The 140,461-nt window shown below is 37.2% G+C and overlaps 2 protein-coding genes and 1 non-coding gene across 7 annotated transcripts; 2 read left to right on the top strand and 1 right to left on the bottom strand.

Annotated features, from left to right (window-relative positions):
• Window positions 1–68,067: 68,067 nt before the first annotated feature.
• On the top strand, window positions 68,068–126,553 carry ADNP2 (ADNP homeobox 2). Of its 4 annotated transcripts, XM_072604001.1 has the most exons (5): window positions 69,350–69,431; window positions 73,671–73,779; window positions 77,676–77,793; window positions 115,691–115,780; window positions 121,886–126,553. In XM_072604001.1, exons 3-5 carry the CDS (start codon window positions 77,686–77,688, stop codon window positions 124,973–124,975), a joined length of 3,288 nt encoding a protein of 1,095 aa, XP_072460102.1. In that variant the 5' UTR covers window positions 69,350–69,431; window positions 73,671–73,779; window positions 77,676–77,685; the 3' UTR covers window positions 124,976–126,553. The 4 variants fall into 4 exon arrangements, with proteins under 4 accessions (XP_072460104.1, XP_072460101.1, XP_072460103.1 ...); XM_072604003.1 differs by lacking the exons at window positions 69,350–69,431; window positions 73,671–73,779 and adding an exon at window positions 68,068–68,310; XM_072604000.1 differs by lacking the exons at window positions 69,350–69,431; window positions 73,671–73,779 and adding an exon at window positions 68,322–68,662.
• On the top strand, window positions 81,736–81,901 carry LOC140502930 (U1 spliceosomal RNA). Its single transcript, XR_011966649.1, has one exon. It is a non-coding gene; the product is annotated as a U1 spliceosomal RNA (small nuclear RNA).
• Window positions 126,554–132,497: 5,944 nt separating the features above from the next.
• BLOC1S4 (biogenesis of lysosomal organelles complex 1 subunit 4) lies at window positions 132,498–139,979 on the bottom strand. Of its 2 annotated transcripts, XM_072604006.1 has the most exons (5): window positions 139,565–139,944; window positions 135,731–135,802; window positions 134,973–135,074; window positions 133,640–133,774; window positions 132,623–133,273 (listed from the first exon to the last, which is right to left on the bottom strand). In XM_072604006.1, exons 1-5 carry the CDS (start codon window positions 139,895–139,897, stop codon window positions 133,172–133,174), a joined length of 744 nt encoding a protein of 247 aa, XP_072460107.1. In that variant the 5' UTR covers window positions 139,898–139,944; the 3' UTR covers window positions 132,623–133,171. The 2 variants fall into 2 exon arrangements, with proteins under 2 accessions (XP_072460108.1, XP_072460107.1); XM_072604007.1 differs by lacking the exon at window positions 134,973–135,074 and having other exon boundaries at window positions 132,498–133,273; window positions 139,565–139,979.
• Window positions 139,980–140,461: the final 482 nt, after the last annotated feature.

Genomic DNA, 140,461 nt, shown 5'->3' with positions numbered 1-140,461 from the left:
GTTAGGCACCTGTTCTTTTTCCTTGATTGTCATAATCTGCATGTGTTAAGTTAAACAAATTGGTAACCTGCATCATAGTGAAAACTCACAAATATGCTGATACAGCCCTTTATGGTTAAGGGAATTGAGACAATATGATGAGCTATTATATAAAACAAGAAAAGGCCACACGTAAGTGGTATACATGGCTTCTTGTCTTTTCACCCCCTACCTCTAAGAGTGGAAGTTAAAGGTAACTTGGATACTTGTTTGCAAGTTTGACCTGCTAATTGTTGTAGCCTTTGTAAGCTCCAGAGGGGCAGGGACCATATCTTATCTAAACTTTGTATCTTTCCTAGCACTTGGCATTATAGTAAGGGCTCAATATTTGTTGAATGAAACACTGAAAATGTGAATATTTGGGGGCACATGTTCTCTAAAAGTTCTTAGAAATGTCTGTTTTTAGGGTGGGGGGCGGAGGGTTGAAGATATTCCTAACAGTTATCAAAGATTGTGCATCAAAGACTTGGAAATGACAATTTGTTTATTAAAACATTTCATTCTGATAAACCCACAAAATCACCTGCATTTTTGTATACTTTTAATAGTAAGAGAAATACCCCTTCATGGTAATATAAATATCAGTGGTATTGACTTGAAAAGGCATGCAGAAGACCTATTAAAAGACAATATCAAACTGATTTTGACAGAAGACAAGAAAGAACTGAACAGATAAAGGAATATTCCTTGCTTGGTGTGGGGTTGAGCAAAGTTAAAATGTTAACACTACCAAACTTACCTTACAGATTTATGGCAATACCATTCAAAATACCAATGGGTTTTTCACAAAATTAATAATTTAAAACTTCACATGGAATTAGGTAAGAACATTTTAAAATATATAGACATACATGGGAAAGAAAGTTGGTGAAAATGATCATTGTTAGATCATGAATTGTTCTAAAAAGCAATAATTATAAAACTTTGGTACTGGAAAAAGAGTTGGAGAAATGGGTAAATGGAACAGAGCAAGAGCCCAGAAATAGATCAATGTATATAAAAGGTTATTATTTGATAAGCCCATACTTGAAGAAGCATTAAGGAATGGAATAACCACTTATAATAAAAACTGCTGGGAAAACTGAGTAGCTATACAGCAAAAAAAAAAAAAAATGGGTTTGTACCCAAACCTCAGAGCATACTTAGCAATAAATTCTTAAAAAGATGAGTGATTTTGTTGCAATCTGGGTAAATTGCGTCCCATTTCCCTTCATTGAGGAGATGGGACATAGAAATATGATAATGTGTATGTGTATGTTCATCCTTCATTGCCAAAGACATCAGAGAAATGATGACATGACACGCACTTGACTTTGTTTTGAGTGAGGGCTGTGCAGGTCACCAGCCTCACTTCTCCTCCAGAACCTCTGAATCCAGTGACCAGATACTCATCAGGATGACTGGAGATGACCCAGGATGAGGCAATTGGAGTTAAATGACTTGCCCAAGGTCACACAGCTAGTGGATGTCAAGTGTCTGAGGTGAGATTTGAACTCAGGTCCTCCTGACTCCTGCACTGGTGCTCTATCTACTGCACCACCTAGCTGCCCCTATAATGATAATAATAATGATAATAAAACATCTGTATAAAATGTACTATATGCCAGGCACTGTACTGAGTGCTTCACAATTATTATTTTATTTTCACAATAATTTTCTAAGAAAGAAAATTTAGCACAACCTATGTTGTTCTTATTAACCTATTCATGGTTGGCATAATTCAAGATGCCTGGGGTCTGCTTATCTTAGAATGGTGCATTTTTAAGAGATTCCATCTCTTTGTATCCTGAAGTACTAAAATATTTATCCAATTAATTACTCAGAATCAGCCTGTAGTTCTGTACTAGGTTGGTTTCCTGTAACTCAAATGTGCCACTTTTAACTTTCAGAATTTTTTTTTGAAGTTTCAGGTAACAGTGAGGCACATTGGGTCCATATCTTTTTTAAAAAGTATTTATGAAACATAAGTTCATCCATCATTAATAAGAATGTGGGGCTCTGTCCTTTAATACCCCTGTTTGAACTGGCAGAGATCTAATTTTTTTCATCATAAAGCTAAGAAACTTGAATAGTAGAGTTATCTCAACTGCAAAGAGGTAGGACATTTTTATCAATCAGACCAAATTATTAGAGATAAAATTTGTGGATTTAATTGCATAGAGTAAGATTTTGCACAACAAAAAGAATTTCTCTAATAGGACAACAGACTAAGGACATGAATAAACATTTTTCTTTTTTTACTAATGACATTTTTACATTATGTTCATTTCCAAATATGTCCCTTCCCCCTACTCAGTGAGCCTTCCTTTGCAATGACAATTTAAAAAACAAATGGAAAAAAAGTAGTTCATCAAAAACAGCACATTATCCTTATCAACCAATATAGTCAATATTTCATACCCACAATTTGCCATATCTGCACCACATTTGTACCTCTGCAAATCTCTGGGCCCCAACTTGGTCGTCATTATACAGTATTCAGTTCTGAGGAGGAGTTTTTGAAAAAAAAAAGAAATAATCGTTAATAATCACATAACAAGATACTATAGTTTTATTACTTTAGGAAACTGTAGGTGATAAAATTCCCACTATCAATGCAGATCAACAACTGTTCTGTAACTTAGAGTCTTTGTTGCTTGAGAGGTTAAATTATTTGCCCACGGTCACATTATTTACTATAGGTTAGAAATTGGACTCAACTTTTGTTTGGCCTTGCTGATTCTCTAGCTGCTATATTCTGCTGTCTCTCAAGATATAGAAATTTCCTAATATTTTCCCTAATATATATCCAACACCCAAAGATACCCATTAGAATAACAAAAATACTCCTCAAATAATGAAATTCCACATTGGCAGGACTTCACCGAAATCAAGAAATATTTTATGTTAATGTTGGAACTATAGAATGGTGTAGGCATTTTGGAGACTAAGACTGCAGTATATAATAAGAGTCACAAAGCTGGTGCCTTTAAACCCAGTGATTACATGGCTAAGAGATTGTATGATATGTCCAAAGGAAATAAAGTCTTTTTGTACAAAAAAATATTGATTTATAATGCCAGAAAAAAAGAAAAGGAAACAAGCTATATTCAAAAACTTGGGCATGGCTAAATAAATTATAGGATATTAATGTAATGGAATAGAATGATACCATAGAAACCATAAATATGAAACCTATGAAGAATGTGGAAAGGCTTATGTAAAGTGAAATTTAAAGTTGAAATTATCACTAGAATTGTGTGTGTGTGTGTGTGTATTCTAAAACTATATTTTTTAAAAGAAGAAGAAAGGCAAGGATAGTGTAAGTTTACCTTTTTCTCCCTCATTTTTTGTTTCATTTGATTCTACCTTTTAAAGGGCTGGTAGTTTTATATAATATTTTATTCATTATTTTACATGTTTATGTGATTTTTGTTTGTGGTTATTAATTTTATAATAAATGTTTTTAAGTTGTTCCATGTAATAAGACTGAAAAAGTTATGCGTAAGTCATATGTAAAGTAAGTGTGGCTTTGTAGAGGTGTATATATGCCTTAGTCAACATTCTTCCCTTTAATATTAAACCCAGGAATATGAATCTTCTAATAATTACCTATGTTATCAGAATAGAGTGTCTTGCCCTTCTTTATGTGAATTACTATGTTTCCTTTTAATTATTCCTCAACTCAAAGAAATAAGATGAAGCATTTCACATCTATGATTCTAGACACAGTGAAAGTGCATATTCAGACAGCTGGAATGGGACTGCAATTTTTCATTTACTTTTTTTTTCTGACTGATGTTTTCACATATATAGCTTCTAGCTCCCACTATCAAATCTCATGTACCACTTTCCATATGAAACCTTTTTGGTGCCCTCAACTGCCAGTACCCTCTGTCTAGAAAATTACCTTATATTTATTCTCTTTCTCTTTAATTTGCATATACTTCTAAATGTCCTCATTTTCTCCTCCATTAGAATATATACTCTTTGTGTGTAAGTATTGGGTCATTCATTGTACTTGTATCTCCAATGCCTCCAACAGTTCCCACTATATAGTATGCACCTAATAAATCCTTGTTGACACAATATGCAATACAATGCACATACACATCCTTCATGTATACAATTAGATCTTCATTAGAAAGATATAGACACCAAGTAGAACCTTGTTATGCCCTTCACTTTCAACTTGACTTTACCTACTGCAAGGTAAACTTCAGTACTAGATCATGTACCACAAAGGTATTATAATTGTGATTTTATTGGTATATTGAACTTCCAGTTGAGCAAAATCCCCTTAACAACCCAAATTGGCATTTTTCTCTCAAATTGAAATATTTTTGAATTGCCAGGACACCGAGGAATTAAGTTACTTGCCCAGGGTTATAAGTCAGTATTTGTCAGAGGCAGGGTTTGCACCTATTTCTCCCTGTCTTTAAGGCCAGTTTATAAGAATAGGACTTTTTTTTAAGTACTCCAAGGATGGTTCACACATCCTGAGTTTATCTGACCATCTGTGTTTTATTGTCTTCAGAACTGATTTAGACATAGCACAATATTTTTGGAATATCATCATAGCCCTTCAAAAAATAGTAAAACATTACACTTCTTGTTTCATGTATTATGCAACAATTCTTGCATCTTTATATTTGGTATTAAGTGAACTTATGCCTCCTCCATTTAAATCTTTTTGAGTTTTTTGTTCTTGAGAATGAATTTTAATCCTACAAGCCCAGTGACTTTTCAAACATGCTTCTAAACTAGATGCTGCCTAACTCAACTATATTTCTAACCTGTTTTTATCACTCAAGCCTTCACTGGATTTCTCATCTAACCTGTTTGTAACTTTGATATCTTCTTTTCCTTCCTTCTTGCCAAGAATAACCCTTTTGCAAACTTATATCCAATGTGTTATGGATCCTTGGGCCATTTCTTTACATAAAGAGAAAAGAGCTGTCTGATGAGAGACTAGGATGAAACTGTATGCAAAATAATAACCTTCCTTTTAGACTTCAGGAAAGAGTTTCAGGCTAGCCCAGAGAAAGTGATACCTTAGTAGTAGTAAGTCAAGTCTCAAGATAAGGAGAGGCAAAGGGTAAGAGATTTAGGATAAATGCAAGTGGATGAGGATGGATAGTTGGATAAAAGGAATAAAAAGAGAAAATGTGAAAAGAAAAAGATCATTTTCTTTTGCTCACCAAGGTGTCTTTGAATGAATTTGGGGGCTACACTTATATAGAATTGAAGCCAGAAATAAGCCCATGTCTTTTGGATCCATTATCCTACATAACACTGCTTTAACCACATAAAATAGAATCAGCTACATTTTAAAATGAAGTGGTTAAAATGTGATTTTTAAAAAATTAATGAAATTCATTTTCTATCCTTTCCCAATTAAATAACAAAAACAAAAAATAAAATGAAAACTTTTGTAACAAATATGCATAACCAAGTGAAGCACATTCTTCCATTGGCCATGTCCAAAAATATTTATCTCATGCTGAATTTTAAGACCGTCCCCATTCTCTCATGAAGTATGAGTTTTGATGTCTTTGGTCCTGTGGAATCATGGTTTGTCACTGCACTGATAAGAGTTCTGGTCTTTCAAATTTGGTTTCCTTTGAATATTGCCCTTGTATAAGTTGTTCTCCTGTTTCTGCTCACTTCACTCTGCATAGAGTTCTTCCTTCTCTTTCCCTCTGAAATGTCTATATCATCATTTGTTATGGCACATCAACATTCCATTTAATTGACACACCATAATATATTTAAACCATTTCCCAATAGATGGACACTCCTTTAATTTTCTTCTTAGTACAATGGCTGCTATAAATATTTGTGTACATATAGGTCTTTTCCCTCTTTCTTTGAATCCTCTTGGGATATACAGGCCCAGGAATGACATCACTGGATACAAGAATATGAGTAACAAAGTAATGATTTGGGAGGTATGGTTCCAAATTGAATTCCAAAATGGCTGGACCCAATTCACAGTTCTATCAATGGTGATTGTTTTGCAGTCTCGTCAACATTTGTCATTTTCTTCTTTTTTCATCTTTGCCAATCTGGGGAGGTGCTAAGTGGAATCTCAGAATTGCTTGAATTTGCATTTCTCTAATTACTAGCAATTTGGAGCATTTTTTATATGACTGTTGATAGCTGAGATTTCTTCCTTTGAAAATTGCCTATTCATATCCTTTGACCATTTATCTATTGGGAAATGACTCATTCTTATAAATTTGTATCAGTTCCTTATATATCTTGGAAATGAGAACTTTATCAGAGAAATTTGCTGCAATAAAATTTTCCCAGTAACTATTTTTCTTTTAATTTTAACCACACTTGCTTTGCTAGTGTATATACTTTAAAATTTTAAGTGATCATTTTATCTTCTGTGAAAATCTCTATCATGAACTCTTCCCCTGTCCACAGATAATTTTTTCCTTGCTCCTCTAATTTCCTTATGTTTATGTTTAAATCATATCCCTTTAGAACTTATCTTGGTACATGGGATGAAATTTTGGTATATATCTAATTTCCACCACACTATTTTCCAATTTTGTTTTATTACTCTTCCAAAATTTTATTTTCAATTCCAAATTCTCTCCCTCTCTCCACCCCTCTCCCGCTCATTGAGAAGGTAAGAAATACCATATTTATTATACATATGAAATCATGCAAAACATTTCTGTGTTAGTCATGTATTGAAAAAGAAAAGAAAGAGAAACAGAAAAAAATGCTTCAATCTGTACTTTGAAGCCATCAGTTTTTTATCACAAATTCTTGGAACTGAGATGAATCATTACATCAGAGTAACTAAGTCTTTCACAGTTGATTATCTTTACAATATTGTTGTTACTGTTTAAATTGTTTTCCTGGTTCTTCTCATTTCACTTTATATCAGTTCATACATCTTTGTCAGTTTGTTCTGAAACCATCTTCATCATCACTTATAATACAATATTATCCCATCATATTCATATATCAGAACTTGTCCAGTCATTCCTCAGTTATTGGGCATCCCCTCAATTTTTCATTCTTTGGATCACAAAAAGAGCTATTAAAAGTATTTTTCTTCATATGGATCATTTTTCTTTATCTTTGACCTCTTTGAATTATAGATCTAATAGTGGCATTGCTGGATCAAAGAGCATGCATGGTTTTATAGCTTTGGGGCATAGTTCTAAATTGCTCTCCAGATAGTTCACAGTTCCACCAACAGTCTTAGTGTATTCATGTATATTAGTATATCTATTTTCCATATCCCATCCAGCATCTGTCATTTGCCTTTTCGACATCTTAGGCAATCTGATTGTTATAGGGTGATACCTCAGAATTATTTTAATTTGCATTTCTCTAATTATTGTGATTTGGAACATTTTTTTGTTATGACTACAGATAGCTTTGATTTCTTCCTCTGAAATCTATTTGTTCATATCCCTTGATCATTTTTAATTGGAGAATGGCTCTTGTTCTTATAAATTTGGCTCATTTCCCTATATTTAAGAAATGAGACCTTTTCCAAGAAATTTGCTGCAGATTCCCCTCTCCTCCAGTTTCCTGCTTTTTTTCTAATTTTGGCTACATTGGTTTTATTTGTACAAAAGATGTTTTAATTTTATGCATTCAAAACTATCCCTTTTATCTGTCTTAACTTTGTTGTTTTTCAGTCATTTCTGACTCTATGACCCTGTTTAGGGTTTCTGGGCAAGGTATTAGAGGGGTTCACCATTTCCCTCTCCAAGATAAACAAATTGTTGACATTTATTTAGGAAAAAGAAAAACCCTAAGCTCTTTCGGAGAGTTGCATATACTGATTTGTGTATTTCCATTGAAACATATTAGCAATGCATTGCATATCATCTACTTAATGGGGAGATGTAAAATTATATAATATGATACAATAACACCTAAGTTTTATAAGAAATTTTAAAGTTTATAAGGCATTTCATATAAATGACTACCTAGAGTCTTACAACAATCCTGTGATGAAGGTATAGCAGGTATTATTAGCCACATTTTATAGAAGAGAAAATCTAGCTTGTGTCTGTAGTCACATAGTTAGTGTTAAAGGTAGGATTTGAATCTAGGTCTTCTTAACTTCAAGTCCAGCACTTATTTTACGATAACACTATTAATCTCAATCCAATACAGTACTGTATAATACTGGCATGACATAATGGATAGATTCCTGGGCTTGTAATCTAAAAGACCTAAATCAAATTTTGTTTCTGATACTTAATAGCAATTTGACCTTTGACAAGTCTTTAGCTTCCATTCATGGGAATGGTGTATGGGCGTTCAAGGAGCACTAGCACTTCCTGTGTGAGGGCTTGCTGAACACTTTTCAGGGCTGCTCATCTGCCATTGGTATCCACCATTGGTATCCACCTGGTACTCAACTCTCACCTATGGCTCCAAGAAGCTATAGCATGTGCAGCAGTCACACCTGGTAAACTATTTTGGCAGACAGGCTAAGCCAGATTGAGTGTAACTGATGGGCCACAATCCCATGGATGCATGAGGGGGGATGTCTACCCCAAGTAGTGTGGGAAAAGTTCAGTGGGTGAATGAGAACAATTTGTTCCAACATCCATGAAGGGAGCTGTGGAGTGCTTAGACCTTGGTCAGACATTGAAGATACCAAGATCACCTATTGCATCCTGGGTCATCTGCAGTCATCCTGACTTTTTTCTTGCCACTAGACTTAGATGATGCTAGAAGAAAGAATGAGGCCGATGACTTTGTGCAACTCTGCCTGGCATTAATCCAATTAACCTATAAGTCAAGACAGCATCCTATGGTGTCACTGATCCTTTTTGAAAACTAAGAATTAATAACTATAACAAAAGGCTCCTGTTCTCCTCAGATAACTCTCTAGGACTTCCCTACCAAGTTATAGACAGATTATGATCTGCCACAGTGGAGCTCCACAATCTGCATTCATTATAGTACAGTAGGATTTAATAATTGGTTCTCAACAACAATGGGGTATTTTGTTCACTTCTCACTACTTTACACAGGTGTGCTCTCTAATGAGGAAGTGCAGTTACAACCAGACCTTTGTATAACTGTAGCCTTCTGTAACAATTATGTAACATCAAACAATAAAATCAATCAACAACAATTTATTAAATATCTACGGTGTGCTAGACATTGAGGACAAAAAGATAAAAAAAAATAACATAATCTCTATTTTCAAAAACCTTGCATTATCAGGAGACACCCAACCTAAACTATGGTAGGAAAATGGTTATTTATTGGTATTTATCAGTGTTTCCATAGACAGAAATTTCATTTGTTCATTGTATCATCAAAATTAGTAGATTAATTAAGCAGTTTCTATTGAAAAGTAAGAGAAAAACAAATTCTTATCATAATTATATAGGAGAGGAAGAGGGAATAAGAAATGCGTTTATGAGCTTAATTGGTCAATTACAATATACCAGCAAGTCTGTAAGTGTGAGAGAAAAACATCCAAAGATCCTGGAAAGATAGCCAGAGGAACTATTCTTTTAGAGTAGGCAAGAGAATTATATGAAAGGTTGCTCCAAATCACTAAAATGAGAAATGCAAATTAAAAATGAGGTTTTACTTCATATGCAATTGCTGACAAAAGCTGAAAATTTTCAACACTGAAATGATGAAGGGAAGAAAGGCATGCTAATGCACTGTTAGTGGAGCTATAAATTGGTTTCAACTATTCTGAAAAGCATTTTTAAATTATGGGGGAAAAAGTGGCTATAATGTCCATACTCTCTTGTTGTCTTTCCATTAGAATATGAACTACTTGAAGGCAAAGACTGAGTTTGGAGCTTGGTTTGGTTTTTTGCCTTTCTTTTTATCCCTATCACTTAGCACAGTGACTGACAAATTTTTGTTGCTATTTCTTTTTTTAGTCAAGTCAGATTTTCCATGAGCCCATTTGGGGTTTTCTTGGCAAAGATACTAGAGTGGTTTTCCATTTCCTTCTCCAGCTCATTTTATGGATGGTGAAATTGAGGCAATCAGGGTTGAGTGACTTGTCCAGAGTCAAACAGCTACTAAATGTCTGAGGTTGGGTGTGAACTCAGGAAGATGGGTCTTCCTGACTCTAGACCCAGCACTCTTTCCACTGCACTACCTTGCTGCCCAACTGACATATAATAAATGTTGGTTGGCTAACTGGCCTAGAGAGCCCTCTGATAGGCAGATCCCAAGGAGGTTAAAGACAAAAAGAAAGTTCACATATAAATAAAAATATTTATAACAGTACTTTTTGTGTATGGTAGTGAAATACCTGGTAACAAAGTTAGTAGTGCACAAACAACTGCAGAATGACTAAACCAATTATGGAACATTAATATAATGAAATATTACTAATGTAAGAAACAGTACATATAAAGAATTCAGAAAAACATGGGAAGATATATGACTGATGCAAATCAGGAAAACCATAAACAGGAAAACAAAATACCCAATGACTGCAACAATGAAAACTAAAAAAACAAAAGCACTAAATGTTGCCAAAATATAATGAATAATAAGTTATGAAGAAGAATTGAGTAAATGTTCTTTCTTCACATAGGTGGAAGACTATTGAAGACAGTAAATTTCATATACTGTCAGAATTACTTAATGTGCTCATAAGTATTTCTGAACTACTCTTTTTTCTTACCCATTTATTACATTTTTTTGATTTGTTAATTAGTTTTGCTGAACTGTTTATCCCTTTTCCTTTTTAAAAATCTTTTGTAATAAGAGATGGTCCTCTCAGGTGCAAGGTATATTAGAAAATGTAGGTGATGTAAAAAATTATATCAATAAAAATTTTGAAGAAAAATTTTATAAAAGCATGACAGATATTAAAGATCCATAATGAATTTTGCATTTTAAAAATTAGCTATTATAACATAATTTACTTTGCTCTTACTGGAAAGCATGTAGTTGAAAATTGTATAAATTCAGTCACAGAATTGAAGGGTCTTTTGCGGTATCCTCATCTAGCTGCCACACTTAACAAATGAGAAAGATAAGATGCAGAGAGGGAAGCTATTTTACCAAGGTCATACAGCAAATTGATGGCACGTCAGTGAGTAAAAATCAGGTCATTTGGCTCCCAGTGCAGCCTTCCCCATGCTGCTCTTCTCATTTGTTTGAATTATAATTTCACAGTAACTTTATTTTGATTTCAGATTTATCTTCACTTGACAGTGGCTCCTTTCATTTTCCCAATTTCATTCCTCTTTTTGAAGTAGTTAATGATATGTTAAATGAACATAAATTGACAAGGGGAGTTGCTATCTAACTATTTTAAGGGCACTTTCAAATGATTCTTTTGTGCAATTAGTCTATTTTTAGATTCCATCTATCAAAGTTTTTGAAGTGATGCATACTATATATTCATATGAAACCAAGTGATCTAAAATTCCTTCAACATCTCTGGGCTCAGAAACAGATATCTTCCTAGAGGTCTTAGAAAAGCCCAGGTTGAATCTGAACTAACTGAGGGTCTTGTATGAAGTTAACTAAAATTGTAAGTGCTTTATCTATTTTTTCTGAGTTGGTACTTTCTGAAAGAAGGAGAAAACAGTAAGAAAGAGAAAGAGGAGACATAGAGAGCCCTGGAAATTAAAAGCTATTTTAATCTCAGAAGGTAATTTGGGAAGATGGCACAAAGCCCAAAAAATGGCAGAAGGAATAAGAGAGCGTGTGAAAAGAGATAGGACAAGAAAAAAGAATGTTGGCGAATGACACGTCAATGTCAATATATTAGTAAAGGCTGCAGAAATGATGGTTAATTAACGAAAGAAAAAGTAGGTCAGAGAAAGGAGTTAGAAGAGTTGAACATCTTATTGAATTTTGAGTTTCAGTTACTTAATTCCTGCTTCAAAACAACTTCCCTAGTTGAAATTCATAGCGTCGATTGTCAAAATTAGTTCAGAGCTGTGCTCATTTCCTTTCTGACACTTTCTAGTTTGCTGCAGAAGCTTAGTAAATGTTCTTTGCTTCCCTAGTTCCCAGAACTAGTTCCCTTGAATGCAATAGGTGCGTAATAAATGTGTGTTGAATTCCACTACATGTAGACTCTGAAAAGTACTGCATTGCATATTTGCTGTTGTACCACCAGAATCACTTGCTGATATTGATAGGGAATTCAAATGGCTAGATTTTATGTATGTATCTGCATTAAAATTAATTACATCAAGAATGAATATGAGTGACCCCATCTCAGAAAGATGGTGTTTCCAAATGTTTATGACCTTGCCTTCTTTATAAGGTATAATTAACCTGACTCAAACCCCTTAGGATACTTGAATATGCTAAACACTACTTATAAAAAAAAACAGAAAAAGTTGTTTGTAAAAATAATTTGATATAAAGATGGGAAAGAGAGAGGAATGAATGTAGCAAGGACCCAGATATCTTACAGCTTCTCTGCAAAAACTGGAAGACCTAGTCCCTAGGTAAAGTTTCAACCAAGATGAGGCCAAATAAAACAAACAAAGCCTTATCTCCAAAAGGGCCTTGATTTCACTGCTGGAGGGACTGCCTCCCACAAAAGAGAATTTAAAACACTCTGAAATTTGGCAAAAGCAAAAAAGGGGGGTTGAGAATTGCTGTGGCTAAAAATCTTGCTCATGATGTCATCTTGCAGTGAAACTGGTCTCCTGATCTGTAGGCCATATCTAAGGTTTTCTCTACTCAAGCCTTTCCAGCTTGGTAGATACTACCAAAACTTGGGCTCTATTTGAAAAGACGTTGAGAACCCAGAGACACTGTCATACAATCTCAGGAGGACTTTTAGTAGCAGAATGAATTTCTAATGTGACAATTAAAAAGGTTTGAGAGGCATGATTTCTGGGTAATATAATCATTTTATTAATAAGGCCAGCACATTATTTTAATGAAAGAATGATAATTTGGTCATCTGTTGTAGACCAAAGACAATCAAGGCAGTGAGTTCGGGACTTACATGTTCTTTTGGAAGAGGAGTGGTAATCAACTCTGATTGGTTAATGCAAAGGTGGGCTATATAAAAATGAGAGGCTGAAAATGTTCCCCCTGCACAGAGAAATCTGTCTACATACCCCCAACGTTGGGCTGCTGCAGCCAGCGCAGTCGGGCAAGTCCTTGGCAGTTACGGGGCTCAGAGAGCAAGGATGAAAAGACAGGGGGAACACAGCAGTCTGAACAAGCTGTGTTTATTCTAGACATACTGAGCCAACAAATCAGGGAGTCGGGGTGCTTAAATAGTAAAAAAAAAAAAAAACCCATAGGGGTAGCAATTGAGGTATGAGAACAGAACAGATCATGATAAGTAGAAAGGGAGGCCTCAAGGCCTCTTTATCGGAATGTTATCCTGTATAGCAGGGGCCCTGATTCCTGGAACTTCAACACCAGAATTCAAGGAGAGCACCAGAGAACAATATATCACTTAACTTCTCATGGCAGCTATTATTCTCCCTTGGAGGAGGGGAACTCTTGATCAGGAGCTCTTTCAAACCCCTCCAGGTTCTCTACATTGGGCCATTTGTTCAAAGAAATGTATGCGCCCACAAGGGTGGAGTCCTAGACCAATCTCATTATTAGTAAAGTCCTTCAAGAGACTGAACTTTCAAAATCAGGACTTTAGAAAAGTGGCAGGGATTGGAGGGGGATGGGATCTGAATCTTCCCAAATTAATAAGCGTTTCTCTCACCGACCCGGGCCCTTTATGAAGGGTTGCTGATCACTGAAAGAAAAAATTGGTAGAAAAATGAGAGGTGTTGACCTGAAAACTTTGCTAAGAAAAGCAACAGGCTAAATGCATACATTTTATGATTTAATTAATTAATTGATCAATTCCCCATAAAGAAAACAGTTACATAATGCATTATGGAGCCAGAAATGTTCTGGCTACCCAGTGCAGAAATCTTCTGGCTTATATACATTTTGCTGTGAGAAAGGAACTCTCCTAGTTGAACAAATCATAAATTCAGTAAGACAAGACAGTTAACAAAGCAATGTCAGTCAGGCCTTGGGATTTCAGGCTGGGTAAGCACATGTCTCGGTGATAAGGAAAGAAATCCCACCACTAGTAAGTGGGAGGCTTCCTGCCCTAAACAGATAACTGACATAGGAAAGGGTAAACAATGTTCAATAGAAATTACGACCTAAGATGTCTATTTTTCTTTACCACTAATATGCCATAACATAGTATATGTCTATAAATGATAAGATAAAAAGAAAAGTCCCATTATTCATAACATAGTATGTGTCTATAGATAATAAGATACAAAGGAAAGTCTCATTATTCAAGATATAGTGTCTTAGGTTAAAGGTCTCCTTAAGGAGTGTAGAGTTGGCCTTGGCTGGCTTTTGCTGACATAGGAAGAGGCACCCTCTGAGTTTGCTTCAGAGAGAACAAAGAGATTATTCCAAAATTTTATATTAAACATTATCAGAGGGAACATACCATAGTGGATAGAAAACAAGCCCTGCAATCCCTCTCCATTAGCAATTCTGGGATATTGTAACACTTCAGAAGTTACAGTTCAGAAATTCAGAAGTTCCAGTGTCCTGAAGGTCAGGGAGGTCTCCTATTTCCCCCTATTACAAAGCTGTTTAAATAGGTCAGATTGGAGCTATACTAGTTAATTGCATGCCAGGGCCAGAAGATCTGGTTCAAATCTCACATTGACACATACTAGATGTGTGATTCTGAGCAAGTTACTTACCTCTCACTGCTGTCAAGACACTGTCTAGGGTTATAAATTGCGGAGATTGTAAATTGATAAATATTCCCATTAGAAGCTCCCTATACCAGTGAAATCATTGTTGTAGCAAAGGAAATAAACATTAATTTATCTGTTGGTGCTCCAAAGGGGATATCTTTGTATCCCTTATGTTTGTACAACAAATCAACATACAACTGGGAAAACTGAATTATACAAAAATTGGCATTATTGCAATAAATAACATCTGAAGAATATAAGAAGCTACATTTAAATCAAATGGATGTCTCATAGATTCTCCTTGGAGAGGCAAAGAAGGGAGCCAGAAGTATTGTTTTTGCATATGTCTAAATACAACGAGAAACATCATTTCATTGACTACTTAGTTAATTCATGTAAGTTGATATTCATCAGGAGCATTTGCAACAAGACCACCAGGAAGTAAATTGCTTCACATATGACAATATATGTTACAAAATATGAGGAGGTAGAGAAATTCTATGAAGATCTGGATAATGCTACCAAATTAAAAGAAAATATTTTTTAATTCTTGGTGAGTAACAAAGGTAAGCATAAAAGAAGATGGTAAAAATATGTGGGACAATATAGTTCAGGATCAAGAAATTTAAGACAACTAAACACATGAAAACTACATAGACGTCTTCTGCCTATATATCATGAATTCAGCCTTCAAAAACAGAGGTAGGAGGTGCTGGACATAGCAAGCCCTGAAAAATACTGTAAAAACTGAGACTATATCTTTTCAAACAGGAAATGACTACAGACCAATTTGGGAGTCATATTTTAATATTATCCCTATATAGTCAGACCAACTTGCTAGAACAAAGATAAAAATTAATACCATATTAAAAGAAAAAAATCAAAATATGAAGATACAGCAAGCAATTAATTAGCATGGCTCCAATGTTACCTATTTAAGCAACTTTGTAATAGGGGGAAATAGGACACTTCCCTGACCTTCAGGACAGTGAGCCACTTCTAAAGTGTAACAATATCCCAAAAGTGCTGAAGGAGAGGGATTGGGGCGTTTGTTCTCTTCAACTAAGGGGCCCTTGGCTCTGGACTTTATAAAGACTGGGTTTATTCCTGGGGAAAGCTAGTCCCATGGGAGGAAATCAGGTTCCTTCTCCAATTCTCTGACTCTTTGCTTAGACCCCAGGAAATATCACTTAAAGTTTGTTTAGGGTCAAAATGTAGGATATAGTCTAAAGAATCTGGATTTGAATTTGAAATTAAGGGATCCTGTTGAAGTCATGGGTTATTTTTTTAACCACTTTAAATCTGTATATATTTGAAGTGAATAAGAATTGCCAATATTTTTCCCTAAAATCTTTTAGCTTTATCTTTAGTATATGAAATTTCAAGTATTCTTTTTGCTCAGGTTCAAAAAGAAGATGCAGAATTTTAAAACTTCTACTTTGATTTTACAGTAGCTCTGCAAAGTTGCTGTTGAATTGCTCCCAAATGCATTATTTTGGGCTTGGACTATTTGGGTTAGCTGTCTATACTCATCCAGACAACTGGCTAGCTGCCAAGTGAATCTCCAGTTGGTGCTGTTTAGGCAAAGACAATCTTCATACAAGAGTTGTATATTACAGATAGCACAAGGATAGATATGTTTAAGAATAAAACATGTTCACATGCAAAACATCTGTTCAGAATTTAAAGAAATAATCTAGGCTAGAGATGTTCATAACTATTCTTGTGCATCAAAATTTCCTTAGGAACTCTAAGAAAATGGGTCAGGAAGGGGAAAAGTGTTTTCTCCTGGACTTGCTGCTATGCTATTCTATTGCTCCAAGTGATATACTGAAACATTGAATTTTTAGTATCTCATCACTGAAGTGTGTTATTTTCAGGTTTCATATATTTATTTTTCAGATAGTGAATCATTTGTCTAAATCAAGAGCACATTATCAGTGGCCTACTTTCTCCTCCAACAGGATAACCAAAATTCCTGTATTTTTTTTCATTTAGAGTAAAAACAAGAATAGTAGCCAATTTCAATGTACCTTACATATCATTCAAGCAAATTATTATATCATTGAAGCAAATAAGAGCAGAGTAGAGTCAAGACAAAAGAATAATTTAAAATCTCACCCCAAAATTAGCACTGACTCACCTTAGGATAATCATTTTTTAGAAGTCAACTATTTTATTTTTCTTGCTTCTCTTTTTCCAGCATGGCTAACATGGAAATAGGTTTTGCATAATTTTACTTGTAAAATGGGTATCTCATTGCTTGCCTTCTCTATGGCGTAAGGGAGAAAGAGGAAGGAGAAAGAAAATTTAGAACTGAAAAAACTTTTAAAAATGAATGTTAAAAATAATTGAGTAATTTGGCAAATATATGTGTATATATAGTATATATAATAAATCTAATGTGTTGCTTTAAAAAAAAAAGATCAACCAATTAACAAGCATTTATTAAGCATGAGGAATATAAATGAAAAAAATAGTTCCTGAACATACATTTTATCTGGTGTAACATGGACACACTAGTATATACAAATGAAATATAAATTAATTTGAAAGGGAGTCACTAGCACCTAGGGGAATCAGTAATCGCTTGAGCTGAGCTTTGAAAGAAATCAGGAATTCTAAGAAGTGGATTTGAGGAGTGCAATCATTGGCAGAATGGCTGGTCTGTACAAAAGTATAAAAGATGAGAAAATGTTGCCTATGAGAAGCAACAAGAAGAGAGTTTGTGAGTATTTATGTAACTTTTACTTTCTCCTCTATTCCTCTGTCTCAAATACTTTGTTCTTGTCTCACAAAGGAAAATAATGTAGATTTAGGTAAATTTATATGACACAGTAAAGAGAAGTGAGAATAGACAAGGTTATAAAAGGGTCTGGGCTCTTTGTTGACATTATGTTGTTGTTTTTCTTTGTTTTTGAAGAGGAGGAGTGACATTCCGGGGCAAAGTCTTAACTTGTGTATGAATTGGACTAAAGTGAGTCAGAGTTGCACAAAGTCACCAGTTTCATTCTCTCTTCTAAAGTCATCAGAGTCCAACGGCAAGACAGAAGTCAGGATGACTGGCAATAGCCTGGGATGCAGTGGATGACCTTGGTATCTCCTGAGTCTGACCAAGTTCTAAACACTCTACAGAGCCTAATTCTATGTTAGTTACCTCATGCCTCCCTGGGTCTCAGTGTACTCATCTTTACAATGAGGACATTGGACTAGATGGATCTAGCCTCAAGATAATATGATTCTTAATAGCCCCTTTTATCTGAAGTAACAGGACCTGTGGTACAGATTCTATAAATGTGAACAGGTCACTCAATATCTTTGGATTTCAGTAAGCTAAAAGAACTTATGAAATCACAGAATTCTATATTTGAATTCTAGTATCTTAGTGTTATCAACAAACCCAATATAGTCAATTTGTAAAAGGGTTTCTCTTATGTCCAATGGTTAGCAGAATTAAGCTAATGGTCTAAGATTTTTGAATTAAGTTTTTAAAGAAATAAACATGGTACTTGACTACATTTCTTGATATTTAAAAGCCTATTGAAAACTATTCAAAATATATGAAAAGAATTCTCTTCAAAACAACAATTTTGCATCGTGAACTTTTGATATTAAAAAAGTCATTGCAAAGAAACAAAAATTTAATCTTTTTGAGATTGCTATGATATTTGTTGAGTACAACTTTTCCCATCCTCTTTAATGTAGGAGACCTTCTCCAGTCCTTCGTAATTCTAAGACCTTCCCTTTCTTGATTTATTTCTAATTTATTCTACATAGATCTTCTTTTTATATAATTGTTTGCATGTTCTTTCTTCCATTAGACCATGTGCTTCTTGAAAGCAGGAGCTGTCTTTGTATCCCTAGAACTTAGTACAGTGCCTGGCACATAGTGGGTATTTAATAAATGCTTATTGGATGACTGTAGCTTAGTGCATCTATAGTAATGGGTGCACATCAATATGTCATAGTCATAAATATGGGATGATGCATGTGATTTAATGAAAAAAATATTATTGATGTCAACTAAATGTAAAATACCATTCCTTCGAAACAAGAACTAAAAAACTGTTCATTCCCAATAGCAGGATTCAAATGAAATTGCCTAGTTTTTAAAATTATGTTTACTATTATATTTATGTTATCTATAATTATATAGTTACTCCATTTACAAGGTTTTCATTTTTAGAAAGCCTTTTATTTTTGTGGTTGATTTTAGAAAGTGTCCAGGCATGCATTTTCACTCGTGTGAGGAAGTCTTGGTGTACAAGCCAATAACTCATCATTCTCTTACAGCCTGACTTTGACATATAAGTAGGTATGTGATTCTGAACAAATCAAATAATTATGTTAAATATGTAATCCCAGTCTCAAAACTCAAGGAGGCTGAAGATATTTTAGTTTTCCCGCTCTTGCCAACTCTACCCTGCCCCTTACTCTAGAGAAGGAGATTGAACACCACCAATGAGGAGAGATTCACACCAATGGACTTTTGGATCTGGGGTTACAAACAATTTATTATTAGTGGCAAATATTTTTCTATTAGACATATCTTCATATAATTGATGGAGATAAAGAAATTCCAAAGTATTCAGTTAGGAATTTGGGAGGACAAATTATTCGCAGAATCTCAGCAATGGAAGGTAACTCACAGACTTCCACTCCAACTTATATCCAAACAGGAATCCCCTTTACATCCAATAAGTGATCACCCAGGTTTTGCTTGCAAATTTCTAGTGAGGGAAAATCCACTACCTCCAGAGGCAGCCCATTCAACTTTTGAATAGCTCTAATTGTTAGGCAGTTTTTTCTTGTCCTTGAGCCTAAATTTCCTCTTTGCAACTTCTACCCACTACTCCTACTTGGAAAAACAGAATATGTCTATTCCTGCTTCCATATGACAGCCCTGAAATACTTGAAGACATTTGTCATGTTCTCTCCACCCTTGATAAGTCTTCCCTTCTCTAAACTAAAAATCCTCAGTTTATTTAACTGATCCTCAGATGGAATGAGCTGACTGCCCTTCATTGCCCTAATAACCCTCTTCTGTCCAGAGGACAATATCTACACATCAACTTATTGGCATCCTTCCTAAACTGTGACTTCTAGAACCAAACACAGTACTTCATATGTGTTCTGACCATGGCAGAATAGAGTAGTACAATTGTTTCCCTTATATTAGACATTATGCCTTAAACTAGACATGCACTTATTATTTGGATCGTAATGCTAATCACAGGGCCAGACCTATTTCATTTTTTCTATAATGAGTTCATAGATTTAGTAAATATAACAAATTAAGTGGACCATCTGTCTCCACAAAATGCTTCATATTCTTAGGGGAGAGAAGAGATATGGACAAGATTTAATAAAACAACAATGGCATCTGCAGACAGCCTCTTTGCTCTTTACAATTCTACAGCATGACTGATGTGGAAGACTGGAAGAACTGATAAAAAGAAAACAAATTGACAAGATAGGGGTGATTTTTGCTTTTGTTTATTTGAAATAAAAAGCTTTAAGAATGAGAAAACAGTCAAGATATATTCAGTTCAATTTCACAAATGTTTATTACATACCTGCTAGGTGCAAGATAACTCTATACTAGATCAAACAGTAAAATGAGTCCTATCCTCAAGGAGCTTGCACACTAATTGAGAGACAGTACATTTACATAAATAAGTATAACACATGTTCTGAAGTATTTATCCCAACTCCCAGTTTTACTGATGAGTTGGGTTCCCAGAGTATGACCACTACATTCCCTCAGAGCTCTAGGGGTAACTTTAAAGGGTTGATGACTGTCTTTCTAGTGCTACCTGTTCAAGTCTCCATTCCAGTGTGCTTCCTTCCATAACTATAACTTGACAATCATTTAGTTAGCCAGACTCAGCCAATCAGCCAGTTCATTTTTACCAAGGGTATTTACTAAGGTGGTATAGTAAGAACAGTCAGTATACAACCATTCTCCCCAAAAGTGTATGACATACTCTCTCACTAGTACATATAGATTCCAAGGGAAAATGGGCTCAAGCTTAAAGAATGTATGTGGAAAAGGGGATAACATAGCTCCTGCTTTCCATAAGTCCTTTTTTCCCCTACATGGGGTGCTTATGAAGTTCCCCAAAGTCATGGAGTAGTTCTTTGCTGTACTCTCTATGGAGTCATGAATCTACATGGACAGGATTATGCTAGCAAATGTTTAAAAACTAGCCCTTGCCGGGAGAGCAAAAACATACATGTAATAAACTTTTAAATTTAATCATTGTTAAAACTTTCTCCACCAGTTTTTAAGTCTGGACAATCAAGAAAACTATAAATAAAGCCTTGATTTATAGCATTCACCAACTGTAAATGTTCACATTGAAATTTTAACAATCAGCTTTGCTCTTGGTGAGTCAGTTTGAGGTAACTTGAGCAAACCTCTGGACATATGGGAATTACCCCAGTTTTCAACTCCCCTGATATTTTATAGAGGACTTCCAAGTATCAACCAAGTGTTCTCATCCTATCCAGATATGATTCCTGTCAAAGTCCCTCCAGTTCCAAAGTCTTTTTTTTCCACAAATAATGTAAAGCCTTTGATTGATTGACTAATTAAAACTTAAGTCTATGGTTAAGATTGATTAATTGAATGTTTTCATCTATTTAAAGTCTTGGATTATCTGATCACTTACTTTAACTGAAGTATGATGATTTTACTGATATTTTTAACCGACACTCATTCCTCATGTAATTATGATACAAAGTAACTTGAAAAGAGAATGTGAGCAGCAAGAAACACAAAGGTGTCAGAAATGAGATGAAGCACACATTTCAGCAATGGGAAATAACCTGTGTTAATTCTCAGAGGAAAGAAATAGATTATTGAGTTTGGGGAAGAGCTAGCAATAGCTTAGTTTGTGGTTTTTTTAAAATGTTGACTGCATGAAAGGAGACTAGAAAGGTAGGTAATGTGGAGAGTTTTGAATGACAGGCTTAAAGGAATTTTATAGATGTAGTAGGGAATGACATGGTCAGACCTGTGCCTTACGAAGATAATTCTGATGGCTATGTGAAAGATAAATAAGATAGGGGAAATACTGCAAAAGGGATACCAATTAGGAGGTTCAACAGATGAATGATGATGAAATTTTGACTATGGTTGTGGTCTGTGAGTGTGGAAAAAGGAACAAATATGAGAATTATTGTGGAGATAGAATTAACTGATTGGGTGTGGGGTAGATGGAATAATTAATGAATGGATATGAGGGTGATGGAGCTAAAGATGACTTTAAAGTTATCAACCTGAATCTTTGACTAAGTCCTAGTCACTAGGAGGATAGCTGTGCCCTTAACCAAATCAGAAAAGGTTGAAGGAGGTGTCAACAGGTGAAGGTCCCTTTTAGGCATGCTGATTTTGTGACATTAGTAGGATATTCCTGAACTAACATTCAGGACAGATATAGGCTATAGATACAGATTTGGGAATCATCTGCACAAAAAAGGATCATTGAACTCATGAGAATGGATGTGATCACTGAGAGAAAATGTAAAGAGAAAAGAGAAGAAGGGGCCAGGATATAGCTTGGGAAGTAGAACATTTATGGTGGCAGAACTCCCATGCTTAGGAAATAGAAAATTTGTAAGAAACCATCAGAAAAAAAGGAGAAAGAATGGCCAAATAAGTAAGAAGAGAACCAACAGAAAGCAGTGTCATAGAAACCTAAGAAAGAAGGAGTGTCCAAGAAGAGGGGATGGTTAACAGTTGTAGAAAAGTCAAGGAAGCTTAAAACTGAAAAGGATGATTAGATATAACAGTTAAAAGATCATTGAAAATCATTGAGAAAGCAGCTTTAGTTCAGTAGTGGTATTGGAAAATAACTAGAAGCAAATGTAGACAAGTTTTTCTAGAAGTTTAGCAGTAAAAGGAAAGGATATAAATGTTAGGTCTTAAGTATTTACTGTTATTCACTCTCAGCACAAAATATCTGAACTGGCTGTAAACTTAATCCAGTGTCTAGAACTCCAAGTTTCTGTGTCTTCCCTCTCATCCTTGTTCTTATATACTTTTGTAGCACCAATGCAAAATTCACAGCACCCACGCATATCGCGGCACAGTTCAGAATCACGAATACCACAGACTCTTCACATGGCAGACAGAACCAAAACATTTATTCAGACAGCAGAAAGCCAAATCCATCATAGTAACAAAAATCTACACATGATAACAATGCAGAGGGCAACACTATCCCCAAGCCTTCTCTCTACTACGCTTTCCACAAACCAATTTCATTAAACAAATCACAAATAATCACTTTCACTCACGCCAGTCAGCTGCCAGTTTACCAGTATTCTACCTAGCTCTGACTACTCTCTCACTAATTTCCTCTCAGCTCTGCTCTAGCTCCACCTCTCCCTGTTCCACCCATTCAGCAAACTCCTCCCACCACAGGCTCCATGTGACTCAGGCTTCCATGTGACCCAGGCAGGCCACATGGGCCTATCAATGAATATGAATATGAATATAATGAATATGAATAAATCTCCCCATTTAAATTGCCATTATAACCTTAAAGAGAATACATAATATGTAACTACATCTGCCCATAAAGGGGTTCCAAACTCATTGACCCAGAAATTCTTTTTCTATATGTACAGTCTCTCTGTTTGCCATCCAGAACACAAATACATATTCCTTACATCATTTTGAAAAAGCCAGAGTCCAAACAGAGTAGGTAGTTACTTAAAGTTAGAATGTTTTCTTCATAGCAAGGTTTCCCAGATTTGGATGTAATTGTCTCTAGTACTTTAATGTGTACCATAATTTCCCAAGAAAGATATATGGTGACACTTGTACTATTAAGGAAATGTCCAGGCTGAGTTAAGAAAGTTGATGATACCAAAGCATGGAACTATCAGAGGAAAAAGACTTAAGAAGGATTTTTAATGAAATTATGGTTGCAGAGAAGAGAAAGATAAAAAAATAATGAACTGATCCAGAGTAGAAGATCTGAATGAATTTGGATAGCTTGAAGGAACCTGGAAGTATGTAACAAGACAATGTCAGTGTGATGAATGGCTAGGTTTCATGCTGAAGGACAAAGGATACCTATAGTCAGTGGTAATGCTTAGGAAGCTCTGTCTTTGGAGAGAAGAGTGATGGGGCCCTCTTAAAGTCCAAGAACAATCACTCTCAGATGGTCAAATGTTGAGCCACTATGAGGAATGAAGTGAAATTAATAAACCAAAAGGGAAATTCTCCTACTTTGGACACTATGCCTCAGAGAGTATTGGCTTCTTTGGATGATGTGGCACATTCATTTTAAGCTTGCAAGTCATTAAAAGTCTCATCTTTTTTAACACAAAGTGTTCTCTGTCCATTCCTCCCCCATCCTGTACTTGTGAATTTTATTATTTTTATCACAAGTGTAGAATTTTACATTTTTTCTTATTATATTTCCTTTTATTAAATTTAGTCTACTTTTTTAGACTGCCAAGATCTTTGGAGATACTAACTGTTCTTTAAATCCAATCCTACCACATGTAACTATTCATAATGGTGACAGAGATATAGGAAATGGGAAGCGAGAAGCTGATAAGGTAAACATGGAATTCTGGATAGAAAAATAGATTATTTTATTCTGAGAGAATTTGTACTAGGTAAAGAGAGGCTAAACTGCCTTTTGGTAGAAGGTGTAAACACAGATATTACTCTAACATTCAGTTTGTGCACTTTATCTGTCTGTTGACCTGAGAATAGTAAGCATAGGAATTATTTGAGAAGAGATTAAGCTTTACTTGATAGACATCCCAGAAGTTCAAGATGAACTGGAAATTTTGGTTAGAGATGAACGTGTGTAAAGTTGAAGATATCCCTTAAAGAACAGTGAGGCTGAAGGGAATCTGAACAGTAAGGAAAATGGGGAGGTAGTGACAAAACCTAATAAAACAACATTCTGTGGATATTGAAGATAAATAGTGGCTAAGAAGTCCTTTGGACTTCCCTGTCTAATCTTTGGTTTCAGAAGAAACCTCACATCTTGTTGATGTAATGACTTTTTGGCACATAGTAGGTACTTAATAAGTATTGGTTGATTGCTTACTCGAAAAGACAATCTTGAAGAATCCAGTATGGTCAATGGGTATTTGCTATGATAACAAAATGAATAATCTGAATTTGAGTTTACAGAAAAGGGTTATATATTATTACAAGCCTCAGAACTATAGAAAGGCCATCCCAGTCTAATCTTAAGAGAGCTCTGCTAGGCATAGAGGGGTTGGGGAACTATACCTGTTCCCAGTTTAGACCTAACCATGTGGTTTGGACTAGGTTCAGTCCTGGGGGAGACTAGTCTCTAATGAGGGAGTTTAGGCTCCCTAGAGATGATTTTACTTATAATTTAGGTTATGTCTCATGTTTAGGGTATCCCCAAAAAAGGGAAGAATGAAAATATACTCAGTGCACAATATGAATCATTTTTGACACAGGAAATGTATTCCTACACACACACACACACACACACACACACACACACACACACACACACACACTACTTAGCATAAAAGTCTTCCAGCACCTTTTAACAAAATAGTTTAAACTGGATTTAGTAACTTAACTTATAACCACTATTATAGTCTTCTGGGAAGTTGATACTTAAACCTCATAAGAATATAAAACTATTTGCAGGACTGAAGATTGGACATTTTACATTTCACTTCAGATCTGTACTATCTAAACAATTTCTGGTACATCTCCTGATTAAATGGCCAGGCCTAAGCCAATCCTCTTGTGGCCATTCTCTCCCCAAGTGGTGAAGTATATGACTCAATTGCAGCTAGGTGACACAATGGTAAAGTACTAGGCCTGGAGTCAAGAAGATCTGAATTCAAATCTAGCCTCAGACACTGATTAGCTGTGTGACCCTGGGCAAGTCATTTAGCCCTTAAGTTTACTCATCTGTAAAATGAGTTGGACAAAGAAATGGCAAATCAATCCAATTATCTTTGCCAAGAAAACTCCAAATGGGGTCATGAAGAGTCAGACACAACTAAAATGACTGAACAACAACAAAAAATTATGACCCAATCTGTCTTCCAAAAACTTTGGCCTCTTACAGGTATTTGTATTTTCAGCCCTACTCAAACAATGATGTGTTGGCATCATTGTGGGTTAGATAGATCATAAGTATAGATCATACGATTAAGATTTAGAGTTAAAAAGAATCTTAGAAGTCATCTAGATCAACCCCTGATTTTGCAGATGAATAGACCGAGGCCCAGGGACTTGCCCATGGTCACACAGCTAGTAAGTAACAGAACTGGGACTCGAATCCAGGTCTTTCTGACTCCAAATCCAAGCCTTTTATCCATTATACTGTGCTATCCCTCAGAAACATTGACTCTCCTGAAGTAAGAAGTATAAAACTATATCCGAATGAACAGATCCTCTTGTTCATTTTCTTAAATAGGGAGGTAAGACCTGACTAAGATGGAGTAACTGGAAAATGTTCTAGGTTTTATATTTCCAATGGCCAATAGATTCTAGGTGCAATATTTTGTAGAACAGTCATGATGCCTCAGGTTTTAGCCAACATTAACCAAGATTCAGACAGTTACTCAAGGTTTCCTGGGAATACTAAGACTTAGTTCAGAAGACCAGGTTCCAGTTGGGCGGATTACTTTTTGAAACTCAAATTCCATCAAAATTTCTGGAAGCCAATCTATGCCATGCTTTCATCCATCATTCTGCCAGCACCTGAGTCCTGTGATTCTGTCATCTACACCTGAAGTATGGACAAGAATAGGGACTACTACATTCAACTTTAACTTAGATTGCTGTCCTGGAAATCACCCTTGGATTTCCCTTCTAAATAATATCTCTGCGGATAGAAGATTCTGATAGCAACTCATTCCAAACCATACAATGTTGTTTTGTTGCAGTAAGTTTCTGGGAAACTTGAAGAGATAGTGAAAGGGTAGTCTGAGTGTTTTCTCAGGTAAGAGAAAATAGGCCCAACTGTGAAGCTAGAAGGAATCAGCGTCCATAGTCAATTGCTATTGATGATTTGGATAGGAAAGATAGGAATAAACTGATGGTTGAGTGCTGGGTTTTTTGCATCAAGCAGAAAGGATAAATTTTTTTTATCCCCAGAGAATCTATTGAGAAGTTTCAAAAAACAAGAGGGAAAATTGCTGGTAATAACTTGTATCCCTAAAGGGGCATTTGTTATCTTTGCTGTACATCTCTGTTTATATCCCAGAAATATATACTATACCCCTTTGGTCTAATAGATTCTGAAACACAGTGTTCATTAGGCTGTGTGGTTGGTTGTTGTCTTTCATTCTCAAAGAGGACCAAAAAACATCACTATGCTAAAGTCAAGTTACGCTGTGTCCAACTGTAGTTGATCAAAGCAATCCAAGCTTGAAATGCTGTACCACAGACTGAACACAAAGAGTCCATAAGAACATTTGGGGTGGATTTGTTAATTTGTGCATCCCACATTTCTTTTGAATTATTTCAATTCTTCTTTGCTTACAAAGCACAGCATCTTCCCTGATAAGGGCATGGAGGACCTACCCATGGATGGGCAGTCCTGGATCAGTGTCTCGCGTATCATACAATCAATTCCAAAGTTCTTAGGAGAAACCTTGAGAATGTCCTTATATTGTTTTTTCTGACCATGATATGAGAGTTTACTTGTGTGAGTTCTCTGTAAAAATAGTCTTTTAGGCAAGCATACATTTGGTATTCAAACAATGAGGCCAGCCCATCAGAGTTGCACTTTATGCAGTAGTGTTTGAATGCTTGGCAGTGTCTGGTATCTTATCTGGTATCTTATAACAGGTGATCTTCAGAATCTTCCTAAGATAATTCAGATAGACACAATTCAGTTTCCTGGAATGGTGCTGGTATACTGTCCAGGTTTCACAGGCACACAACAGTGAGATCCGCATGACTCTGTAGACCTTCAGTTTGGTAGGCAGTCTAATACCTGTTCTGTCTCGCACTTTTTTTCTGAACCTTCCAAACACTGAGCTAGCTCTGGTAAGGTGTGTGTCAAACTCATCATCAATGTGTACATCCCTGGAAAGTATACTACCAAGGTAAATGAACTTATCCACAGTTTTCATCCATATTGTACATCAGTTTCATGATGGCATGCTTGCCCAGGTTCCAGATAGTGGACAATGCTCTCGCACTTTCCTAGTCACCAATGGAATAAAACAAGGCTGTATGCTTGCTCCCATGCTTTTTAGCATGATGTTTTTAGCTACGTTGTCAAATGCCTTCAATGAGGACAAACATGTCATCAAGGTCAGCTACCACATTGATGGTAAATTATTCAAATTGAAAAGGCTAAATGGCAAGACCAAAGTGGAGGGAGTGTTAGTGCAAGATTTTTTGTTTGCAGATGATTGTGCACTCTGTGCAGCCTTTGCAGCTGAAATGCAACAAAGCATGGATTGATTCTCTGATGCTTATGCTAATTTTGGTCTACTAATTAATACCAAGAAAACACAGATTCTCCACCAGCCAGCAATACAACACCCATACATGGAACCATTGGTAACGGCAAATAGAGAAGTTTTGAATACTGTGGATAAATTCATTTACCTTGGAGAAATTCAGAAACTGCTAAGTGAAAAACAAGAACTCCACAGGATTTACCAGCAGAATAGTTCATCTAACTCTAAGAAGGCAGCATTTAATTCCATCAAAAGTAAAGGACAAGTGCAGCTTAGAGAGATGCATTTTTGTCAAACCAGTCTTGGTGTCTGCAAGTATTCTGACCCAGATGAGCAAATGCAATGCTGTACACCAGATCTCTGAAGACTGCCTTCTCCTTTTCTACTCCACTGTTGCCAACTGTACTTTGAATCAACTTTTCCTCCAAGTTAGCAATTAACTGTTCCCACTACAGAGAAATGCTCTAATCTGTTGACATTAATTCTTCTGGTAGTCATTTTGTCTTGGGGCCACTGCTTTTGTTGAATGTAAATATTTAGCTTGGAGAGAATAAGCCTATGATAGGCCCAACACTGCACCACACATTGCGTTGCCACTCTTGTATCCTGTCTCTTCTTCTTACAATGACATATTCTATTAAATGGCAGTATTTGCTGGGAGGGTGCACCCATGAAGTTTTATTGCATTTAGGTAAATGGAAGACAGTGTTGGTGATGAGAAGGTCATGAGACTTTCATGAGACAAGTCTTCAGTAGTAAGTGAGTGTTGCTATTGCTATTCCCAACTCCATTCCTCCCAAGGACTCTCTGCCATATCTGGTAGTCTGAATCTACGCTAGCATTAGAGTCACCCAGAATTATAAGCTTGTCCTCTTTTGGCACTTTGGTGATAAGGGTCTCCAGGTCTTCATAAAATTTTTCTTTGACCTCATCAGGATTTGTTGTGGTGGGAGCATAAGCACTGATGATAGTGGCATTGCACTTTCCTGAAAGTGGCAATTATATTGTCCTCAATCCTTTTGGCAGGTGTACAGGCATGTGCATCAGCAAAGAACCTGACATATATAGGAGGGTCTTCTATTACAGGTTCTTAGATCTGCTTTTCTAAAAGGAAAGCAACTTTTGAGGGGTCAACAATCACTTTAACCAAGCCCATATATCATTCACTTAGTTCAGGGGGAAAAGTCAGCACCCTGAACTTCAGAGAAAATACAAAGAAATAATAATCAACAGACAGGGCTTCAACTGTCTGACCGTAAGTGGTACATACATCACAGATCAACAGACAGATCCAACTGTCTGCCATTACATGCATACTTATTTACCAGAGAGAGAAGCACCAACATCTGGGTTTTCAAAGCCAGGGGGCTCTTTAGTGGCTGCCCAGAGTCTCATCTAGCCAAATACTTCCAATGAGTAAGCCCCAAAGTAAAACTTTACCTCAGAATATTTATACATTTTTCAGAGCCAGAGGGCATCACAACCCTTGAAAACCAGTACATTATTAGAAACTTAACAAAAGACCCTAATCAAGTTTCCCTTAATGGGCAGGCCCATCAATGGGTGGGAAAGATCTTTAACTCCCTGATTAACACTGCTGCTTGTTAACTAGATTAGTTTTAATTACAAAATCTACGTCAGCTTTATGGTCCTCCCCACCACTGTGACCATTTCAGGAAAACACGTATGCAGCTCTGACTTCAGTATGCTGGCCAATCTGTTGCTAGGACCTGTCAATTTCACTTTTTCAATCTCTCTTGAATATGCTCCCCTTTTCCCTCTGATACTGCTACCACTTTCCAGTGCAGGCCTTATCACCTCATGACTAGACTATTGCAACAGTCTGCTGGTGGGATCACCTGCCTCAAGTCTCTCCCCACTCCAATATAACCTCCATTCAGTTACCTGACTGATTTTCCTAAATCCATCTGTGTCATATACACATTCATCCCCAACACTCCCTATTCAATAAACTCCAGTGACTCCCTATCACCTCCAGGATCAGATACAAAATCCTCTGTTCGACATTCAAAGTTCTTCATAACCTATTCCCCCCTCTATCTTTCCATTCTTTTGTACTTTTACACTATTTTATAATACTCTTCTTATACTATTACTACCACTACTTCCCTCATATACTTTTCAATCTTATGACACCAGCCTCCAAACTGTTCCCTGAACAAGACACCCTGATCTCAGCTCTAGGCATTTTCTCTGGTCAGCCCCATACCTGAAATGCCTTATCTTCTTCTACTGGCATCCCTGGTTTTAAGTTCCAACTCAAATCCTGTCTTATACAGTAAGCCTTTCCTGACGCCTCTTATTTCTAGTGCCTTCTCTCATGATTTTTTTTTATCCTTTCTATAGCTTGTTTGTACATATTTGCTTATTGTCTCCCCAATTGACTGTGAGCTCCTGAAGGGCAGGGATTGGGGGTTTTGGGCCTCTTTTTTACATCCCCAGAACTCATTGCAGTGCCCAGTACATAGTAGGCACTTCATAAACGTTTATTGGCTGACTTCTTTTTTCACTGAGTTGGAGGTTCTCACCTGCTGTGTTTCTGGGCTGCACTAATACTCTTGGATGTCTGCTTTCTGCTGAGCGTGTCTTTTGCTGCTCTCTGCTGAGTGTCTCTAATCTCCTACTGATTTTGTTACTGCTGTGTCCTCTGCTACTTTCTGCTGGCCTGCATCAATAATTTAGTTTTTTCTCCCATCAGAAGAAGGATCTGGTAGCATTGTAGGTTATAGCCTTAGGGAATATCCAGCTCATTTTTTAAGTAAGATGAATCCAGCTGACCTTGCAGCCATTAGGCATGTTTAGATTTATCTTTTGAATTGACTCCTCCGTTCTTTTGCTGTCTCTTAGTCTAGTCCTTATCTGAGTTATGTTTGGAAAAATTTTTTAATTGTTATCCTATCTATGATCAGTGGAAAATATTCTCAGTTTTACACTTAAAGAGATTGCAAAGACACTAGATGAAGCTATGGTGGAGGGCTTGTTTTCAACCATCTTCCATGTAAATCATAGGGCTTAGGCCAGGGCAGCTAAGTAGCACAGTGGCTAGAGCACTGGCCTTAGAGTCAGGAGGACCTGAGTTCAAATCTACCCTCAGACACTCACTAACTGTGTAACCCTGGGCGAGTCACTTAACCTTGATTACCTCCAAGTTAAAAAAAATCATGATTAATAAAATAAAAAAGGGGCAGCTAGGTGGTACAGTGGATAGAGTACTAGTACAGGAGTCAGGAGGACCTGAGTTCAAATCTCATCTCAGACACTTGACACTCACTAGCTGTGTGACCTCAGGCAAGTCACTTAACCCCAATTGCCTCATCCTGGGTCATCTCCAGTCATTCTGATAAATATCTGGTCACTGGATTCAGATGACTCTGGAAGAAAAGTGAGGTTGGTGACCTGCACAGCCCTCCCTCACTCAAAACAAAGACAAGTACAAGTCATGTCATTATTTCTCTGATGACATGGTGTTCTTCAGCAACGAAGGATGAACACACATTCACCCAGGGCTTGGGCTAGGTAGAATAGAGGGAAAAGGAGACTTGTTCCATTTCCCTCTTCCCAGCAACAACAAATCACTACCTTTTGTTCCTTTTTTCATCTAGCACAGAAGTTCTGATCTTTCTACATACATAAATGTAAGATACTTCTACTTTCATGCATGGACAATTTATTCATTAAAAGGGAAAATAAAAGGACATGTGTGAGGAACACAGATAAAAGTAGCTTGAGGAAAACCATAACTTTAGATAAAACTGTTTGAAGAAAGACACAGACTGTTTGAGAGAACCTAAGTGAGAGTATGTCCTTCATTGCAAAAGCTCTGGCTAAAAGTGAGAGATTATACTGTGTCACTGTCCATCAACTCAATTTTGTAAGAACATTTTCAATGATTTAAAGGTTATATCTGAGAAAGCATAAATCAAAGAACTATTTTGAGAATATATACAATATCTATTTTGATACAACTGATAGATAATGTGGATTTGGGGTTTCTTAACCTAAGTGAGAGATGGGTGGCTACACCTAAGGAGTGCTTAGTTAGAAGCATCAAAAGCCAGATCAAATTAGAGAAGAGATAAGAATGAGAAGATCCAGCAGCTGCTGGAAGGGAGGTGACAATGGAGAAAGAAGCAAAGAGGCTGCCCCCTGCTGTTTGAATGAAATTAAATGTAGGAGATTCTGAAGACAAAAGATGCTTCCAGCTGAGCCTGATGAGGAACTGAAGCTAAACAGGCTTTATAGATGCAGCTGAGAGCTCAACTGAAGAAGAGCTCTGTAGTTGCTGGGAGCTGATTGGAGAAAGCAAAATTCTGCTGCTGTCTGGAAAGCTGGCTGGGCTAGTCTGTATTACTCCTTAACCATACCTTGCATAAGCCCTGAAGATTACCTGGAAGCTGTTTGGATTATCAGAAAGCTGCTCTGTTTGAAAGGGATTGAACTTGGGCTTTTGTGTTTGCGTTTTGGTTCCAGAGAGCAGAAACAAGAGGTAGGAGAGAAGCCACAAAGAAGCAAATTTAATATTAAAGTTAGAAAAGTTGTCATAAAGATTAGAAGTGTTTAAGAAAAAAGAAAAAAAAGAATTGTATCCCTAGCATCCAGTACAATGACTGGAACATAGTAGGTACTTAACAAGTATTTGTTCATTAATTGATCGATAAAAGAAACATACTAAAGGAGAGATTGTAGGTGGAATGTCATAGGAAAGTGAAACCAGCACTTCTACCACCATCTTTCCTTAGATTCCAGTGGAGACAGCTGAGGACCCAGAGCCCAAGAGTCATGGGAATGATAGTGACTCTTAGAATATCAGTCCTGCTTCCAGCCTGCCCTATGTAGCCATCATCAAGAGTGGAGAAGGGACCTATCATTCTCTCCACAACCAGGCAGCTAGCTAGGTGGCATAGTAGATAGCAGGCTAGACCTGAAATCAGGAAGACATAAATTCAAATCTAGCTTCACAGACTTACAAGCTGTGTGACCCTCTGCAAGTCACTATTTGCCTCAGTTTCTTCATCTATAATTAATAGTACCTACTTTTCAGGGTTATTCTATGGATCAAATAAGATAATATTTGTAAAGCACTTTGCAAACATTAGAGCACTATAGAGTTACTACCTATTATTATCATTAATAACAATAACCAATACCAAACTCCAACCACCAACCATAGTCAGGCAAACCTAAGAACCCCAGGAATGATAGTGTCCTACTCTAGACCATCATGACTGCTACCAACCTAGATTCTGCAGACATCATCCAGGGGAATAATCCCTGTGAAGAAGCAATCTATTAAATATCTTTGCAGGTGCTGCAGGTCTCTACCTTCTTATCAGCCATAGTTATTGAAAACCTGGAAATGAAAGTTCTTATCATGACAGTGACATTTTCAAGTGGTTCAATATCAGACATATTGAAAGGGTATAGAAGTGCTCTGAATTTGTAGAGAAGTGAGAGAACAGGGAGACAGGGTGAGGAAGAAACTTTTAGAAGACTGTAGAGATTAAGATTTAGGAGGTTGGGAGAGAAGACAGGGGAGAGATTTTTAGAGGGGTGGATAAAGTAAGGAATAGGAGGGTAAGAGGAGAAGATAAGGTAACCAAGATAGGGTAAAAAGAGAAGCTGAGAAGGAAAACAGTGAGTAAAAATAAGATGGAAGGAAATTCACAAATAGTCATTATAACTTTGAATGGGAATGGAAGAACTCACCCATAAAACAGAAACAAATAGCAGAATGAATTAAAAATAGGAATCTAACAATATGTTGTTTACAAGAAACACATTTAAGAATGAGAGATACACACAAAATTAAAATGGTGGTTTGGAACAGAATTTATTATGCTTCAACTGATGCAAAAAAGGACGGGGGGGCAATTATGATCTCAGACAGCTATGGCTAAAATAGATTTAATGAAAAGAGACAAACAGGCTAATTACATTTTGAGAAAAGGTACCATAAAGAATGAAACACTATCAATACTGAACCTATATGCACCAAATACTATAGTATCTTAATTTTTAAAAGAAAAGTTAAATGAATTACAGGCAGAGATAGATAGCAATACTATAATACTGAGGGACTTTAATTTTCCCCTCTCATGACTAGATAAATCTAACCAAAAAAAAAAAAAAAAGAAGTTAAAGAAGTGAATGGAATTTTAGATTAGAAGATACAAAAGAATATATCTTTTTCTCAGAAATAGATATATTCTTATTAGTGGAAATTATATTAGAGAAGTTGCATTACCATTAACTTTTTCACTATATCCTTAAAACCACTGGACATTTACATTTGACTTGAGGTAAAAACCTCCTGTATATGTTGTTTCCCCCTATCACAATGTTAGCTCCTTGAGAAAAGAAACTGCCTTGCATTTATTTCTATTTGTATCTCTACCAGTTCTCCTAGTGTTTTGTGTATAGTAAATATTTAACAAATTTTTTTTCATTTCTTCACTCATTTATTGGAAGTCTTCAAGTAAAAGATTTCCTTTCAAGCAGAGGCATTCCTTTTGAGTATAGTTTGGATTAGATGACCACTGTGGTCCCTTCCAACTCTAAAATGCAATGAGATTCTGGGACTCTATGAGATTGTGGTGCTCTACTATTTGTAGTCAGATGGAATTACCAAGATAATGTTGGCCATAAAGTGATGGATTTTAGGAATAACAAGCAGAAGGGAACTGTGTATATAAATGAAAGTGGGACTGAGAAAGGGGTGAGAACAGATGGCATCTGAGGGTAATGAGACACTTAATATAATCTGTATTATACACCAAATGCTACCAACTCAACAATATTGGCGTAACTGTTCAGATGACAGCCCATGATCATAAGAAGTAGACATAAAATAGAAATGAGATGGAGTCTATGTGAGGAACAATTGAACAGATAAAGAAAAAAAGTAGAGGAAAGGAATGAAGGTAATAAGAAAGTGCCCCCTCCATTTTTTAAAAAACAATCTTTAAATCTGCTTTCCTACCGTGACCTACTTTCCTGGAAAACATCCTCAGTATAAAGATAGTTATCTCAAAACTGAAGTTAGTTCTTGTAGAAGAGAACATTTGTATGATCAGTGTTAAAAATCATTTATCTTCCTTTCAATTACAGCGCTTAATTTTGTAGTAAAATTGTTGGCCCAGTATATGACTAAATTTGGTTATGTTGCTGATTTTTCCGATCCATAGGAGTAATATTGTCCCTAAAAGAAGGGTGAAGAGTTGGGAAGCCTTGGAATGTATTATTGCTTTGCATATAGTTTTTCTCCACTTTTCACCGTGCAGTGAAGACCTTGAAGAATGTATATCACTGAAGCAAATTTTGTTGTTATAGAGAATAGTCATCAATCAGAAACGTTTTGAATTGTCAAGCTAAATATCGGAAATCACTTAGAACTGGGAATCACTTAAAATAGGCACAGTATTGGCAAGTTTCAGGAGAATATTACTTCATTATTACAACATGTAATATTTCTGGGTCATTCCTTCAAGCACCCAACTACATTTTAACAACAAAGCTGCATTGCTAAACAAAACAAACAAAAAACCCATAGCATCTTAAAGTAGAAAGATTAATAGGCCTGGAACCAGAAGAGGCCTCAATTCAGAATACAGTTCTACTACTTACTATGTGAGTCAAGGTCAGTTTACTTAATCTCGCTGAGCCTTATCTATATTTCTATCTATAAGACAGGCACAATAAAACTGCAGGTCTTCTCACATTTGACCCCTCCTGTCCATTCGTAGCACTACCACCTTGCTTCAGATCCTCACCACCTTTAGCCTAGATTATTTCAACAGCCTCCTTTCTTCAAGGTTCTTACTTCAGAAAAATCTAAAATTATATATAAAGATGAATTAATAATTAATATTTGGATACATTTTGAACTATGGCCCAGAGGGATCTCAATCTCAATATTTCCAAACCAGAACCTCTCTGGACTTCAGTTCCATCATCTGTAAAATAAAAGGATTAAACCAGATGGCCTCTGAGATCCCTTCCAATTGTCAATAGTTTTATGACCTCTTTTCCCAAATCTACCCTTTTTCCAAACTTCCCTATTTCTATCAAATGTAATACTATCTTTCAGTTTCTCCACATTAGTAATATTGGAGTCATTCTTCATGCACCAGTCTCTCTTAATCTCACCCCCTCCATCCAGTCACTTGCCAATTCTTGCTCATTCTGCCTTCCCAGCACTAATCACAGATATCTCTTCTCTCCATTCATACAGCCACACATCTTATTTCAAGTCCCCATCGCTTGTCACCTGTACTATTGCTACAACCATCTAATTGAACTTTCTGTTTCAAGTCTCTTACCTCTCCAATCCATCCTTCACACAGATACCAAAATGATATTCCTAAAGCATAGGTTTGAGCATATCACTATCCTACTTAATAAACTCCTGATCCTCCCTATTACTGCTAAGATAGAATTGTTTGGATAAATAGATTTGTTTTGGTTTGGGTGGGGTTTATTTGCTATTTTCTGTGTGTGTTCATTGTAGAACTGGCATCTGGTGAGAAAAGATCATGCCTTGGTTAAAGAGATAATGACCAGGAGTGCAGCTTGAATCTAAAAAGCATTTCCCTGACCAACAATATTTAAGGAAGCAGATAATTATAATTCTAGCCTAATATCTACTCTCCTGAAGAAAGCAGAATGGTTGGACTCTGGTCCCAATATCCTACTTTTCCTCCTGGCAAGATTAAGTCTCTCCTGAAGATAGGTTGGGGAAGAGACTCTAAAGATCTATTTTTGTCTCCTTGTGATCCAGAGAGACAGACCTTTGCGGACATACGTAACCTACATGAGCAAAATACAACATAGCAGGAGTTCATGGGTACATACACACACACACACACATGCACACATGCGCACACGTGCACACACACACAATCCTGCAAGGAAATAATCCCAAAGAGGAGGGGAAATGAAATTTGTCCAAAGAGACCAATATGGACAAAGGATAGTAGTGTGATATGGTAGGTGATGTGATCAGGTAAAAATAGCATCAGAAATGCTTCAACTAAAAATAGCCTGAGACTGCTAAGGGAGATTAAGAACAATAACAACTATATTTTTAAAGCTACATGGGGAGAAAAAGAAAGATCAAAGAAGGATTAGGACCATTGCTTGGAGTGGATGGCATCATAATAACTGACAGGGGAGAGAAAACAATACTGATAATTTAATACTTTGTTTAGATTTTTCTCAGCAAAGGAGAATGGCCAGTATTCTGGAAATGACCATGAAAATGACTAATATGGAGTTATACCATATATATACATATATATGTATGTATATGTGTGTGTATATATATATATATCTGGGGGGCAGCTAGGAGGCACTCTACCTACTGATAGAGCACTGAACCTGAAGTCAGAAGGCTCATCTTCATGAGTTCAAATGTGGCCTCAGACACTTACTAGCTATGAAACCCTGAGCAAGTCACTTAACCCTGTTTGCCTTAGTTTCCTCATCTGTAAGATGGGAAATGATAAATCACTCCAGTATCTTTGCCAAGAAAACCCCAAATAGGGCCACGAAGAGTGAGACATGACTGAAAAAATGACTGAACAACAAAACTGACAATGATGACAGGGACTTAGCTATCATAGATGAATGCAAGTTCCCCCAACTCCAGGTTCAGCATTGTAGCCACTGCTTGCCCCTTCTCTAATGATGACATTGAAAACAAAAGACATCAATAAAACTAGAACCCATCACCATTCCATTTCCAGTCCATCCCACTTTCAAAGAAATCCAATTCTTAGGAAGTTTTTTTTATATATATATAACACATGATTAAATTTATCTCTGCAGCTTCCACTCATTGCTACTGGTTTTCCTTGTGAAATCAAACAGAACAATATTTGAAGTCAGCTGTCTTCTTAAGTTTTTTCTTCAGCAGTCTAAATATGACCAGTTCCTTCAAATGATCTTCATATAATGTGGATTTAAGGCCCTTCAGCATCTTGGTTGGCCTCCTTTGGATGTTCTCCAACATATCAATGTACTTCTTAAATTGTGGTTCCCAGAAGAGACACAGACTCCAAAAGAGGTATGACAAGGGCAGAGTACAATGGCACTATACTCTATAACCCCTATAACTCCTTATTCCTGAAAATTATGCCCCTTTTAATGAAACTCAAGTTCATTGAGCTTGTCATAGCACATTCCATTGCTAACTCATGCTGAGTTTGCAGTCCACTAAAATCCCAGATAATTTTCAAAACAATTGCTGCCTAATCATGTCTCCCCAATCTTACACTTGTGAAGTTGAGTTTTTGAATGCAAGTGTAAGCATATATATTTATCCCTTTTGAATTTCACTGAATTAAAGTCAGCCCAATATTTTAGTATCTCAAAATCCTTTCAGATACTGGACCTCATCATTTCAACATTTTGTCATGTATATTTGATCATATTGTCTATCCTCCAGTTCTTCTGAGAGGGCAACTTAAACGTTAGGCAGATTGAGATGGATATCAGTAAATATAAACTTTCAATAAAACTTGTGCAAAGCCAAAACACAAGCTTGGGTGAATCTAAAACAAGACCTAAGTGAAGGGACCCAAAATAAGATGTTTTGGGTGAATTCTAGCTAAACGAATCCATTTATTTAATGCCATCTCAACTAAATCATCAAAAAAATTATTTTACTGAGAAAAAAATAACAATTCATTTGGAAGAACAAAAGGTCAAGAATAATAAGGGAATTAATGAAAAAAAATGTAAAGGGAAGAGTTTAGCAGTACCAAATCTTAAACTATAAGGCAGCAATTAACAAAACTATCTGGTACTAGCTAAGAAATAAAGATAGATCAGTGGAACAGAGTAGATATATAATATACAGTAGCAAATGATTATAGTAATCTTGTGTTTGACAAATGTAAAAATTAAAGCTTTCAGGATAAGAATCCACTATTTGGCAAAAATTGTTGGGAAAACTGGAAAGCAGTTTTGGCACATATTGGGTACAGACCAATATCTTCTACTGTTTTTTAAGCTAAGGTCAAAATGGATAAGTGACCTAGATATGAAGGGAAATATCCTAAGAAAATTACAAGAATATGGAACATATTAGCTATCAGAATTATGGATAGGAGAAGAATTTATGAATAAATAAGAGATAGAGAAAACTGTGAGATTTAAAATGAATAATTTTGATTATATTAAATTAAAAATCTTTTTGGTACAAATAAGACCAATGTTGCCAAGATCAGAATGAAAGCAGAAAATTGGGGAGAAATTTTTATAGGCAGCATCTTAGATAAAGGTCTGAGAATTCTGTCAAATTTGTAAGACTATGAGTCATTCCCCAATTGATAAATGGTTAAAGGAAATGAACAGTCAATTTTTCAATGAAGAAATAAAAACTACATATAGTCATATAAAAAATGCTTTAAATCACTACTGTTAGAGAAAAGCAAATTAAAACAACTTCAAGATATCATTTCATATCTATCAGATTGACTAAAATGATAGAAGAGAAAAATGACAAATGTTGGAGGGGATGTGGAAAAATTGAGACACTAATATACTGTTAGTGAAACTGTGAATTGATCTAACCATTTTGGAGAACAATCTGGAATTATGCCCCCAAAGTTATAAAACTGTGCATACTCTTTGACCCAGTAATACCACTATTAGGTCCCAAAGTGATCAGAGAAAAAGGCAAAGAACCTGTATGTGCTAAAATATTTATAGCAGCTCTCTTTGTGGTGGTAAATAACTGGAAATTGAGGGATTGCCCATCAATTGGGGATGGCTAAACAAATGGTGGCATATTATTGTGATGGAATGCTACTGTGCTGTAAGAAGTGATGAGCTGGTTGATTTCAGAAAAATACGAGAAGACTTAAATAAATTAACAAAGAGTAAAATGAGCAGAACCAAAAGGATGTCATATACAGTAATAGCAACATTGTTCAAAGAACAACTATGAACAACTAAGTTCTTCTTAATATTAAAAATACTCAAATCAACTACAGAGGACCAATAGGATTTGGTAGCAAACAGTAATATTGTTATTTACAATGACAAAGTTAAATGATTGTTAGAAATAAAACCTTCCCTGTTCATTTTGGGTCTAATGAAAATACCTCACTATTAAACTTTTTAAAGAACTAATTAGTTTCCAGCTCTTCCTTTCCTGTCTCCCTCCTAAACTTTGCTCCTTTTTATTGACTCAATCCAAAGGATACTCAGATCTACAATATCCTAACTCAATCCAAATGATTCCCCCCAAAGGTCAGGATTTAATCACATTCTCATTGAGATGGGAATAAGACCCAGCAATAGGCGCTGGGTCCAGGCAACTACTTACTGCCAAGGAAAGTCATCAACATCCTTTCCTTAATTTTGTATTAGTGATTGTATTCAAACAAAAACTTCCTTCTTTAACCTTGCCATATTGCTCAGATTTAGTATTGGTAACACTCTCAAAATGGTTTCCCCCTTCCTATTCAATAGAACTCTCATTCTTTGAAGACAAATAGTTAAAAAAAATAAATGAAGGAAAAGCATGTATTTGCTTATTTTAAGTAAAGGGGCAATATGCCTCTAAGTTCCATGCAGTTCCCTCTTCTTCACTTTTAGGGTGTTTATCTTAAATAATTATGAGTTTGACTACAATGTCTCTAAGCCCCCATTTCTCTATAATTTTATCTATTTCCAGGTAAGCCCTGGTTTCTTTGTGATTAAGGTTGAATCTACTGGAAGCATTTGGTTAACAAAGTAGCAGATTATATTATAGTGTCTGTGGATGAAAAGACACCAGGCTGAGAAACTGCGGGGAAAGCTACATTTTCTTGGGTCTTCCCCTTAGCCCAAGTCTTCTACTCTGACATATCTGTAGAGCTGATGAACCTCCTCGATATCTTCCTTCACTTGACAACTCAGTCTACCTTTGTTCCTCAGAGCTGTTCTAAAATATCAGGAATACTCCAACGTCTCTGGTTATGAAATAGTTTTCTCTTTTTATAATAATTCCTTGGGGAAGGGAGGAACCAAATAGTAACCAGTTCCTTAGGGGTTAACTATGACTTTGATTGATCTAAGGAAGTATACAGGCCCTGCTTGTACTGGATTTTAATTGATTCGTTCATTAAAGAACTGTTCTTACCCAACAAAAGTAATTACTTTTAGATGTATGGGATAGTTGATGAAATCCTACCCTTAAATAAGCACTATACTTAGTCCTAAGGATACAAATTCAAAAGTAAAAATATTCTCTGCCCTCAAAGAGCTTATATTTCAGCAGAGAAAGATAGTACATATAGGGTTACTTTGGCAGGGGTATTTTGGTTTTAACAGTTATAGGGGTGGTGAGTAGAGCCATAGGGAAGTAGGTTAACATTACTATTCCCATAGCAAAGGCAGTATTGATTTGATTTTGGTTCCAAAACTGGAAAATTGTGGGGAGAGGTTACGAGAAGATATATATTTAACAACAACACAGCTATAGAGGAAATGGCTAGGGAGTAAATGAAACATGGTTGGAGCTGTTCTGATATAGTGAGCTGCATGACATGGTCACTAATCAAGACAACAGAACTCTAGATTGGGAATTCCAGAGATGAAAAGGTTAAGTCCTCTAGACCTTTTCCAGTGTTCCAAAGGCATTTGATCCAATAGCATCCTGACTTCTCCCAGCAGAGTCCTCTTACACCCTTCCCTCCCCCTGCCTCCTCCTCCCCCCCAGCCCCCTGCCTTATCACTATTAACTAATCCAATCTCTCTCTCTTTACTGGTACAAACCCTATACCTTCTCAGTCCTTAAAACACCTTCACTTGATCTGACCCATGCTGCTAACAATCATTCTATTTTTTTCCTCTCCTTCATGGCTAAAATCCCTGAGAAAGCCTTCTATAATTAGTGTATCTATTTCCTCTCCTCTTATTCACTTCTAAATCCTCTGCAATCAGGCTTCCAAATTTATCATTCAACTGAAATTTCCCTTTCAAAGGTTATTAATGTTCTATTTTATAAAAAATTATTTTTTATTATTAACTGTAAAACAATAATAATAGGTAGCTCTTATATAACTTCTCAATTTCCTTATGCTCTTTTCTATGTATTTCAGTTATCTCAGTTGCCAAATCTAATGGCCTTTTCTCAATAATCGTGTTGTCTGACCTCTCTGAATCCTTTCACATTGTTCATTACCCCCTTCTCCTGGATAGTTTCTCCTTTCTAGATTTTCATGACACTCTACTCCTATCTGTCTTGACCTCTGCTTTTTAGATCTTGATCTCATCAGTCTGTCCTGAGTCCTCTTCTCTTCTTTCTGTGTACCAGAGTCTTAACCTGAGGTCTATGAACTTGTGTTTCTAATATTTTGATAATTGTATTTCAATATAAGTGGTTTCTTTTGTAATTCTATGTATTTTATGCATTTTAAAGCATTCCAAAAAGGAATTCACAGGCCCTTTTTAGACTGTCAAGGGTGCCCATAACACAAAAAGAAAAAGAATTCCAGTTCTATGCTATTTTTCTTAGTAATCTCTTCAGCACTCATGGATTCAATTATCATCTTTATGCAGATGATTTGTAGATGTATATATTCAGCCTTAACCTCCTTCTTGAGTCCCATCTTAATCACCAACTGCCTTTCAAATTGGATCTCCTGTAGACATCTGAAAGACGATGTGTCCAAAATATAACTGATTGTCTTTTTCTTCAAATCTTCCCCTATTTTGAGCTCCTTATTACTGCCAAGGCCACCTACACCCTCCAGTTACCCAATTCAATTTGTTTCCAAATCTTGTTTCTGCCTTCACAACTATTTCTAGTTTGCATCCCCTTCTCTCCACACAGTTGTCATCCTGGTAAAGGTCCTCATTACTTCAGATCTGGACCTTTGCAATACCCTTCTGACTGGTCTCCCCGCCTCGAGTCTCTCCCCACTTCAATCCATCCTCCATTCAGCAGCCAAAGGGATGTTTCTAAAGTTCAGATTTGACAATGCTCCCCTCTCTCTCATCAATAAACACCAGAGGCTGCCTATTATCTTCAGGATCCAATATAAAATCATCTCATTGACTTTTAAAGTCATTCATAACTTTGCCTCTTCCCAGCTTTCTAGTTTTCTTGGACTTCCCTCCCATCTATGTACTCCGTGATCCTGCAACACCGGTCTTTTTTACGTTCCGTACACATACTTCAACCACCAGCTTTCTGCTTTTCGGTAGCTGTTTCCCCTACATAGAAGGCACTTCCTCCTCACCTTTACTTCCTCCTTTCCCTTCCTTCAAGATTCAGCTCAAGTCCAATCTTCTCTAGAAGGCCTTTCCTAGCAGACCCCTCTCTAACTCCCAACTTGCTATGCCTTCTATATGTCCAATGCTTTCTCATCTCCATGTTTTTGTTAATGCCATTCCCTATGTGTCAAATGCCATCCTCCTCTCTCTACTTTTTGAGTTCCTAATATATCATTGCTCAAATGAAACCTTTCCTGGGAAATCTTGCCTGATCCCACAAAATGCAAATGATCCTATAGTAACTGAATCTCAAATAATACTTTGCTGGGGTAAACAAAATGTATACACAAGTAAATACAACGTGATTTCAAGTTGAGGTGGAAAAACATAGTTTATAAAGAAGAAAGGTTTCTTTTAGCAGGTAGCACTTGAGTTAAACCTTGAAGGAAGCTTGGAATTCTAAGACATAGAAAGGTCAAAGGCAGAACATTCTAGTCATGGGCTACAGGCTATGCAAAGGCATGGAGGCAGGAGATGGCATGTGTTGTATATCAGAAACAGCAAGTAGGTTAGTTTGACTGGTCTTACAGTGCTTGAAAGGAAGTAATGTATTATAAACCTGGAAAAGTAGATCAAGCCCTCAGTTTTGAAAGGCTTTAAATGCCAAACATAGGAGTTTGTATTTCATAATAGGGGCAAAAGGGAGTCATTTGTACTTCTTGAGTAGGGGAGTGACTTAATCCTGTGCTTTAGGAATATTAATTTACCAACTCTGTGGGTAAGAAAGAAAAAGAGTCTGGGTGCAGGAATGTCAAATAGTAGGTGATTTCAATAGTAACACCTGAACTACATTGCCAAATGTTTGATTACAAGAAGAGGATGGATGTGAGAGATGCTATGGAAGCAAAATTGATAAAAATTGACAACTAATTGAATGGGGGTGGAGGGGTAGAGAAAGTGAGCAGCTAAGGATGACTCTGAAGTTATGAATCTGGGTGAATAGGAAGATAATGTTGCCCTTGACAAAAATAAGCAAGTCAAGAAGGGGATTGGGTTTAGATAGAAGATAATCAATTCTGTTTGGGACATATTGAGTTTGAATTGACCATAGAAATCTAGATGGAAATGTCTAGAAGGTAGTTGGTAATGTGGGACTGGAACTCAGGAGAGAAAGATATATATAGATTCAGGATCATATATAGAGAAATCAACCCATGGGAACAATTGAGAGCACTGAGAGAATGTAGAGAGAAAAGATGTGAAGGCCCAGGACAGAGCAGTAGTGAACATCTATGTATGTAGATTCAACATGGTTGATGATCCTACAAAGGAGACCAAGAAGGAGTCATCAGACAGGTGGGAAAACTAAGAGAGAACAGTGTAATGTAAGCCAAGGGAAGAGGGAGTATCCAGGAGGGAGGGTGATAAAACTACAGAAAGACAAGAAGAAGAATGACGGAAAAAACCATTGCATTGAAGAGAATGAAATAAATATTTATTAAGCACCTATCATGTGCTAGGTACTGTGCTAAGTGTTTTGTTTTGTTTTTTTACAAATATTATTTTATTTGTTCCTCATAGCAGCTCTACAAGGTAGATGCATTATTATCACCATTTTATAGTTGAGAAAACTGAATCAGACAGAGACTAGGTGACTATCCCAGGGTCACACAGTTAGTAAGTATCTTAGATTAGACTTCAATTCAGTTCTTTCTGATTCCAGGCCAATACTCTATCCACTGTACCACCAGCCACTTCTAGCACTGATCAATATAAGCTCATTGGTAACATCACAAAGAAACAATTTAATTCACTAATAGAGTTGGGGACCAGATTACAAAGGTCAAGAAGAAAATGAAATAGAAAGAAATGGAGAAAACAGTAGTTTCCAGAAGTTTTACTGTGAAATATAGAATTATACAGAAAGTAAGAAATGCTCTAGGAAGACAATTTGGGGACATGGTAAGGTCAAGTGAATATTTTTTAACTATAGAGAAGATTTATGTCTGTAGTCAGCAAAGAAGGAACTAACCTCAATAAAGGAAAGTAAAAATGGAAGATAAAGTAAAAAGGAGTGGATCAGATTCCAGATTTTAACTGAAAATTCCATTCTTATATTGGGGAAATAAAGGGTATTAAGGAGAGGAAGAGAATAAAATACAAAATAGGACAGGAGAAAAATGCAGGATACTCTAACCATTCATTCACATGGATAGGGACAGAGATAGAGATGGAAACAGTGAGAAAGATTTTGGAGTTCACATAGTATAGAAAATTCAATATTTGTTCCTGTTACAAAATGCTTTTAATAGCAGCTCACTTTTGTCTTTACAACTCTTCTTCCTTTTTGAATACTCTTTCCATTCTTGTAGTTATATGGAGAGAATGTCCCAGTTATGTCTTTAACAATTATCTTGTAGCTTCTGATTATCTTTACCCAGAAAGGGCTGAGGGCCAAACATTCTTGATTTTATCCTGAGCTCATGCTATTTTTAGGCAATAGCAGCAAGCACTAGCAGCAGCAGGAAAAAAAGCCAAAGACAAGTGATTTGAAGCTGAAGCTAGAGCTAGGTGGAACCAGAGAAGATAGGGGAGATGAGTTGTCATGATAGGAAAAAAAAATATTAGAAACTTCTGTCTCCTAGAACCTGGAGAATTTCTAATGGAATCCTAATGAAGCTGCCCCTGGCCCCAATATTCTAACTTCCTTATAGGCCTCATTGAATAGCAAACATGTCCCAATTTAACCACACGATCTAGCTCTAACCACTTCACAGGCCCCTTCCTTCCCCAGACTCAATCCTAGGCCTCACTGAACAGCAGGCCCACTGCCCCTACCTAGCCACTGCCCCTCCTACTCAGTGTCTTAACTTGCTCATGTATGCCTCACTGCCCCACTAGAACAGCAGGTGTGTCCATGTAATAAGATCCCAGCCACTGCCCCCAGACCCATTCCTCATATTACCCACAGAAACAGCAGGTGTGTCTATACACTCAACCACCACCACAGCCATCTAATCTCAGACAGGACCACAACAGCCAGCCAATCAGAAAGCAGCACCTCTAGGATGCCTGAGCAGAATGTGGGCCCCAAAACAATAGAAAGGACTTTCCCTAAGTAGCCACCTGCACGGTAATAGCAAAAGTTGTTCTTTAGGTGAACTTGTGACATAGAGAGATTTATTATAATATCATTATCATACATAAATGCCCCACCCCATGGGTTTTTCCATATGCATTATGGGAAATCACATGCACAGTTCCACTGAAGCTGGGACCCCTCCTGTATTACCTAATCCCTTGACAAACTGCTCCTGCCTTTTTAATATTTATAATTTTATTGTGTAATCAGCATCATTACACTATAAAATTGTCTGCTTTGTCTTACTAAGTTGCTGGCTCCTCTTGGAACTTAGCTGGCTAGAGAGCATCCCTCAATAAATGCCTTCACTTGGACTGTAGGTGGTTTGAGTCTGAATTCTATGAGATGACCCTACAACATACCTTGAAACCACAACATTTCCAGGTCACATTTTTCACAGCTACTATTACAAACCATTTCCTCTTGCTTCAAGAACCCAAATCTACTTCCATTTCCCTCACTTTCTATGATTTTATCTTGGTTGGTTGTTGTCCTTCATTCTTGAAGAGGACCAAAATGACATCACTGTGCTGGAATCAAGTTTCAAGGCAAACTTGTGGATGATCAGACTAATACTAGCTGGGAATGCTTTACCACAGGTTAGGCACAAATAGTCTTTGTAGTAGATATTCTAAATTAACTAATCCTGTGTTTCCTTTGAGCTGTTTCAATTCTGCTTTGCTCATAGAGCACAGCATCGTTTCTGAAGCAGGCACGCCATGCTGAGTGGTCCTGTGCCAGTGTCTCCCATGTTGCATAGTCAAATCCAAAGTTCTTGAGAGAGACCTTGAAAGTGTCCTTGTCTCACTTCTTCTGACCACCATGTGAACATTTACCCTGTGCGAATTCTCCATAAAACAGTCTTTTTGCCAAGCATACATTTTGCATTTGAACAACATAGCCAGCCCATTGGAGTTTTGCACTCTGAAGTGGAGTGTGAATGCTTGGCAGTTTAGTTTGAGTAAAGACCTCAGTGTCTGGTACCTTATCCTGCCAGCTGATCTTCAGACTCTTTCTAATATAATTCAAAAGGAAGTGATCCTGTTTCCTGGCATCGTCCTTATATATTGTCCATTTTTCACAGGCATACAACAATGAGGTCAGCACAATAGCTCTGTATACCTCCAGTTTGCTAGTCAGTCTAACACCTCTTCTCTCCCATACTTTCCTTAGGAGCCTCCCAAACACGGATCTAGCTCTGGCAATGCGTGAGTCAACCTACTTATCAATGTGTACATCCCTAGAAAGTACACTATCAGGGTAAGTCAACTTATCCACAGCATTCAAAACTTCTCCATTTGTTATAATTGATGGTTCCACTTAAGGATGGTGTGGTGGTGGCTAATGGAGCACCTGTATTTTCTTGGCATTAATTATTAGGCCAAAATTAGCACAAGCAGCAGAGAATTGATCTATACTTTGCTGCATCTCTGCTTCAGAGGCTTCTTTGAGTGTACAATCATCTGCAAACAGAAAATCATGCACCAATACTCCCTCCACTTTGGACTTGGCTTGTAACCTTTTCAAGCTGAAGAATGCTCAGCAGCCATTACACCAGAGGTACTAGCCTACCCTGAATACATGTACACCCCATAATTTTATCTACTTTTAAAAGATTGATGTTTTCTATAATGAGGTTCCTCATCTCCTTCCACATACCAACACCTCCCTTATTCTCACTCCATTCTCTCCTTTACCCCATCCTTTTCAGAGCAAAGATGAAGAAAAGGGAATAAGTATGTATTAAGCATGTGCTGGATGCTGTGATGAGCACTTTACAAATACTATCTCATCTGATCCTCATAACAGCCCTAAAAAACTTGTGCTATTATTATCTCCATATTACAGCTGAGAAAACTGAGGCAGACATAGATTAAGTAGCTTGCCCAGGGTCACAAAGCTAGTGTCTGAGGCTGCCAATCTTCCTTACATACCCTGGATTCCTTCTCTTCTCCTCTTTCTACAAAGACCTTGCTCCATTGCTCATTCCTTTTCTCTCTTATTTTTCACTTCTCCATCTCTACTATTTCTGCCTTAAAAATTTTCAGTGGCTCCCCATCATCTACCAAATCCAATACAAACTCCTCAGCCCGGGATCCATTGGTTCTTCCTCCTTTGCCTCCACTCAGGTCTCTTCTATAAAAAAATTCCTTGAACCTGCCTCAAGTTCTCATAAAATCTTTCTCTTCCCCACTTTCAGTAAAAATAATAGTGGACATTGATATAGCACTTTAACATCTGCAAAGTACTGTTACTACAAGTATTTATTATCCCTATTTTATAGATGAAGAAACAAGGTCAGAAAAGTTAAGAAAAAGTACGTGGCACGGTAGATGGAGCACTGGGCTTGGAGTCAGGAAGACTCATCTTCCTGAGTTGGAATTGAACCTCAGATACTTCCTAGCTGTGTGACCCTGGGCAAGTCACTTAAACTTGTTTGTCTCAGTTTCCTCCTGTGTAAAATGAACTGGAGAATGAAATAGCAAGCCACTCCAGTATCTTTGTCAAGAAAATCCCAAATGGGGTCACAGTCAGACGTGACTAAAATGACTGGAAAACCAAAAGTCTGCATTCAGTGTTTCTACTTCTTTACTACCTATTCACTTCTCAACCAACTGAAATCTACTTTACATCTCATCATTTTCCTGAAATTGTTCTCTAAAGTCACCAGTGACCTTCTAATTCCCAAATCCAAGTACTGTTCTCAGTTTTTATGCTTAGTAACTTCTCTGTAGCATTTTCTAGTGCATTGTTCCGCTTTCTTTGGCTTTGACCATGGTTTTATTGCTTTCTCCTTGTTCTCCCAGAAGGCATACTACACTGATTTTGCATCATTTGACACTACGCACCCTGCTTTTTTCTCTGCCCTTAACTACTAGGATACTGCTTTCTTTTTTCTCCTCTGACATGTATAATTACTTCTTAGTTACCTCCCTGGTTCCTCTTCCTTCTCTGTCATCTTCTTAAAGTGTCAGCATCCCCAAGGCCCTGTCATTGTCCTCTTTCTTTCTTTATACATTCTCCATTGCCATCTTATCTATGCCCATGGATTCAGTTATCTCTTATGGATCTATTTAGTCCCACCCTTTCCCTAAGACTCCAATTCTGCATTTCTGTTTATTGGATATCTCCATCTGGATATCTTTATGTCATCCAATTAAAATGTCAAATCTATATCTGTATTATATGTATATATTATTAATGTGACTAATCAATATCTTCTCCCATAAAACTAAATCTTCCTCTCTACTCCCCTACCTCTATTGATACTGTTGAGGTTTGGGGTGCTTGGGACCTCAAAATACCAATACCCAGGGTCCTGCCTGGATGAATTCTACTCAAGCCTTTGTAATGCTAATGACATTAAAGATCTTCCCCACCTATTAATGGGCCTGCCCAATAAGGGAAGCTTGATTAGGGGAGGCCCACACCTTTTGTTAATTTTCTAATGAGCCACTGGTTCTCAAGGGTTGTGATGCCTTCTGACTCTGAAAAGTATATAAATACTCTGAGATGAGGTTTTACTTTGGGGCTTCATTCTTAGAAGAAGATTTGTGTGCCAGATGAGACTCTGCGAAGCTGCTAAGCAGCCTCCTGGCTTTGAAGACCAAGATGTTGGTACTTCTCTCTCTGGTAACTATATATGTATGATCAAACAGTTGGATCTGTCTGTTGATCTGTGGTGTGTGTATTGTTTATGGTCGAGCAGTTAGAAGCCCTGTCTGTTGATCTTTATTTCCTCTGTATTTTCCCTAAAGTTCAGGGAGCTGACTTTTCCCCTTGAACTAAGTAAATGGTATATGTGCCTGATAAAAGTGATTGTTGACCTCTCAAAAGTTGCTTTGTTTTTAGAAATGCAAATACATCTAAGAGCCTGTGGTAGCAGACTCTCCTGTGTATGTAGGGGTGCTTGCTTTAAAGATCCACCATATTGGGTTGACTCTTAAGAAGCCTTACCATTTGTAAGGTTTGTATTGACAAGTGGACCAGATAGAATCTGAGCTAGATTGAATCTGAGCCCCTTCATGGAGACAAGAAGGAGCTTATAGGTCAAGATGGTGGAGTAGAAAGACGCATATACTATAGGTCTTCCCCCACAGCACATAAAATACCTGTAAAAAATAACTCTCAACAAATTCTAGGGCAGCAGAAGCCACAGAATGACAGAGTGAAAGAGATTTCCAGCCAAAGGTAACCTGGAAGGCCAACAGGAAAAGTCTATACCACAGGACACTGAGCAGAGTGGAACCCAGCCCTGGCCCCCTGGCACCGGGAGGAACAGGACCAAAACAGGCCTCTGGGGCAGAATCCCCAGCAGGGAAGGTCTCAGATCCCTCAACCCACAAGCACCAAAGAAAGCTTCAAAGGTCAGTGAGAGGGCTTTCCCACCTGGGTGGGAGGAGAGCAGGGTCCCCCTCAGCATGGGCACTAGCAGTGGCAGCTGTAGCAGCAGCAGAAAGGCAGCACTGCATGGCAGTGGTCCAGTGGGGCAGCAGCTTCCATTGTGGGAGGGGCTCAGCTTAAAGCCCCTGGGGGAATTGAGCACCTGATCTGAATCTCAGCTTTGAGCATGGTCCTGGGGTGAAGAGGAAAACTAGGATCCTCCTTTTAACAAAGGATTCAGAAGTCAAGTAATTGGCTGGGAAAATGTCCAAAAAAGGGGGGAAAAAATAAGACCATAGAAGGTTACTTTCTTGGTGAACAAGGTATTTTCTTCCATCCTTTTGGGTGAGGAAGAACAATGTATACTGTCAGAAGAAGTCAAGGTTTCTTCATCCAGTACCTCCAAATTGAATATGCAATGGACTCAGGCCATGGAAGAGCTTGAAAAGTGAGTCAACAGCTTGCTAAAGGGGACCCAAAAAAATGCTGAAGAAAATGACACCTTTAAAAATAGGCTAACTCGGTCAAAGGATATGAACAGGCAATTTTCAGAAGAAGAAATTAAAGATATCTATAATCATATGAAAAAATGCTGTAAATCACTATTGAGTAGAGAGATGCAAATCAAAACAACTCTGAGGTACCACATCACACCTATAAGACTGGCAAACATGACAGAACAAGAAAATGATAAATGCTGGAGAGGATGTGGGAGAGTTGGAACACTAATTCATTGTTGGTGGAGCTGCGAGTGCATCCAACCATTCTGGAGAGCAATTTGGAACTATGCCCAAAGGGCTACAAAAATGTGCATACCCTTTGACCCAGCAATATCGCTACTAGGACTGTATCCCCAAGAGATCATAAAAATGGGAAAGGGTCCCACATGTACAAAAATATTTATAGCAGCACTCTTTGTAGTTGCCAAAAACTGGAAATCAAGGGGATGTCCATCAATTGGGGAATGGCTGAATAAATTATGGTACATGAATGTAATGGAGTACTATTGTGCCATAAGAAATGATGAACAAGAAGACTTCAGAGAGGCCTGGAAGGACTTATATGACCTGATGCTGAGTGAAAGGAGCAGAACCAGGAGAACTTTGTGCACAGCAACGACCACAGTGTGCGAGAGTTTTTTCTGGTAGACTTGGAATTTCGTAATAACGCAAGAACTTCTTAAAAATAAAAAATAAAAAAATCCCAATGGTGGTTCTCTAAGGCAAAATGCCTTCCACACTCAGAGAAAGAAATATGGAAGTCATTCGCAGAATGTAGCAGATCATGTTTGTGTATGTGTATGTTTTTGTGAATCATGTTTTGATTTGTTATATGATTTCTTCCATTTATTTTAGTCTGACTACATAGCATGACTATAGTGAAAATGTACTCAATAGGAAAGTATATGTAGAACCTATACAGAATTGTATGCAGTCGTGGGGAGGGAGGGGGGTAGTGGGGGGTAGGTGTGGGGGGGATAAAATCTCAATTGTATGGCAGTGATTGTTAAACATTAAAAAAAAATTAAAATAAAATAAAATAAAATGAGGATAGTAAAAAAAAAAAAAAAATAGGCTAACTTAATTGGAAAAAAAAAAAATCCAAAAAGCCAATGAGGAGAAGAAGGCTTTAAAAAGCAGAATCAGCCAAATGGAAAAGGAGGTTCAAAAGCTCACTGAAGAAAATAGTTCCTTAAAAATGAGAGTGGAGCTGAGGTAAGCTAATGACTATATGATAAACCAAGAAATTGCAAAACAAAACCAAAAGAATTAAAAAATAGAAGATAATGTGAAATATCTCATTAGAAAAATAACTGACCTGGAAAATAGATCCAGGAGAGACAATTTAAAAATTATGGGACTACCTGAAAACCATGATCAAAAAAGAGCCTAGATATTATCCTTTCATGAAATTATCAAGGAAAACTGCCCTGATATTCTGTTACCAGAAGGCAAAATAAATACCTCCAGAAAAAGACCCCAAAAAAGACAAACTTCTAGGAATATTGTGGCCAAATTTCAGAGTTCCCAGGTCAAGGAGAAAATATTGCAAGCAGCTAGAAAGAAACAATTTGAGTATTGTGGAAATACAATCAGGATAACACAGGATCTGGCAGCTTCTACATTAAGGGATTGGAAGGGCTTGGAATGGATATTCCAGAAGTCAAAGGAACTAGGATTGAAACCAAGAATCACCTACCCAGCAAACTGAGTATAATACTTCAGGGGAAAAAATGGTCATTCAATGATATAGAGGACTTTCAAGCATTCTTGATGAAAAACACCAGAACTGAAGAGAAAATTTGACTTTCAAACACAAGAATCAAGAGAAGCATGACAAAGTAAATAGGAAAGAGAAATCATAAAGGACTTTCTAAAGCTAAACTGTTTACATTCCTACATGGAAAGATAATATTTGTAACTCTTGAGACTTTTCTCAGTATTTGAATAGGTGGAGGGATTATACACACATACACACACACACACACACACACACACACACACACAGGCGGAGAGCACAAGTTGAGTTGAATCAGAAGGGATGATATCTATAAAAAAATAAAATTAGGGGTGAGAGAGGAATATATTGGGAGAAGAAAGGGAGAAATGGAATGAGGCAGACTATTACTTATAAAAAAGATAAGAAAAAGCTTTCTCGATGGAAGAGAAAAGGGAGGAGGTAAGAAGGGAAAGGTGAAACTTACTCTCTTCACATATGACTTAAGGAGGGAATAACATGATCACTAAATTTGGTATGAAAATCTATCTTACACTACAGGAAAGTAGGGGAGAAGGGGACAATTGGGATGAGGAGGATGATAGAAGGGAGGGCAAATGGGGGAAGGGAGTAACTAGAAGTAAACACTTTTGGAAAGGGATAAGGTCAAATGAGAGAATAGAATAAAGGAGAGACAGTAGGATGGAGGGAAATATAGTTAGTCTTACACAATGTGACTATTATGGAAGTCTTTTGCAAAATGACACATATATAGCTTGCATTGAATTGCTTGCCTTCTCGGTGGGGATAGGTGGGGAGGGAGGAAGGGATAGGAGTTGGAATTCAAAGTCTTAGAAACGAATGTTGAGAATTGTTATTGCATATAACTGGGAAATAAGAAATACAGGTAATGGGGTATAGAAATCTACCTTGCCCTACAAGAAAAGAGAGAAGGTGAGGATAAGGGAAGGGTGGGGTGTGATAGAAGGGAGGGCACATTGAGGGAAGGGGTAATCAGAATGCAAGGTGTTATGGGGTGGGGAAAGGGGAGAGATGGGGAGAAAAATTGGAACTCAAAATTTTGTGGAAATGAATGTTGTAATCTAAAAATTAATTAATTAATTAATTTAAAAAAAAAAAAGAAGGAGCTTATATACAGAAAGATCATGGGAGGGATCTAGGGGTGGTCTAGTAGCCTGGGAGGAGGGGCCTAGGGAAGGTCTTGAGGAGTAGTCTAAGGAGTATCTTGATGGGATTGGGGTCACTAGAAGTCAGACTCAAGAGTGTGGGATTTTGATGGAATCAAGGGTAGGAAGCAGGGTGGGGGGAGGAGCAATTGGGCAAAGCAGTAATGAAAGACATAGGAGAATGTCAGATGAAGTGGGAAGATTCAAGGAGAGTTCAAGGGGGTTTCCAGAGCCTATACCCTATCAAGACTACTACCATTCTCTAGTCACCCATACTCAAAACCTTAGCATAGTGTTTTTTTACTTTTCTCTTCCCCATCCTTCACATCCAATCATTTGTCAAACCTTGTTGATATTTGTCATATCTGACCTCTCCTTTCCATTCCCATTGTTCTTTACATACGCTTCAAGACACAGCAGACCCTTTCTATATAGTTGTTGAGAGTGTTGCCATAATCTAGTTCAGTCTCTCAATCAATATCCTTCATCCCTGTGCCGCAGTAAATTTTATAAGTGCATATCTGATTATATCACTTTCCACCTATATATTCTCTTTTCCTACATATTGAATATTCTGGAGTTACTCTCCCAAACTCCCATGTGCACTAGAAAGTTTGGTTCCCAAAGGGTGATTGCTTCTTCTCCTCCTCAAGGTTTTAGGGGACCCTTAGAGACTGGAGGATAGTTTTCTGATACTTTAGCTCCATCAACTCCCATGAATGTACTTCCCTACATGATTATAGACTGATATCAAGTGAGAGAAATTATTTTCTATCACAAACAATTATTAAATTAGGACTAACTTTTTTTCCTTTCTATTTCCTTATTTAGAAACCAGTTATTATAGGTCATTAGTCCATGAAGGACAAGGTCAATGAGGAGACTGGCCTAATCCTCTGGGAACACATTCCTTAATCTTGGGCCAAACTCCCACCCAAATAGGAGAATTTACTTCTGATTAAAATGTAAATAGAATCTAAGGAATTTCAGCCCAAAAGCATGAAACTCAAATCTTAGAACCACCCCTTGGTTCAACTTGAATGACCTGGTTGGAAATGGATTCCTTTGTCTAAGCTTGTCAGAGGGGAGTGTCCTGAGTGGAGATGGATTCTTTCTTCTAGAGGACTGGAAGTGGATGAGTCTCTAGACTAAGTCAAGTATTCCACAGGAGGAGCTAGTGACTTCTAGTTCAGCTCTTCATTGATATGTTCACCCCCTCAATCAGGGTTGAACTCCACCTGTCAGAGATATCTACTTTTCTAAGGCAATTAAGCATTGAATGATCTCCATGGTTTTGTCTTTGGTTACTAAGAGAGGTCACTGACCATCAATTTATTATTTCCTAGCCTAATTAAGAAATTGATTATTAATGACTCAGAAACCCTGTCCCTGTGACTTTTCATTTGTTTCAAAAGTAGTCAGCTACACAGAATTTAACAAAGAATATTTAATAGAGTGGTATAGCAAAAATAGCTGATCCAAAACATCCTCCCCATCAACAGTCTGAATCCAAGTGAAAGTAGGCTCAAGCTTTGAGAGCACCTGTGGCAGAGGGGCAATTCACAGTTCTCCACTTCTTGAATTCCCTTTAGATGTTGGTTGTGATTGTTGTGCTCTCTAGAGTCTTGAAGCTGACTTCCAGTGTCTAATATGTCATTGGCTTCTGAGGGAAACATTACATCTGTTGTTTTGGGGACTCTGCTAGATTGTGTTTGTCCTTCTTTCTTGAAGAGGACCATGACATCAAAATGACAAGATGCCTTGCAGTTGACTTTGATTTGAGTGAGGGAGGGTGGTGTAAGGTCAACATCAGGACAACTGGAGATCACATTCTCACTTTGAGTGAGGTACACCCACTCAATGAATAGGGTTTCTTTGAGTAGTTATTCAAAGGATGGCCCCTTTAACAAAAAAATAAAATAAAACTGGGAGGGGAAGACCCTCAGAATTCCTGGGTAAAAGAAAAACAGTTACTATTTAGTAATTACTCTGCTAGAACTAGAATACTGAAGGAAAGTCCAGAATCCTATGAACTTCCAAAATTCACAAGATTCTATCCCAGTCAAGAGGTAGGAGAGAGGAGACTGAGACAAAGGCTGAGGTTCTTCTTCTCTCTCTACAATTATTCCTTTTCAAGGATTTTGTTAGAATCATTCTGTCTTCCCTCTACTTTCAGGCATTCAAGTTCCTGAGTTCCAAAATCACTTCTCATTTCACACAAAAAAACATGGAAGCATGACTGAATCTCCTCAGTCAATCCAAATATGCTTCCTGTTCAATATCATTCTATTTTATCCAGTGGATTTCAATGACTTCTAAGTTGATCATGGACTTTTCACACATAGACTCAAGCCTTTGATTTGGTGCACTAGAGATTCATCTATATCTTTTTCACAGATATACCTCTCATTGATGATCAATAGAAGTATTCTCACCTGACAAAGACATCAGGATATTTCATTTTGTCAGTTATTGATTTGATTGTTTCACTCAATCAATCCTGAATCTAACACCTAAAATATATATTACAAACTCATTAGTCTGTCAAAGTCCTATACCATTTAGCTTAAATCTAACATTCTAGAATTACTTTATAACAAATAACTACTTTTCCTACTTTAATCCTATCTTTTCCTGCCTTAGGTCCTTTTATTCTATACCATTTTCCATGCAAATGAGTCTTCTCTGTTTCTACCTATTGAAATTATCCCTTTTCTTACAGTTCAGATGCAACAATTTCCATTGTCTTCCTTAATCTACGCAGTCACAAGTGATTTTCCATTTTGGAATCTTTTTTCCATTTTGTTTATAGTAAATGTTTGTGGAATTGAAGTAAATAAAAGTGAATTTCTATGCACTCATTATAATATAACATATTAATTATATTGTTTTACAGTTATTTTGTGCATATATCACTTTCCCCATTAGATGGAAGCTTCTTAAGTACAGGATTTTGCAATACAATTCAATCAATATGCTCAATATTTTTGTCATTGCTGTTCAGTCATTTAAGTGTCTGATCCTCCATAATCCTATTTGATTTGTTTTTGAATTTTTTTTTTGTTGCAAAGATGCTAGAGAGGTTTGTCATTTTCTTCTCCATGTTATAGTTGAGGAACTGAAGCAAACAGGGTTGAGTGACTTGTCCAGGATCACACATCTAGTAAATGTCATATATTAACCCAGGAACATGAGTCTTCCTAGTTCCCAGCCCAGTGTTCTATCCACTGGGCTATCGCTGAGCCCATGCTCAATATATTTCTATTGAATTAAATTGGATTACATTTAATGTTATGAAGTTCCTTCCAATTATGAAAATTTATAACCTTTGTGTTGCACTTGGCTCATAGCTCTCCTTCATCCTATAGTAATCTAATCTAATCAGTTACCAAGTCTTAACTGATTTTACCTAAGTGGGAAGTAAAGTTCTGTTGCCCACATTCCTAGGTGATAAGGGTTGTGACCTAGCATGGACAGGTTGGAGGTCAGGGACTGAGGGGCAGGCCCAAGGAGCTGTGTGAGGAAGAGCCTATCAGAGAGGAGAACATGGAGTCACACGGCCAGGGGACAGTGTTGCTGGAGATCTGAAGTTCAGAAAACAGTATAAGAAGCCCCGTCTTACTACCCATGTTGTGGTTTTCCTGTAACCTTGTTGGGGAGGCTACCTGTCCATTCAGGGGGAATGGACGTAAAGATTAATAAAGGCCTTCCTGACTTCACAACAGGTGCTATTCTTTATTTAAGATGAGCATGTTTCTCCCTGTTGGGAGCTTGTTAAATGGGCTCACTTCTAACACCTAACATCTCTCACATCTGTTGCCTTCTTTCCACTTACTCTGTTGATGAGGTTCAGACTCTGGGAGCCTCCTTGAGCTCCCCTTGAATCTTCCCACTTAATCTGGCCTTTCTTACTCAAATCTAATCTTCCCATTTGTTCCAGCAGTCTCAGGAAGCCCATGGGCTTTTCATTATCATTTCAGGTCTCTGTTGCACTCCCCACCCTTGATCCCATCAACCCCATATCCATACTGCCCCTATCAAGATCTCTGGATTGCCCCACCTGCTTCCCACCCAAACCCTCCATTGTCTGATATCTCCTAATAGCCTCCAGCTGTTTCCAGCCTTTGACCCTCCTTGGACTTCTCCTCAGGACACTTCCTAAATCCCTCCTCCCATCACCCTGGACTACCAGACCACCCCCCCAGATCCCTCCTATACTCTTTTCTGTATTTAAGTCTCACCTTGCCTCCATGAAGGTGCTCAGATGCAATCCAGCTCAGACTCTGTCTAGCTGGGATTGTGTCTGGCCCGCTTGTGAATACAAGCGTTACAAAAGCTTAGGCTCCTTAAGAGGCAACCCAATTAGGCGAATCCTTAATAAACTTTGTTTTCTTTGGCTTTAAGAAGGCTTGAGTCGAATTCATTCGAGCACGACCCGGACCGTCGCTATTTTGGGGTTCCCGATCACCCCTTAACCTCATCACTGTCACTAACCCAGTTCTACTTTTCCATTACCTCTTTTATTTAGATTACTGCAGTTGCTTCTTAATTCATTCCTGTTTCAAGTCCCTCCTCATTCCAATCTTTTTTTTCCATATAGCAGTAATAGTGATTTTCTTAAAGCACAGGTCTAGCCATTTCCATGTTCCTACTAAATAAACTCCTTTGACTGCCTATTATTTTGATCAAATGAAACTCCACTGTTTGGCGTTCAAAGCTCTTCAAAACAGTGGGATCAACCTACTTTCCAACTTTATTATAAATTACTCTCCTTCACACATTCTACATTTCAGCCAGACTTTCTTGATCTTTCTTATATACAACATTCCACCTCCTTTGCATAGGCTATCCAACATAGATAGATGATATATAGATTTTATTAAGCATTTCCTATGTGCTAGGCACTATGCTCAATGCTAGGAATTCAGTATAAGGGGGAAAAGGCAGTCCCTACACTCAGTGAACTTATATTTTAATAAGGAAAGACAAAATATGAAAGAAAGCCAGAATATGGTGTGGGGGACGGTGCAACAGGGGCAAGATGGAAAAAGTCTAGAGATTCAGGAGCAGAGCCAGAAGATAAGTGAACATGGATATCTCAGGTACTTCCTTAAATGGTGGTTCAGTAGCTCTACATGGGGCCATGAAGGCAGGGGCATTTTCAAGGTGAGAAGGTTGCTCAACAAAGGTGGAAAATTTAGGAGAGAAGTCTCCCCTTCCCTAGAATTCCAAGTTTTCTTCAAAACTCAGTTCAAATACTAACTCCTACACAATCCTATTCCCATAGATGCTCCTGTCTCTTTCCTGAAATTACCCTGTACTTATTTTGTATGTACTTATATGTGTAAATGTTTTCTCCTCTGATTTAATGTAAGCTTAGAGCCATGACTAGCATATAGCAGGCATTCAGGACTGGGTATGCCTCAGGCAGGTCTCCTGGTATTTTAGGTTTAATATTAAAACAAAATATCACACATAATGATTATTACAAACTTAATGAAAGAAAATTTATTTAGCTATAGCAGGAGAAGGATGTTTAATATAGTCATCCTATAGATAGAATACTTCAAGTTTATTTAAAATTTTTCAATTCCAATTTGTGGAATAAAACAACTATTTCCATAACAGTACAATAAAAAGATTATTGTACATGGAACTGCAAATCTACTATGCACAGCTTGCTGTTCCTTTGAAATATGCAACAAAATTATAATGTAAATTTCTTTTTTTTTCTTTCCTCCTCCACCTCACCCTGCATGGCTGCCATTAGACACAAATAGGTATTGTGTGTATGTGTGTGTGTGTGTGGGACACACACACACACACACACACACACATATATATAATCAGTAAAATTATTCTACACAAACTTCTATTTATCAGTTCTTTCTCAGGATGCAGATAGCATCTTTCTTTATATGTCCTTCATAGTTAATTTAGGTATTTATAATATTCAAAATAACTTATTCACTCAAAGTCTTTCTCAAAACAATATTGCTATTATTGTATACAATGTTCTCTTGGTTCTGCTCATTTAACTCCTCATTATTTCATGCAAATCTTTCCATGTTTTTTCTAAAATCATCGAGCTCATCATTTCTTACAGCACAGTAGCAATCCATCACAATCATAGACCACAACTTGTTCAGCCATTCCCCAACTGACAGGCATCCCTGCAATTTCCAGTTCTTTGCCACCACAAAGAGAGCTGCCATAAATATTTTAGAACATATAGGTTCTTTCCTTTCTCTCTAATCATCTTTGCAACTAGACCAAGTAGCGATATTGTTGGGTCAAAGGGTATAGACAGTTTACTAAGTCTTTGGGCATAATTCAAGATCTCCAAAAGGGTTGGATCATTTTACAATTCTACCAACAATGAATTAGTGTCCCAATTTTTCCACATCTTCTCCAACATTTGTCACTTTTCCCTTCTATCATTTTAGCTAATCTGGTAGGTGTAAAATAATGTCTCAAGGTTCTTTTAATCTGTATTTCTCTATTCAATAATGATTTAGAGCATTTTATATGATTATAAATTGTTTTTTATTTCCTCATTGAAAAACTGACTTGACATCCTTTGACCCATTTCTCAATTGGGGAATGACTTGTATTCTTATGGATTTGACAAAGTTCTTTGTATACTTTAGTGATGAGATCTTTATCTGATAAACTGTCTATGAAATGTTTTTCTCAGTTTTCTGCTTATCTTCTAATCTTAACTATATTTGTTTTATTTATACAAATCCTCTTACTGTAATCAAAATTATCCATTTTACTCTAATTTTGCTCTCCATGTCTTGTTTATTCATAAATTGTTCACTTATCCATAAGTCTGATAAGTAATACATTCCATGTTCTAATTTTCTTGTAAATTTTTCTTTCTATATAAGTCATATTGAATGGAAATAGAAAGGAATATATCTTTTCCTCAGAGGTTCATGGTACCTTTACGAAGATTGACCATATATTAGTGCATGAAAAATTTTTTAGTTACAAGTAGAAATATTAAAAGTATTCTTTTTCAGATCATAATACAATAAAATTATATTTAATACGGCACCAAGGAAATACATTAAAAACTAATTGGAGTTTACACAACCTAATCTTAAAGAATAAGTGTGGTAAAGAAAAAATTATAGAAACAATTATTAATTTCATTAAGCAGAATGACAATATTGAGAAAACATATCAAAACCTATAGGATACTGCAAAAACAATGGTAAGAGGAAAATTTATATCTCTGAATTAATAAAATAGACAAAGACCAAACTAATTAATTGGGTATGCAATTTTAAAAAAATAGGAAAAGAACAAAGTAAAAATCCCCAATTAAACACTAAATTGCAAATCCTCAAGTTGATTTGGCCAAGGAAAACTCCCTTGCCCAAGTTGCCCATCATCTCCCATGAGGCAAATACCAGAGAAAGCTCTTCACGCCTCTAATGGCTATTTTGTAATTAGGTGACCTGGAAGTGATGTTAGTAGTCTGAAGCTTTAGTCCTCTAGGCTAAAGTCTCAGGGATGACTTCTATACTTTTTTTTTTAAACCAGCCTTACTTTCATGAGTGAAAGGAGTAGGATATTACTCCTACCACAATAGGTACTTAATAAATGCTTTCTTTCTCAGCAGTCATAATTCATCTATTAATCAATGAATATTAGTTGACATTCACTTGCCCCAGCCAACAATCATGCCCAACTCTTGATTTTTTCAGTTTGTTAGAGGTTAGGGGTTACAGGATATCTCAAAATGTCATTTTAGTCATTATTTCCAGTTTCCTACAACATGGAAGTATTTTAGCGAAGTTACTTTTAAAAAGTAAATTATTCAAAATATTTCTTCCTTTTTCTGTCTCACTGATAGAGTTTTTAGCAAGCATTAAAATAACTGAAAGTCAGGTAGGAAAATTTTTAAATTGAAGAGACTAGGATTGCTCATAAACTGGATAATGAAGAATTGGCTACAACTTGATTACTGGAAGTTAAAAAAAACAGAAGGGGAAAATGAGGAAAAGGAAATATATTTAAAAAGAAGATTGGGGAAGGTTAGCAATGTTTTGATATATCAATCATATATATCCCACTTATATGTCTTTTGCTACATATTTTTTTGGGGAAAGCTTATTTAAAAACATTTCTCATATTTATGTTTAAAATTTTGAAAATGAAGAAAAAGAGATGTTCATGCTTGAGATAATGATTTAATTTAGGTACTATACTAAGGATATAATGAAGAATATAAAGTCAGAATGGAATTTTATTAATTATCCCACCCACTTTAAAGTTAGTTAAGAACATTTCTGGATTGAATAAGTCCTTCAGTCAGAACTAATTTTGAACAGGGCCTGTATACCTCTTGAATTAATCAGAAATCATTTCATAAGAGACTAGATTAAATCCTAAGGAATTTTCTATAAAAGAGTAAGGCTCTCTCAGAACCAGATAGAGAATGCAAGAATCTGAATGCAGAAAGGAAGTAGTGGAGTCAATACTGGTAGCCCCAGGGCAACCAGTGAAAGGAGGATTGAGTAGTGACAAAGAAAATTTAAGTGCCATTAGCTCTACTGGCATCTTAAAGCCAAAGACACCTGTTAGCTCCAGCATTGTACTCATGTACTACAGATCTGAGGGAAATCCTGAGATAAGTTCTGTTCTTTCCCTAACTTCTTCTGGTGCCTGACTATTCACTGAAACCATATATAATCTTCTGTTCTGTGGGCAGCTAAGTGGTGCAGCAGATAGAGCACCAGTGCAGGGGTCCGGAGGACCTGAGTTCAAATCTCACCTCAGACACTTGACACTCACTAGCTGTGTGACCTTGGGCAAGTCACTTAACCCCAATTGCCTTTTCCTGGGTCATCTCCAGTCATCCTGATGAATATCTGGTCACTGGATTCAGATGGCTCTGGAGGAGAAGTGAGGCTGGTGACCTGCACAGCCCTCCCTCACTCAAACAAAGTCACGTGCAAGTCATGTCATTATTTCTCTGATGGCATAGTCTTCTTTGGCAACAAAGGATGAACACACACATATAATCTTCTGTTATCCCAAAGTCTCCAGGAAGCTTAATCTTGCCTCAGACACAAAGTGGCTAAGGGTTAAGTAGAGACAGATAATGTATACATAGGCACAGAAATTTTGGTAGAGAATTAAATCTATTCCTAAATATTAGTAATTTTCCTAATTGGGAGCTTAGAGCAATTGTGATTGAACTCATTCATAACTTTTCTTCTAAAATAAATTCACTAAAATTCAGGAAAGAGAACTATACGGAAATTAGGGACCATTGCATTGTTCTTATATTTAAAATGAACTAATTATACTGTAACAGAACATTTCAAAAGAAAAAAGGAAAAGTTCATGTCTTTAAGGAGCTTGCATTTTACTTTCTATGTGTGTGTGAGAACAGTACTGACACATATAAGCTAATATGAACTATATACAAAGACACAAACAAGACTTTGCCCTCAACGATTTTTTTCCTACTGGTATGATAATCCTTGATTTATTTACTTTTCCATAATATTTTGGGTACAACTGATACTCTTTAAAAAAAATGAAAAACAAATGAATATTTTGGTTATATTTGAATAATCTCCTTAAGCATACATTTAGCTTTTTTCTGTTACTCCTTTGCTCATACTATGCCTTTTACAATCCTTTTCTTTTTCTATTCTGCTGGCTATTAGATTTTTACCCATACTTTACAGTCTGACTTAAATACTACCTGTTCCATGAAGACTTCCCTAATTTGCATAATTAGTAATGACTTTTTCCCACCTTTGACCTAATAATATTATTTAATATTTGGAAATACATTGGGGCTTACAAAACACAACATACTTAGCTCCTGATGTATTACTTGAGAAGGCGTAGTGGTGAGGGTACTATATTTAGAATCAGAAGTCTTAGATTCAGATCTTATCTGGAACATTGAATAGCTCTGTGACCTTGGGCAAGTCACTTAACTCCAGTGCCTCAGGTTCCTCATCTGTAAAATGAAGGGGATATTTTTGAAGGCCTCCAAGTTCCTTTCTAGTTTTTATTCTATGATTTCGTTTAACTTTTACAACAACCCTGTGAGAGGTAAGATCTCTTCAGGTGTTAAATCCATTTTTACATATGAGGAAACTGAGGTTAAATGATTTTTTACATAACACAGCTAAAAAGTGTTGGAGATGGGTTTCAAACCCACATCTAACTCTGAATTTAGTCTTTTTATTATACCATTCTTCCTAATATAGTACTTTCCTTAAACCTTTCATGTATTTAGCATAATTGCCCATGTATTACTTTATTATTTGCATTTTTATCAAATATTCCTAAAAGATTGTAAACTCTCTTCAGGCAGGAAGCTCATATTATCTCAGTCAATTGACTCATTAAGCCAAGCACTATGCTAAGGGCTAGGAATACAAATATTTAGTAGAAGGAAAGACAATCCTTGTCCTGAGGGAACTTACATTCAAATGGGGAAGACGACACTTAAAAGGAAGCTGAAAATGGGGGAGGAGAGTAGGAGAAACAAAAGGAGAATGGGATGTGGCACTAAAGGAAGTCCTTTGGAATGGACCCCAGAGAGGAAGGACATGTGGCTAGCCTGGGCACCCTCCTTAAATGGAGGATCTTCAAGGTGCCATCCAAACAGAGGGCTAAACTTGGTATATTCCCTAGCATAGTGCTCCTATACAGTAGATTTGTGATAAATACTTGTTCAATGTTTTCATCTTTGAACAACTATTTTGGGGGGATCCTTTTAGACTCTATTGCCTTGAGAATGTCTTCAAGAGGTAACTCTTTTTTTAAAAAATTAATTAATTTTATTTATTTTTAGTGTTCTACAATCACTACCACATAATTTAGATTATTATCTTTCCCTCCCCCTTCCCTCCACAAGACAGCATACAATTTTATGTAGGTTCTACACACACATTCCTATTAAATACATTTTCACTATAGTCATGCTGTGTTGAAGAATTAAAATGAGTGGGAAAAATCATGTAACAAACCCAAACGCAATACACACACACACACACACACACACACACACACGATCTGCTACATTCTGTGATTGAAATCCACAGTTCTTTCTCTGGATGTGGAAGGCATTTTGCCTTAGAAGACCATTGGGAATTTTTTTTAAGTCCCTGCACTGCAATGAAGTTCCAGTTCCACCAGAAAAAACTCTCACACATTGTGGTCATTGCTGTGTACAAAGTTCTCCTGGTTCTGCTCCTTTCTCTCAGCATTGGATCATATAAGTCCTTCCAGGCCTCTCTGAAGTCTTCCTATTCATCATTCCTTATAGCACAATAGTATTCCATTACATTCATATACCATAATTTATTCAGCCATTCCCCAATTGATGGACATCCCCTTGATTTCCAGTTTTGGGCAACTACAAAGAGAGCTGCTATAAATATTTTTGCACATGGGACCCTTTCCCATTTTTATGATCTCTTGGGGATACAGTCCTAGAAGCGCTATTGCTGGGTCAAAGGGTATGCACAATTTTGTAGCCCTTTGGGTATAGTTCCAAATTGCTCTCCAGAATGGTTGGCTCAGCTCACAGCTCCACCAACAGTGTATTAATGTTCCACCTCTCCCACATCCTCGCCAACATTTATCATCTTCCTGTTCTGTCATGTTTGCTAATCTTATAGGTGTGATGTGGTACCTCAGAGTTGTTTTGATTTGCATCTCTCTAATCAAAAGTGACTTAGAGCATTTTTTCATAAGACTATAGATATCTTTAATTTCTTCCTCTGAAAATTGCCTGTTCATATCCTTTGACCCTTTATCAATTGGGGAATGACTTGTATTTTTGTACATTTGACTCAGTTCTCTATATATTCTAGAAAAGAGGCCTTAATCACCAACATTAGCTGTAAAAATTCTTTCCCAGTTTTCTACATCTCTCCGAATTTTGGTTGTATTGGGTTTGGTTGTGCAAAAACTTTTCAGTTTAATGTAATCAAAATTATCCATCTTGCACTTCATAATGCTTTCTGTCTCTTCTTTAGTCAAAAATTCTTCCCTTCTCCATAAATCTGATAAATATACTATTCCTTGCTCCACCAATTTGTCCGTAGTATCAATCTTTACACCTAGATCGTGTACCCATTTGGATTTTATTCTTGTGTACGGTGTCAGGCATTGGTCTATCCCAGGCTTCTGGGATAAGAACTCACTGTTCGACAAAAATTTCTGGGAAAACTGGATAAAAGTGTGGCTGAAACTAGGCCTAGACCAATGCAAGAGGTAACTCTTTAGGATACATTCTCCCTCATTCTCTAGGCAGGATTACATTCAAACCATTTCAAAGAGAATCTTTTCCTTAGAGTTTCTCTGGTTATTTCTTAAATAAATCTAATTTGTAGGTGTGCATATATACATGTCTATTTCTTTCAAAAAATGGCATAGGTATCATCTTCAGTAGTGTACCACAATTTTACAGTAGTGTGATGAACTCAAGGGAAGAAAGAAGAGTGCATGGAAAATCATGACCACCTCTAGAACAATAGCTCAAGGTCTATTGCTTTGTGGTTGGTACCATCTTTATACAGTATGATAATATACATATCTATTGTATGAAATTGCATTAGATTTTTGAAGTTCTTTCTGTTTTGATGATTTCATGACTTTATGGCATCAGGGTTTTTTTTTGTAGAACAGCATATGTCTCTGACTAAACATGTATATTTATATATATTTTATATATATATATATGTTTGTATGTGTGTATGTATGTATGTATGTATTAGTGGAGAGGTAGTATAGTATAGTGGACATAAGACTCTTAACTCCAGGAAGACCTAGGTTCAAGTTATGACATTTGTATACTGGTGACTTTGGACAACTCACTAAACCTCTTAGCGTTCTACCTTCTAAGTTGCACCAAAGATTTTGACCAGCATTGGCAAAGGAAAATTTTATCATTCCATTTCTTGTTCCCTATAAGATGAAATTACAGGTCTTATCCCCTATCCCTATATACACATTATGTACATATGATATTGCCTTTTGGGTAATTATTTGGGTACATGTGTTATCTCCCATATTATTTTACAATTTTTGAGGTCTCTATGTCTATATCTTGACTAGCCCCAATGTCTAACACGGTAGGGGGTCGATAATATTTGTTGAATGAATTAGTGGATGGATGGATGGATGGATGGATGGATGGATGGATGGATGGTTGGTTCCATATAAGACAACAAAATATTGCTTGGCACTTTCTTAATCTTCCAAGAAAGCAAGAATCCTTCTTTTTCTAATTGGCATAATGGAACTTTTGGATCATTTAAGACTATATAAACTTCTGAAATTAACCCCCTCACTACAAAGTATTGACTTAAAAATACCTCAACATTTCTCATGTCAGAGTCTGAAATGGATTTCCCTTAGAATATGAATTAAGAAGTTTGTGCTTGGGACCCTTAATCACTTTACTACCAACATAAGTCATATGAAAAATATTTTTCAAAGTTGTGTCATCAAAAATTGCACTCTCCAATGGCAAGACAAGGTTCTGTTCACAGGTTGTTTCCTATTGGCTCTCAGTTATGGGTGGAGCTAATTTCTTCAGCTAGTCCTGTGGCTCCACCCCCATTCCATGCAAATGAGGCAATGTTCTGTGGTAACATGTGATTGATCACGTGATTGATGACATCATCTCCCCACCCCCTGCTCATGATGTCATCACCAACTCCCTTAAACTCTCACGAGAGTTTATACAGATGCTACTTTAAGTGACAGACAAGTGAAGCCAAGTGTACTAGGAAGAGTGGGAGGTATTTTTTTTTTGACAGGTAGGTAAGAAACAGGTGGTTTCTTCTCACTCTTATTTTTGGACCTCTCATTGAGCTTTAGTTCAGGGACCCAAGGTGATCTGTATGGAAGAACTAAGGTGTCCCAATACAATCTTTCTTCCTATTGGCTAACTTAACTGGCATGCAAATGAGGCCCTACGTCATTTCCTGAGGTAAATCGAGCGCCATTTTCTCTTTCAGTCTGTGGAGGGAGGAGGGGACACAGTATTGCTGTTAGGGATGGGCTGGTGGTGAGGCGCCGAGGGGGTCCCTGCCTGCACAGGGGAGGCGTGGGGCGTTGACGCCCAGGGTCCCGCCCGCGCCGGAGTTCCCGCACAGCCCCCCCGGCCTTAGGTCGGGTGGAAGGCGAGCAGCCCATCTGCGGGAGGGGAGGGGAGAGAAGGGGAGGACAGGGAGAAGAGGAGGGGAGGCGGCTGGATGGTGTTGTGAGGGGCGGAGGAGGAGGCGGCGGCTACGGCGGCGGGAGGAGGAGGAGGAAAAGAGCTCCCTCTTCAGCGCTGAGCGGTAGGTACAGTGTGGTGGCCAGCAGCCTCCCGCAGTAGCGCCCGCTGACCCGGCTGCACGGAGAGGAAAGGAAAGCCGCGCTCCTCACGCTCAGTCAGTGCGATGCGCCGCCCCCCGCTGCCCGCTCGCGCGCGCGCACCGCCTTCCCGACCTCCCCGACGGAGGGGGCGGGGAGCGGGCCGGCCTGGGACGGCCGGTGGTGGGCGCGAGCCGCCCGCCCCACCCTTCTCTGCCCGAAAATTGCCTTCGAGTCAGGAGGAAGTTGGAGTTCGCTGCATTTTCCCGCGACCTCCCCCACCGCGCTCCACCTCGGTCCCGGGCTGGAGGTGGCCGTCCGTCCTGTGACCTCGCGACCGGGGGATCCGGGGGACGTTCTCCAGACCGGCCGCCGGGCCGCGCGCAGCCTCGAGGCTCCGGGGCCCGCAACGTTCCGCTCCCCTCGGTGCCCTTAACCCCCGTGTCCGGCCTGGGGGAGTCACGTGGGCCGGGGAGGCGTTGTAACGGGGGAAAGGGGCGAGGGAAGAAGTGATGCCCAGGTGCTTGGGGCTTTGCTCCGAGCCCGGGGTGGCGGGTCAGTCCCGTTCCTCGGTCGTCTTGGTTGCGCTGCCCTCGAGGAGCCGGGGTCGTGGACTCGGCGAGCCCTCAGCCAAATAGTAACGCTTCTCCCCGGAGCCCGGGCAAGGTGTAGAGAATTCGGTCCTGGCTTTCCCCACGACCCGGAGAAGACGCTGATGGTTCGAGGTTCCAAAGACGCCTTGCCTGCTTCTTAGTAATTGAATTTGCTCGCTTTTTATTTTTTTTTCTAACCCCAAGGAGAAAAGTTAACTCTGAAACCGGCGAGGACGATTTGTTATGAAATTCTAGGTTCTCTCTCTTTTACCTAAGCGTACTTGTTATGTAAATATTAGGTGACTTTGAAAATCTGACTTCCCACTTCTTGGGCAGCACTGAATTAAAATGCTTGCTTTTGTTTACGTATCTCTGTGACTGTATTTGGAAGCGTGCTGTGAAACTTTAGGAAAACCCAAGTTTCACCGATAGCCAGCTCAAGAAATATAATTTCGTTAGTAATGTGAAGTATCCAATATTAAACGCACTTTAGAGGAGATATTTTAGTTTGAAATGCATTTGAGTATAAATGTCAGTTGCAGTTGAATACCACTTGTTACTGAGGCTTTCTGCTTCATAAACGAATGTTAATTTTTTTAAACTTTACCGCTACTATCGGTATTTTAGGAAAAAAAAGAATGAAATAAAATTCTTGAAAGGAAAAAATAATGTAAAGGTAGTTTGGAATTAAGAAAATCATGCTACTTAACTATTGTAATTGCCTTATTTTCAGAAGTCAAGTTCTGTAACTTAATTTACTTCAAGTAAACATTTTCTGAGGATATTTAAAAATCTTCCCTTGTTAGTAGTTTCTCCAGAATCTTCTATTTAAAAATTTGGCAATGGCCTTTTCCATGTTTGGAATTTTTACTATAAGTGTGTGAAACTGATTTTAATTTGAACGCAGTTCGTGTTTAAAAAATCTTTAAACTACATTGATGAAACTGAAATGGTTTTTAGCACTGTTCTCACATTTAAGATTTTTATCTGCTTGGACAGTTTTGTGGCAATATGACGTCAGAGATAATAAATAGGTTGCACTGTAATTTTAGGAAGTACTTTCCTTGTACCCTGTGTGGTACAAGTTACTTTTTTCCTATGTAAAATGTAAGATTCAGAGTGTGTAGGTAGGTAAATGATCTGACAGTTGTGAGTTCATAAGATATAAGGCTAGATAGGGAACTTTCTTTTCAGGAAAACCCCCTTATATTACAGATCAAGAAATTTGCCAAAGGTAGAATAGACATCTGAGATTTAGTTTTGTTTACCTTGCAGGGACTGAACTGGGTTCGCTTCACTGTTGGAGGGCCCTAGTTTGTAAGGGAAATTCTTGTGTTAAACTAGGTGGCTTCTCAGGTTACTTGCAGTTTTTCAATTCCAAGGGTATTCAAAATTTTCAATACTTATAATTATGTAAATCATTTAGGTTGGCTTATGAAATGATTTTCTTCTAAAGTGTGCCTTCAATGCTTCATGCTTTCTAGAAAGTCTAGACCAGAGTTAAAGCTTGTGAGGAAAAGGTGTTAGATTTTTGCTCATATTAGTGCTTTCACCTGAAATTACTGGTTTGGTTATCATTTAGATGAGAACTAATGATAACAAATTTATGTGGGGTCACGGTACAAGATTGATGATTTGTTCTTGTCAACTCATTGGGGAAACACTGGTTTTAATGCTGTTTTTAATTTTGACTGAATACATATAATGTTTAGAGAATATTGAATCATTTGAATGTATCTTGAATAGATTTTGAATGCTCATAGGGGACATCGTGTAGAATACCTCTCTCTTAATACTATCTTGTGTGATTAGTGCCTGAGAACAATAAAAGTTGATAGGGATTTCTTGATGTTGTGAGCTTTTAGTATGAGACTGGGATAATAATCCCAATTGGACTCCTGCTGTTTTTCCACTGTCTTATTTTTCTAAAAACAGATTAGAATAGTGTGGTCTAGAAGTATCTAGTACTAGTGCTAAGGCTTAACCAAGATCTCGTAAATAACTGAGCATTGAATGAATCTTCTGACCTCCAGTCCAGTACTTATTTTTCCATTGCAGTACAAATTTACTTAATAAATTCTTCACTTTAATTGTTGAAATCATTATGATCCTATTTTTTTTTTAATGTGCCCTTTTCTTTCACATTGAGACATGAGGGAGACTAGATTTAGATCTTCTTAAAAACACCTTTAGGGTCTGCTAAGAATAGGTCTCATTCTCTGTTAGTTTCCATTCATCTCATGACCACTGTATAGTATGATAAGTTGCCTTGTAATTTACTCAGTCATCGTGGCAATTTGTAGATGCATATACACTAGATCAGGAATTCTTAATCTACCAGTCAGATAACCCAAAAGCCATAGTGCAGCACACACATTTGTACTTACACACACCATCTACCTATACATACATAAGTGCCTGTGATTATTTCATCAGTTTAAGGAATGCTCAGGGAAGAAACTACCTGCTTTATAAATTATTGTGTTAGAGTTTACTGAGGCATTGCCCATGGGCAAAATATGACAGTTGCCAGAAGGAAAGAAACAAGAATTTGGAGCATAGTAGTTTGGGACTGTTAGAAGGAACCTTGTTTATTTCCATACCCTGACTCAAAGGACACCATATTATAGGACAGTCTACCAATGCGCTTGATAAGGGACCCAAGTTGTCAAGTAAAGATTACATTCTGTATACATGCCTTTTAAGAAAGAAAATTTATGAAATATATTTTAGAAAGATTTGATCAGTAGATAAGCTAAATTATGATTTGATGCTTTAAAGAGGATAAGTGTTAGTATCTGGAAAATTTAGTTATTCTATATAGAATAGCTCTTTCTCTGATAAAATAAATGAGGTGTTACTGTATGTCTTAAAACCCAGGAAGCAGAGGTAGGGAAGAACATCAAATGTCCTTCTACGTTCGATGGGAAGAACATCAGCTGTCTATCAGCTCCATCTCTCAAGAAAAGAGCCTCAGGTGTGAGAACATAATGATATAAACATTCTAGTAACAAATTTGCTAGGTCACATTAATGAGTCCTTGAATAGAATCTGAGTTGATAGTGAACATATAAAAGATTTTAGCTTCATAACATCAGTAAAACTGCATTTCTTCCCCATTTTAACGCACCTGCAGTTCCAGAATGCACTTGCTTTATTATTAACAGCAATTTAAGATATAGGTAACAACTAGATAAGATATAGTTGGAAACTCTTGTGGTTAGTGCCTCATGAAAGCTAATCTCCTGACTTTTTTAGTCATACTTTGTATAGGTGTAGAACATATTTTTATTTATAATCTTGATCAAGTCACTTTTGTGAAATCAGTAAAATGAAAAGATTGAAGTATATATTTCTAAAATAAGATAATATTTCTAACCTGCTGTGTATAAACCTTAAAGTGCTTTATAAATCCTAGATATTGTTGTTATTGCCTCCTTTCCAGTTATAAAATTTTTGGAATTTTTTTTACAAAGAAACTGCATTTTTGATTTTTTCTGGTGTTATTTATATCTGTTGCTCTTAGTTTCCTGGGGGTTTTGAAAATATAAGAAAGAAATCGATATTTAAAGATTATTAATTATTCTCCAAATTTATGGGAAATGCTTGTTAAAATTAAGTAAAACTTTTGAGTAAGCTACTTGAAAATTATTCTTAAATGGCTCTTAAAATATGTGGTTTTCTATTTCAGTGTATTTTTAAAGATTCTTTGCAGTTTTTATATAGCCACATAAGCATCTTTTAGTATTTGTGTGACCCTACACAAGTCACTTATGTCTGTCGCAGTTTCCCCATATGTAAAATGGGGATAATTGCAGCACCTATCTCTCAGGGTTAGTGTGAGGATCAGATACATGATATATGTAAAATGCTTTGCAAACTAGATGTAAATCACTTTTGCAAACCTTAAAGCATTATGTGAATGTAACTATTAAGAAAACCCTCTAGGGCTAGAAAGCTAGTACTTGTAAAAGTTAAAACCATAATATGTTGGTGTTTTCCACATATAAACCTGTGTCATCTAAAATTTGTTCACAGCTCTGTTGTACATAGTAGAATAGGTGTTTCCTCAAAAGTTGAAGTGAATTTCTACTAATGAATTTGTCTATACTTTAACCTTAAATTTATATATAGTATTTAAAGAGTTTTCAAGTACATTATCTCTTTTGGGTTTACTATAAATCTATGAGGGAGGTAGTTCTGATTTGTTATTCTGATTTGTCAGATGAGGAAACTAACGAACAAAAAAGTAAAATTACTTGCCTAAGATCATCCAGGTGAGCAAGTGGCGAAACTGAACCTGAAGTTAAGGTCTTTTCACTATCATATCATTATGCTTTCAATGAACTTCCCTTTTAGTCAGTCAGCAAGCATTTATTAAATGCTTACTGTGTTCCAGGTGCTGGAGATATAAAGAGAAAACGAGACAGCTCCTGCTATCAAGGAGCTTCTATTCTTCCTGTGGAGACAACATGTACACATATAAATATATACAAAATATATGCAAGGTAATTTGGTCTGGGTTGTGGAACATACTAGTTTAGGGAATCAAGAAAGCATTATGTAGGATGTGATATTTGACCTAAGCTTTAAGGAGAAGATCAACTGAGATGATATTTGTAAAGCATTTAGCATATATTGCCTGGCATGTAGTAGGTGCCGTATAAATGCTTATTCTCTTCCCTGAGAAGTAGAGATTATGGAGTGTATTCTAGACATAGGAGACAAACTGAAGGCATAGAGACTAGAGATGAACAGTAAGAAGGACATTGTGGATGGAGTGTAAACAACATGGATCAGTAAAGTGTTATAAGGCTAAAAGAGTAGATTGGAGTCAGATTGTGAATGCTGTATATTTCAAAAAGAGGAGTCTGTAGAGGGAATTGAGAGCCACTGGAGTTTATTGAGCGCAGCAGTAATATGGTCAGATCTATCCTTTAGAAATAATCATTTTGGCATCTGAGTGGAGAATGAATTGAAGAGGGAAGAGTTTTAAGAGGAGACCAGTTAGGAAGCTGTTCTAATAGTCATCATTTATTAAGTGCTACTATATGCTAGGCACTGTGCTAAGCACTGGGGATTCTAAGGAACAGAAAAGACAGTCCCTGCCCTCAAGGAGCTCACTGTCTAATGGAGGAAGACAGTATGCAAACAACTATATGAATAAGCAGTACACAGGATTAAGTTGGAAATAAGCCACGGAGGGAAGGCAGTAGAATTGGGAAGAATCTGGAAAGGCTTCCTGTGGAAGGTGAGATTTTAGCTGACGCTTAATAAAGCCAGGAGGCAGAGATGTAGAGGGCGGAACATTTCACACGTGTTCACACGTGGAGCGAAAATACCCAAAGTTGGGAGATGGAGGAACGAGAAGGCCGTGTGTTGGGGGAAGAGTAATGTAAGGTATAAGGAGACTGGAAAGGGATGAGGTGGCCAGTGATGAATTGCTTGAATGACAGAGGATTTTATGTTTGATCCTGAAGGGGATGGGGAGCCAGCCCCTGGAGATGATTGAGTAGGGGGAGGGGTAACATGATCAGACCTGTATAAGGAGATCACTTTGACAACTGAGGATGGAAGATTAACTGGAGTGGGGAAGAGACTTAGGGCAGGGATACCAACCAGCAGACTGTCGTGTAGCCCAGGTTTGAAATGATGAGGGCCTGCACCAGAGTGGTGGCAGTGTCCTAAGAGGAAGTTTTTGTGAGAGATGTTATAAATATAAAATCAATAGACTTTGGCAGGTAAGAGATGATGAGAGCCAGAACTAGGGTGGTAGTATTGTGAGTGGAGTGGAGACAGGTAAGAAGAATGTTTTATAGGTAGAATAGAATAAACATAGCTAGGCAATAGCTAGGAGGAAGGGAAGAGTAAGCCATTGAGGATGCCTTGGAGATTGGGAACATGGGTAAATAGAAAGATGGAGGTGCCTTTAACAGAAATAAGATAGTACGTTTTCTTTTGGACATGTTTAGTGTAAGATGTCTTTGGGACATCCTGATTTTAAAAGTCTAGTAGTTTGTGTCTTTATATCTGTATGTAGGCATATAGATGTATTCACATATGTATGTATATTTCTGTATATATATAACAAGGTCACTAAGAGTGTTAGGTGAGAATTGTGCTGAGCAGAGGAGTTTTGGCAAAGATGTATGGATGATGTTTAAAGGAGACTGAGAAGGCATCAGTGAGAACTGAGGTAGAGCAATGTCATAAACACCCATGGAGGAGAGTCATCTCCCGGAAGAGGATGGTCATCAATGTCATGCTGCAGAGAAGTTAAAGATAAAGTTGTTGTGTCAGTGATCATGGGTAACTTTGCATGGGGCTTTTGTGATTGAGTAAAGTAAGTCAAATTGACAGGAGTTAAGCTAAAGCTAGTAAGAGGAAAGGAAGTGAAAATAAGTGAGGACACCTTTTTCTGTATATTTTCTGTAAAAGGAGAATTAGATTTTAATTTGAGGGGATGGTAGTGTTAAGTGAAGATTTTGACTTCTGTTTATAATAGAAGTTTTCACCTGGATTTTTTTTAAATTATTATTTGTATTGATGTCTGTTTACATCATATACATAATAAGCCTGTATATCCTACCTTTTCCTCCCCAAAGAACCATCCGTAACAAAAACTAAAGGGAGAGAAAACAAAAATTGATCAAAATAATTAGTGCATCAGCAGTTTGATCTGCTAGCAGTTCTCAAACTTTTTGGTCTCAGGACCTTTTATACTCTTCAAAATTATTGAGGACACCAAGGAACTGTTTATATGAATTATATTCAAGGGTGTTCTGGTAGATGTTTAATGTCTAGCTCTCTGGAGGAGAGAAAAACTTATGGCCAACACAGTTTTAAGTTTATTTTGAATCATTAACATTGTCTGATTGTTTAGCCAATCAACAAAACAATTGATCAAGCCTTGACCATGTTTACTGATTTCTGAGATAAATATTCACACAGAAAATTTAGTAATCCTGGTTCAGGCTGGCTCCATCATACCTCTGGTTCTATCTATTGATCAATATTTAGAGAATTTAAATTTATAAAATTTTAAAATATTTATTAATTTAAAATAACAGTAAATTAATTACATGTAACATACTTTTAATTTCCAAAAACAGTTGGTGAGAAGAGTTGCATTATTTTTGCAAATCTCTTTTAATGTTCAGCTTAATAGGACACAGCTGGTTACCCGTATCTGCTTCTACATTCAGTTTGTCGCAAAAAATTGTTTTGGCTTATTTTTATGAAGAAAATCCAGCCTCACACAGATAATGTAGTTGAAAAAAAGATGTGATTTAAGAACGCATATAACGTCTTATTATTAGGAATATAATTTTGATCTCTAGGACTCCCTTGATATGGTTTGGGAGATGGCCCAGGGATCCGTAGTACTTTGAGAACTTATGGTATATGCAGTCTTCCACATCTGTAGCCCCCCACCTCTGCAATGAAGGAAGGGAGTTGTAGTTTTATAATTCTCCTTCATGAAGTCTGGCCTTTAAAATTACATAGCATTCAGTTTTGGTTTTTTGTGCTAATATCGTTATCATTATTTTATATGTTGTTATTTTCTATCTACTTCATTCTGAATCTGTTTATATGTCTTCCTAGGTTTCTTTGAATTCTTAATTCATAGTGTCTTATATATTTGTAAACCATATGCCACATGTTTATTCATTCCGTATTCAATGGGTATTTACTATGTTATCAGTGTTTTCCCACTACAGAAGGTTCTGCTATGAATATTTTGCTGGATCAGGGATCTTTCTGTTTTGACTTCTTTGGGCTATATGGGTAGCAGTGGGATCTCTGAAGCAAAGAGTGTAGACATTTCAAAACTCATCATTCCAAACTGCTTTATAGTGTTGTTGGACCAATTCACAGCTCTGTCAGCAGTGTAGTAGCGTGCCTACAATCTGACATAAATTTTAAAATTAGAATTAAAAGTAGAAATCATTTAAAAAACTTAGATATATAGCTTTCCTACTTCAGGACAGAGAAAGTACAGATATCATAGCAAAGTGTTAATTTTACCACACTGTTCTTTTGGTGAGAGTTGGATCTTATTCATCCAGAGTCCATCTGTATTAGAGACTGATTGTAAAAAGCATTATCCTTCACTCTTGTGTAAGATCTCATAATTGTTTCATAGTTTATAAGAACTATAAATAGTAGTTTCTTTAATACTCCTTTTATTTGTTATGTTTATTGTTAATGTTTAGTTAATTCATGTTTCCTACTCATCACTTTTGATATTGCTGTTACAAATGGAAGCTTATTTTATTTATCTTTTAAGAGATATAAACTTCAATAAGCAATTGTTGGAATATTTTAAAATTTTAATTGCAGAGAAGTGAAATTTCTTAGTAATACGTGCTTATTATATTCCTGTTTATTTCTTTTGCTTTAGGAAAGTCACAATGTTTCAAATTCCTGTTGAAAATCTTGACAATATTAGGAAGGTTCGGAAAAAAGTGAAGGGCATTCTCGTGGATATTGGCCTTGATAGCTGCAAGGAATTATTAAAGGTAAGAGGGAACAAAGAATAACTACAATTTTAGTCAAATCAACTTAAATCTTGCTACACTAAATTAAAGTTTCAAATTTAGCAAATTTCATTTTATTTATAGTATTTGCCCTAAGAGAAAAAACTACTTAATTATATATTTCAAGATTCAAAATAACTCAGGAATATTACAGGGAATTTGTGGTTTATGAGGCGTATATTACATAACTTCATATTAGGATTTGAAAAGATGTAGAATAAACTGATGTCTTAAATTTAGTGTCTTAATATAAACTCTTACCCTGTGGTCTTATTTCTTTACATACAGTCAACTAAGGAAAAGTTAAACTTAGACTGCTACTTGTCTTTGTTGTAGCAGTGAATTCTTTATGAAGTAGCCTTGAGTATTTGTAGTCATAAATGATATTAGAGGTAGGTACTTAAATTGGTTTTTTAAGTATTATAAACTTAACTTTATGAAGATGGGGACAGGGTCGTTTTTGTTTTTATATTTCCAGAATCTTGCAGATCTACATGTAGTTAGTACTTAGTAAATACTTTTAAGAATTGAGTTCCAAACTTTTTGAACGCCTGGACTATGTTATTCTTAGTATTATAGGGGCTTACGCATATGCAGTTCATCCAGTAAATAAGAATTACTTAATTTAAGTCATTAGTATTTTAAGGATTTGTGATATCATGGGTATGAATACTCCAAATCACATTTAATTTTTCTCTAATAACTAATTTCCTTCTAATCAAATTTTTTTAGGCATAGTTAATAAAAATGTGTAAACAATAAGTAGCTAATATCTTTAAACTATCTTGGCTACTTATATTTGTATTTGACAGACTTTTTCTAAATCTTCATTCCAGGGACCTGCTGTCAGTTGTGTTTTGAAGCTCAACCTTATTGAATGATTTTTAATATTGCTTATACTTTTGGATATTGTAAGCTAACTGAATTCCTCTATACCTACACATCAAGTTCATATCTCTAACCTAGGGGATGGAGAATCAGTTTCTACCTGATTAACATTGGATAAAGCTTTTTATAGGTTACTGGTGTAGAGGATATGGGAATTTGTCTCTCATAAATAACTCCCAAACATAGTAGCTAGTTCTGTCCATTCTAGACATTCTTTGAAAAATGAAAGCAACATGGTATAGTGGGGAAAGGGCCTTGTATTTGTAGTCAGAACAATAAGTTTTTTCAATTTAGAGGTTTTGAGTCAGTTTTATCCATTTTGTAAAGAAAGATAGTATGAAAGAGAGTAATAGGACAGTTAATGGTCAGAATTGATTTTTGATCAAAGCTCCAGGAATACTGACAGTGAGGAAATATTTATATTTATCAGCATTCTAGAGAAAACCTCTAAGTAGAAAGATTTTTTTTAATCCCAAATAATTTACCTTGGAACTTTGAAAACTTCAACTACTGGATCTTAATAAGAAAAACATGTATGTAGACTTCTGTTTGTAGACATTTTAAAAAACTGTATTTGGAGATATGTACTCTTGAGTTAATTTGGAAGTTGACATCTAAAATAGACTATTGAAATGTTGTAAGTGTTGATTTTTTTGTTTTTTTTGTATTTTTTGGTCTTTAGAGTTAATGATGGGCTGTTAGTGGCAGGGTATTTTGATGCTTTAAAATAATGATTGTTGATTTTTAAAATGGAAATAGTTTTATAAATTAGAATTTCATGCAACAAAGAGAAAACCTTTTTGAAGATAAAGGATTTTGTTGAAGATTAGAGAAGGTAGAAGTGTCCTAATAACTTCTGTTGCTTAGAGGCAGTAGTGAAGTGGGTCAGTATTGAAATATTTTCATGATATTTCTACAACTTTTTTTTTAAAAACTCATTTGTTAATTGTTCATGTTTTATGCATAGGCAACATAATAGCTGTCTGTTTGACCTTCAGATAGAGATGAATGGAATATTTTTTGACATATAAGGTAGATAGAGAGGTAGCCCATAGAAAGGTAGCAATTAAGAGTAGAAGATTGTTTTTACATATGTATATGTGTGCATATTATGCATATGTAATGTTTGCAGGGGCTAGTGAATTGTTGTAAACTAAAGAGATGAATTAATTTTTCCCTTACCTAGACTCAATAATTGGATGAATTTGTAATCTCTAGCAAAATCTAATGAAATTCTTGCTAGAGTCCTCCTTCATAGGCTGATCCTTCACCTGGAAGATGGTCATATACCTGAGAACCAACGTGGCTTCAGAAAGGGCTAAGGAACGGTTGATATGGTGTTTGCTGCTTACAACTCCAGGAAAAATGCCAGGAGCAGAACAGAATTCTGTACACAACATATGTAGATCTGACCAAGGCTTTTGATGCTGTTAGTCATGAGGGCTTGTGGAAAATTATGTCAAAATTTGGTTGCCCAGAGAAGTTCATCAGTATTGTACATCAATTTCATGAGGGCATTTTTGCTCAGGTTCTGGATAATGGACAATGCTCTCGTGCCTTCCCAGTCACCAGTGGAGTGAAACAGGGTTGTGTGCTTGCTCCCATACTTTTTAGCATGATGTTTTCAGCCATGTTGACAAATGCTTTCAATGAGGATGAAAACGGCATCAAGGTCAACTACTGTACTGATGGTAAGTTCTTCAGTTTGAAAAAGCTACAAGCCAAGACCAGAGTGGAGGGAGTGTTGGTGCATGATTTTCTGTTTGCAGATGATTGTGCACTCAGTGCAGACTCTGAAACTGAGATTCAACAAAGTATAGATCAGTTCTCTGCTGCCTCTGCTAATTTTGGCCTAATAATTAACACCAAGAAAACACAGGTTTTCCATCAGCCACCACCACACCATCCGTATGTAGAACCATCGGTTACAACAAATGGAGAAGTTTTGAATGCTGTGGATAAGTTCTTACCTTGGTAGTGCACTTTCCAGAGATGTACACATGGACAATGAGGTTGACGCACACGTTGCCAGAGCTGGCTCAGTGTTTGGGAGGCTCTGAAAAAAAGTTTGGGAGAGAAGAGGTATTAGACTGACTACCAAACTGAAAGTCTACAGAGCCATTGTGCTGACCTCGTTGTTATATGCTTGTGAAACATGGACAGTCTACCAGCACCATGCCAGGAAACTGAATCGCTTCCATTTGAACTAACTTAGGAAGATTCTGAGGATCACCTGGCAGGATAACGTACCAAACGCTGAAGTACTTGCCCAAGCTGAACTGCCAAGCATTCAAACTGGGGTTCAGAGAGCACACCTTCGATGGGCTGGCCACGTTGGTCGAATGCAAAATGTATGCTTGCCAAAAAGACTGTTTTATGGAAAACTCACATGGTGGTCAGAAGAAGCGCTACGAAGACACTCTCAGGAACTTTGGATTTGACTGTGCAGAATGGGAGACACTGGCACAGGACCACTCAGCATGGCATGCCCATATCAGAAAGGGTACTGTGTCCTATGAGCAAAGCAGAATTGAGACAGCACAAAGTAAATGTAGGATGTGCAAATTTGGAGTATCCACCCCAGATATTCACAAGGACTATCTACCCAACCTATTGTAGAGCATTCCAAGCTTGTATTGGTTTAATCAGCCATAGTCAGACACACCAAAACTTCACTCTATCATGGTGATGTCATTTTGGTCCTCTTCAAAAACAAAGGACAACAACCAACCAACCTCATTGTAATCTTTATCAGTTCAGATTATAATCCATCTCTAACTTTTTATTCTGTAAGGCTTTTTTTTTTAATCATATCTTTCCATGGATTCTGCACCATGAGCCATTTGGGGGCAGAAAGGGAGCCTTCTTCCAAATATATATTGGGGTTTTTTTTATTCTAGTGAAAGCAAGTGGCTGGCTTTTCATCAACTATCCTTTGTTTTTGCTAAAGACTGACATTTCTCCGATGCTAGCCTTTATATTATTTCTCCTTCATTGGTATAGTAAAATATAGAACTAGAGTCAGGAGAGACCTAGATATTTATCTGGCAAGGGTGTTTTCATGATCATGAAGGTGGTTTCCCCAGCGAGAGGCTTATCCTTTACACTCTGGATGGCCTGACCCTGTGATTTCCCCAAATGCAGGAAACTGACTACATATTTTGTGATAGTGGGAGATTGACTGCATGTTCACGCTCTCCCCTGATTTAAAAGAAAAAATAAAGAGAGAGACTTAGGTTTGAATTCTGGCGTTGTGACTGTGGGCAGATCACTAAACCTTTGAGCTACAGTTTTGATGTTAATAAAATAATGAGACTTAACTCACAAGTTTTTCTGTTGTATTGGGGATCAAATGAAATAAGTCTGCAAAGTAATTTACAAACCTTAAAGTTTTATAGAAATGTCAATCTTTCTTTGACAGTATTGATTTTTGGCTATTTTACTACTCAAATAGCACCACTACCAGGTTGATAGGGAGAATAAGAAGAAATTCAGTAGCATGGATAAAAATGCTTTTTTAAAAGAACAGTGATGTTTTGAAAATTTAAATTGGTTTTCTAGAGTATTGCCTTGGTTTTTCGTTGTAGTTTGGAATTGATCCTGGGTTTTTGCAAGCTTTACTAAGACTATACAAGCTCTGTAAGGTCTTACCAAGCTTGAAATGCTTTGTGTATGGGTCTAGTGATAAGTTAGGTATATTTATTATCCAAGGATCATAGATTTAAATCTGGAAAGGAGTTTTGGTTTCATTTAGCCTGACCTCCCATTTTTACAGATGATGAGGCTTACAGGTCATAGTTGTCCAAGATATTGCAAGCAATAAAGTGGCAAAGCCATGTTCAAGTTATATTTTCAAGACTTCTGATCCAGTATTGCTTTCTCTGTTGTTCTTTAGTTTGGAGTGGGTTATCACCAGAAGTTTGTCCTTAGCCTTTTTTTGTTTTTTGTTTTTGAGTTTCTCTCCTAAGATATAGAAAGGGTTATTTTGATCTAGACTGTTTGGTGAACCAGTTCAACTTTACACTATCCATTCCTCTTGAATCCCTTGTCTCCTTGTCCTGTCTATAGCCAGTCACACCTTTCTAAATCTCAACTTTCAGCCTCCTTCATTGTTTTTGAATGGAGCTATAGAAAATTATGAAATGGTGCTGATTAATCCATGTAGCATCTGATATGAACTTGGCCCCCAATACAACAAGACACTCATTCTAGGACCAGTGATGAAGCATGATGCCCATCTCCTGACAGAGAGGTGCAAAATGAGAAGTTTCTTTTTTGACATTTCCAGTTCATGGGTTTGGTTTGCTTGACTGGTTATTGATTACAAGGATTTTGTTTTTCCTTTTTTCAATTGGGAGTGAGATTTGTGAGGAAATAGGAGACTAGTGGTGATGCTGACAAAAAAGAGAGAAGAGTCTGAAACATTTTTTAAAATGCATAGAGAATAAGAGAAGGAAATTAAGAAGAAAACATCAATAAGCAGTGGAGAGCTTTGAAAGTAATATTGACTTTATTAGCTATGTTTTTTAAAAGGAGGACATAATAGAAATTTATCATTTCATATAATAAGCCTCTTTTCTGTTCTATGTTTATGAAAAAATGTTCTTTTTAAAAAAATTTAAAATAGCTTTCTTAACTGAAAAGAAGGATTTGGTGTGTGCTTTAATAGTTTGGAGCCAATGTCAATTGTATTTAATCTGAGTTTGGTTGTTCTTTAGTATTTTGTGCATTGACTGTTGTAGTCATGATGTTTATATTTCTTTTGGGTCTGCGTTTTTCTCACTATACATTTATAATAAATCTACCTGTATTTTTTAAAATTCTTCGTATTTGCTATTCCTCTTGGTGCAGTTAGCTCAGAATATCAGAATGTCAAAGTTGGAAGGAGTCCCAGAAAGGAATTAGTCCAACTCATACTTTACTTGAGAAATACCATCTACCAAAAAAAAAAAATAGAGAAATGACCGTTCAACCTTTGCTTAAAGATCTCTAGTAAATGAAAACTCACTACCACCTGAGGTAGGCAGCCAATTCCAGTTTTTACTATCTCTAAACATTTGAAAGTTTTAACAGCAAGTCTAAATCTACTTCTCTGTAACCTTTACCTAGTTCTGCCTTATGGAAAGTATGGGGAGGGGCAAACGAAACAAGACTAAACCCTTTGTGTGTGATAGCTTTTTATATACTTGAAAATAATCCCTTTCCATCACCCCTTTGAACCTTGCAAGTCTACTATTGCCCTTAATGGGAACTTTGTGGACTACTTTCTTTTCTTTGATCTGCTACCTCCTATTCAAGTATGGCATCATTACCCCTATCTGGAAGGGACATTATGCACCTCTCTTGATAAAATCATTCCATTCCTTCAAGACTGAATTCTAGTGCTATCTCTCCTATGAAGCCTTTTCTTACTCCCTTCTTTCCATCCTTCGGTCTCTTTTCTCCTTGTTGAACTGTTCCCATGCACTGATTACATTCTACCACAGTTTGGTTGTTCCTTAGTATTGACTTGATTTATCTTACTGTTACCATTGATGAGCATGTTGTTCCTTGATCTCTGCTTTCTCATTTGCTTCATTTTGCTCAAGTCTTTCTGTGTTACTTTGAATTTTCGTATTTGTTTTTTCTTATGCACAGTAGTAATCCACTATGTTCATATAATACAGTACACTCAATTATTCTCCAGTTATTGGGCATGTATTTTGTTTGCACATCTTTCAGGAATACATTTTGTTTTGATACATCACTTCCCAATGAACAGCTCCTCCCTCCATAGTGCCTTCTCATAAAAAGCAGGTAAGCATAAACCTTTTATTATGATTGTGATTTACAATACATGTAACATTTGATTCTTAAATTTGGCATTTCCTTAACAGGAGGGAAATGTGCTTTACTTGGTCATCTGGAATGAAGATTGGCTAATATAGTTGACCTGAATTCACTTGTCTTGTAGTGATATCTTCATTTGCATTGTTACTGTGCTTATTGTTCTTTGGCTCTGTATCAATTCATAAAATGTTACCATAGTTCTGTGATTCTTCTCGTTTTTGAAATTCCTTGTGAATTCAGTAATATTCCATCATATTCATATAACACAAAATTTTCTCATTAGTCTTTTTGGAAGTATAACCCAGTAGTGAGGATCAGTGTTTGAAATGGTATGAGTAACTTGCTAAATTTTTTTCATTTTTACCCTTATAGCATCTCTTATTGTAAATGAGATGCCTGCTCTTTAACACTGATTTTGAATTCTTTCACATGATGACATTTTGACCTCTTATTTATTGGAGAATCGTTCTTGGTGTAATTTCAGTTCCTTAATGATTTTGTGTTGCAGAAGTTTGTTGCAAAGATTTCTTCCCAATCCATATCTTCTAGTTTTAACCGCATTGATTTTGTTCATGCAGAAGATTTAAAATATCATATGATTAAATTATAATTTTGATCCTTTCGGGGATAATAATTTCTTGTGTATTCAAAGATGTGAAAGATTTGGCCTTCTGTTGTAATTTTTTACGCTGAATATTTAAAAATTTAGATAATTATTCTGGTTAAAAATTTTTTCTATCAAATTTCTCTGAAGTTTTCCCAAGGTTTTTGTTAGAAAGATAGACAAATGCTAGTGATTTTTCTGAAGTTATTTTGTATCCTGCTACTTGACTGAATCTATTGTTTTTAATTCTTGTCATTATTTTTCTAATACAGTATTCTAAGTAACCATCATACTGTCTGCTAATAGCAAAATATTGACTTCCCTAGCGCCTATCTTTATTCTATTAATTTCCCTTTCCTTGTCTTATTGTAGCTAGAATTTAGAATATGATATCAAATAACAGTGGAAGCATTTGATTGTAAAATCTGAAATTAATGGAAAAGTATCTAGCATTTCTCTATTGAAGATGTCAACTCTTGATTTTAGTTAAAATACTTTTTAATCATATTCAGGAAAAGTATCTAATGTTGAAACATTCTTATCTGTAGTATTTGTCCTACTTGTTATAATGAAGAATTTTTCTATAATCATCTATAGTCCTTTACTTTTTTATCCTTCCTTCCTTTTGGTATCGGGATCATATCTCCCTCATCAATGGAATTTGAAAGGATGCTTGCATGATTTTGTAATTAATTAGGTATAGCAGTTAATTTTCTATTTGTTTGATAGAATTTACTTGCAAATATCTCTGGTTCAAGAGTTCTTTGGTACTTAATGTGTGGCTTGCCTAGTTTCTTTTTCTGAGAATTTTCTTTTTCTTAGAATCTTTATATCCTCTTTTGATTTCAGTTGATAGTGGTTGTGGTATTGACTACTTATCATGGAACACTATCATTTCCAAATTGTTCCTAGGACAGTGGAGGAGGCTAATGGTGGCTATATGAAGACGGGCACATGACACATTAAAAAAAAAACCCCGCAATAACTGGAGTAAAGAAAGTAATCAGAGAAATGTGTCATTGAAAAACATGGACATTCTCTGTGCCACATTTATATCCTTGAGATGTCAGGAAAAATTGGAATAATATCTCTTATGACACCTTAGGATGCCCCCTGTAGTGAATTTACTCTCCCTAAGATTTGGTGAACTTGTCAAATCCCATAGGTTTAATTATTATCTTTATGTAGATAACATACTTATATAACCCTAGTTTCTCCTGAGTTCCACATTCAAACTGGATACTACATAGATATCTCAAATTAACATGCCTGAAACAAAACTCATTATTTTCCTTTACTTCCTCTTTCTAACTTACCTATTTCTGTCAAGTAGACTAGCATCCTTCCAGTTACCCAGGTGTACAACCTCTGTATCACTTGGAGCTCCTTACTCTAACTTCCCCTACATTTAATAAGTTTCCAGTTTAATTTTTTTTTTAAAAGGCTACTTTGTATTGGTGCCATGTGTTATCTACCTTTGAATTTCCAGATGCCTTTTCTGTATTACCCTCTTCTTCTCATAATATCTACCTATGCATATTCTTTTACTCCTTAGAATTCTCTTAAGCTTTCTCACTTCTTGACCCTCTGAGAAACCCCTATTATCTTACCCTCTACCCCCATCCCACCCCTGCCATCTTTGTGTGTTTTGTATCTTGGTGTCTGAAAATACAATCACTTTAGACTTAAGAAAAGGGCCTTGAGAGATGCAGGCTTAGGCTAGCCTAAAAATAAAACACTTGTCCACTCTCAGATGTTGACGAGGGATATTAACAGAAAGGGATGATAGAATTAAAGATTGAGAGCCGAAGTAACCTCAGAGACCCATTTAGTGTTATTCAGTTCCTTCAGTTAAACAAAACAAAACAGATGTGTTCATGGAGGTGAAGGGAGGGTGTTAGATGAGTTGTCCAGGGTCATATAGGTCATAAGAATCAAAAGATGAGACTTGAACTTGGTTCCTATGTATACAGAGCCTATGCCCTTTATATTGTACCATGCAATCTCCCATAAGGGAACAGTTCTTTATTCCTTATCATGCTCATACATTTTGGGGTTAATGAAAGAAGTTAGAAGTAAAGGTGTCAGGAGACTTTGTACTCTGTCATAGTACCTTTTCAGTTATCTTGTTTAGACTGTCACCCAGTATGGCAGGTCTTGGTACTTTTTGAATTGATTGTTGGATTTAGAACTAACTTAGAAGAAATTTAGGGTATACCTGGGATTTTCTTCCAGTCTCTCTGTTTCCAAATCCACACTCTGTCCACAGTTGACGTACTTCTGTCAGTTTTTGGTGACTCTTGTATTGACAAAATGAAATAGGGAGAAAGATTAAGAACAAATGAGTAAAGGTTGCAGAGAGGAACTAGAAATTCTGTAATTACCCTGTCTGAAGATAAGACTTGATGTTGTTGACTCTTTATTAACTTCCTTACCCATACTTTAATCCTTACATCTTTATAGTTTGAAATAATTTAGTAGTCTAAGCAGTACTTAAAATACACTATTCAATTTTCCATTTGATTTTTTGCTAATAATCTAGTTTCTTTGGACCTTTTCCTTTTTTACTTTTCATGTAGTTCTCTGTAACTGTTGAAATTTGTGTAAAATACCTTCAGAACTTCTAGCTCTTGAAATAGCCCTCTACTTTGAAACAGTCTGCATAGGTGTTTTTTTTTTCCTCAGTTTTTATATAGATTTTTTTCCCCAAAGCCTGAGGTAGTAGGAAGTTCTTTGCTTCTTATCTTTAAATGTTCTCCCTTCTTTTTTGGTATCTCATAAAATCCTGCCTTTGTCTGAGTTTTTCAGGGTCAAGGACTATCACTGTTGCATTTATATTCCTTATGCTACCTCCTTGGCACATTGATGCATTAAGAAATGCCTAATTGAAGTAGGCTTTTAAGGTTAATAGAGGATTGTTCCTGAATTGGCACTCTATACCTTAATACTTAACAGTCTGTGACCTTATTGATGTGAGTGCTCCCTCCAATGTTGTAGATCCCAAATCATCTAAGTCTTTTAATTCTGTGCCACTTTTTATTCAAATTTCCCTGTATATCTCTGGAGAGTGTTATAATGCTGGGAAATTTCTTCCAGATTTCTTGACATTACTTAGGAACTAGTGAGGCACATGGATTGCATCTGTTATCTATCCCTTCCTCCAATTACATACCTGAACTATCCCCTTATCCAGTTTTATGTCCTTGATATCTTTATTAACCCAGTAGCTTTGCTGAAATTGGTTCTTTGTTTTAGCAAAGTATACTTGTTGATTATGGTGTCCACATTGCTAGCTTTTATAGTGTCTTTTGCCCATGATAATTCTTTTTTACATATCCCCTCAATCACTTATTTTAGTTCTTCTTTAGTAAGCATTATCAATAATACAGCACTTTATTTCATTAACTTTTTAAAATTTTGAACTTAAATATATATATGACCAAAAACAATTTATTCCCATGTATGTAACATACACAACATAAGAGGATTTTATATAAAATCATAAATTTCCACTTCACACTGTTTACCTTTTTTGCTTCCAAGTTCTATTGCATTCTCTGATGTGCCCTATTTTTTTCTCCTTCCCCACCCCACCCTAGAGGAAGCTACCATTAGATACAAATATGTGTATGTGTTTGCTAGCTAGTTAAAACCATATTATACATGCTTCTATTTTACAGTTCTTTTTCTGGAGGTGGATAGTATCTTCCTTCATAGGTCCTTTGTAGTTGATTTGAGTATTTATAATACTCAAAATGACTTAGTCATTCTAAGTTGTTCTTAGAACAGTATTGTTACTGTGTATTCTCTCGATTGTGCCCATTTCATTTTTTATTATCTCATGCAAATCTTTCCATGTTTTTCTAGAATCAACCAGTTTATTATTTCTTATAGAATAGTAGTATTCCATCACAATCATATATCACAACTTATTAAGTCCCTTTCTTATTTCTTGTATTTGAAAGTCAGATTTTCTATTCAGCTCTGATCTTTTCAACAAGAATGCTTAAAAATTTTCTATCTCATTGATTTCCTCTGAAAAAGTGGGTTTTGCTAGATAGGTGATTCTTGGTTATAATCCTAGCTCCTTTGCCCTCTGCTAAATCTTGTGTTATCCTGACTGGCTCCATCATACTTGAATTGTTTCTTTCTGACTGCTTGCAGCGTTTTTTCCTTGACCTGGGAACTCTGACATTTGGCTGTAATATTGTTGGCAGTTGTCTTTTTAGGATCTCTTTCAGGAGATGATTGATAGATTATTTCAGTTACTACTTTACTCTCTGGTTTTAGAATATCAGGGCAGTTTTCCTTGATAATTTCTTGAAAGGTGATGTCTAGGCTCTTTTTTTTTTTGGTCATGGCTTTCACGTAGTCCAATAATTTTTGAATTATGTCTCCTGTTTTCCAGGTCAATTTTTTTCCAGTGAGATATTTCACATTGTCTTCTATTTTTTCATTCCTTTGGTTTTGTTTTATTGTTTCTTGATTTCTCATAAACTCATTAGCTTCCATTTATGCCATTATAATTTTTAAGGAATTATTTTCTTCAGTGAGCTTTTGGTCTTTTCCGTTTGGCCAGTTCTGCTTTTTAAGGCATTCTTCTCATTGGCTTTTTGGACTTCTTTTACCATTTGACCTAGTCTGTTTTTTAAAGTGTTACTATATATAATTTTCTAAAGTATTTTTTCTTGTCTCCCTTACCCAGCTGTTGACTCATTTTTTTCATGATTTTCTTGTATCACTCTCATTTCTCTTCCCAGTTTTTTTCTACCTGCCGTACTTGATTTTCAAAATCCTTTTTGAGCTCTTCCATGGCCTGGAACTAATTCATATTTTTCTTGAAAGCTTTGAATGTGGGAGCTTTGACTTTGTTGCCTTCTTCTGAGTGTGTTTTGATCTTCCTTGTCATCATAGTAACTTTTAATAGAGGTTTTTTTCCCCTTTGTTTGCTCATTTTCCCAGTCTATTAGTTGACTTCTAATGTTTTGTCACAGTAGGGCTCTGCTTCTAGGGTAGTGGAGGGTACGCTGTCCCAAGCTTCAGGGGTTTTGTGCAACTGTTTTCTGAGATACTTCTAAGGACCTGTAAGTTTTTAGTTCTTCCAGAGTGGTATGATCTAAGGAGACGTGTTTACTCCTGTCCTAGTCTGTGAGTGATCACAAGCATTCTTTTCTGCCCTGGTACTGTGAGGAGTGCTTCCCTCTCCACTGGTGCCACAAGCTTTGCTTTGTTAGTGCTCCTCCTCACCCTTAAGACTGCAGCCTAGATCTGAGTATGGGCAAAGCAACAGAGTCCTCCCTTAGTGCTAGCAAAAAGACCCCTATAATCTCCTTCTGACCAGTTATTTGACACCCATACTCTCTGTGGGCTAAGAGCTCTGGAAGTAGGCACTACTGATTCAGTGGCTCCCCACCAAGGTCTGCTCCTGGTTTGATGTAACTAGGGCTGTGTTGTACTCTTACCCAAGTGTGACAGATCTTTTCTGCTGATCTTCCAGATTGTCTTTGGGGTTTGGACTGAGAGGACTGGAAACCACCAATGCTGCCAGTGATTCGGTTGCCGGGCAGCGAGCAACCAGTTCTCTGTAGTATAAACAGAACCCAAGATTGTGCTGGTGATACATTTTGATTAATGTGAAAATGAACTTCAGGAATCATTCATTTTGTGTGACCAGAAATAGTGACCTGAGGAAAGACTTGAGAATATGTAAATTTCACATTTGCATGCTGTCTAGAAAGAGATGAACTTGAGTTCAACAGAGATCCATAAGTGGGCTCAGCTTTAAAAATGGACTAGATGACCTTAAATGATCTGGGTAAAGTTCCATGTCAAAAATATCAGTGTTATATTGTTAGATTATACTATGATTTCTCACTAAGCAGCTGTATTAAAAATGTATTTTAGCTTATTGTAAATGAACTTTCTCCTCCATTAATAGGCCCATGTGACCTGCCTGGGTCACATGAAGTCTGTGGTGGGAGGAGCTTGCTGAACAGATGGAACAGGAAGGAGTGGAGCTGGAGCAGAACAGAGAGGAAGTTAGTCATAAGAGCACTCAGAGCTAGGAAGGATGCAGCTAGCTATTGGGTGAAAGAACTTGAAGGGAGCCTGCTTGTGATTTTTTTGAATGGAGCTGGTTTGTGGGAAGCCTGTCAGGAAGAAGACTTGGGAATGGTGTTGCCCTCTGCATTGTTATTGTGTACAGATTATGATGGTTATGTTCCCTCTCCTATCCTCCTAATCTTATCCTCAGTTGAAAAGCTGTCATGGGGAAGGATTAGGTGTGAAAAATGAAATGGTGGTCATAAGGGTTGAGGAGTTTAAGTAGCTGTGAGAAAAGGATGTTAGAAAGTTATTATTTAGGGGCATGTGAAGTTTGCAAGTAATATTATTTTCATTTTACCAGTGAAGAAACTGAGAGTAACAGAGTAAGTGACTTACCTATAGCTATGCAGCAGCAGGTATTGGAGTTGGAATTTGTTCCCAAGTGGTTTTTTCTCAAAAGTGCCACTTTATATCTTTTTTCCTCTTAAATTGCCCATCTCCTATCATTTTGACCCTCTGCTTCAGAATAAAAATTAAAAAGATTGTTCTTCTGTAAGCATGTAACTGGCCCCTGCCTAAGGCCTCTACTGGACCCTCCTGGCTTTAGAGTGATTAGCAGTAGTAACTGTTGCTGTTTCCCTCCCAGCCTGAAGTCTTTCTTTTTCTTGGCCTCATTAAAGGGGCCATTCCCTGACTACTTCTTAAACAGACCTATTCAACGAATGGGCATTGTCTCACCCTAAGTGAGTGCCTGCAAAGACCTTCCCCTAAAGGACCCAAGGTCTCCCAGTGCATCTTGGGTCATCTCCATTCATCCTGATGACTATCTGGTCACAGGATTCAGAAGGCTCTAGAGAAGTAAGGCTGGTGACCTTGCACAGCCTTCCCTCACTCAAAATAAAGTCGAGTACAAGTCATGTCATCATTTCTCTGATGGTATGGTCTACTTAACTACTGAAGGATGAACACAAGATTATGATGGATTTGGCTTTCTGGCATCTGAATAAATGTTTTGGTTCTGTCTTCCATGTGGAGAGTCTGTTGTATTTTGCAGTTTAGAATTGCGTTGGGATAATATGCCATAGACACTGTGGATATCGCATTGACGTTACAGCAGCATAAACGGAATGCCTGCTAAAAACATAAGGATCTTACACTGCCCTTTTCTTAAAAATTTATTTATTTATCTTTATTTTTCAACATTCATTTCCACAAGATTTTGAGTTCCAAATTTTCTCCCCATCTCTCCGCCCACCCCAAGACACTGTGCATTCTGATTACCCCTTCCTCCAATCTGCCCTCCCTTCTGTCATACCTCTCCTTTCCCTTATCCCCATTTTCTTGTAGGGCAAGATTCCTATGCCCCATTACCTGTATTATTTCCCAGTTGCATGCAAAAACAATTCTCAACATTCGTTCCTAAAACTTTGAGTTCCAACTTCGCTTCCTTCCTCCCTCCTCACTCATCCCCACTGAGAAGGCAAGCAGTTAAATATAGGCTACACATGTGTAGTTATGCAAAAGACTTCCATAATCATGTTGTGAAAGACTAACTATATTTCCCTCCATCCTGTCCTGCCCCCCATTTATTCTATTCTCTCTTTGACCTTGTCCCTTCCCAAAAGTATCTACTTCTAATTACTCCCTCCTCCCATTTGCCCTCCCTTCTATCACCCCACACCCCATTTATCCCCTTCTCCCCTACTTTCCTGTAGTGTAAAATAGATTTTTCATACCAAATTGAGTGTGCATGTTATTCCTCCTTAAGCTAAATGTGATGAGAGTAAGCTTCACTTTTTTCCTTCTCACCTCCCCACTTTTCCCCTCCATTGAAAAAGCTTTTTCTTGCCTCTTTTATGAGAGATAATTTGCCCCATTCCATTTCTCCCTTTCTCCTCCCAATATGTTCCTCACTCAACCCTTAATTTTATTTTTTTAGATATCATCCATTCTATTTAACTCACCCTGTGCTCTCTGTCTATATATAGTATATAATCCCTCCAACTACCCAAATACTGAGAAAAATTTCAAATATTGTCTTTCCATGTAGGAATGTAAACAGTTCAACTTTAGTAAGTCTTTTATAATTTCTCTTTCCTGTTTACTTTTTCATGCTGCTTGATTCTTGTGTTTGAAATTCAGATTTTCTATTCAGCTCTGGTCTTTTCATCAAGAATGCTTGAAAGTCCTTCATTTCATTGAATGACCATGTTTTTCTCCTGAAGTATTATATTCAGCTTTGCTTAGTAGGTGATCTTTGGTTTTAATCCTAGTTCCTTTGACTTCTGGAATATCATATTCCAAGCCCTTCCAGTACCGTAATGTAGAAGCTGCTAAATCTTGTGTTATCCTGATTGAATTTCTACAATACTCAAGTTGTTTCTTTCTAGCTGCTTGCAATGCTTTCTCCTTGACCTGGTAACTCTGGAATTTGGCTATAATATTCCTGGGAGTTTTTCTTTTGGGATTTTTTTCAGGAGGTGATTGGTGGATGTGTTCAGTATTTATTTTACCCTCTGGTTCTAGAAGATCAGGGAAGTTATCCTTGATAATTTCATGAAAGAATCTGATATCTAGGCTCTTTTTTTGATCATGACTTTCAGGTAGTCCCATAATTTTAAAATTGTCTCTCCTGGGTTTTTAAAGAACTATTTTCTTCAGTGAGCTTTTGAACCTCCTTTTCCATTTGATTAATTCTGCTTTTTAAAGCATTCTTCTCCTCACTGACCTTTTGAACCTATTTTGCTGTTAAGGTTAGTGTTATTTTCTTCAGCATTTTTTTGGGTCTCCTTTAGCAAGCTATTAACTTGCTTTTCATGATTTTCTTGTATCAACTCTTATTTCTCTTCCCAATTTTTCCTCCACCTCTCTTAGTTGATTTTCAAAATCTTTTTTGAGCTCTCCCATGGCGTGAGACTATTGCATTTTTTCTTTGGAGGTTTTGGATGCAGAAGCCTTGACTTTTATGTCTTCTTCTGATGGTATGCCTTGTTCCTCATCTGAAAGGATGGAACAAAATACCTGTTCACCAAGAAATAACCTTCTATAATCTTTATTTCTTTCCCCCTTTTTTTGCATTTTCCCAGCCTGTTACTTGACTTTTGAGTCCTTTGTCAAGTGGAGGGTATACTTTAGGGACCTGTAAGTTCTCAGTTCCTCCAAAGTGGCACAAACAAGGGAGAGGAGTTTACTCTTCTCCTGGCCTGCTCTCTGGTCTTGAAACAACCACAAGCATTTCTGCACAGGATCTCTGAGTAGAATTCCCTCTCCAGAGCCTCCACCAGCTCCACCAATGCCAGCACTTTTCCTCACCCTAGGACTGCCACTCAGAACTGAGACCCAGATCAACTGCTTGATTTCCTCAGGGTCTTAGGCTGAGGGCTCCAATAATGGATGCTATGCGCAGTGACTTTCACCACCCTGGGACCGGGGCTAGGGCCAGGCCTTGCTCCCTTCTCACCCAGGTGAAAAAGTTTTCTCACTGACCTTTGAAGCTGTCTGGTGTTTGTGGGTTGAGAAATCTGGAAACTGCAGCTGCTGCCTGTGATTCCACACTCTAAAGCCTGCTCCAGTCCTGTCTCCACATCAAGTAGCCAAGGCTGCGCTCAGATCTGAGCCCGGTATGATAGACCTTTCCTGTCAGCCTTCCAGGCTGTCTTGGCTGGTAATCTGTTTCACTCCTTTATTTTGTGACTTCTGCTCCTCTAGAATTTGTTTAGAGTCATTTTTTGGGCTATGGGAGAAGAGTTAACAGCAGGTCTGTCCTTCTACTCTGCCATCTTGGCTCCACCCTTCTGCCACAATTCTTTCTTAACCTGAGCCTGGTCCACATCCCTAAATGTAAAGTCAGAGGTTGGATAAGTAGGTTGGAAATAACCTCAAATGTTGTTATCCACTTCAGCAGCAATGTGGTCTTGAACAGGATGACACCCAAGCAAAAATTTAATATATAACCTCTCTGTTAAGATGTAGGCATGAATGGAAATGTCAATCTGAGGTGATTTAAGAAATATAGTTAAGGAGCTTAGCTCATTTACAGAAGTTAAAGGTCTATATCTCTGGCCACAAAGCAGCTTCTTGAGTTTGTGATGTCAGAAATACCCAAGGAGAAAGGAGAGCCAGGGTGGAATTTCACCTAATAAGAATCCGTGTTGTTACTATCTTGCAGGGACCAGAGCAGAAATAAGTTTTGCTGGCAGATTTCAGAATTTTAGCAATAGAAGTCAGAGCTAAAAAGGCAAGGAGAACAAAATAGAGAGGCAGGAACAATCTAACTAAGGGACATGCCCTGAAATTACTAAGGGTCGAGGGCCAGGTGGAAATATCTAGCAATGATCAAAACATCATAGTAGGCTAGAACCTAAACAAGGTGGTCACAACCTGGATCTGTAAGCAAAAAATTATGCAAAGGCACAGAAAGTCATAAAAGTGGTGAATTAAATGAAACAAGTAAATTTTTTCATCAGAAAGTTCAGTTAAGTTTGTGGTCAAGAGACTAGGTAAATGGACAAGAAACCAGTACAAACTACTCACTGAAAATTGCATAAAGGTAACAAGACTTTACTCTTAATTTGAAATAGTAATGTTTGAAACTGTGAGAAACAGCACAATCCAAAAATAATGCCCATATATGGCAAAATGGATATGCTTACCTGAGAAATTATGAAATGTTATTGTGTCTATTGATTTTTATAAGTCTTCTATTTTTTCTGCATTAGATTATCTTACTGAATGACAATTGGATCCTACCATGGACCGTGATTGGTTCAAAGGTTTCATTCAGCTTCATGATCTTAGAGCTGGGCCATACCCTGTGCATGTCTTATGCCCAAAGCACTATACTTGGTGCTGGGCATATGAGGATAAAAAATAGCATAAGCTCCTCTCTGAGGGGATAATACATGTACACAGATAAACAAGTACAACTTTGAATGAAGGACATTTCAAATCAAAGGGTCTCGCTGGATAGATTTTTCAAAACTACCAAGCTGTTTATCCCAGGCCACAAGTAATGGGATACAATCAGAAAAAGAATTATCCTAGAGAAACGTTACTTGATTCCTACTAGGCATCTAAGTAGCTCAGTGGCTAGAGTGCTGAGCCTACAGTCTGAAACACCTGAGTTCAGTGACCTCAGACACAATATCTCTATGACTTGGGCAAGTCATGTAACCTCTCCCTTAATCCACTAGAGAAGGAAATAGCAAATCCTTCCAGTATCTTTGCCAAAAAAACTCCATGTACAAATCCTTGGGATCACATAGAGTTGGACACAACTGAACGAGTGAACAACAACAGAATTAGGCCCTGACCCATTTGAGTGTACCTACCTGTGCCTACTTGTATTCTTAAGAACAAGGGCTGTCCTATTTTGCAATTTGTATCTACAGTGTTTAGCCATGTTTTAAACACATTAAGCATTTAGTAAATGCTTCCTTCATTTCAATATATTGTTCTGTCGATTTGTATTTTTTATATTTTTGTAGATAATCCCCTTGGCCACCATCTCTCTGAATGCTAGGTATCATAAATCATTTTTTCTGCAAAGGCACTTTCTGAGCTTTTCCTATTTTCTCATTGAGGCAAGATTAAGTTAGTTTTCTGTGTAATGTAAATGTCATCTCTGTTGTCCATTTCCTAGATTTTAATATGTGTAAAATCCTCTCAGCCACCATCTATTAGCCTGGCAAGTACTGCAAGTCAGTCCTTTACTAAGGAAATCTGGGGATCTTTTTGCTGTGGTAATTAACTTATATTGGTTAATGTTCTGTGTAAAGTTATTATAATTAATGTCAAAGTCATCTTTGTTGGCCATTTTCCATAATTATTCATTTAACAAGTACATGTAAAATCAAGACGGCAGTTAAAATGTGTTATGATTCATCACTGTTTCTTTGGAGTTCTAGTTGGTCATTACATTAATCAGAGTTCTTTAAGTCTTTCAAAGATGTTTCAGTGGTTTTACCATATACATTTTTCTTCTGGTTCTGTTTGCTTCACTCTGCATTGTTGCTTTACGTCACCCCAGGTTTCTTAGAAACTGTTGCTTTATCATATTTTGTGGTACAATAATATCCAATTGCATTCATGTATCAAAATTAGTTTAGTCATTCCCCTATTAATGACCATTCTCTTATTCCTGAGTCTTTGCTTTCTATGTTTCTCTTGAATCTTGTATTTCCATTTCAAAGTTTACACTCAGCTTGTGTGTCTTTATCTGGAATTTTTGGAGAGCTTTTGTTTCAGGAGAGTTCAACAGGTTTTTTCCTAGCTATAAGATCATACTCTGTTTTGCTGGACAGGTTCTTGGTAATAAGCTTTTATCTTTTGCCTTCTTGAACATTGTATTACAAGTTCTCACCTTTTTAGTGTTTGTAATCTGTGTGGACCTATTTCTTTATCATTGTTTAGTCTGGTGCTCTTTTTTTTTTTTTTTTTTTTTTTTTTGTATTATTCTTGCTCCAGTCCTGGGAGTGAGCGTGGCTATTATGCATTTCTCGTATGATCTTGAGGAAGTACAACAGTGTTTAGTTTCTTTCTAGGTACTGTCTTTTATTATTTACTGGTCCTGTTTTTCTACAGCTATAATTTTTTTTCCAGTTTTGTAGCTTTTAAAAAAAATTTATTTGTTTTCAACATTCACTTACACAAATTTTGAATTTCAGATTTTCTTCCCATCTTCCCTTTCCCCCACCCCAGGACAGCGTGCATTCTGATTACCCTTTTTTCCAATCTGCCCTCCCTTCTATAACCTCCCACCCCATCCCCTTCCCTTCTATTTCCTGTAGGCCAAGATAGATTGCTATACCCCATTGCCTATATATCTTATTTCCTAGTTGCATGTAAAAACAATTTTTACCATTCATTTTTAAAACTTTGAGTTCCACATTCTCTCTCTTTCCCCTTCCCCATCCACCCTCATTGAGAAGGCAAGCAGTCCAATATAGGTTATATATGTGCAGTCTTGCAAAACACTTCCATAACAGTCATATTGTGAAAGACTAACTATATTTCCCTCTATCCTGTCCCACCTTCCATTTATTCTGTTCTTTCCTTTGACTAGTCCCTCAACAAAGTATTTGCTTCTGATTACCCCTTTGCCCAATCTGCTGTCCCTTCTATTCTCTTTCTCTTATTCCCTTCCCCTTTTCTTATGGGGTAAGATAAACTTTTGTACCCAATTGAGTGTGTATGTTGTTCTCTCCTGAAGCCAAATCCAATGAAAGGAAGGCTCACTTGCTCCTTCTCACCTTTCCCTTCTTCCCCCCATCGTAAAAGATTCTTTTTTGCCTCTTTCATGTGAAATGATTAACTACATTCTACTTCTCCTTTTCTCTTTCTCCTAGTACATTCTTCTCAATACTTAATTTTCTTTTTTAGGTATCATCCCTTCATATTTAGCTTACCCTATGCCATCTCTCTCTCTCTGTCTCTCTCTCTCTCTATCTATCTATCTACACACACACACACACACACACACACACACACACACACACACACACACGTATATTCCCTCCAACTATCCTAATACTCAGAAAGGTCTCATGAGTTACAAATATCATCTTTCTATGTAAGAATGTAAACAGTAATAAGTCCCTGTTGGTTTCTCTTTCCTGTTAACCTTTTCATGCTTCTCTTGATTCTTGTGTTTGAAAGTCAAATTTTCTTTTCAGCTCTGGTCTTTTCAACAAGAATGCTTGGAAGTCCTCCGTTTCATTTTTCCCCTGAAGTATTATACTCAGTTTTGCTGGGTAGGTGATTCTTGGTTTTAATCCTATCTCCTTTGACCTCTGGAATGTCATATTCCAAACCCCTTGATCCCTTAGTGTAGAAGCTGCTAAATCTTGTGTTATCCTGATTGTGTTTCCACAATACTTGAATTGTTTCTTTCTGGGTGCTTGTAATATTTTCTCCTTGACCTGGGTACTCTGGAATTTGGCTACAATATTCCTAGGAGTTTTCCTTTTGGGATCTCTTTCAGGAGGTGTTCTTTCCATTTCTATTTTACCCTCTGGTTCTAGAAGATCAGGGCAGTTTTCTTTGATAATTTCTTGAAAGAGGATGTCTTGGCTCTTTTTTTTGATCATGGTTTTCGGGTAGATCAATAATTTTTAAATTCTCTCTCTTGGATCTATTTTCCAGGTCAGTTTTTTTTCCACTGAGAAACTTCACATTGTGCTCTATTTTTTCATTCTTTTGGTTTTGTTTTACAATTTCTTAATTTCTCATAAAGTCATTAGCTTCCATTTGCTCCATTCTAATTTTTAAGGAATTATTTTCTTCAGTGAGTTTTTGGACCTCGTTTTCAATTTGGTCCATTCTGCTTTTTAAGGCGTTCTTCTCCTCTTTGGTTTTTTTGGACCTCTTTTACCATTTTTGTTAGTCTTATTTTTAAAGGTAATATTTTCTTCAGCATTTGTTTGGATTTCCTTTAGCTTTCCTTTTGCTTTTCATGATTTTCTTGCGTCACTCTCGTTTCTCTTCCCATTTTTTCTTCTACTTCTCACTTAATTTTCAAAATCCTCTTTGAACTCTTCCATGGCCTAAGACCAATATTTTTCTTGGAGGCTTTGGATGTAGGAGCTTTGACTTTTGTTGACTTCTTCTGGTTGTATGTTTTGATCATTCTTTTCACCAATGACATAAGAAAATACCTCTTCACTAGGAATGTAAGAATTTCTCATCTGTTTCTATTTCCCCTGTTTACTCATTTTCCCAACCAATTACTTGCCTTTTCAGCTCTTTGTTAAGTGTAGGGCTCCAGAGATCTGATTTTGCAGTGGCTGCTGCCACCTTGGGGCTGGAGCCAGACCCGCTCCCTTCTCAGCCAAGTGAGAGACTCTTCCCACTCACCTTTGAGACTATCTTTGGTGTTTATGAGTTGAGAAGACTGGAAACCACAGCAGCCACCAGCAATTCAGTCTCCTAAGGCCTGCTCCAGCTCTATCTGTGCAGGTGCATTTAGTGTATTTGCGTTCTGCTTCTAGCCTGGTGTGATATAGTCTTCCTATTGATCTTCCAGATTGTCTTGGGCTGAAAATTTGTTTCAGTCTATCCTTTTGTGACTTCTGCTGCTCTAGAATTTGTTTAGTCATTTTTTACAGGTTTTTTGAGGTGCTTACAGGGGAGAGCTCTAGGAGGTCCCTGCTTCTAAGCCGCTTTCATGGTTCTATCCCCCAGTTTTGTGCATTTTACTTGGCATTGTACTTGACATGGTCTATAAATTTAGCAACTATTTTAAAGGCTTAACATGTACAGGGCAATATGCTAACAAGTGATAGGAGGGAAAATAAAAAACAGCCCCTGTCCTCAAAGAACTTAATTCTACTCAATGTCTACTTCTCTATTTGTAGTTTAGTACCCTCATGATTAGATCCACAAGTTCCCATTGTAAATAGTGTTTCAGTCTGTGGTTCTCTCTACTCTGTCCTTACAAAAATTCTTGTGTCTTAAACTATCAGACCTGTACAACTTGGCAGAAGGTAGGGCCCAAAATTAAAATAGGCTAAACTTCTTCAAGCCACAGACAGGTTTTTAGTTGTCCACTTTTCAAAGTAAAGATATAATTAATGATTAAACTATTTTGCAAATAAGCCATATGTTTCAGAAGGGAAATTTCAATTAATATCAATTATACTTATTATTTAAGATTTTTATTTATCATGGAATCACATTGATGTTAAAAAAAATTAGTTTGCTAAGCAGTACAAGTTTCAATACATTTTTCAGGTTTTCTTACTGTTTACATTTAGTGAATAGGATATATTACACTTGTTGTCAGCAATCAGTTTATCGTACTCTGGAATCATGTTTCTTTAGAAATCTGAAAACTAACCTTAGTACCTGCCTTTTTTTCTGAGTTTCTTTTCTTTTTCTTTTTTAATATATAACTTATTTATTTTTCAGTTCTTCACATTCACTTTCACATGAATTTGAATTCAAAATTTTCTCCCCATCTCTCCCCATCCCTGACCCCAGGACAGCATCCCATCCACACCTTCTCCATTCTGTCCTCCCTTCTATTACCCACCTTTCTTCTATCCCCCTTCCCCTCTATTTTCCTGTAGGGCAAAATGGATTTCTGTACTCCATTGCCTATATGGCTTAATTTCCAGTTGCATGCTAAAACAATTTTTAACATTCATTCATAAAAATTTGGGTTCCATATTCTCTCTCTCCCTTCCCACCCACCCTCATTGAGAAAACAAGCAATTCAATATAGGTCATACTTGTGTAACAACGCAAAGTACTTCCATAATAGTTATGTTGTAAAAGACTAACCACATTTCCCTCTGTCCTATCCTGTGCTTCATTTATTCCATTATCTCCTTTGACCTGGGCTTCCACAATAGTGTTTGCTTCTGATTACCTCTTTCCTCAGTTTGCTGTCCTTTCTGTCATCTTCCTTTTCATATCCCCTTCCCTCTTGCCTTTCTGTATGGTAAAATAGATTTCCATATGCAATTGAGTGTGTGTTATTCCCTTCTTAAGCCAAATCCCATGAGAGTAAGACTTACTTATTTCCTGTCATCTCTCCTCTTTTCCCTTCCATTGTAGAAGCTCTTCCTTCCCTCTTGTATGTGAGATGATTTGCTACATTCTACCTCTCCCTTTTTCTTCTAGTACATTCCATTCAACAGTAAATTTTTTTGGGGGGGGGTATTCTCCATATTGAGGTCACCCTGTGCCCTGGGTGTGTATACACATATATACACATACACACATATATATACACATATGTACACACATATACACATACATACTTACCCATACACACCTACATATATATGTACATATATCCACACACACACACACACACATATATATTCCCTCTAACTACCCTAATACTGAAAAAGGTCTCATGAGATACAGATATCATCTTTCCATGTAAGAATGTAAACAGTTCAACTTTAATAAGTTCCTTATTGGTTTCTCTTTCCTGTTTACTTTTTCATGCTTCTCTTGATTCTTGTGTTTGAAAGTCAAATTTTCTTTTCAGCTCTGGTCTTTTCAACAAGAATGCTTGGAAGTCCTCTTTCATTGAAATTCCATTTTTTCCCCTGAAGTATTATACTCAGTTTTGCTGGGTAGGTGTTTCTTGGTTTTAATCCTGTCTCCTTTGATCTCTGGAATATCATATTCCAAGCCCCTTGATCCCTTAGTGTAGAAGCTGCTGACTTGGGAACTTTGGAATTTGGCTACAGTATTCCTAGGAGTTTTCCTTTTGGGATCTCTTTCAGGAGGTGATTGGTGAATTCTTTCCATTTCTATTTTACCCTCTAGTTCTAGAAGATCAGGGCAGTTTTCCTTGATAATTTCTTGGAAGATGATGTCTAGGCTCTTTTTTTAATCATGGTTTTCAGGTAGACCAATAATTTTTAAATTGTCTCTCCTGGATCTATTTTCCAGGTCAGTTGTTTTTTCAGTGAGATATTTCACATTGTCTGCTATTTTTTTATTCTTTTGGTTTTGTTTTATAATTTCTTGGTTTCTCATAAAGTCATTAGCTTCCATCTGCTCCATTCTAATTTTTAAAGAACTATTTTCTTCAGTGAGCTTTTGAACCTCTTTTCCATTTGACTAATTTTGCTTTTTAAAGCATTCTTCTCCTCATTGGCTTTTTGGACCTCTTTTGCCATTTGGGTTAGTCTATTTTTAAGGTGTTATTTTCTTCAGCATTTTTTTGGGTTTTCTTTAGCAAGCTGTTGACTTGCTTTTCATGATTTTCTTGTATCACACTCATTTCTCTTCCCAGTTTTTCCTCCACCTCTCTAACTTGATTTTCAAAATCCTTTTTGAGCTCTTCCATGGCCTGAGCCCATTGAGTGGGCTGGGATACAGAAGCCTTGACTTTGATGTCTTCCTCTGATGATGTGCCTTGTTCTTCCTCATCTGAAAGGATGGAAGAAAATACCTGTTCACCATGAAAGTAACTTTCTATAGTCTTTACTTTTTTTCCCCCTTTTTTTTGGCATTTTCCCAGCTAGTTACTTGACTTTTGAGTCCTTTGTCAAGTGGAGGGTATACTCTAGGGACCTATAAGTTCTTAATTCCTCCAACGTGGCACAATCTAGGGAGAGGAGTAAACTCCTCTGGTCTGGAAGCAACCACAAGCACTCTTTTCTGCTCAGGAACTCTGAGTAGGATTCCCTCTTCATAACCACCACCAGGTCCTCCTCGCCAGCACTTCTCCTCACCCCAGGACTCCCACTCATAACTGAGACCCAGATCAGCTGCTTGAGACCCCCCCGGGCTCCAAAAGTGGACAGTGCTGCTGCAGTGGCTGGCGCTGCCCTGGGGCTGGGAGCAGACCACACCCCTCTCACCCAGGTGAAAGAGCTTTCTTACTGACCTTTGAAGCTGTCTTTGGCATTTGTGGGTTGAGAAATCTGGAAATCACAGCTGCTAACTTCCATGCCCTGAAGCCTGCTCCAGTCCTGTCTGCTACATGGCCCACACTGGGCTGTGCTCCACTCCAAGCCTGATGTGATAGACCCTTCCTGTCTAGCCTTCCAGGCTGTCTTGGGCTGGAAATCTCTTTCAGTCTGTTGTTTTGTGGCTTCTGCTGCTCTAGAATTTGTTTAGAGTCATTTTGTACAGGTTATTTTATGGGCTATGGTGGGAGAGCAGCTAGAGCAGGTCCATGTTTCTACTCCACGATCTTGGCTACACTCCCTTGAGTTTACTGTCTTGAAAAACGGTTGTTACCCACTGAGATTTTCCAACAGTTTGGACACTTTAATTTGGCTTTTGTTGGTGTCCAATTTGCTTAAGTCAGGATGTTTTGATTCAAAATGGTGACAAAGATTGTATTCCTTCAGAATATCTATTACTTCTTGGCAAAGAAGGCATGATATTTTGTCTCTTGTGTAAGTAAGCAAGTATCTGTTTGTCCACTCCATATTCAACACTATGTTATAATTTGATCTTGCATTTCTTTTTATCACCCATTTTACAAAATTATCTCAAAAACTTTAATGTTGAAACAAAAAGTCTCCATAATGACTGTTCACATGCAAAGAAAAACTGAACTGAGGGTCTGACCTTGGAGAGAGTGCCAAACACTCATGTAACTTGGAGGAAGGGGAAGCCCTCACATTGTTGCCACTCATTGTATAGTGGGCATCAGTTGTGTTGACTCATGGCTACACTCATTTTGTCCCTGTTCAACACCAGTAATGACTGAAAACAACAGCAAAAAGATGCTACTCTCCTCTAAAACTAGAGACAAACTGACAGTGGTTGGTTGCCACAAGTCACATGACAAACAGGAGAGAATGCACAGTGGCAATGCGCCTACCAGGTTACATGAGAGCACTATAGTGACTAGTGGAAGGCAGGTTAAACAGGGCACAGACAAAGCACTCATTATATCTTTACTTTCTTTTACATCCTTTACATTTTCACAGGCAGCCTGAAACCCTTTGGTGGGCTTCATTTTGTGTAGGCCTACTCTTTCTGTATAAATCCTGTTCACTAATACTTTTTCTTAACTAGTTCTTTTATGGATGTCTATACTTTTTTCTAAAAACCAATATTTGTAGGCCTTTGCGGTGACTGAAAAACATTAACCAAGCTCCCAAGTTCCTGTTCAGAATTTCATAATCTCCAGAAATGTTTTCTAGGTTTCTTGTGATATTGGTTATCATGTTCAGCAAGGCCTTAGAATTGCTCTACCATGTGTGGAATGCAAGCTAAGAAAATAACATACCTTCTGATCATGGCCGATAGACTTGTAGCAACTTTGGAGTTAACAAAAATCAGGACTCATCCATGTTTTTCCTTTGGAGGTTGTTAAATGTCCTGCCTCTAAGCAGAAGCTGTTGAGAGGCTTTTCTGACTTGTCCCCTATTAATCCTGTCACTACTTAACCCAGGTGTATGTTATCTATAATTAATAGCTTCCTCCCAAATGCTCTGACTCAGATGGTAAATGTAGTCACCCACTATTTCTGAAGAAAGTACTTATTTTCTCACCATAGATCACATCAGAATCTATTTACCTCTATCTTGCCTCTTTTCTCTGCCAGTCTTCTAGGTGATGATATTGCCCTCTATTCAATGACTGTTATTTCAAAAGCCCCTTGTACTCTGTCTTCAGCTTACCTTTACCAACTTGATATCTCCAGTATTCCTTGATACATATTTTTAACTCTAAAGCCATGTTGAGACTACAGCTTTCCCTTATGCTTTTCATTTTATCTTTGTTTCTGTCTTCAAGAACCCAGACTCATCTCCATTCTGTCAGAATAGTAATGAAATGAATGGATGTGTGTATTTATATTTCTGTGTGCATGTGCATTTGTAATTGCTTGTTGAAATCTTTTTCTTCTTTAAGACTTGGCTCAGTGCCACCTCTTCCATGAATCTTTCTTATTCTCCCTACCCCTTTGCCTCCAGGTCATAGTGGAAGGCATCTTGATAAAGTGGAAAGATGACTGCATTTGGAATTTAAGATATTGAGTTGAAATTCCTGCTCAAGTGATTTACCTGTGTTGCAGTGGGTAAATCAGTTAACCTCTTACAAACTTTGTCTTCTTTATGTGAAATGAAAAAGTTGGATTAGATAACTTCTTCTGAATCTATGATCTAGTCATAAATGAACTCTCCTAAATATAATATAGAACTTTATATACTTAATGCGCTTCTTACAAATTCTAATTTCTCATAGTTACTTGTGTACCTGTTTTATATTCCCTAGACATATTAAATACTCTTTGAAAGCAAGGATTATAGTGAAATGTTTTTATTTCCCAGAACTATACTTCCACAGGACCCTATTTATAGTAGATCCTTAACATGTATACTTAAACTGGTAGAAAGGTTACAACATACACTCAGAAGAGTAGAAAATGTCTTTTTTATATTAGTAAGGTTTTTGAGTGCTTGATCCTTTCTTCTCACCTTTTTACCTTTCTTAGGGTTTTACTTATCGTAAGTAATAGAATAAACTTTGGTTTAGTGAATGATAGAATTTTGTATATAATACAGGCACTTTGAATACTTTTTTTGCAATACTTACAACCACATTTCAGCATTTGAAACAAATATCACTGAGATGTTCAATTTATATAGGTATATCTTAATCACATTTAATTTTTCTCTGGTAAACCCTGTAGAACTTTAACATACTTAATCTCTCTGATTCTTTAGCATTGTGGCAAAAATTTTCTTTATATCAGTTCTATCCAGTCCAACAAACATTTTATGAAGCTCCTACCATGCTCAATATGCTACTAAGCATTGGATGTATGTAGACAAAGCAAAACATCCTCTATTTTCAAGGAGTTTACATTATGCTAAAGGGACAAAACAACATGTGAACGAACTGGTAACATCACAAATGACTGGAACTATTAAACTTGCCAAAAAATAGTAGAATCTCCAAGATGCCTCCTCTTTCTATGCCCTGTCCAGGAATGCAGTTCTGTGCTTTACATAGTTCTACTTCTGATATCAGAGTTTTAGGGAAGTGTGTGGTTTTTTTATTGAAACATATCTTCTATGATAGAAGTGTTCACTATAGTTTGAAAAACCTGATGTTCTTGACAATTAGGTTAATTTACCTTGTGCAAAGATCTCAAAATAAAGATATTTGATTTTTAGCTCCTAAAAAAATTTCCCTCAATTGTGTGTGTAATCGTATTTGTCTCTTCTCTGGTATGTTCTGATGTGTGATCTTGTGTCCCCCATAAGGGGGCAGGATTGTTTGTGCTTTAAGTAAAGTTAGTGAGTCATATATGCTTGTTAATTGATTGAAAATATTGCTTAGGTCAATATCCTAATTTTAAAGATGGGGATATTGAGGTCCAGAGAAGTTAAGTGGCTTGCCCCTTAAATATATTGATGGTGAGAGGTAGGAGATCATTAAAAACCAACAGGATTAGTTCTCAGATCATGTTAATTTCATGAACAAGATAATGACAGTGGGAGATACTAGAATAGCCAACACTGTAACAATTCATTAGTAAAGGATTATATTGTTTTTATATGTAGTGTGAAAAGAGTACATAAAAATACAGTTTGGTAAACCTTTCATCTCATGAAGATTGCAACCCATCCAAGCCATCTTATCATGTGAGATTGATTTTACCATAAATGTTGTGGGGCCCTTCTATATGTCTTAACATTTGAGCTTTTGGACTGTACATCAGTTATCCTTTGCTTGTGATTTATGATAGACGCTCTATCTTTTTTATTCACAGCATTTCTCTGATAATATCCTTTATACTGTTTTTCTTGCACAGTTTTTTATTGTTGATGTGGTGTGTGTAGAAAGAGTGTGAACCTTGGGGGGGGTCAGGATATAGAAATATGTATGTGTGTATATATACATACACACATACACACGGGTTTTGATACTGCTTCTGACACTGACTGCTTGACCCTGGGAACATGACTAAAGTTCTCTAAGCATTTATTTCTCCTCTCTATATAAGACAGATATAATAATAGCACCTATTCCACCTCATTGTTGTGAGGATCAAGTTATATAAAATAGGTAAAGTGGTCAACTATTTTTTTCTCATGTTTTCTCATTTTATTATTTTTCTCATCTTGTTCAGTAAAGTTTGTATAGAAATGGTCCTAAGACACATTGTTGACCTGCTTTTCTTTTGTATTGAATGTTTTGCTGACTGTCGTACAGACAGATAAAATAATTGCTTGTTCTAGTTGAATTAACATATTAAAGCCTTAGTATATCTTCATTAGCAGATGGGATAACAAGAATGATGTATACCTCTTCCTATTCCCCTGTGATTTTGATTTCTCCTACTGGTCTCTCTCTTTTGTGGGATGGGGGGGAATTGTTGCTTGGAGTCTTGAGGATTTGGTATGATCTTTTTAAAATGTTTATCTTAAGTTTTCTATATCAATGTTATGAGTGGGCAATTGAGGGCGGTTATTCAATTTCAATATAGTTTATTGATTGATTTCTAAAGGATATTTTTGGGTCTGTATTTTTGTAGTACAAGGATTTGTTGTGTGTCATTTCATGAAAGATAATGAACTTTATTCTGGACATCAGGCCATTTATTTTGTTTTTTATTTTTAAATTTTTATTTGCTGTGTTAAATTCACTTTACCCATTGAGAAGGTAAGAAATATGATACCCATTGTACATACAAAGTCATGCAAAACATTTCCACATTAATAATTATATGAAGGGATAAGAACACATGAAAAATAAAGAAAAAATATGCTTAAATTTGCATTCAGAGTCCAGTTCTCTCTCTGCAGGTGGATAGCATTTTTCATTGTGAACCCTTTGGAATTATCATGGTACTGATCCAGAGTAGCTAGTCTTTCACAGTTGATTATCTTTAAATATTGCTGTACTTTGTATAGTGTTTTCCTAGTTTTGTTCACTTTACTTTGCATCATGTCATATAAGTCCTTCTAGGTTTTTCTAAAAACTATCCCCTTCATTTTTTACAACACAGTAGTATTTCATCAGTCACATACCACTGCTTGTTCAACCATTCCCAAGTTGATGGGTATCACCTCAGTTTCCAGTTCTTTTCCATCACAAAAAGAGTGCCTATTATAAATATTTTTGAACAGATGGATATTTTTTCATTTTTTCTTTGATTTCCTTGGGGTTCAAAACTAATGGTGGTATTGTTGGGTCAGAGGGTATGTACAGTTTTATATAACCCTTTGGTCATAATTCCAAATCATTCTCTAGAATGGTTGGACCTGTTCAGAACGCTTTCATTTGTATATTTTTCCACATCCCCTCCCACATGTAAAAGCTTTTATCTTAGTCATTGTGATGGTCAGGAAGGGTGCCTCAATTTGCATTTGCATTTCTCTTAACTTTTAATGATTTAGAGCTTTTCAAATTTCAAATAATTAGTTATAGCTTTGATTTCTGAAAATTTACCAGGCCATACTTTGATAGGAACTTGAAAGATGCTAAATTTTTATAGCCCCAGTACATGTGGTATAGCTTCTTTGACTTCATTGCATATGTGCAATTCATCTCTATCTCTGGCTCCTTAAGAATAATCCTTCTGTGATTATGGCAGTAGTGGCAATGACCTGGTCCTGGACTGACATCATAAACCCCCCTGTTTCCATAAATAACATTCAAGACTAGGATATTTGTTCATTCCTCTGTCAACATATTGTTGACTGAGTTCATGAAGTTCTTTTGATTTATGGAGTGCCTTTTGATTCTAGTCTTAGCTCTTAGCCATTTCATTGCCTCTATTAGGAGGTTACATTAGACAAACCCAATAAGCATATACCTAAGTGAATTTTTATTTTGAATGAGGTATTTTAGATTCTTCTTTCTATTCTATTTTCCTATCACTTTTGGTTTTATGAGTAAGTTCTTTCCAATCACATTCATGCTTGTGGTTATTTGTAGTATTTTCCCTTTCATTCTTTTAAAACTTTTCTTCTTCTCCTGGCTTTCCTTCCTCTTGCAAAGAAAAAGGTGGAACCAATCCCCTCCCACTGCCTTATCCTGCTGCTTCAGTCCTTTTCTTTAGCCTCATACCTGCCTGCTCTGGCCTTGATCATGTTCCCTTGTGTATATCTTTGAGGAGGTCCTCTGCTTTTGCTCTAGACATCTGGAATGACCTTGAGTGAAAATCATGCTGGCTTCCTTACCCATTTTCTGGTACGCTATATGGAATGGAGAAGCTCCTTGCTGTTTCTTTTAATTTTGTTGAATCTTTGTTTCATATGTCATTCTTCGTTGTTGGTGGAGGTTTCTCAGGAAGCTATGCTTTCCTGAAATCTTTCATAATACTAGTGGTAGGAACATTTTTTTATATGTAAGCTGTGATGGTTCCTTTTAAGGAGACAAGAGAACCATTCTCTGAATTGTTTTGGAGTGGAATATTAGGAATATAAAAAGCCCAGCCTTTGTGGGGCTTAAACTTATTTTTTCACTGTCCCAATAGGCTGTGCATAGTAGTTGATTCCTATATCAGTGATTCTTATTCTTCAGTGGCTTTGAAGCTTTCTTAGTTATCAGAGGATCTTGGCATTGTTCTTTATTAGAGGTCTTCAAACAAAGGTTAAATGAACGCTTAGCTGGATAGAGCACTCCTCTTGTGTCACGAGTATCTGAATTTGAACCCTGCTTCAGGTAGCTTTGTGACTCTGGAGAAGTCAACCTCTGTGTGCCCTACTTTGAGCTGTAGGATGGGGTTAATAAAAGCATGTATCTCACAGGGTTATTGTGAGGGTCAAATGGAGTATTAAAGTACTCTTGGAAATATGAAAGCACTACATAAATGTAAACTTTTCTTGTTTATATATGTATGAGACTATTCAGGAAAATGTTGGATTCTTGGGGACAAGAACTGTTTACTTTTCGTCCTTGTATTTCTGGCTAATGCAGTGCTTATAACATAAAGTACTTAATTTCATCTATTTTCATGTTTTATTGTAAAGTGTATAGCTCTAAACCATACCCCAGGTTAATGGAATGGAGTCTTAGAAAAATCCTCTACCTTGATTGGATATGCATTATTGGATGTGTCATCACAAATTTGCCTTTATGGTGAAAGACACCTTCCTCGGATGCCTACCAAGCATAGTCCAGGACGTATATCTGGGGTGGGTGGGAAAGATGGGTGACACACAGCAGCAACATATAGCTTCTGTTTAGGTGCTGTCTTCACGGATTATATTATACTGGTGCAACAAACAAATATCCATATAAGAGAATGCCCCAGGATAATCAATACATCAAAGCTACAGTTATTTGGTGAGTTGTGGCAAGTTGTTTTGATATCAATAAAGTGCCTGTTTTCAGTTCTCAAACAGGATTTACATCTAGAAATAGTTGTAGTCAGGGCAGAGCCAAGATGGCAGAGTAGAAAGACACACATACAGAGGCTGCCCTCACACAGCCCATAAAACACCTGTAGAGAAGGACTCTTAACAAATTTTGGAACAGCAGAAGTGGAGAACAACAGAGTGGAGGATATTTCCAGCCCAGTGTGACCTGAAAGACCCACAGGAAACGTCATTTGCACGGGATGCAGAGCGGGAGCTCAGAGCGCAGAACCCAGCCTAGCCTTGGTCACGCCACAGCTCGTGAACAGCCTTCCAGGCGGAATCTCTAGTCACAGAATCCCCAGTCCCAGCAGCAGAGGGTCCACAGATCCCTCAACCCACAGGCGCTAAAGGTCAGTGATGGGTTTCTTTCAGCTGTCCAGGAAGGGAGAAGGGCCTTCACATCCCACAAGTGGCAGGAGTTTTCGGGGCAGCCCCTACAGCAGCCTGAGACCATAGCTAGATCGTAAAAACCCCTGGGGACACTGAAGAGCTGAGTATTACCTCAGCCCTGTGTAGATGCCCTGAGGCAGCTGGTCTTTGTCTCGCACTGAATGGAGGCCCTGCCCCTGCAGCTTGGCTGACTCCTTCCCACCCCCCACCCCCCACCCCCCAGTGCTAGCTTGGCAAATGTCAGGTGCCTGTGGAGAGGAAATGCTGCTAAGATTCTGGTCACAAAAATCCTTCCCTGTGCCCAGACCAGCACACACTTGATTGTGCCACCTTGGAGGAACTGAGAACTTATAGGTCCCCAGAGTATACCCTAGTCTTGACAAAGGATCCAAAAGTCAAGTAACTGGTTGGGAAAATGCCCAAAAAAGGGAAAAAAAAATAAGACTATAGAAGGTTACTTTCTTGGTGAACAGATATCTCCTCCCATCCTTTCAGATGAGGAAGAGCAATGCTTACCATCAGGGAAAGACATAAAAGTCAAGACTTCTATATCCCAAACATCCAGTGGGCTCAGGCCATGGAAGAGCTCAAAAAGAATTTTGAAAATCAAGTTAGAGAGGTGGAGGAAAAGCTGGGAAGAGAAATGAGAGAGATGCAAGAAAAGCATGAAAAGCAGGTCAACACCCTGCTAAAGGAGACCCCAAAAAATGCTGAAGAAAATAACACCTTGAAAAATAGGCTAACTCAATTGGCAAAAGAGGTTCAAAAAGCCAATGAGGAGAATGCTTTCAAAAGCAGAATTAGCCAAATGGAAAAGGAGGTTCAAAAGCTCACTGAAGAAAATAGTTCTTTCAAAATTAGAATGGAACAGATGGAGGCTAATGACTTTATGAGAAACCAAGAAATCACAAAACAAATGTTGAAAAAAATAAATTTAAAAAAAAAATAGTTGTAGTCTATCTTCCACCTATATTCCTTTATATAAGCTGTCCTCCACACCTGGAATGCACTTTTTCATCTAACCCACTTAGGTTGCCACCTCATCTATGCAGCCTTTCCTGAATTTCTACAAACTCCATCCTCAAGCTATTAGTGTTCTTCCTAACTAGATACTTAACAGGGTATAGGTGTGGATTATGTCTGTTCTTCCTGCAACACTCAGTAAAAGATAAGCTCCTTAAGGGAGTGTTTCCTTATATCTCTAACACTTAGCCTAGTGACTTGTATATATTAGGCCCTCAAAATCTTAAGTTGGCAGACCAGATCTAATAGTGATTGACATTTAAAATATAATTTGAAGCACTTCTTTACCTTATTTGAATTTCCTAACCCTTTGGGAAGGTAGATACTTAATACAAGTGGTATTTTATGTTGATTTTACAGATGAAAAATTCTAAGTGTCACAGGTGGAGTTCAAATCCAATTCATTCTGATTGTATATCAAGAACTCAGTCTATTTCAGCTGCCTCTACCAGTTTTACCTGCAGAGCATGTCTATTTATCTTAGAGTATATTCAGAACAGAATATTCTAAATAATACATTGTATTATGCTGTATTTTATATTTCAAGGTGTTTACTCATGTTATCTCAAAATAAAGTCTGAATAAAAATATAGTACAGAAGCATGTAAATGTCTTTAATTTTTGTTGTTTTCCTTATATAAACAGTTACCTTTGTTTCTCGCATTAATCATTTCCAACTTGTGAAGTCCAGAATTTTGCAGTATTTTAGGCATTTAATGAAAAGTGAGTGTAGTGTGAATAATACTTAGCTACCTATATATTGCAAAGGTTAATTAGCCCATTATGCCCTTATTTAGTAATATAAATGTTTGGAAACTATTGTTTTAAATCTGGGTTGCAACCTTCATAGTCCTCATCCCACAGCTAGGGTTATGCTAGGATAGTGATTCTCTTAATAGTCCACATATTTAGTCCACCTTTATTTACCCTTCTGTAACATAGAGGGATCAGTTTAGGTTTTCATGTTCATGCCTCAGTAGTTTGAATGCTGTAGGTAACAAAGCTGGCTTAGTATAGAAATGCATTATTTTAATCTAGTGTTGACTTAACCCAAAAGTAATAAAAGCAGTAAGAAACTTGTGAAAAGTTAGAATCTTAAAACAAGAAGTAGAAAAAAGTAAAACTTTTAAACCATGTTTTGAAAGAAAGTAGACTAATTACTTTAAGGGAATCCTAAGTTTTATTTATATGTCAATTAAGGTATAGCTACAAAATCAAAACTTTTTCATGTGATGCCATTCTTATGAATCATATATACTTTTATGTATACAGTTGTTATGCCGCGAATATAAATATTTTAATGTTATTTGAGGTTATAGTGATGGAAATTGTTATAGGCTATAAAACCAGTTCTTTTTGAGATAGACATGATTGAAATGAGATCATAATTCCTAGAGGTTTTATGGAAAATGTGTGAAAAAACAGGGCACCCAGACACTGTCAGTGAATTGATTAGTTTTACTGCCTTTTTTTTTTTTCTTAAAAATTTTTTAATTAAATGGTATGGCTTTCTAGGGGAAGGTATACATATATACAGGTGTGTGTGTGTGTGTGTGTATACACATACATATATACTCAGACTGTTTGGAAATGAATGATGTAAAAACAAGACTATGAATATAATAAGTTAAAATTTTTTTAAAATATGGGATGTCTAATTTCTTATGATGATAAAGGCAGAAACTATCTAATTGAATACATCTTAGCCAAAGATAAAGCTATAATTTTTTTAATTTTTAGAACGTTAGTTTGGAGGGTTCCCCTTGGGGGGAGCCAAACTAAACAATCTAGAATATTGGTTCTTAACTTGGTGTCTGAGAACTTATTTTTTACAAAATATTTTGATAATTATTTCAGTGTAATTGATGTTTTTTATAATCATATGCATTTTATCCTACACATTGAAAAACATTTTCAAAAGAATTCATTGGTATCAGCAGGCTGTCAAAGAGATCCAGTAGACAAAAACAGATTAAGAACTCCTGGTCTAAAAAAAATTTGATGTGCTCCTTTGTTTTATAAAACATAATAGTAGATCTGCTGGGCCATCTCCAGTTATCCTGATCTATATTTGGCCTCTGGACCCAGATGGCTGGTGACTTTGCACAGCCCTCCCTCACTTAAACCCAGTTCACTTGCAAGTCATGTCATCATCTTCCTGATGCCATGGTCATCTTAGAGAACAAAGGACAAGCCACACCACAACCACAAACCATACAATATAAGCACATCTAGAATGGGATGAGGTTTTCTCATTTTACAACTGAAGCCCAGATAGGGGAAGCCCAGGGTCATACTATTAATGCTCCTGGTGAAGCCTGAATTGAACCCATGTCTTCTGACTAAAGATCCAACATTCTTTCTGCTGCACCTCATTTTCAATACAACATGTAACACCTTACTGATATTGTATGATCCAGGAATGTGATCACTCATAATTGTAACAAGGAATCATAGTCAAGGCAAAACAAATTTCCCATATTGTTCATCTGAAATTATGGTTGACATCGTAATCAGTTTTTCAAGTCTTTAGAAATTGTTCATTTGCACAATGTTGATTTTATGATATAAATTGTTTTCCTGTTCTGTTCCTATTCATTTCACTCTGCATGAGTTCATACAAGTCTTTCTAAGTTTGTCTGAAATAATACAGTGTCTTTCATCATTTCTTAACAGTACCATAGTATTCCATTATGTTTATATACCATAGTTTGTTTGGCTATCCTCTTAGTTTTAACATACTCATTTCAGTCATTTTTGCTGGAAATAGTTTTACAGTGTTTTATCGGTTTTTAAGTAATATGCCAAATGTTCTTGATCCTTTTTCTTCATGACTCAGGGTCATCATTTTTAATATAAATTTGTGTGATATTCTTAAGGTCTCTTGAGTTAAGTAGAGCTGTTCTCCACCAATTAGCCCTAAAAAGCTGTGCTTTTTCAGTTATTCACCTTGATTCTTAATAGTTTTCTCTAACTCTTCCCTTACTCACAGGGAATCAGCTATTTGTTGTCATTGTGCCTGTTTCTAGAATCTACTACATTCTCATACCTCTTCCTCCCATTCCCAGCTTTCTAATTCAAACTGATTTGATGAACCAGATGTTCACTTTTAAAAATTGTGTTTAAGTGTGAATTAGGCTGAGTTGAAGGCTTCTTTATGAATAAAATATATGTGCTGTTTCATATTATGGTCCTAGGTTGAAGGCCTACTACTTTTTGGATAATCAAAACAGAGATAGTTGTATGATTTTATTTCTTCAGTTTTTTAATTTAGTTAACCTTTTTTTCCTTTTTAAAGGACCTTAAAGGGTATGATCCTGGAGAGAAATACTTTTGCAGTACGTCATGGGGAGATGTTTCCCCTTGGGAATCTTCAGGAAAAAGAAAGGTATGTATTAGTTGAATTTAAAACTTTATTTTAAAACAGAAAGTTAAATATAAGTATATATCCATAGTTCTGAAGAATACCTGATGTATTCAGAATGAATATTGGTGAATGAAGAGGTAGTAAGTTTTTCCCAAAGTGGAAAGAAAAACCATACATTTTTGGTGTTTAATACTGTAGTGTACTCCTACAAAAGTGTCTCAGAAGTCTTCGTGCAGTTCTAAGCTATTAATGCTTTTATTTTTAATATTAAGCTATCAGAGCTTAGAACTGCACCAAGACTTTTGGGACACCATAGTTGTTCTACATAAATTTTTGAGCACTGATCAAGTGAAGGAAGTCCTAAGAAATTTCAGGCTGACCACATTGTATGTGATAATGGCAAAATGTGGTATAGCCTTATATGATTTATTTTAAATACCTGGTAGGCAAATAGATAAGACTAGCAATTCTGGAGGTAATAAACATTCAAATTATCTTAGTACAAGAGAAAATTTTTTGCCTCATCGAAATAAAGTAATCTCTTAGAGACCTTAGCAAAGTAGTGCAATGGAAAAGTGTATTATAAGGACTATAATTATTTAACAATATTAAACTTCATGTTATATTAGTGTTAGATCCTCTCTTAACCTCTTTCCATAGTTCAAAGAAAGTTGATGTTTTGTTCGTTGGGACTACAGCTCAAATTTTGTTACAAAAGTCACTAGAAAAATAGGAACGCAGCATGAAATTTTTAAAAATGAGGGATATAAATGATTTATCAGGGGTGGGGAACCTCTGGACTTCTAGGTCCTTGGGTACAGCTTTTTGATTGAATCCAAGTTTTACAGAACAGATTCTTTTATTAAAGGGATTTGTTCTGTGAAGTTTAGATTCAAAGGGACATAAAGAGCCACATGAGGCCTTGAGGCTGCAGATTCCCCACTCCTGATTTAGTCTATTAGTTGTCCCACATCAGACCCTCCAAAGACAATGTATTGACTGCAACATGATATGTATGTTTTTGGTTCTTTACTCTGTAGTATTTCATATAAGGCTTTCTTTATTTCTTTGAATACATTATAGTTAACAATTTTTTATTGTATATTCTCTTTTGTTAATGCGCCCATGCTTTGGTTAGCTATTCCTCAATTCACCAGTTGCTCAAATTATGCAAAGAACTTGGTAAGACCTTCCAAGTCAAGTAAATATAGCTTCTGATAGTGGTGATTTTGAGTATGAAAATAGGAAATTGTGAATATGGGGAGAATTAGGGAAAGCATGGTTTAGAACAAAGGAAGGCAAGGCAGTATGGCATAGTGGATAGAGCCACTAGATTTAAAGATAGGAAAACATGAGCCACTTCAGACTCTTTAGTTGTGTAACCCTGGGAAGCTCACTTAACCATTTCTTACTGAGGACATTGATAAATGCTAAATCTATGATCCTGTGGAGAAAAGCCATTTATTAGATTGTACAGAAAGTTCATCCTTCCATATCACATACACTTTACTTTCTTTGAGAAAAGAATTAAATATGGCAAAGGTCACCTACCAAATCTAGGACCATCATCAGTGGTCTTGATTTGTCTTATCACTGGACTTTGATGGCTCTGGAGGAAGCTGACAATTTTTTGCAGCCCTGCCTCACTCAGATCCAATTTACGGGCAAATCAAGACATTACTCTTATAATGTCATTGACCTCTTCAAGAATGAAGGATGAATGAACGACAGCAGACATGGCCAGCACCAAATAATGTCATAAAGAATAAATGAGTGAAAATGCATTTTTAAGCACATACTGTGTGCCAGGAACTAAGTGCTGGGAATACCAATACAGACATCGAGACCATTCCTTCCCTGTCATGCTTACATTATAATGGAAGGGACAACAGGGAAGCAGTGGCTAGAAAAGAGTGTTTTGGACAAGGGTAGGGAATCTGTGGCCTCAAGGCCACTTGTGGCTCTCTAGGTTCTTGAGGATATAGCTTTTTGACTGAGTGCAAGTTTTACAGAACAAATCTTTTTATTAAGGGGGTTTATTCTGTGATGTTTGGGTTCAGTCATAGAGCCACACCTAAGGACCTGAAAGGCCATACTTAAGGACCTTGAAGGCCACATATGGCTTCAAGGCCAAAAGTTCCCCTCCCCTGGAATATTTCACTTGAAAAAGATAGATATTTTAATTTTACTAGAAGTCTACTTGTGAGTCAGGTGTTTTGGGGCTGGCAAAACAAAACTCATGCAATCTAGGTTTGCAATATCCTTTTTAGAATAAGAGTACTAAGTTCCACTGTATTTTTCACTAGTCAGATCACCCTGACCATGTTATTCCTCCATTTTCTAACCTTACCCTTTTTCCCTCTTCCTTCCCCTGAGTCAGTCCTAAAGAAGAACAGGAAGTGAAACCGAGGTTCTAAGCTCGTGGCTCTTGCTGGCACCATCCCTTAGAGATTGTATTACTATTCATCTGCCATTGCTGCTGCCCTTGTGGCTAATAGACTCTTACCACCTTTGTCTCCTAGTTTCTGCATTACTCAACTCCTGACCATCCCAAGCCCCTGTTGGCTTACTCTTCCACCCCTGTCCTCCTCAACCCTACCCTTCTTTTGCTCTGCTCCAACTCTACCCACCCCTACCACTGAATCCTCTGGAATTTGTTTCATGGTGAACAAACATACCTTCATTCTGGACCTTGATCTTACTCCATTTGCTTGAGCTCACTGAGACCCAGCTTCTCCTAGACCACACTGCATCTCATTTTTATGAGAACTAAATGTACTTTTATCTGTCCCTCTATTCTATATCCCATCCCACCCCACAAACACACATGCACTGTTTCTAGAGATAGAATTAGAACACTACCTGTCTCCTTACTGCTGTTTGTTTCCAGACTTTATTTCCTTTGTTCAGTTATCTCTTCTCCCTTGAAATTCTCTTGTCAGATTTTAGTTCCCAGCTCATATCAGTTGATTTCTAATATTACATAGGTCATTCTCCCTCCCATCTTAAGCAGTTCAATAACTGGCTCATTATGGTCTTCTCTTTTCTCTGCACTAAGGAACTTAATATCCATGTTGATATTCCCTCAAACTCCCTAATTGCTGAGTTCCTTAAACTCCTTATATCACATTACCTACTTTACTCATATATGTTCTACTTCCTTAATCAAAATTCTGATATTCCCCTCTCTTACCCTAAGCACCATAATTCCATCCTTCTCATCGTCTTAAACCTGTCACTTTTCATTGTGACTTTCAGTCCTTCTGCTGCTCGAGACTTTGCCCAAGCCATTTAATTTACCTTTCTTCCTTCGCTTTCTTCCCTTCCCAACTTCAATACTAAAGTTAACCATGGAATCTGTTTTCCCCTTATCTTATCACTACTTTAACCCATTAAACCCCAGCCCTGAATTATTCCCACCTTTATCCTCTGCTTTTCTATGCTGTTGTGGGAAGTCACATGGAAGTACACTACAATTCATGTTAAATAACTTCAGCTGGGCCATTGTTGTTAAAAGGTAGTCCTTTTGATTGATTCCCTCCTAATATGTTTCAAACCTGTGCCCTCCCTTAATCTTTCCTTGAGGACCTAGCCTCTTACCTGTGAACTCCCTCTCATCTCCTACTCTTTCTTCCCTTCCCTTTAATTCTAATAATCAGGGGTCCTGCTCTTAAGGCTAATGCCATCCCTTTTTCTATTCTCCAAAAGCTTGCTTCTGCAATCATTTAACATTTTCTGTTATATTTAGTTACTAATTACTGACCCTTTCCCTACTTTCTTCATTTAGGCTTGTCTTCCACATCATCAACCCTTTGAGGGGAACATTACCTTCAAGGTATCAATCTGCTCCCTTTCTTATTTGTACTAGAAAATCTCTCTATACTCATTGCCCCTACTTTCTTTCTTTCATTTCTCAACCTGTACAATCTGGCTTTCAGATACCACTCAACTGAAACTCTTTTCTTCAGATCTACCAACAGTTTCTTGTTTGCCAGTTCTAATGGTCTTTTCTCAGTCTTCATCCTATTTGACTTCTCTGTGGCATTGACAGTGTTGACCACACTGTTGTCTGATATTTCATGATACCAGTCTCTCTTGGTTCTTTTCCTACTTTTCTGACAGCTACTCAGTCTCCTTTGTTGTCTCATTATCCACATTACATCCTTTGTGTATATTCCTAATACTTCGTCCTGGGCCTCTTATGTTTTCTCTTTATACTCTCATGGTGATCTCAGCTCCCACAGGTTTAAATATTATTTCTATTTGGATGACCCTCATATCTACAGCATGTGTGTCTTTATATGTAGATACATACACATACAATATTTCCATTCTCCTTTCACCCTCATTACTTCATAGGACATTTTTAATTATATTCCGGAGACATCTCAGACTAAAACAATTTATTCCTCTCTTCCATCTCTTTTCCAAATTGTCTCTGTAAGTAATAGTTTGCATTTTTATAATGCTTGCTTTATTGTTAGCAAAGCATGTTGCATGTCATCTCATTTAATCCTTTCAACAACTTTGAGAGGTAGTGCTACTGTCCGCAATTTACAAATGAGGAACACAGGAGGTTTAAGTGACTTAGCAAAGGTCAAGCAAAAGCAGACATAGTAAGTGTCTGAGGCAGGATTTGAACTTAGGGCTTTCTGAATTCCAAATCCAGCACTGTCCATTTTACTACCTAGCAGATTAAAGCTTAGTTTTAAAATTTTAACATGGTCACAATCTGTCTTTCCTGCTTTGTTGTTTATTATCACCCTTCCTGTACTCTAGAGTCTAACCAAACTGGCCTCTTAATTTCTCACATACTGCACTCCTCCCATTTACTTGGCTTTGCACAAGCTATTTGTTATGCCCCAAAATACATTCTTTGCTCACTTCCACTTCTCAGAATCCCTTTGTTCCTTCAAGGCACACACTGAGTACCACCTTCTACATAAAACCTTTCCCAATCCCCCAGTTGCTAGTGCCTTCTTGCCCTAATTGTTTTGTACTGATGTATTTGTTTCCCCATTACTTGCTACTCAGCGCTTCTTCCATGTAACAGCTTTTCATGTGCTGGAATGCTTTTGTTTTATCCCTACTTTTTTTTTTTTTCAGTCCCCTTACCATCCTAGTAATCATTTTCTAGAAGAATTCCAATGTGTTCTTCCTAAAATCTCTTTGCCAAGGGAGAATGAAACAGGATTATAATCTTCATTTTGGTCGTGATGCTTTTATTAATTCAGCTTAAAATTGCAGGGGTTTTTTAAATTGTAGAATAAATTATAATGGAAGCAGTTAAAATTTGAAGTAAAATGACATGAGCTCTATATAGTAGTGGAGTGACATCATTTGTCAGTTGCCTGTTTACTCTTGCTACATGAATGGTATTTTTTCTGATAATATATTTCTCTGACATCTTTTCTTTTGGTATCATTGATAGTGAGGATGCCATGATTGATATAATTTGATATATATCAAGAATCTCACACTTATAGTACCAGAAAAACTAAGTTAATATTTATAATATATGGTCTTCTAGACAGTGTAATTCTTCATTTCCTCTACCCTTTCCCACCACTCTTTCACAATCACTAGCAGAAAAAGAAATGGATAACATAGGCCAGAAAGGCATTTTTTATTTCTCATGGCCTGTCATGATCAAAATTCATTAAGTGCTCAAGCTACAGTAAGCTTCTCTGTACTTTGCTAGGGTGGTCCTAGGAAAGAAGACCACATTTGACTGGTGAGCATGGTAGAACCTGTCAGAGATTATGTTCTACTGATATGGTCTTTGAGAGCCCAGAGTCACCTCTGCCATGATAAGACACTGGAGTAGGGCTTTGTGGAGTGACACTGTAATTAAAAGAACTAGATGTAAAACCTGTAATCATTTGTCTTTGATAGTTAATATGGTTTAGGTACTAGATGCAAGATAAACACAGTTTATTTGGAAAGGAAAAAAACTGTCTTGTCAAATTGGAGTGAGGTCCCTGTTTTCAAATTTTCTAGAGATGTAACTAGAGAAGCAGCTTTTTTGAAAGACTGCAATTTATGTTTATAGGATTTAGCTGTGATCATTTAACATGTTTCTCATTCTTACTGTTAATACTGAAAGTTTTTATTTTTTTTCTGCAGAGATACAGAACAAAGCCATACTGTTGCAGCCTGTGCAAATATTCAACAAAGCTACTTTCTTCATTGAAAAATCATTTGCATCGTTACCATGAAGATGAAATTGACCAAGAGCTGGTGGTTCCTTGCTCAAAATGTGTTTTTGCCTCTCAACCCAAAGTTGTGGAAAAACACTTTCGGATGTTTCATTCTTCTCATCGGAAAATGCAGAATTATACCATGAATATTTTGGGTGAATCTAAACCATCCAGGAGTGATGTGATAAACTTCACATGCTTAAAATGTCACTTTACAAACACTTTGTACTACAGCATGAAGAAGCATGTACTAATAGCACATTTTAATTACTTGATTACCTCATACTTTGGCATGAGAACTGATGAAATTCCTGAGCAAGTAAAAGACATTTCACCTGCCAGTATGATTCCATCTTTGGACAAATACTATTGTAAAAAATGTAACATAGGTGCCAGCAGCCTGGATGCTTTAATGTATCATATTTTGACATCAGACACACACAGAGATCTGGAAAATAGACTCAGATCTGTGATTTCAGAACATATTAAGAAAACAGGACTTCTGAAGCAAATGCACATAGCTCCTAAACTTTCTGCAAATATGGCCATGTCTCCTTTAACTAGCAACAGTGCTCCAGCACTAGCACCTACTGCTTCCACTTGCATTCAGCTTGCCTTGCCACAGAATAATCAAAACCAAACTCTGGTACAGTCACAAGCGGTTACTGTGGCCTCAAGTGCCTCTGGGACTCTTACCCATAATGCCCCTGCTACTGCCCAATCACACGTAACTCTTGTAAATAGTCCTTTGCCAGTGGGCCAGAAAAATATTACTCTTCAGTCATCTGTTCCTCAGCCTGTTTTTGTTCCTCATGGTCTCCCACTTAATCAACCTGTGAGTCCTACAGTTCTTCCTTTAAACCAACCAGTTGGATCTGTTAGTAAGTCTGTTGGAGCAGGGGTTCTCCCTATAAACCAAACCATTCACCCTGGACTTTTGCCCCTTAATCAGCCTGTTGGACCCATTAATAGACATGTTGGACCCATAAATAGACCCGTTGGACCCATAAATAGACCTGTTGGACCCATTAATAGACCTGTTGGACCTGGAGTTCTTCCCATAAATAGACCTATTGCTCCTAACGTGCTTCCTGTTAATCAGCCTGTTGCATCAAGTGTCATCCAAGCAGTTCCACCAGGGATGCTTTCTGTGGGCCAGACAGTCCCATCAGGGGTACTTCCTGTGGGTCAAGCGGTACCATCAGGTGTTCTGCCCATGGGCCAGACGGTACCATCAGGGGTTCTTCAGCTCAATCAGTCTGTTATGTCAGGAGTTCTTCCTGTTGGCCCGGCAGTGAGACCTGGAGTACTCCACCTTAATCAACCAGTTACACCAGGTGTTCTACCTGTAAATCAGCCAGTCAGACCTAGTATCTCCCAAAATGCCACTTTCCTAACTGCAGGCTCTATCCTTAGACAGCTGATACCAACAGGAAAACAAGTTAATGGGATACCTACATATACCCTAGCACCAGTTTCAGTTACTTTGCCTGTACCACCTGGTGGTGTGGCCAATGTTACACCACCACAGATGCCAATTCAGCTCATGCAATCTAGTGCAGCTACACAGATATCTCATTCCCCAGCTGGTGCACCCTCTCCTCCAGTAGTGGTAAGCACTTCTCAAAATATGGCCGTCCAGGCATCTTCATCTACTCCAGAAACAAGCCAAGCTCTCAATCTCAAACAAGCTAAACAGTGGAAAACCTGCCCAGTTTGCAATGAACTCTTTCCATCCAATGTCTACCAGGTGCACATGGAAGTGGCTCATAAACATGATGGATCAAGGTCCAGTGAAAAACTTGAGCCTGAAAAACTTGCAGCATGTGCACCATTTTTAAGATGGATGAAAGAAAAAACTCTTCGCTGTCTCTCTTGTAAATGTTTCATATCAGAAGAAGAACTAATGCATCATTTATTAATGCATGGTTTGGGGTGTTTATTCTGTCCATGCACTTTCCACAGTATTAAAAGTCTTTCAGATCATAATAGGACTGTTCATCTTGGAAAGAAGAGATTATCTGTGGATTATAGCAACAGAGGTTTCCAGTTAGATAATGATGCTAATGGTGACTTAATATTTCCTCATATTGATTTCATTACTATGTTGCCAAAGGAAGAACTTGGAGAAAGGGAAGTCTATTTGGCAATACTAGCTGGAATGTACTCCAAGACACTTGTACCAATCTATATTAAAGTGAGGCCACAGACTCTTGAGGACCTCAGCAATCCTGGAAAACAAGTTAGCACCTGTCCTTTTTGCCTTGGTACCTTTGTGACTACAGAAACATATGAAATACATTTAAAGGAAAGACATCATGTTATGCCAACTGTACATACATTTTTAAAGTCTCCTGCTTTCAAGTGCATCCATTGCTGTGGGGTGTATACTGGGAAAATGACAATGACTGCAATTACTGTACATTTGTTAAGATGCAGGAGTGCTCCCAAAGTTAGTAGTTCAGATCTTCAGATCCAGCCTGATCTTAGTGAAAAAGAACTTCCACTAGTGAATGGTGAGATACATGATTCTATTTTTCCTGTCAAAAGAAAACTTCCTGATCTCTATTCTGGGGCAGAGGACCAAAGGGATAAAGAAGAATCTCTTATCATAGATAATGACATCACTTCTGTTTCTGAAAAAACAGTGAATGTGCCTTCTAAAAAACAAAAGAATGAAATCAGGACTGACGGTCCAGTAATAAATGACGATGCTCTTCATATTCTAGCATTAAATCCCCAGAAGTATGAAGACCGTTCATATGAAGAGAAAAAGCAGTTCCTTAAAGATTATTTCCATAAGAAACCATATCCTAGCAAAAGAGAGATAGAACTATTATCATCCCTTCTCTGGGTGTGGAAAATTGATGTTGCATCATTTTTTGGGAAAAGAAGATATACATGCCTGAGAGCAATAAAAAATTACAAGCCTTCTGTGCTTTTGGGCTTTGATATGTCAGAACTGAAAAATGTTAAGCACAGATTACACTTTGAGTATGAAACACAAACCTTGTAAAAAAGAAAAAGCTATTTAAGAAATCACAAATACAAAGCAATCAAAAGGCTAGTTATTAATTTAGTGAGGTTTTTAGGGGGTGGGGCACTTAGATTTTTCAGTTACAGTGTAATGACCTCATGAAATACGTGGTCTTACGCTGCTTCTCTAGATATTTCTGGGCACATGGTATGAATAAGTTCTTATTTTGTTTTGTGGAGGTCATTTTGTTTTTCCAATTACATGTAAATTAAATCTTTGTGTTTTATACATGCTTGTTTATTACCCAGTAGTGTTAAGATATTTAGAAACCAAAACCACATTGTTTTTGTTGTTTTTCCCCCATTTTTGCATCCATCCCCAGTAGTTAGTTTTCTTTTAGTGGTGAATGGTACAGCAAACTTTTTCTTAGAGATAAGAGTACAAGTGGTAAGTAAAAATCCAGTGATGCATGTGGCACAGTGATGGTGTGCTGCATTAACTTTTGCTAATTTCTCCTTTGTAAAATGCTTGTACTGTGATTTATAATTTTTCAAATGTGCTTTCTTTTATATTTTATAGAAATAAAAAGTTTCATTTATGAAATATGCCCAAATCCAAAATTTGATGTGGTATATAGTTGATATATTAAAAGCATCATTATTACCAAAAATGAAATACTCTTCTCTACATAACCAGAAATACATTTCATATAGGTTTTCCTTTTTTGACATTATTTTTCATGCAAAGAGATAATAAGGCAGTACCTTCTTAGTGCCTTTTAATCCATGAGAAATTTGGAATACCTGAAAGAGTTTTCCTTGCCCCATTGAATTTGCTCAGAAACTGCCCAGAAGGGCACAGGGAAATTTTTTCAAGGTAAGGAAATAGGAATATAGATGTTTTACTACTTGTTGGTTACTAATTAATATCCAGGTCAGTGTAGTGGTGACATGTTGACTCCATAAGATTTTCATGGATCTAGTAGAATTAAACTAGGTCTATGGCCATCTATCAGCAACTGGTATATTAAAATTGACCAGAGTGACAGAATTTTCTTCACATTGAAAAATGGAAGGATACAACTGTTTGGTTTAGTGTGTCATTGTACTGATGTTTAATTATATGGTCTTTATTCTGTTACTCTTTGGCTATAGAGATCTTTGGATATCAGCTAGAATCTTATCTAAAATCACTTAAATGAGTTGGATCCAGTAACAAGAGTATGCAGTCTAGTCATTAAGTCTGTTGTATTGTTCAAAAACTGGGTGGGGTGGTTAGGGGGTGGTGGGGAAGAAAACAGACATCTTGTTTTTTGTTGCTTTTTATCGAAGGGACAGAGCTTAAAACTCATGATGAAAAAATTGGGGTGCTCCATGGAGAGCTTGGGTCCTATTATTCAGTGAAACTTTCTACATGATATTTTTGGGATAATATTGCATGTAATTGTTATACTGCGTCTTTTGAAGCAATTGTATAATTGGATTGTGATTCTTAATGTACTCTCTTATTATAAACTTCAAAGAAAAAGCTTGCTGAACTTTTCCCATTTGAAATTTTTTATAAATTGTTTTCAAAATGTCTATTTTGAATTAAAGCTCCATATTTTCCTATTGAAAATAATTGTTTTTCATTCTTTAAACTGTAAAGTCATCATGATCTTGATGTATGATTTGATAAAAGTTTTTATATGGTATTAAATAGCCATTGTGAAAAGAAAGTAAGCAAAATCTAAAGGCAGCTGTGTAAGTCATATTAGCTAATTAGATCCATAGAATAAATTGATAGGGATAGTTGACCGATGGCCTAAAAACTAGGTATTATTACATAGAAAACATCAAGTAGCAAATAAGATGTGTTTGTCATTCTGTGGTTGGGAACAAGAGTGGTCTCTTCTTGAACCGATGCAGGACAATTTATAGTTGGCCCGTTAGAAAATTGGGTGCCCTTGACTGCATTTCCCATTATCTGGGGCCTCTTATAAATATAAGATTTCCTAAAACTCAGGTATTGGAGAACATCAAAATAAGACAGAAATCTATCAGTATTTGTGTTGTATTAAAAATTTCAAAAGTGTAATTTTAAAAATACTTTAGCTTTAGATTGCTATAGAAGAAATAGTAATAGAATTTTAAAAGTGTTCAGATGCTGGAGGGAAAACCCCCAGTGTAAGTTAATTTTTTGTTCTCATCTTAAAATTTAACATACTTGGATTTAAAATTAATGTGGGGGGGTGGGGTTTACAAGGCTGGTGAATTTGATCTGCAGGAAGTTGTTTGTAGCAAGAGCTATGTTTGTAAAGTGGCTTTTATGCCAGAATGATTGTATTTTTCATTGGGTTTTGTAACATTTACCCCAAAAGAAAAACTCAAATTTGTTATTTCAAAGCTGGTTTGCCTAGTGAATCTAAATTAACATTGGTGTTTTGGCTGTGACCAATAGGTCTAGCACCAGGGATAGAAATTTTTAGATTAACATCTTTTTTTGTGATTACATTAAGACCATATTCAGAATGAACTATCTAAAATTAGGGGGAAAAACTCAAGTACTTTCAAGGAAGTGTACTTTTAAAAAACATATTTAGTGAAAATAGTTCAATATTGGTAAGTATAGGCTCTTCTAAACAATTATCAATAAACAGATGTTACTACTTCTTTGTACCCCAGCTTCTATTCCTTTGAAGTAAGGTTGAACTAGATGCAGCTCTAGTATTATGATTTTAGTTTTATGCTAAAAGCCATAAATACTTGAAGTATAGATGGTCTTCTTATATCAGATGTGCAGGTCACACACAACTATGTAAGGATTAGCTAATATCTTGGAGGACAGGATCCAAAAAGATACTGGCAGGTTAGAATAAATATTGCAATAAAGACACAGTATTAGAATAAACCTAATAAGGTTAACTGGAGGTTTTTTAGGCATTTATTAAGCACTTAAATATGTGAGGCACTGTATATAAGCATTAGGCTTAACACCCTAAAACAACAAGAAAGCAACGCTTCCTCTCCAGGAACTAGTTTAAGGGAAAACAACATATAAGGGAAATGTAGCATTTTTCATCATAAATACTTAAGGATTGTTGTGGATCTTTGTATTGTTGAGAATAGCTCTAAGTCATCCACAGTTGATCTTTACTGCTACCGTATGTAATACTGGTCCTGGTTCTGTTCACTTTGTATCAGTTCATGTCTACAGTTTTGTTTTTCTGGAAGCATCCTGCACAGGAGTACTCCATTACAGTCATAGCACAACCTGTTCAGCCATTCCCCAGTTGATGGATATCCCCTCACTTTCCAATTCTTTTCACCACAAAAGGAGCTGCTATAAATACTCTTGTACAAATGGATCCTTTTCCCTTTTTTATGATCCCTTTGGGGTACAGATTTAGTGATGGTATTGCTGGATCAAAGGATATGCACAGTTTGAATGTCCTTTGGGTAGAGTTCCAAATTGTTCTCCAGAATGATTGGCCCAGTTCGCAGCTCCATCAATTGCATTAGTGTCCCATTTTTCCCACATCCCCTCCAAAATTTATCATTTCCTTTTACGTTATATTAGCCACTCTGATAGGTGTGAAGTAGTACCTCAGAGTAGTTTTAACTTGCATTTCTTTAATCAAAAGTGATTTAGAGCACTTCATATGACTAGATAGCTTTGATTACTTCATCTGAAAACTGCTTGTTCATTCCTTTGACCATTTATCAATTGAGGAATGGCTTGTATTCTTCTAAATTTGATTCTGTTCTCTCTACGTATCTGAGAAATGAGGCCTTTATAAGAGACACCTGCTGTAAACAATTTTTTCAGTTATTTATTTTTTCCCCATTTATCCTTTTCTGTCTCACTCTGTCCCTCCTCAAAATAATTTTGCTTCTTACTACTGCCTCCTCCAATCCACCATCCCGTCTATCAGCCCTCCACTTCTGTTACCTTTCCCTTATTTCCCTGTAGAAGGTAGCTTTTTATGCCCAAATGAGTGTATATTATTCTCTTTTTGAACCAGTTCCAATGAGAGTAAGGCTGTAGAATTATCTGCTAATCCCCCATCTTTCCCTCCAATGTAAAAATTCTTTTACACTTTATGTCAAATAATTTAGCGCATTTTATCTTTCCCTCCACGGTTTCTCCCTTTCTCAACCCTTTATTTTTTTAATATCCCATCATAGTCAACTCATACCCATGTCCTTTTTGCTTTTGATTGACCTAATAAAGTTCTTAGGAGTTAGAAGTATCATCTTCCCATGTAGGAACGTAAACAGTTTAACCTTACTGAATCCCTTATGATTTCTCTTTTCCTATTTACACCTTTTTATGCTTCTCTTGAGACTTGTATTTTAAAGATTTTTCTATTCAGCTCGTCTTTTCATAAATGCTTGAAATATATTTCACTAAATATCCTTTTTTTTCACCTGAAGGATTATACTTAAGTTTTGCTGTGTAGGTGATTCTTGGTTATGTATGATCCTAACTCCTTTGCCTTCGAGAATATCATATTCCAAGTCGTCTGATCCTTTAACCTATGCTGCTAAATCCTGTGTAATCCTGACTGTGGCTCTCCAATGTTTGAATTGTTTTATTGGCTGTTTGCAATATTTTCTCATTGACCTGTTTGCTCTGGAATTTGGCTGTTAATAGTCCCGGGAGTTTTTTTGGGGGGGGGTCTCTTTCAAGTTGTAGAAACCTGAAGGAAAGGAATACTTAACATTTGTACCCACCATTTGATCAAATGAGTAGAACGAGACTTGGATGAACTAATTCTAGTCTGAACTATGCCAGTCAATGAGACCATGAGAAATTGTTTCCTCTTCTTTTTGGGAGGCTGACCCCACAAAAAGTTTCAAACACATAATAACACATTGAGAAAATAAACACTTCACATCTAGTAAACATGAGGTGTCTCCTAAAACAATGTTTAGTAGTACCTAGTAAACACTTATGGATAAATAATGAAAGAAGGCTAGTAAAATTTTAGAGTTGGAAATAAGTCACCTAATCCCATTCATACATGACCAAGAATCCCATCTACAATGTCTCTCGCAAGTGGTCATCCAAGCCTTCTTTTGAAGACCTGACAGACACACCACTTCTGAAAGGTAGCTTGTAATGCTTAATTGTAATTTGTAGTTGTACAATTATATGCTCATAAGTCTTCCTTCCTCCGAGCTCAAATAGCCCTCTCAAACAAGTTGGTGCTTTGGGGCTATGGCAAAAATGTAAAAATACATTTAACTCCCCTATCCCATGAAACCATACTTAAAGATAGCTGTCACGTTCTCCACAAGTTTTCTGTCACCTGAAACTAGTTCTTTAAACCAGTTCTCATGCTGGCCTGGCATAGTGGAAGGAATATTAGGTAGTCAGGAGGGATTTGTTGGTGAGTAGAAAAAACTCTGTACACCACAAAATGCTCTTGTGTTACCTGGCATTTTTTAGTTCCTTAACCATCCACATATGCCTCAGACTGTCAGTGACTTACCTAAAATGTAGTACCCAAAACTCAACAAAATACTCCATTTTGTCTGGCTTTGGACAGAAGAATACAATGGGAGTATAATCTCATTCTGAGATTTCTGTTAATGCAACTATCTTACTGTAGGTATGGAGGGCTTTTATTGGCGTAAGTATTCCCACTGAGGGAATCAACAGCCTTTAAACATTGCCTACAATAGCCAGGCCCTGAGGATGCAAACAAAAAAGTAGTCCCTATCTTTAAAGAGCTCCTTTTTTCTTTTAAAAGTTTGAACACTATAGATAAATATATTTATACACACAAAGGGAATTATATATGAGACTCTTGACTATTCATTTTTCATCCCCTTCCTTAAAACCAGTCACTACCATCCTGCATGCCTGTGCCGAATGTCACGTAAAATACGGTGCAATGCCTGAGCAAATAAAGAGGGTTAAGTGAGGTTTTATTCAACAAATGACAGCTCAGTCTCAGGGTGAAGTGCCAAAGCAGAGTTGCAGTGGATAGAGTGCTGGGCCTGAAGTCAGGAAGATTCATTTTCCTGAGTTTAAATCAGGCTTCAGACACTATCTGTATGGCCCCACTAGGTAAGTCACTTTACCCTGTCTGCCTCAGTTCCTCATCTGTAAAAAGAGCTGAAGAGGAAATGGCAAACCACCCCCAAATGGGGTCATGAAAAGTGGATGCAATCGAAATGACTTAACAAGCCAAAGCTGAGGCTAATTTGGGCAGGAGGGGAATCTGTGGAAGAAACATGGTTTCTAGGCCTGGAGGATAATTTTTCTTGCTAGGGGAGGGAGGAGGAGCTGGGCAACAGCAAGGGACATGGCAAAATGGTTTGTAAGGTAGGCCTGGTTTCCTGGTGGATGCTGATACAGCTGGCATCTTTTCAAGTTTCTGTACAAGTTAGAATTCATGAGATGCTTTTTCGCCAAATGACCTTTGTCATTGATTAGCCAATTTGGTGGCAAGGCTCTCCAAACTTAGCTGGTCTTTAGATGAGAGAAATACAACTCATTTCTAGTGTACTTGAAGTCTTTAGAGCTCAACAGGAACTCCCTGGACTTGTACTGTCAGAGCCTAAAAGGCCACAAGTAAACTGTAGTGAGAAACTAAAGTCAGATTTTAGGAGAGGAACTTATTATATTTGTTTTTCTGGTTCTAGGTCAGTGTTAATTCCCTGTGCTTTTACTCAAACTCTCCAAATCTTTCACACAATGTGTTGTGTAAACCCCATGTTTTTTTCACCTGTACTTGAACATCTTATTGATCTAAATTGTCTAACTTACACATATACATAACACACACAGTGTGTGTGTGTGTGTGTGTGTGTACTAAAATGTGTACAAACTTTTGCAAACTTTAACATGCTACGTTAGCTCTCAAGACCCTGGATTAATTTATTATAGGCCTTTTAGTAAAGAACTGCCAAAAAAGATTTACTGAGAACAAATGAGGACAAAGTATCAAACAGTAACATATATACTTAGAAAAGTATAAAGTCCTAATGATTTATCCTAGTTCTATTTGTACTCATATCATTTACAATTACTTACATGACTAGAATGGATTCAGGTACCTAGTTGTCCTCTTCACTGAAAGCAGAACAAGCTCTGAAGAAGCTGAAATCTTATTATACAGAAAGGATTGCCTGTCTTGGCTGTTGTAAAGGAGGTCCATCTTGTAATCACAGGATAGTAAGTTGAAAAGGTATGGTATTGCCTATCACTGGATTTGGAGTCAAAATATTCCGCTACTTACTACTGGTAAGGCCTTTGGGAAATCATAACACTGCTATGCCTCATTTATAAGGGAGTGAGGCTCTTCCAATTCTTCAATCTTATTTTAAGAATGCAAAGCCTCCTCTTGAGGGTTTTTTTTCTCTTTTGCTCATATAAAAATCTTCCACTAACTGGTTTTGTGACAAGTTACTTTGAAGCCCAGTGCAATTGTTTCTTCATTGGAGATTTGGGGACCAGATCTCCATGGTCCTTTCTAATGTTTCTATGATCTTTTGACTTGAAAGAATTGCATGACTTTGCTAAAATATTAGCTAAGAGTTAAACTATATAATTTTTTTTCACATAAACATTTTATGGAAGTTCTTAAATTTTATTGTTATCCACTGAGGAAAATCTGTATCCAAGACACAACAAAACTTCAATGAAAACAGTTTTCTATGTTCTTGCTCAACAGCACTTCAAGAAAAAAATCTATGCAGTTAAGTCTTCAGTTTTAATTGAATTTATCAGTTATGGCTATATCAAGTCTCAATATAATCAAAATTAATTACAAAGCAATCGTCTTGCATAGTTTACAGTTTAAAATGTATAAAGCTTAATTCATGTTAATTTACAGTTCATTAAAAAAATAAACTATAGGAAGACTGTCAACCATTACGAATGTCAATAAATAATGCTCATTAATGTTTCAGTAGTTTTTCTCTTTAAGACCTTGTGAAGGTAATTCTTAAAAAGGTAATACTGTTCATAAGGATGGTATAAATATAAAAGTAGCAATTTTGATAATTATAAGGAAATATTTACTCATTTTACTCCATTTTAAACAGATTTTAGTTTAGAATTGGAAGACATGGAAAGCTATGCATTCTGCACAAAATGAAAAATACTGTTTTAAAATACTGCTTGCTGAATATACACAAAACCTTAACTACACTAAATAGTAGATAGGTATAATAATAATCTCTTCAAGATAAGAACTTCTCCTTTGATATGTCGTTTCCTAAGTAGCTGTATTGTGCAACATCATGCCTGAGGTCCTTCTTTACAACAAGGAAAATAGTCTTCTGTCCTGAAAAGGATAGGAGGTTCATAGACAGTTTGTTGCTGCTTTGTAGAATACGACTTCTGGAAATAATTGTAAAAAAGAACAATCATACATATCATAGAAAAAGGTAACATGATCTCTTTTTAACAAAAACTTTTGTCCCAATTGTTTATTATTCTTCAAATTTCAGATTTATCTTTGGTCTTACTTTAAGAAAAATTATCTGCCACAGCTAAAACATCTCTCATTCTCTTCAGTCAGAGAAGCTAAGCAGTTACTTAATTCTAAATTTTAAAAATGTCTTCCCACTCATACCAGTGCATTTCATTGGTATGAGGAACTAGCTAGCGGTAAGGAAGTACAAATTTAGGATGATAATTTAATTTACTGTAGGCTTTTAAAAAACTACATACAGCAAAGTCAAACTTCTAAAATTAATAACTTACATTAAGGAAGGATGGCACATTAATTGTGTGCAAAAGTTTCTTTAATGTGTTGGGGAATGTCCCAAGTTCTGCTTCTGCTTTTGTCACCTGCTCCTCCATTCCAGTCACACAATTTCCAATCATTTTAACAAAGGCCTAGGTAGGAAGGAAAACATGTGAACAGAAACAGAAGGGTTTTCCATATTATGCTATGTATGTGGCCCAGTCCTGCGGGTAACTGCACAAGTTAAAAATGCTAGAAACTAATAAGCCTGCATGAAAGAATACAAAATTTCTTCTGCCTACTTCTGTATGCAATTTTTAATGTTCATTTGTACTGAATGACAAAAGAAAAGGCAGAACAATTTAATAAGTGGCACTGATTTATTATAGTATCTAATTCATATCTTAAGTTAAACAGTTTTGAAAGCTAAGACTTGCTGTTTTATGACAAAATGACATTTCTCTGGTTCTTAAAAACTGATTAATACTGAAAACTTGATTAATACTAAAAATTAGTTTTAATGAAATCCCAAAAAGAACATTGTCACCCATAAAACAAGTAAAATTAAACGAGTATTGATGACTTTGGAGTCTGTAGTTTGTCTATAGCCTGTGAGATTTTATCTCACATCCAATTAAGAAAAACAATCTTCAATATTTTTTAAGCCACAAAGTATATTCCATCTCCATCTCACTGTTTTCCAGGATCTCTTAATACTTAGCTACCATCTCTAAATACTTAGTAAAAGTTAAGCCCTAAACTCATTGTTTTTCATTGATTTCTTCTGAGAGTAGACAACTATCTTATTTTCCACTTGTTTTCAGACAGTCACCAAATTTGGCTATTCCCACTGTTAGTATCTCTAGGATGTTTTCCTTTATTCTTAATTCCTATAGTTAAATTTAGAACTTCTGCAATATACTTCTCACCAGTCTTTTCTGGTTTTAAAAAAATTATAAATATGCAGCTTATACTGCTAGTTATAAGTACTGTCTTAACTACTGTTAGAATGTGAACATACATCCTTGAGAAGTCCTAAGATAGTGAAGTTTCTAAACACAATGAAATGTCCTTCTGAAGTTTATTATAATTCATTTTACCTATATGTGAAAGTTTGAATATGTTTACTGATTATTACTGGTTGTATACTGATGCTCTATACTGGTTGTCTTAGCTGAGACCAAGTGTGTGCCAATATAAAGATAAATGAAAGGTAGTTTTAAAACAAAACAGACAACCAAAGAAATTTTCAATAAAATGCAAACCTATAAATACAGTAAACATTGGACATTGATGCTGCCTTCAAAAATTAATTTGTATCATATGTAACTTTTAAAAGTTACTACCTACCTCCAATTTGTCAATCTTTCTATATATCTCACTCATTTCAGTGGCTTTGGTGTGAATATGAGGTATACTTTCATTGACTACTTGTGAGGAGTCACTTCGAATCTAAAACAAAATATAAATGATTTTACCAAAATATAAATTATATGTTTTACCATAACGATTATTAATTGGAGAAAAATATGAACACCATTACTAGACTGCACATATAGGATGAATTTCCACTACTTGAGTTAAATCTGTGATTTCGTTAGTGTGGATATTCCTCACCAATGGTAGATATTACAACCTGTCACATCTCATACTGTGACATCCCAGCAGTACTTCTTAGGGAGTACATCTCCAGTGTGCCGGTGGAAGTGGAGAGGAACACTTTTCTCTAGGTCTCCATATTATATAGGTACCAGTCTAGCATAGAGGCTGTTATCTATCATTTGCTCTTATTACATGGTTGGCCTGCATGTTCCTTTCCATTTATGTAGTTCCTTGATGCCATTTTAAAATCTTAATTTCCTCCTCTTTATAAGGTACTGTACTGGGTCCTGGTGATACAAAGACAAAAAGAGTCTTGCTCCCAAAAGTTTATGTTCCATTGGTGAGATATCACCTAAGTAAACAAGGTAACTTTAATAGAAACAGAGCACTTAAAGCACTAAACAATGCTTTGAAAAATGGAACAGGAATTGAGAACATCATGATTGTTTAAACACAAGTGCATATTTATAAAAGAATAGCAAAAAATGAGTTCAGCCACAACATACCATATCTAGCATCCCAACAAATTCATCAACTCTAGTTAGTAGGTCTTCAAGACTCCTGTCTAAAGCTTCTATCTGTAATACAAAAATAGAATGTTTAATTGTAATGTTTCCAATTGACATGAGTTTAATGAAGCATCAATAAATTTCTGGGACAACTTTCTCATCAAGTGAATATCTGGATAGAAAATAAAATGAAAAAGACATTTTTCCATAGTTTATACCAATTTTTAATACTGTATTTCAAGTGATTTGTGATTTTCAACTCCTCTGTGCCTTAAGTGATTAAAAAAGAAAATTCATAATGTGGTAGCTGATCTTATAGTATATCATGGGCACTATGCTAATGAAGTTAAAACTAATTCTATATTTCATATAGTCAGTAATAAATCATTGTCTTAATTTTTAAAACTTAGTATGTTTCTCAGTTTATTAAATTTTATTTAGCTTTCTGCTATGGCAAATGAGTAGATTTTTAAGATTCCAAAAATATTAAGGACCAAAAACTCTCTCTCTCTGCTTACAAGCATACGGGCCTATTGATGTTGAGACATTATCAATTCTACAAAGAGGGTATAGAGTAAAATAGAAGTACAGTCTGTATGGTACTGAAAGAATACTTAGGTCATGGCATGTTAGAAGATAGTGCTTACTTGATAATATTCACTATATAACTATAAATATAAATTTATCTTGGCTATTAGGCAAACTGGACCCTACTTTAGTGAGAAAACTTACAGAAGATGTGGCCTTTAAAAAGGATATACTTTAGAGAATGAAAAAGAGATTTTTTCTAAGTATGGGAAAATTGCATGCATGTAAGACTGGCATGGCAGTTAGGTGGCACAGTGGACAAAGCATTGGGCTTGGAATCAACAAGACTCATCTTCCTTACTTCAAATCTGGCCTCAGACACTTACTAGCTGTGTGACCCTGGGCAAGTCATTTAACCCTGTCGCCTCAGTTCCTCATCTGTAAAATGGGCTGGACAAGGAAATGGCAAACCACTCCAGCATCTCTGCCAAGAAAACCCCAAATGGGGTCACAAAGAGTTGGACACGACTGAAAAACATGACTCAACAACAAAAAAGATATGTCCTAAGAAAAACGAAAAGTACATAAGACAAGGTACAAAAAGAGGAAAGCAGGGTATGATGAGTAATGAAAGAAAGGGGGCCTGTATTACAGCCTATTATATTCCATCTCAAAATAGATGTAAGATGCCCTAAAATAGCACTAACTAGAGATAGGTGAGCTGACAAGTTTAAAATCACAATTGAGGATCTGAACCTGATACAGAAGGGTAGTAACAAGAAGCTAGTGCAGGGTTTCTAATACAGGGGGAAAAAAATCCCTTCAAGGGCAAATGGTAGGGGTAGAAAATTGTTGACTGAAGACAGCAGATCAAACTTTGCTAAGTATCCAGATCCAGAGAAATTACATATTAGAGGAGTCAAAGAATTAAGGTATCACCTCAAAACCACTGTTAGTAACTTTTGAGAAACCATGAACAGGAAAGGATAAATTGCTAGTAGATTCTAGAAATTACAAGCTGGTAATTTTGACCTTGTACTCCTGGGAATTCTAAGACCCTAAGTTATGGATGAACTGCTGCTTCTCAGTGATGAAAGGAATTTCCTTCACTGATGAAATCATGGATCCAGAACAAGAAAAAAAAAAAGCTGACCTTACACCTCAGCAGGAGGCTTATTAAAGAGTGGGTTTGTGAGCATCTAGGAAAAGATATATATGATCTCTAAGAAAGACTGGGCTCACTAAGAATAAACAACTGAGTAGAAAGAGGACTAGATTTGAATTTGTAATTCTGGGTAAGTTGCTATTCCTCTGGGCCTGTTTCCTCATCTAGAAAAGGAAAGGGTTGACTAGCAAGGTCTCTTCCGCACTCTTATTCCCTCCCTTCCTTTTCCCCTCAATGGACAAAACACTGTTTGCCTCTGTATCCCTTGAGTCTTGCAATATGCTTGCATAACTCCTCCTTACCAGTTCTAAATTCTTTGATTAGTACATTCCATAGGTTGCAAGAGAAGGTCGGACTTTAGAAAAATTATTCTAGCAGTTATGTGGAAGATAGATTAGAAATGATAAAGTCTAGAAATGTTGGTTAGCATCTATGTAACATTTTGGTTTTATGTAGATTATCTCATTTGAACTTCAAAACCAAGGTAGCCTAGGAAAGTGACAATAATCCAGCTGAGAGAAGAGTACGGTACAGATGTAACACACGCAGGAGTATATTAAGACTTTGCAAAATGGAGAAGATGGTGATATAACTCTTTATTTTAAAAGACATCAAATTTGAAGGAGGGTAGAGATTTGAGGGGGAGGAGTGATGTTTCTGTTAAGAACATGCTGAGTTTGAGCTGTTGACTAGATATGACAAGCAGGTACTTGTTCATGAGGGATCAAGCAGAGTTTAAGAATGTTAAGTTCAATATCTCTATATGGGAATCATCTTGGTAGAGACAAGTATTTACATACTTTGTAAAAAATCAATGGATAGGGACTTAAGTGTCATCTTGGGTCTCCCTCATTTTTCATTGTAAACTGAGGCTGAGGAAGGAACTTGTTTAAGGTCACCTAGGTGCTAAAGTGATAGGAGTCCAGACTCAAGCCTTACCCTCTCTCCAAATCCAGTATTCCTTCCACTATGTGCCTCCTGAGTTCTCAGACTTTAAGGCATAAACATTTTACAACATACTTAGCTGGAAAACCAGCTTAACATTTAAAGGAAAACACAATAGCTTAATTGAATAGCACAATCATCTTTCGGTTATTAAGTCTATTTGGGGGGAATATTTTATTTTAAACTTAATTCCTATAACAACACAATAAAATAAAGTCATACACAAAAACCGCTAGGCACTAGTACTTTACTGGTCCCGTGACCACCTTCCCCTTCTATTTTGGTTTCGCACTTCCATCTCTCCTACTTATTTACTAAAGTGCTGTGTTTCGAAATGCAACCCATTTAACTGGAGGGCCTAATGGCTCTAAAACACTTTGGCCGGTCCTAGGTGCCACCCTGCAGTACTAAGACATGGAAATGCTCCTTGTATCCTGGCTCCGAATGAATGGGGAGGTGGGACTGAAGTAGCTCATCAGTTATACATTGTTTCCCTTCATGCTCTCCGAGGTTCAACGACGCTGACCTGCCTGTTAGCATCTTGGGGCTTTTGCGCAGGCTGCTTCCCTAGCCTGAAATACGCGAGCCATCTTAAGCTCTGAGAGCGGCCAACTGCCCCAGGACTTTAGGGACACAGTGCCAGGCATACAACAGGCGCCTAATCAATGCTGATTGTTGTTTCCGCCTCACCCCTGGCTCTCGGGAGGCCTGCTCGTCCACCCAGCTCCGCTCGGCTAACAGCTCCTTTATGGATCTCTCCAGCTGCTAACGCTTCCCACCCCAAATCTCCCAGTATACATTGTGTACATACAGCTCTCCCAGCCAGAGAATATAAATCAACTCCTTGACTCTACCGGCCCAGGAGGTATCCATCATTAATGCCGATCCTTACGGATACCAAAAACGAGGCGATCCGCACGGGTGCGGCTTCCAATCGGGAAGGAGGCGCTCCACCCCAGGGCCGCTAGGCCGGCCGTCCGGGGTCCGACCGACGGGCTCGCCTGCCCCCCCCGAGGCGGAGGATCGGAGAGACCAGCGCAGCCGGGGGCGGAGAGCGCACTTTACGGCGACGACAGCCCGAGCGGCGCGAGCTGGGGCTCCTCCCCGGAGACTGCGGGGCAGAGTCCGGCAGGAGCTCGGGGGATGTGGCGGGGAGGCCCAGAGACCAAGGCTTCCCTCCCGGGCCGGCTCACCTCCGGGCCGCCTCCCTCCCCGGCCACCGGCAGCAGGTAGGCGGCGTAGCCAGCCGCCGAGCGGCGCAGCAGCGGCAGGTCCGAGCCCACGGCGTCGCCGCAGACTCCGCGGTCCCGGCTGGGCCGCCGCCGCCCGCCCCGCTCGTCGTCCCCGTCCGCGTCCTCGTCCTGGGCCGCCGCCGCCTCGTCTTCCTCCTCCCAGAGCCCAGAGGCGCTGCTGTGGCTCTGCGAGACATTGCCGCTGTCTCCGCTCCAGGCAGCTCCCGGGGGCTCGAGCTCCTCCTCCGGTGCCAAGCCCTCGCGCGGCCCCAAACCCGCGTGACCCCTCTCCATGGCCGGCTCCCGCGACGCCGCTCCCTTCCCGCCCACCCGCAGTTCCAGTGCGGGATCCCGCGGGCGCGCGCCGGAATCCTCTCCCCGCCTCCCTTTGTTAGCCACGCCCACCCGGAGCTTGGACGCGCCCGGGAAGCTCCGTCTGCCCCGCCCCGCAGCTCCCTGCCCGTCTTAGACATGCGCGTCACGTGTTGGGGGGGCCGAGAGGAGGCCCTTCGGAAACCAGGCTGAGCTCTTCGTGTGGTCGGGTCGCAGAGGCCGTGAATGAGAGTGATACAGGTGGGCCGGAGGAATGAATGCCATTAACTGGTCAGACCCAGAGGTGGAGAGTCGGTAAGGGGCAGGTCTCCCGCCCCTGCCTTTCCTTGCCACCAGCGCGGCTAATCCCAGAGAAAGAACCAGTGCTAACCATGGTAGTCCGCCTCCTGCCCCACCGAGGAGCGCCGCGCTGCACCGCACCCGCCGCCGTCCTTCGTCGAGGGTGCGAACCAGACCCTTCAGCTCCCAGAAACGAGACGGCCCTGCCGGGACAGGCTCCTCCCTCGGGAAGGCCGCGGCACTGCC

This window comes from Notamacropus eugenii, chromosome 4 (assembly GCF_028372415.1).
Source record: "Notamacropus eugenii isolate mMacEug1 chromosome 4, mMacEug1.pri_v2, whole genome shotgun sequence".
NCBI lineage: Eukaryota > Metazoa > Chordata > Mammalia > Diprotodontia > Macropodidae > Notamacropus > Notamacropus eugenii.
The sequence above is the reverse complement of the archived record's forward strand: the minus strand, read 5'-3'. Positions and strand labels throughout refer to the sequence as shown.

Bases quoted from the DNA above. Each gene is read 5' to 3' on its own strand.
- BLOC1S4 (XM_072604006.1), bottom strand. From the start codon at position 139,897: ATGGAGAGGGGTCACGCGGGTTTGGGGCCGCGCGAGGGCTTGGCACCG. The intron at 135,803-139,564 runs GTGAGCCGGCCC...TTTGTATTACAG, and splicing joins GGGAGGGAGGCGGCCCGGAG to ATAGAAGCTTTAGACAGGAG. The intron at 133,775-134,972 runs GTAGGTAGTAAC...CTTCCTACCTAG, and splicing joins GAAAGATTGACAAATTGGAG to GCCTTTGTTAAAATGATTGG.
- ADNP2 (XM_072604003.1), top strand. From the start codon at position 77,686: ATGTTTCAAATTCCTGTTGAAAATCTTGACAATATTAGGAAGGTTCGG. The intron at 77,794-115,690 runs GTAAGAGGGAAC...TCCTTTTTAAAG, and splicing joins GCTGCAAGGAATTATTAAAG to GACCTTAAAGGGTATGATCC. The intron at 115,781-121,885 runs GTATGTATTAGT...TTTTTTCTGCAG, and splicing joins AATCTTCAGGAAAAAGAAAG to AGATACAGAACAAAGCCATA.